The following is a 144,179-nucleotide window of genomic DNA, read 5'->3' on the forward strand; positions in this document are numbered from 1 at the left end:
TCGGTCGAGTAGATCAATAGAATGAACAGATCCTAGTCGAAGATCAGAGTACTAGAGACAAGCTACTTTCCTTAGAATGGCTGGAAAAGCTCGGTATAAAACCACATCAATTGCTCCCTATAACATCATTAGAGCCTTAAAGCACTCGAGGTGATCCATCGAGTTTGAGGTGCCATCACACATCTTATACTAGGACATCTTGAATCTCCTTGGCAATAGTTTGTCCATGATCGTCTTGGATAACAATGAATCAGTTGTAATCTCCATATATTCTCCCTAGTTGGCTTGCCTTTCTCTCAAGGCTTCAATCTTATTGTTCATCTCTCCGATCTTTCAATCGAGATCGGCCTCTCTTGGGGAGTTTTTTTGGCTAGGGAGACTCCGAATCTCTTAGGATGTTGCCATTTCGGAATGAGCGCCGAGGAGACCATCTTCTTGGGGACGACAAGAGTTCTCAGGGCGGCGACCGATATGCTGTGCCAAGCTGTCTTGCTGCTCTAGTAGCATGGTAGTAGTTTGTTGGTTTAGACGTTGCATACCTTGAATTACCTTCGTTAGAGTTTGCATTTGTTGGATGAGTAGATTAAACTACTCGGCCATTACCGCCTCAGGAGATGGTTGTGGAGTCGATGAACGCCGAGTGTTAGGTTGGGAGTCATTAGAATCTTATTGGGGTTGGTTGGTTGAATGGTAATTATTTTGCCTAGATTTCATCTCTCTTGGATCTCTAGGGAAACCTCAAAGAACTCTAGTGCCAATCATTGCCACTCAAAACCTGATCTGATGGATGGACGAGCTGCACTGCTTGGTTAAGTTGAAAAAGCGTCGACGGCAATCGAGTTGTTTTGCAACTATAGAAAACGATCAAAGGATCGCCGAAATGTTTCTAGTTGAGGACCCTCCGATGCTTAAGTCAGGTAAAGTTTCAAGAGAGAACAGAAGAGATGAAGAGAGATAGAAGTACGAGAGTATGAAATTCCGATTTTTCGTCATACTTGAGGGTCCCGGTGCTTGGTATTTATAGAGGAGAGGATGCAAATTTATGCAGTTAGGATTACACGATTTGTGGATGAGCAGTTGAGCCTTTTTCCAAACCGCTAATCAGAACGGTTAGAATATTCTTTTCAGATGTGCCATGATCGGACGCTTTTCTTAATTATTGATCTGATCGGTTGTGATATTCCTTTTAGGGCACATTAACATCGCGCCAAGTTATAAGCGATCACGTAGACTGTTCTGAGATTTGATTGGCTATTGATTTTGTTAGACGCATATCGTCGTTTGATTGGCAGATTGAGCTGTCAGCCGAAATTTTAAAGATAGTGAACTCGAACCATATCAATATTATATATACACACACAGGTTTTAAGCTACTTTGAGCCAAGCAATGTCAAAAAATAGCAAACTCGAGCTCCATCCAATTTTATTTGAGCTTAGAAAATTGAGGCCTAGTCTAGCTCAACAAGCCAAATTCTTAGGCTCAAGCCGGCAAAAATCGAAATGTGTCTAGGATTGGAAGGGCCGATTGGGGTGAATTTGCACAAGTTTAATCCATGCTATCAAACTAGGATTAGTATTTCATTTGGGAATAAGAAAAAAAAAGTGCAATAGTTGCACCTCACACCAACCATCTCCATTTCCCAATCAAAATACTACACCGTACATCCCCATCACATAATCTATTTTTATATTTGACGCGCATAATCTATTTTCAAGATCAAACACGAAGCATCAAAACCATTGGAGCTTTGATATGTAGAAAATTGAGAGGTGTGGAGAGAGCTGTCCGCTTGGACTTTTCCAACATGCATACTTTTAATATCCCTCCATCCTGCTAAATACTATTTTATGTAAAAATAATTACGGCTAAGTACAACAATCAAGGCAATAAATGCCACCAACAACAAGACATAATTCTCGCATTAATTCTGAATAACTGAAACAAATCCCAAAATTTCAGTAGGATTCATGATTGGTTCATTTATGGAGACTATTTTGATCAACAAAAAATTGATAATCAGTCAATAATTTTTCAATAACTTGGAGAATATCGTTACCATGAGTTCTGAAATAGTTAAAATTTCTTGTTATATTTTTATTGGTAGATAACAATTTTTGTTTAGTTCGTTAACATAGAATTATTAGCAGAATCATTTAACTAATTATAAAATAATAGATAATTGAGAGTTTAAAAGCTGTTCGACAACATTCTAAACTCTACCCGACGATAACTCTATCCATACGGAGTGCTTTAAAGGTGTTCCTTTTTGTTTTATTTGTTTTCCACAGCCGAGATAAGGGGAAAAGAAGAGGAGAAAGAGAGAGACGCGGCTGCCTTCCTTTCCCTTCTCCTCTCTTCTCTATCTCCTCTCGCCCTAGATGTCACATCCCCTGGAACACTGTCGTCCTTCCCATGGATTTCGAGGTCTACCTTTAGCTAGCAGGGCCGATTCGTCGATTCCGCAACCCTAATCCAGGGAAATTCGCTGTAGGTATGCTTTGGTTTCTAGTTCTTGCCCTTTCTAATCTTTTCTGCGTTCTATTGACTCGTCTGGATGAAATTATATTCCTCGCTTTTCCATCTCTTCGTTTTTTTTGTTTAGGGCTTTCTCTATGATCAGTTGCCAATTTTTATGCATTTTAGATTAGATTGGCATGCATGTTCGAAATATCGGGTTTCTTTTTATAAAGACGAAATCTTTATGGAAAATCATGTATAATTTTTAATAAAGGCGGCACCGTTATTGGTTTTGGTTTGGTTTGGTGACTGACCATCGGTTTTATCGATAAAGTTACCGGGTCCCAGGAAGATGAAACATCTATTGGCTTATAATTACAGCCTTTGTGCGCGTTATTTGTTTTTTTTTGTTTATGGAGGTACCTGTCCAACTTTCTTTCTCAGGGGTTGGGGGGAGCGGGGGGGTTAGGATGGAGGACACTGCTAAGATGGAGAGCCATCTGTCATCTGCAGCCGCGTTCGTTGAAGGGGGCATCCAGGATGCCTGCGATGATGCTTGCAGCATATGCCTTGAGGCCTTCTGTGACAGCGACCCTTCGGCGGTGTGCATTTGATGATCCTTAACTATCCCATCTCATATTGATGATTTGGTGTCTTGGTTGCCATTTATGGTTGTTTAGACTGTTCTTAGCATTTATTCTTTGTTGATTGTTCAGGCGACTGGTTGCAAGCATGAGTTCCATCTTCAGTGCATTCTTGAATGGTATTTTCTTCCTTATTGTGACTGGTTGTTATTTGATACTTTTATATCTGGGGCCAATGCGGTTTTTTGTTCTGTTGAATTGTTGATAATTTGAAATTGCCAGGTAAAGAATTATGTTTGGGTAGACATCTTCCTGTTATGGGTGATTGCGTATGCCCTTCATGCCATCATTGTTTTTGGATTTCCCTTCTAGCCGTGATATGTGTTATCGATTTTTTTTTTTAATTGGTATATGCAATGTTGCATAAGGTTTTTACCAATCGAAAAGAGAAGGCTCTTGGATTTATTCTTTCACTTTCTCAGCTGGTCTATGCATGTTGTAAATTTCTTCTCCTTCTTCTCCTCTTCTCTTTTCAACATTCAGAAGTATGCAATAATATATAAATATAGGGAACAAATTGTCATGAGGGACTGTTTCTTTTGTATAAAGGAAGACATTCTTACAATTTTTATGTTTGTTTGAAATGTACCACTCTTGTAAAAATTACCTGTTCCTGTTGAGTGATAATCATTTAAATCTTGATACATAATATGTTGATATTTTAGTTGATCATTTTATTCATGTATTGATATTTAGATCGCTCCCCCTAATTATTGCTTGGATTAGTGAAATTTTCTCTTTGTAGCATACTATGTACAGTTTTTTACAATTCAAGGAAAGGATGTTCTTTAAAGTTTTTTTTGCTCTTTTAACTTGATTAAGTAATTACGTTACACAGTGTCATTCTTTTTTACACTAAAGCAGTTGCACCATAACCATATAATGATCCATGACTGGAGGAGACCGGCCATTATGTGCTCCATGTTGTTCTCTTAAGAATTGGAATGTGTTATGCTGTTTGTTCTTGATATAGCATTCATTAGAAAGTAACTTCCGATGGATAAAAAGGGGTTCATATCCATCCTTTTTCATTTTTCTTTTCTTTTCTTTTCTTTTCTTTTTCTTAATACTTGCCTGCTTATAGGACTTGCAAGGTTTGGAGGTTACCTGGTACTATAAACTTGCAATGAATGGTTGATGACCCAATAAGTCTGCCTTTTTATGCTTTTTTATATAAAGTGGTACAGCTTTGTCAGCCTTCGGGTGCCAATCTATACTGCAGCTCATTTTGTTGGGTTTCCCTTATAATTGTATGCCATGCTAATTAAGTTGTGGATCCAGGTGCCAAAGAAGCTCGCAATGCCCCATGTGTTGGCAGTCCATTAGCTTGAAGGATCCTACAAGGTTCATTTAACATGTTTTCGACTCTCTCATCAAATAGTTTACTGTCTTAATTAAATACTTTTCTTGATACCATTTTTGCTGCCAATAATAACAGCCAGGAACTACTTGAGGCTGTGGAACAAGAGAGGGGCATCAGAGTTAATCGATCGCGCCATGCTACCATTTTCCATCACCCGATGCTTGGAGATTTTGAATTGCAGCATGTGCGTGTTCCATTGATTATTCTGTTTCATTTCATACTCTTGTCGCCATGAGTTAAGTGCTATCAATTTATTCCAGTTTCCCCCTCCAACTTCCTGTATAGTTGCCAGTCGGTGCGGATGATGCTGAACTTGAAGAGCGTATTATCCAACACTTAAATGCTGCTGCTGCAATGGGTAGAGTACATCACATTGCTAGAAGAGAGAGTCCGCAGGGTAGGTCAGCGTCTCAGGGGCGATCACAATTTCTGGTTTTCTCAGGGCCTTCAAGTGGACCTTCTATTGGCTCTGTATCTGCATCTTCTGCTCATAGATGGGAAAATGAACCAGCCCCAGCTATCACTGCTGCTATTCCATCAATTCCCCTTGCTGCTACAGAAGTGGAATCTATACACCAGGATGAGGTAAGCACAGGTCAAGCTGATCAAGTTACTACCTTGCCATCTGGAAATAGTGTTGCTGCTGCTAACAGTCCCCGGTACTTCTCGGGACCTATTGAGGTTACATATTGTGTTTTCTGTATACACTTCTATTCTTCTGGATATTAAGACAATGTTGGATGCTCACTTTATAACAGGATTTTTGCTGGTCAGTCTATGCCCGTCAGCCAGGATAGAGCAGGACCATCTGATTTCCATTCATTTTCAGAGTCCTTAAAATCTCGCCTCAGTGCGGTCTCAATGAGGTAGTTTGAATTTTTGTTTGTGCTCAAAAGTTTGGTAATGATTGTAAATAAAATGCTGTTGTATCTGTTTCATATTAGATACAAAGAATCAATAACTAAGAGTACGAGAGGATGGAAAGAGAGGCTGTTCACCCGAAGCACTTCTATAGCAGATCTTGGTTCTGAAGTCAGGCGAGAGGTTAATGCTGGAATTGCCACTGTGTCACGCATGATAGAACGCCTCGAAACAAGAGAAAATGTTGGAGCATCTGGAACCTCTGCCTCGAATAGCGCTCAAACTCATTCAGTTACAGAGACAAGTGATGGGAGGGCTATAGGGAGTCATATTAACAGTCTTCCGAATGATACCAATATATCAGCTTCTTGTGCTGCAAATTCAGGTCCAAACTAAGCTACTCTACATTTTCTTGAGACCTTCATTTGCTGTCAACATTTATTCTTGAGGGCATGCCATATTTTAAATATCACGACCCTATTTTAAGTTGCCAAATATTTTGATTACGTGCAACATGTAATTATTAACTCCGGGATCTTGGATTTTACCTACTTTATGGTGTGAAATTTATTGCTAGGAAAATGCATGTTATGACTCACTTGTTTAGGCATTTTTCATTTAGTGTTTGGTGCAATTAATTTTTTTGTGAGTTCTAGCGCAATATAAGAATCTTGCCTGTTCAGTACATTTTTACATTTAATAAATGAATGAGGTCCTTTCCAGTTCACTCACAATTATTATGTGCTTGCTTTGATGGATTTATTATGTTACATATGCAAACTATAGTTGTTTCTTTTAGCAATTTATGTCCTCCTACGATTCTGTCCAATGCAAGGCCTTGATTTGAGGATGAACATGAGAAAAAATCTTGAGCTTGGGTAGAAAGCCTTAATGAAGTATAGCATCTGATGCACTGCTTCTGAGGGTTTTGGGAAATAAGTAATAGGTGTTTATTTTGCCAAGTACTGGAAGAGATCTTAAGTTATTTAAGTATAAATTGTATGGATGATATGGGCCCACTTGCTTAATGACTGCTTGTTTTATTTATCGATTAATATTGAGTGATTCAAGAGTTTTCTTGTGAGGTGATTGAGGGTTTGGTTATTGGAAGTGACTCGAGAGGGAGAAGAGAGAGAGAGAGAGAGAGAGAGAGAGAGAGAGAACTTGGTGATCCAGCAGATTTAACTGCTTGATGCAGTCACAAGAATATCTTGATATTATTAGAAATGGAAGATTATATGGAGGAATGAAGCATGATTAGGATTTGAACATTTCAATTGCTGTGAATATATAGAGTAGATATATGACGGATTGATGTAAGGTGGAACACAAATTTCCTGTGGATATATCTCTTTTCTGCTTATTTTGCTTAACATTCTTTTTTTTTTCCTTTTCCTATCGAGATTTGAGAATGTCCTCTTAGTGCATTGGCTGTCTTACGGATTCATTTGCAAGTTGCTTCTATTTATCCGCTGCCCTCACCCCTTCCCCCTTCCCTCTTCAGCACACATGCCCCACCCATCCAACCTATCCTTTTTTCAGGTGTATCTTTGTTTTAATAAAAAGGGCAATCAGTTTGTTGAAATCCCTGTGATGTTGACTTCCATCTTGTTCCATAGATCAACAAAATAAATGCTTGACCGGACTTGATATCTTATTGGACCAAACTCACTTGAGAACTTAGCATGCATAAAGGATTTTGAAAGATGGAACCTGGGCCACCGACATGCATACAAGAGTCTGAAAACTCAATTGCTGATTCAATGAAACGGGCTTGAAGATTTGATGGAGAATGATGGACTAATAAACATGAGCATACTATTATTATTTAAATTAAATCATAAAGTGTGAAGTGATTTAGGAATTTGTGTGGAGAAAGCTTTGAATTTGATTATTGGGCTTGCTCCAATATTGACATGCATTAGTGCTTGTAGACCCTGAAGTGAATGATGATGATTGTATGATAATAAATGTAAGGCTTGGAGGTGATGAAAATAAAACTCTTCTGAATATTCACTTTTATATAATGTTTATTTTAATAGACCTAACTGGATGGTGAAAATGGTTTTGCATGGAGCTAACTATAGAAGTCAGCAGTGAGGGTTGTCATGGGGCTCAAGGTAGATCTAGCATATTGGTATTGATGTGCCATGGGACGTCATGCACAGACATATAAGGAGACTCCTAGTTGTGATTTATGACTGTTTCTCACTGATTCATTACCCTCAGAAAAGGAAAACAAAACACTGACTCACATACTAGATTGAGTAGCCTTGATGCAATGTTGGTTGCCCTTTTCCAAGAAGAAGAATTTTGGAATCTGAGGCTGATTAACTGGCTAAGCTGGATACTGGATTATCGATCAATGTGCTGGTTGGGTCTTGAAAAAGAGGACTTGCCTCAGTTCCTTGATTGTAAATGCTTTCATGAATGTTGGCATATTATTAACTTTGCTGCAGTCTATGATTCTAGAAGTGCCAAATCTAGTAAGCAAAGGGTTGGTTGTTTGGAAAGTAAACCTTGAGAGTTATGTTAATATGAATTAACATGAAATATGGTATGTTTTCAAGAGGTGGTAGTTTCACAAGAGTTTAAAATGGTAGAATCAATTGGATTATATCTTTTTTGTAGATAATTTAGGGCCTGTTTGGCATAGTTATTGTTTTTATGTTTTCTCCCTCTAAAAATTTGTTAAATACCACACGAAGATTGATGTTGTAGGTAAGATTTGCCAAAACTTCTGGTATTCTTTGCTTTTGTTTTCACTTTTTTTTTGAAAGCAGTAAGTTTTTGCCACCAGGAGATCTAAAAATTTTACAGACATGCTCAAATACAAAAAGGTTTCATCCGTGTGTTCGTTTTAATTCACTTTTCTTCTTGGGTTTCTAAAAAAATAATAGAATATAGAAGCATTACCAAGGAGGCCTTAGTTTAAGGCTCCTATCAAATGGGTTTCTTTGGTTTAGGAAAGGGCTTTAAGCAACGAGACAACGAGACCCAATATTTCTTGCCTTGAGGGTGAAGATGTTGGACGTGTGTACGTTTCAGAGGAGAAAAAAGGTTGATGGGTGCATACCACTCAGCTTTGTTATGTGGAAGTTTCATCTTGTTTTACAAAAATGACAAATTGAATTTGTTTATATTAATTTCATTGTTTGCTTTGAGCATTTGATGGCACCGGGGGGGTAGTGATTTGCTCTTTGACAGAAATTTGCATGGATTAAGGCAAGACTATTAATTGTTTTGAACGTTTTGGGTGTAATGTTAAGGGCTTACTGGTTTAGTACTTTGTACTCCCTTGAAGATTCATTGATTTGAAGGTCAGATTATGTTATCTAGGGGTTATAAACACTTCAATTGAAGCTGTCTCTAATGACCTTTTTTTGCAGTGGCATAGTTTAAAATCTTCTGAATGATCAGATGTAAGTTCAAAAAAGGTAATTCGTGTAAACAACATTTGTTGGGAAATGAGGAAGTGCCGGGGGATTATACTGGAATAATTGTTGAAGAAATTAGTAGGGCTTTCTTGGAAAAATGCCTGTTAGGATTGGGGATTGGTGAAGCTCACACTGTTGCCCAGAATGACAACCGAAGAAGGGGTGTGAATTGGGTTTTCAAATTTTTTTATAAACTTAAATAATTTTTAAGTAAAACTAATCTGAAATTTAAGTATGCACAATGAAATGAATGATAAATAAGTGCAAAAAATAAGAACAAGCTCAAACAAATCAAACACCAAGATTATATACTGGATCGGAGCCAAACTCAGCTTCTACAACCACTCCCCAAAGCTTCCTCCCTGGGAATTTTACTATAATTTATAATCAAGATTACAACTTAGTTGTTTTTCGGGCTCATAACCAAATTTAATTGATTTTTTTGGCACTCAACCAAAACCAAGCTGTTTTACTGGTACGGCTAAACCAACTCGGAGTCCAACCCTTAGGAACTCCTTGCTGATTTTCAATCTCAGCAAAATCTAGTCGATTTTTCAGGATAATCAACTGCATCCTAGCTGTTTCATGGGTACAGCTAAATCTTATAAGGTTGCTGATTTTTCATGGTGTCAGCCACACCAAAAAATTCCATACGAGATTTTCTAATCTCGTGCATAAAAGAAAGAAAATACATACAAAGTAACCTCTACCATGGTTGGATTAATGTTGTTGAAGTTGAAGCTCAAGTTTGATTGCTTTGAAAGTTGGGATCTTGGTGAACAAAACTCAACTCTTTTTCTTTTTTCTTTTTTGCTCGCTCTTCATGTTGTGGGGAAACTCAATGATAGAAAGTTGAAGCTCCCTCTCAATATTGGAAAGCTCTCTTTAAAGTGGGTGAAGGCTTTGAATGGTCACTTCTCAGATCAATCCTCAAGTTGAAGCTCAAAAAATTGTGGTTAACTTGAATTTCTTTTTTTTCCTTATCCACTCACTTTTCTTAATCCTTTTTCTCTTCTTGTTGTCTTCTTTGGGTGAAATCATGCATTTATATCTTCAAAAAGTAGTTGGAAGACATTTTTGGCCTTTAGAGAGGCTGAAGGAGCCGTTGGAGGTGAATATGGCCGTTTTGGGTTTGCAAAAAAACTAGTTGTTACTGTTGTCAAGGGCAGATGGGTCATCTCGACTTCTTTAGGGGTCGACTAGAGAAATTGCTCATTTTCGCTATGCTGTCTTTCGCCTGTGGTCACTATTGGGGTTGACTCGTGATCCACTAGGGTCGACTCGTGAGAAGGCTAATTTTCACTGCTATCTGTTTTCTGCCTGTGGCCATTCTGAGGTCGACTCGACTTGTGCTGTGGTCGACTCGTGTTCGGCAGGAGTCGACTCATGATCCTCTAAGGTCGACTCGTCCACTTCAAGATCTTCCAAAATTCTTCCTTTTTGATGATGACAAAACTTTTGAGTATATGCAAAATAAAACATATTGTGTTTTTGGGATTTATGCATAATTAATTCATTTATGTAAAACATAAACTAAACAAATATATGCCTTAAAAATATACTTCATGAATACTTTATAAAATATTCAGATTAACTCAATCATCTATTCAATTAAGCATATACTCAACCTAATTTTTCCCCTTTTTGACAACATCAAAAAGTTACCTTTTAATATTCAGAGAATGTCAAGGAAATTACAACAATATTAAGTTTGTCCCGATCAAATTTCAGGATAATTGAAGAGTTTAAGATGCAAGCAAAAAAGATCATATTTAGAGCTTTTAGTCGTTCAAATTTGATGTATCAGACCACTTGGGGTTCAAGAGTTAAGCTTAAAAAATTTCAGAATTAGCAATAGTTAACTTTCTCTCGCCCCCTTTTTCATTAAATTAGAGCAATTCAAGATTAATTACATTGGTGCTAAAAACATCAAATATTGCAATTGGATTTTTAATTGAAGCACTTGATGTATCAACTAAATAGCAAGCATCAAGGTGTATCAGAATAAATTTGAAATTTAAATTTCAGATGAGGCTTATGGAGAGAATTATTTTTTACTTTTTTTCTTTATATGTTTAGTATTCTTTCTCCTTCTTTTTGTAGAATTCTTTAATTTATGCTATTAAGTTCGATATGATCTCTCCCCCTTAAGTTTTCTTTCCGCCCCTCAATTTGTCATTTCTTTTAAAGTTTCAGGATTTGTAAAAAGTTTCCAATAAAACTTTCAGATTAACAATTTGACAAATGTATTTTCTATGCATTGCAGCTCAACTTAAGTCATTAAGATTTGGAGTATCAGGATATAGAAAACACATATTTCAAAGTATCAGATCATATTTATTTTAAAAATATAAGAAATTTTATAGAACCAAAGTCAAATAAGGGCTAATAATTGATGAGTTTCAGCAAGTATTATAACATTACAATATGTAATATGGCATTAAGTACAAGTATCATATAATCAAAGCATGTAAGGTAACACAAAGGGATTCATCAAATACAATCCACTATTTCAGTTCTAACTTATTTACAAATTCAGAATTATTTATTCATTTTTAGGAATTCATTTTGCTCCATTTTAGGGGTTTTGTTTTTTTCAGATATGCATGATTTAATTTTCAGCTCTTACAATAATTTCAAGTTAAAATCAAAATACCCTAATATTGATTAAGGTTTGATTTTGGGTATCCAAATTTTTTTAAATCCTTATTGACTAGTAATTATTGTTCCTTTAGGAACTCAGATTTTCTTATTTTCGATATTAGTGTTGTTTTTAAGAGCACAAATATGTGCCATATGTTCTTTTGTTCCAAAATAATTATGCTTTATAAACGGTGATCTAATTTCTTCTTCTTATGTGTGAATGTTGAAAGCTTACTATTTAAGTTTTCTAATTTTAATTTCATATCATTATTTTCTGTAGTTAATTGATCTTTTTCTTTTGAAAATAGGTCTTTTTCTTCAGATTGTTGGAGTTTATTTTTCTAAGTTCTCTATTTTTTTTTTCTAATTGTTTAATTCAACAAGATCTTCAAAAGCATCTTGCAATTCATCTAATGTAAAATCAGAATGAGATCCAGATTTTACCTTAGGTTCTTGTGCCGTAAAGCAAAAGTTGTTTATCTTTTGTTTTTTTTCCTCCTTGGAGCTCAAATCTTCGTTGTCGCTTCAAGTTTTCTTCTTCTTTTTCTTGCTTGGCTCCTCCTTAGCCGAACCTTTCTTTTCTCTCATCCTTTTCTTTCTTTCTTTGTTTAGCTCCCTCTCAGCTGAGTTTCACTTCTTCCTTCTAGCTTTTTCTTCATCTTTAGAAAGCTTTTGAATTTTCTGGTGATTAAGGATAGGTCTTATTTTCAGCATCAGATTCATCAATTGTTGTGCCAGCTTTCTGATTGGAGGACTTGAATGCTAAGATTCTCTTTCCTTCATTGCTATCCTCTTCTTGGTTCATTATGCTCAGCTTGTGGGTCATGAGGGAACCCAAGAGTTCTTCCAAGGTAGCTCATTTAGATCCTTTACCTTTTAAATAGCTGTCAGCTTTGCTTCCCAACCTAGCCAAAGATCTAAGAATCTTCTTCACAAGATCAATATTAGTATATGATTTTCCTAATGTTTTCAAATCATTAATAATATTTAAAAATCTTGAAAACATTTCATAAATATATTTATAAGAGTGCATTTTAAACCTTTCACAATTATGTGATAGCATATTAATTTTTGATTCTTTCGTATCATTGGTTCCTTCATAGATTATTTCCAATTTATCCTAGATTTTCTTAGCAGAAGAACATGTAAAAATTTTATTAAATTCATTTTTATTAAGTGCACAATAAAGTATATTCATTGCTTTAGCATTTAGTTGAGCTAATCTCTTTTCATTATTGTCCCATTCACTTTCGTATTTGGGAATTTGAATTCCATTTATAGTTTTAGTAGGCATGTGTAGCCCATGTACTTTTATATTCCATATATCATAGCTTTGTGCTTGAATAAAAATTTTCATTCTAACTTTTCAATAAGCGTAATCAAATCTGCTAAAAAGAGGAGGCCTAATAAAGGAGTCCTTTAGCAAAAGACATTCCTAAGATTGCCATATGGATCTTGAGCTCTAGACAGTTTGGTCTTCAAAAGATACAAGAGCACCTGCTCTGGTACCAATTGTTGCCCAAGATGACAACGCAAGAGAGGGGTGAATTGGGTTTTCAAATCTTTTTATAAGCTTAAATAATTCTTAAGTAAAACAAATCTAAAATTTAAGTATATACAATAAAATGAATGATAATCTAGTGCAGAAAATAATAACAAGCTCAAACAAATTAAACACCAAGATTTTGTAGTAGCTTGGAGCCAAATTCAGCTCCTACGTCCACTGCCCAAGGCTTTTTTTCACTATAATCTATAGGCAAGATTACAACTCAGTTGTTTTTGTTGTTCACAATCAAATCCAGTTGATTTTTTCTAGCAATCAATCAAAACCAAGCTGTTTTACTGGTACAGCTAACCCAACCCGGAGTTCCAACCTTAGGAATTTCTTGCTGATTTTCAAGCTTAGCAAAATTTAGTCGATTTTTTTAGCATAATCGACCACAACCTAGCTGTTTCACGGGTACAACCAAACCTTACAAGGTTGCTAATTTTTCATAGTGTTAGCCATACCAAGAAACACCACACGAGATTTTCTAATCTCATGCACAAAAGAAAGATAGAAAATACATACAAAGTAACCTTTACAAAGGTTGGATTAATGCCGTTAAAGTTCAAGTTTGATTGCTTTGAAAGTTGGGATGTTGGTGAACAGAATTCAGCTCTTTCCCTTTTTCCTTTCTTGCTCGCTCTTGATGTTGTGGAAAAACTCAATGATAGAAAGTTGAAGCTCTCTCTCTCAATATTCGACAGCTCTTTTTAAAGTGGGTGAAGGCTTTAAAGGGTCACTTTTCAGATTGATCCTCAATTTGAAGCTCAAGAAGTTGTGGTTAACTTGAATTTCTTTTCTTTTTCCTCATACACTCACTCTCTTTAGTCCTTCTCTTCTTATTGTCTTCCTTGGGTGAAATCATGCATTTATATCTTCAAAATGCAGTTGGAAGACGTTTCTAGCCGTTAGAGAGGCTGAAGGAGCCATTGGAGGTGAATATGGCCGTTCTGGTTTCACAGAAAAACTAGCCGTTACTGTTGTCAGGCGCAAACAGGTCGACTCGACTTCTTCAGGAGTTGACTTTTGATCTTCAGAGGTCGGCTCTTTTTCTTGAGGGGTCGACACAACAAACTGCTCATTTTCGCTGTGCTCTATCTTTCGCCTGTGGTCATTGTTGGGGTCGATCGTGATCTACTAAGGTCGACTTGTGAGAAGGCTGATTTTTACTACTTTTTATTTTCTGTATGCGGCCATTCTGGGATCAACTCGACTTGTGCTGGGACCGACTCGTCCACTTCAAAATCTCCCAAAATTTTTCCAAAACTTCTCCAACTTTAAGAATTGTTCTTCTAGGCTTCTCTAACCTTTTAACCTCATTTTGCTTCCTATAAAATAAATTTTACTTTTCCATTAACACAAAATCATTAGTTGAATTTATCAAAATCAATCCATTAGGTCAACACACATGATATAAGATTAACTTTTGGCAGATCATGTTTGATATGATTTAATGCATATAAGAAGGGTCGGGAGTTCCATAACTTCAGTGAACTTGGTGAAAGGAAGGGGATAATGGTGGTAAATGTCCTTATTTTCAGGATTGATCTTTTCTTGAGAAAGAGTTATAGGACATGGGTAGCATAGATTCCACGCTCATGGTGGTTCTACTCAACTCAAATAAGCCTTAATCCCAAACTAGTTGGGGTTGACTCTCCATAGTCCTAGTGGATAAGTTGGATAATTGCTGTGGTGGTACTAGAGCAATGGGGACCCAGAGTATTTTTATTGATTGATATTTGTTATGACTTCTCTCACCCTTTAAGCATTTTTTATATATGGGAGAACTTTGGAATCTTAAGGTGCCATGCAATATCCATATCCAGATATACATTTAGGACCTTTTTGTTCAACAGCGTTGTCAAGAGAATAATGTGGATTGACTAATTTTTCCCATTACTGTTATCAGACAGATGGACTGGTCTAGGTTCAAGTTTCACTTGCTTAGTCTGGTGTCTTGTACTTGATCTAGGCTTAGCTAAAGGATATGATTGGCTTAGGATATCATATTGTTGGCTTTAGCTTTACATTTACCTTCATTTGACTCGTTCTATAAAGTATAACATTGCCTGCATTTTCAAATTATGTAGAGAGGTAATTTATCAATGACAATTGAGGGTATATATGTATCAGTGTTATGTATTCAGGGCAACTTATATATATGTATATATATGTACAAACAAATGAAAAAACAAATTTATGTACAAATTTATAATATACATCCATAATATATGTATGTGTCTGTAGTTCTTTAGAATCCAGCTATGCCTGGTGAAGTAGTGTTACCTGGATACTCCAATTTTTGGCTTTTTAGACATGTTGGACACTTGGACAGTTGGGGCACTTCACGACTGTCAAATTATGATGCCATTATTATTCTTTACATTTTTAGGACTTTTATTTTAATTCTAACATCATAATAACCATTATTTTATTAAAAAAATTTAAGTAAAGGAGCATAAATACAGCTCATCTTTTATTATATGTAAGCATTAATACATATTTCGACATACATATATAGGATAAAGATGTGTGTGCCCAATTTTAAGAAGTTCTCGTGTCAGATTCTTCTAGATAATCGGACACTTGAAACCCATGTTACGTGTCCAAATAACCCTGATCAAGTGAATAGACATGATTTAATGGTTCTTTGCCCAATCCTGCACATTCAGTCGCTCATAAAACAGAAGAAATGAGAAAATAAATGATGGAGCTTACTATTAAGGAATAAAAGGACTAACCAAAATGTATCTTGTTGGAGCCATTAGGGGTTTAAATTTTGACTTTTAGTCATGAACACACTTCGTTTCCATCCTCCACTCCATGATTCGTTTGCATTAGGGTAAACTGATTTGGTGGTGAGATTGAAATTCAACGTGTGCAGGTGATATTAGAGCTTGTGAAATCATGATAGAGGGATAGGTGGCTGCTTATGGTTTTCATCCACTTCTTTTTTACCTGCATAATACATTCAAACAATTTCCAAAGAACTGATGATGCAACCATTGCATGTAACCATGGTTTCATTGTTGTCATTATAGCTATGTAACATCTCCTAAGAGACCATTAGCTGTTCTAATGTTATGACAGACCATTATCATGCTGAAAAAATTGAAAACCCATATCTGAATATTGCTAAGTCTTAACAATAGACTGAATTATTGGTGCATGCTGGTCCATACTCATCATAAATAGTGTATTGTATCAGTATCTCTATGTAATTACCAAGGTTTAAAAAAATATTGTGGTGTCCCTGTAGCATATGGGACCCCTTTTTTCATTTTTTGCTAATAGTTTTGATGCCTTTAATATTGTAGGGTTTTTTTTCCGTTTGTTTAAGGTTAGATGAGGCTTTTGGCGTGATTTTTAATGAATTTTGACCATTTTAGTAGCAGAGAAGAAAAAGGTGGGAGAGGAAATTACCTAGATGTATGCTAAGTTTGGGCTTGGAGAAGGCTGTGGCTGACCTCTCTTTGTCTTCTTCCTCTTTCCTCCTCACATTCAAAAGATATGACAGAAAAAGGTAGGTAGGGGGCTTTTTGAGAGCATGATGATTGATTGCCAGATTGTCATGGTCACTATCCCATTTTCGGCTGGTCTGCATCAAGCTATACCTACCTGGACTAACCTGTTGTTAGGGGATCACGGTCAATCCAATCCGAGATATTCGGTGGAGACCGATACTAGCTGAGTCCTCAATTCATTATGGTATGATATATTTGCTCTACTATGCTGACAGTAGCAGGAATACCATGTGTCAGTATGGTACTGTTGGTAAGTTAGCAATACTTGCACTTTAAACCTTGGGTCTCCACCAATATTATTAGCCAATAGCACAGGAAACAATGGATAATAAGTGCAATGAAATTACACTATTTGATCAATTCATTGTTTGAGATGGTTTAGAATTAATTCTTTAAAATATAGATATTTGAGTTTGAAAATTAACAACTCAACAATATATCCATTAGCTCTCTAATGGTTATAATAATAGAATTGTGAAGCAGTATTCCTGATTTCCTGATATTATTTTTATATTATTAAGTGCATGTTGTCGCATGTTAACGAGTGTTCTAGATACAAAGTGTGAGTGGCATCACACATTACCTTTAAATAATAATCAGATTTTAAGTCGATCAAAAATATTCCATTACTTATAATATTCTTTTTTTCTCTCAATCATCATTCTATGTATTTTATACTTGGAGCCTTTAAATTAAGATAAACTTTTAACTTGATGTTGAAACATTTGTTACGGGTCTTTTCTGGACCAACTCAAGGAAAATTGGGTTGATTCAAGAGCTGCCAGAATGGTCAGAAAAGAAAGCATGGATAAGTTAGCATGTGTTAGTATGGTACTATATTGGTAAGTTACTAATACTTGCACTTAAAACCTTGGGTCTCCACCAACATTATTAGCCAATAGCACAGAAAATAGATAATAAGAGCAATAAAAGTACACTAGTTGATCAATTCAATGTTCAATCAATGAATGCCGTTTTAGAATTAATTCTTTAGAATATAAAGATTTGAATTTGAAAAACAACTCAACAATATATCCATTGGCTGCCTAATGGTTATAATAATAGAATTGGGAAGCAGAATTCCTGATATTATTTTTTATATTATTAAGTGCATGTTGTTGAGTGTTGTAGATACAGGGTGTGAGTGGCATCACAAATTACCTTTAAATAATAATCAGAATTTAAGTTGATGAAATATTCCATAACTTTTAATATTTTTTCTCTCAATCATCGTTCCATGTGTTTTATACTTGGAGCCTTTAAGTTGAGATAAATTTTGAACTTGACGTTGAAACATTTGTTACCAGTCTTTTCTTGACCAACGTGAGGAAAATTGATTGATTAAATAGCCACCAGAATGGTCAGAAAAGCAAGCATGGCCCCTAAAATTGTGGAAGTTTATCCCTTCCGTGAATGGTCTCCAGCAGATGCTTTGTGTTCTAGGTTTATAAAATCTGCAAGTTCATCCAGTTTGTTTTATCAATTATTTTAAAGCAATATTATGGATTAGTTTGAGCTTTCACTAGGGAATAAATAGCAAGCTGGTACTGATTTCTCTAACTAATTTGATGGTTCGATGTCATTCTCCTGGCTGTGCTTGCTTTCTTTTCCCCCGTATGCTCTCTCCCTCTTTCTCTCTCTCAACACGTATTTGACAGGTCAAATTGTCCAAATACTTGTCCCTGAACTGAAGGACTAATTAGTTAATTTTTCTGCTTATATGTTGGGATATTATGATCAAAGTAGATCATGCTTTTGTTGCAGTATGAGTGAAATAAATGTTACCGGAAACTAGGTTTTTTGGTTAATTTGGGTATATTGGAATTGATTCCATTGGTTGTCCCACTTGGTTGCATAGAGTGGCCATATAACTATTCCGAATTGCCGAGTGCTTGGAGCACTCTTCTAACCTATTAACTCGGTCATCTCAAACTTTATTCTAGAAAATTTTCTTTGAATTGGGATAAATTTTTTTACCAGGTTCTAGATCTCAGAACGATAGGAATGCAAGATTTGGTCTTGCTACATATTTAGGATAGGTTTGTTTGACTTGTCACATTTTTCTAAAGACAAATCGTTCAGTTTGGTTGGTGAACTCCATTCTGGTTCTTTGTCTCTCCTTGTTCGTGAATGCACAAATCTTTTCTTCAGCATTTATTGTCATCAGTTTTATCTATTCCTTTTTTTTGCCCCTCTTATTGGACAGATGAAGAAGGAGGTACTTTACTGTTAGAATACCCTAACTTTGAGAAGCATGGTGGCATTGTTTCAGGTCACATTCTGCTATGAATTTTGGATGCTGCAAGGGAAAAGTCAGATGTGCATGCTGTCAAGGTAACGGACTTCTGTGGGAACTTGATTGAGTTGATTCTTGCATATGGGTATTGAGCAGGGGTCAAGAACTTCTATTTCAAAATCAGTACACGCCCCTTTGCTCATAAACTTTGTCAAATCTGTTGATAGAGCATCTATTAACATATACATTTAAATATCATGTTCTCTTGTGAGACAAATAATGAGAACTTTGGACAAAATATTTTCTATTATTATTGGTGAAAAATTATGCAAACCATTAGGAGATTTCCTGCATGGTAATTAACGGTCTAGTATTATCATGTTTATCTTATGTTTTGATGGAATAAAATGGAAGGCTGGCTTTTAGTTTCTGAGTATGAGAGTGGTTGACATGCTGATTTCTCCTTGTGTTGGGGTCACTAATAAATTAATATTTGAATACTTGCCATTTGGCAGTTGCCAACGCATAGAACTCCCGAGGGAGAGATCTCTTTCTTATTAAAGAATTTAGGCCAAAAAAAGAAAAATGGTAACGCAGCCATGGAAATTGGGATACAAGGCAGTCTAGTTTTCTTCTGAGCTTCTTCGTCTTCCACCTCTGTGTTGGTCTTCCTTTTACAAGATTGGAACTTCCCCGTCATCTATTCGAAGCCTCAAGAGTAGAACACGGACGGAGCCTGATTTTTTTTTCTTTTTTTTTGATTAAATTTTAAGCCCTCGTATGTCATATTTTGTTTGCAGTGTCGAAAGCCGCTGAACAAGCTGTGTGCTGGTGTGCGGGCCATCTCTCCCGATTCATGTAGGAGTAAGATACAAGCGGACAAAAAAGAGAGTATGCAGCACTAACTATGTTTGTTCAAACAGGTTTCCTACAAGGCAACTAGCAGAAATTAACGCACTAAAGCTGAGAATTTTGCTCATGGTGATACATTAAGCTTAATTCAGTGTCGTTAACTCTATAAACCAGAAACGAAGAGATCATGTTATAGACTGACTTGATGTTTCAACAGTTCTTTTCGGCACGGCTCTGAATTCTTCAATTTTGCTGTCAGAATGCTGCATGCGTGATTCTTTCTTCATGTATAGAATCGTAAGCTTTGCACTCTTTTCAGCACAATTTACTCGTTGGAGCATCATTTGCGGTGAGCTCCATGATTAATAGGTAAAGGACCTGACAAGTTGCAGCGAGAGAACTTCTATCTCACTGGCACAGCATAAAATAATGGATACCCGAATGCCCTAAACTGCGAGTCTTCCCATATCCTGACTTCAAGGGATGCCCAAAATAATGAGGAACCTGCATGGAGTTGAGTCCAATTTTCCCTTCTTATCAAGCAAATCCGGTCATTTTGGCTCTCCCCTTCTAAATGCACCCCATACCTTACAGCTACCAAATGGTCCCAAGTTGTCCGCATCCCAGTTTGATTTCTCTTTAAATGCAAAGGAGTAGCATGACCAACCTTGCTTCCTAGCGCTCATAAGAGAATGAATCCTGATGATCTGTAAAAATGACCTGTCACATAACAGCATGAATCCATAACTTTGCACTAACGTCTCCGTGCATGAACAGGACGTAGCAAAATAAAATGATTCAGATATAAATAGAATATCTTATGCTAGAATGGAATAGTATTATGAACACCACAATCAGTACTAGAGAAAGTAGTATCACTACTAGAACACCTGATATTGCCGGCACTTGTTAAGTCATCTGCTGATATTTAAAAGCATCGTATGATTATGCTCTAATGCTTTAGAAAAAGCATCGAAGAAGTGCCGGCAATACAAATGTGGAAAAGCAATATCACAGCGCTTTTGATTTGCGTTGCGTGTTTATCAAAACGATGCTTTAATATGCATCGGTAAGTGAAGCGTCTGGACATGACATCCAAAGATGCTTTGAAGCATCACAAATTAACGACGCCACTTTGCCTCGCTAGTTTACGATGCAAATAAGCATCGATAATTATCGACGCAAAGTGGCGTCATTAATTTGTGAAGCTTATTTGCATCGTTAGTTTACCTTTTCAACAACACTTTAAAGCATCGTAAACATAATCATTTTTTTAAAAAAAATATTTAAAAAATAGAAAAACTTAAACACACACATATACACACACGCGCATATATATATATATATATATATATATATATATATATATATATATATATATATATATATATATATATATATATATATATATATATATATATATGCACCGTACACGTATATAACAAAAGTCACATAACATATGTATCATATATAAAAATAGCCAATATTCACATTGTCAAATATGATTGAATGTCTATTACAACTCAATGTGCTCGAAAAACATAACAATATACATATTTAAACTCTCCCCACAAATAAAGTCTAAGGGCTATCAGTGGTCCATGGTAGCATCATCATCTCTATAATTACTGAAGGTATCAGAAATCTATAAGAAAAAGATAGAAACTTTAAAAGTTAAGAATACGAAAATCACAATATATTATAAATCATTAAATCTAGACAAAAATATACATGATAATTATCTAAAAATATACAAATATATGTAATTATTTACCTAAGGTGGGACAAACCTCTACAACAAGGATGTAATATGGTTATGGTCAAGCTAAACTCTCAAGAATTATATTTCTATTTGGTGGCTCTACCTCATCTCCTCCAATTTTGCCTCCAGCGTACGAATGTTTACAGTGCTACTACTCTGTCTAACATTGGGGTATATCTACTTACTGCAGATAACTGAGTGAGGGTAACTCCAACCCTATAACCCCTCACTCAACTATAACGTTCCAATTCCATCAATACGGTGAACATTTGAGTTTTGATGTGATTGGTCTCTGAAGATGATAATGATTTGCCGACATGCTCCACAATAAGGGATGTAGCCTTCTTCTATATTTAAGAGAAAAAAAATCATATATTAATGTTTGAAAAAAAAGAAACTACAAATTGTTGCACAAATCGTTTATCAATAGATACGACTATATCTCTCGACTTCTCTTAAATAAAGTTGCCATCTCGGTGGGTATGAGTCATCATATAAAACTCTACCTCACCTAGTTCCCTCCCAAGGTCTTTCATATACAAAAAAAAAGTATATGCTACATGATACATGGTCCATGATACATGATATATAATAGAAGATACATGGTTCATGATAAACATTATATGATATAAAATATGATACATGATACATGGTTCAAATATGAAGTTTAAAGTTTCAATTTGAAGTAAAGAAGTCTAAGAGTTTCAATAAGACTCATAATATCATGGTACATAGTACACAATACATGATATATAGTTTTATTAAGAAGCATAAGTGTTTCAATAAAAAATAAATAAATTTACCAAGAAGTTTGTAATATGCCAAAAATTTTTAAAGAAACATATGAATTCGTTATACACCTTGCATAACTCTTAGAGCCTGATGTATGAAGAACTGATTGAGATGCTTGTGCAACTCTACTGATATCAAAATATATATGCAAAATAAAGCAGACAATGGGATATATCTTGTATATATGTCCAATCTATATTAATAAAAATAAAATATAGGTTATTGAGAGAGTATACACAACCTATTCTCTCTCGAAAAACCAATAGTGAATAAGCTTCCTCTACTGATGAGGGTATACATCAGGAGGACAATTATGAGCAATCTTCTCCTTTGTCATACCCTCTCTCTTATAATCCCTCTTCAACTTCTCCTTAAATTCTTTCCACTTGTGGTTGAGGGACTTCAGTACCCTATTATGGCTCTCTTGAGAAAACACAAACTTACTCTATAACAAAGTAAATAATATTACAAATGTTAAATACAATTAGATACTTTTGATAGTTAGCAAATTAACATACAATATCAAATTCAATTCTTTATCTATACAACTTGTAGAAGCTCAACCTTATACGAAGGAAGCATATCATTCTAGTTAGCACAGTTGAGTGAACATTGCTGATCATTCTGCTCAACCGATCTTAAAAAACCTGCTAATATACTTCGAGCTCTCTTAATGGGCTGCCCTATTTAGTTGCATCAAATAATGATCCTATAACCCTCACCAAGCTGCCACCCATCCCTTGCTTGTGTGGGTCCCCATTCCATCCTCACTCTCCCGTATTCATCTACGAAAATACATTAAAAAAACATATTCAAAACTATTAAATATGCACTAAATAAAATAAAATAAACATAATAAAATATTTAAATCATAATAGTAATAAAAATATAGTATTTTAATTGAATTACTTTGGATATGTAATTCATCCATAATAACCTCCTTGCTTGGATAATCAGTAGGAGGCTCGTGCTAGAACTAGGGTTGCTGCACAGATGAGGAAAACCCTGCCTAAGGCTGTTGAGATTGGCGTGTCGAGGGACCAGCCTTGGGATGACTGATGGGATTGCTGGAACTGATCAGAAGATGATCCAACTTGAGAATGCTGAAACTCTACATCTCTGAATATTTCTCACGATGCATGATGTTACCTAGTATGCAAAATAAAAATCAATATCAGTTAATACAATATTAAATACAATACTAAATGAATTATTAATAAGAAATAATATTCGTTAAATGAACATGATAAAAGAAGACAATATTTCACACAATTTACACATTATAAATATTTCTTACTAATAAGAATCAAGCAATATTATTCTCCCATTCAACATCCATCCTAATCAAAATTGTTGTAGCATTTAGTTCATCAGTAGATATAACATTGTAAGGCATACACTGAACGTAAGTCTCTCATCCTCTAGTTCCAACGCTTTCTCAATATCTTACAAGTCTCTAGGTTTAGTCTTGATGATAACAGCCCATTCTGTATCTTTTGAGTCTTTCATAAAAAACACTTATCGAGCTTGAGATGAAAAAACGAATGGGTCATTTTTCAATAACACACCAGTATGTATCAACTTTGAAAGATTTATAAATGTGAACCCATCTGTATCTTGCTTCAAATCTCTAAGAGAGAAAGAGGCTTAGAGAGAGAAAGAGGAAGGAAAGAGAGTCTCAATCTGGGTTCAATCGAGGGTCTGGGTTTGCTTGTCATAGTGGCATAAATCATCATTAGATCTGGCCCATGGGCCAGAAAATAAGAATTAACAACTAGAAAAGAAAATCATTTTTTTCTTTCCTCTCGGCCCAAACTGAGAATGAACAGGGGTTCTTCATCCTGCTTAATTGAGAAAACAGAGAGAAGGTGGTTGATGGCCTGGCTGTGGTGCGGCCTAATTAAGGTGCGGTGGCGCGGACTGCATCACAGTGGCGCAGCCGGCGGCGAGGCGCCACAATGGTTCAACCATGCAAGAGAAAAAGAGACAAAGCCCCCAGCTGCCTTAGGTGGCAGCTCCTTCGGTCAAGAAGGGAGCAAGAGGAGAAGAGGCTCACTAGCAACTAACTGAGATGACATATCTCTGCCGGTGGTGATGGATTCCGATGGAAGAAGGGCGATGAAGCTCAAAATAGTGAAATAGAGCACACGGAAAAAATAAAGAGAAGAGGCGGAAACTTCATGCGACAATGGAGCTCGATTGTGGCGGCATGTCGGTCACCAGAGGTGAGGAAGAAGAAGGGAGGGAGCTCAGTGGTGATAAATCACTAACAAAGAGAGGATTTAAAAGTTTTCGAATGGAGAATAAGTTCGTTGTCGTTGCATCCGCCCGCGATCTTAGCGGCGGTCTTGCGGGACCCAATGGCCAATTGTCGTTCACCCGTGGAGTCGTCACCGGCCATGACTCCACGTCATTATCCTCTCAATGGCCGATGGATCGGGCAGGGGAACGCGGTTCCTCTGTTCCAATCCATTTTTTTTTTTTGAATTTTCAAATTGAAGTCGGTGGGTGTTGCGGACTTCAATTCGGGATGGGCCCTTATGGGCTAATTCTCATATTAGTTTACATAATTTGGCTTGGGCCGGGTCGATGCTAACCTCAACCTGGCCCGTTAAAAGGAGAGACTTAAAGCGTTGGTCTGATCGGGCCTGCTAGGCTTAAAAACCAACGCCGGGCTTATCCGAAATGTACTGGGCTTGGGGGGGCCAGGCGGCTGCCCGGCTTCTGAGCAGGTCTAATCACAACAAATCACTGATGCGCTAAGGTTATAGGTTGTAGCCCATCGGGTTCGTTTGGGACTGGAGAATGAGGTTCCATGAACTTTCAAGTAGGCCTGGTTTAACAGAAATCTTTACTAGCTTGGGTTTAGCATATGCAGAAAGCTATGATCTAGAGCCACTTAAGACCACGTGTAAATCCTCGACTCCTAGCCAAGTTAAATAATGTTACTGCATTGTTCCAATGAAGCAAAAAGTCACTAGTTTTCTCCATTGGTGAAGCCTTTGTTAGATTTGAACTTCACAAGCTCCATTCACATAGGATGTTATTGATACTACCATGCCCCTTCTTTCCTTCTTTGCCTCATAAAATCATTCAATTAATCTTTATTATTATTATTATTATTATTATTATTATTATTATTAGTGCTACCACCACCACTATCATTACTGCTATTATTGTTGTTTTTCATTATTTTCGTACTTCAACTCATCTGTTTTTCTTAAAAAGAAAATATTTTCTTTGAGTTGGGTTTTCTTTTAGGCAAATTTTCAAGTTTGTGTGATTGCTTCTACGTAGTTTAAATGATACCTACCCAAAAAGAGTTTGAGAAACAACTACATGGTACACTAATGCTGAGCATTATGTCAGTTTTAAATCAATTAAAAAAAAGAAAAAAAATCCATGAAGTTAAATCATAGTCAGTGAACTTCAAGCATCGAAATTTAAAGTTACGACGTATTTCCATTAATATTGTAGGAAACAAATAGAGCTTGGTTGTTTGGAGAAAGTTGAAAGAACATTGTACAAGTCATGATTAAGGATGCTCACACATGCCTGGTTGCCCACCACAAATATAAGTTTGCTTTCAATGTTTCTCAGGAATATCAGTTGCCTGGAATGGCCAGAGCCTAGCATCGAGCTGCCCAAACATGTCACATCCGAGTAATTCGTAAGAGACCAAGGCGTGCTTAGTACTTAACACTTTTTTCTTAGAAAAACCGACAACTCGCACCAACTCATAAAGCTTCAAATTCTTCCTTAATTTTTTAGCCCAAGGCTCTAAAATATCTTTAAGCTATGTCTTCAACTTTGCAGGATGGGTATACATTGCTTTTCACAGGAGCATACTACTACTTTTTCAATATTTGTTGACTATTGGATTCTACACTGAAGGGAGGAATGGCACCTGCTTTTTTGGTCAGTTTGTGTGAGTGCACGGGCATGCCACTGGGGTCAAAACCAGAAAATAAAAAAGGTAAAAGGTTGATAACATGGTTCCTGATAGCTTGACACCAACTTGTTGAAGGAGGAGGAGGTAGGTTGTAGCTAGAACTACAATTATACTCAAAGAACTATAGACAAACTAGAGTAAAGTAGGATAAATTAAGCAAGTAAATTAACAGTAAATTAAGGGGAAAAAAGTAAAGATGAAGATCAATGACAAGTGTTTGATTGCTCAAAAGGTTCTTTTCTAAGAGTTACATCCCACTATTTATACATATCATTATTAACGATCTAGTAACCACCTAGCTCTAGTGTCAATACCTATCCATATTCGATCTCACCTTTCCATGGTTTTAGTAATTGGAGCCAACCGTTCTTCGATTCGCCATGTTTCAATAATTGTCATAATTTCTTGCCAGATCGATAGGGACATCCCATAGGCCATTGAATCTGATCAGCATCAAATTGCATTCAGTTGGTTTTCGCTTGGTATGTATTTGATGGCTATTTAGACTGTCCCAATAGATGCCTTCATCACTTGGCCTATGAGGCATCATATAGATCCCATATTGAACCGTCCCCAAGCTTACCCAGTTTATTTTCCCAGATGGATTTAGAGGGCATCAAAACTATGGCCTCTAGGTTAACTATATTAGTTTGTCACTTCAAGGTGTACGGCTCGAAACCCTTCATCATTATCTTGTCCTAGTCTTGCCACGTGGCTGAGTATGCATTTACCCTTTGGATGTCATCATTAATTGAGATGTGGTATAAACAATGCAGCTCGTGTTCTATCAGACTTTGGTTAGGAAAAATGATGAGATGTACCACATATCTGTACTTTGTGCAAAATGTCGGTGCCAAAAGGTATTTCAAATAAATCCACCTATCGGAATGCTTGCCTTTCTTAAATATGTCTCTATCATTATATAGAAACTATGCAATTCATTTCAATGTAGAGGCCATGTACGTACATAGTATAGATCGCCTCCTAAAAGCTATTGCAATATGATCGCCGAAGATCTCATAATTAAAACAAATCTCTTCATATTACGCCTTGGCATGGAGCACCATCCAATTATAAATCAACTTCCTTTTTTAACCTTTCCACCATAACCTTTAGCCTTCAGATCCTTGTTATTGTACTTATCTTCTTGCAGACCACCTTGCTTTCATGAATTTTGAAGCTCCATTCCAGGCTGCTTCTCAACGAAGACCAGAAGACCTTGTTTGTTCTGCCATTCTCAAGCGAATAAACTTGTACGTACTCATCTAGGACCCTTCAAGTATTCTCATTCTCAGCTAATTTTCTATTTTGAGATTCTTGATGGTCTTGTTTCTTTCTTTCCCACTATCATGATGAAGCCTTTCTATATGAGAGTCCGAGCGAGTTTCAAGACTTCATTCTAGAGGAACCTGAACAATCATCACCCATGGCCAACCAAGGCCCACTTTTGGGATCTTTGGCTCTATTGAGTCTCATATCAAAAAGTTGTTGTCTCAAAAGCAAATAGTCTCTTAGACATCTTATCTTTTAAAAGTCTCCCTCCATCGCCAACTAGCCCTTGATTAATTGTTGCTCTGTGCTTTTAATCTTCCCTGACAAACTCCATACACCTCAATTTTGGAATGTCTAATACAAGCCGTCTAGACTTAGGGTTCCTTTTGAATCTTAGACCCATCGGTGAGTTGTTTAACATGAACACCCTAGTTAAGACCCTTGAGGATGACTTCGGCCACATTTTTAGCAAAACTATCAGTTATACTTCTTATATGAAGATCTTTTGCTATCAAGACGGACAAGTCTCCAGTCACGAGTATATTTCCTTCTTTTTTGTCTACATCTATAGATTCCTTTTCTATTATCAATCGACGAAAATTTTAAAGTCTCATATCTGACTAGTCGCTGCCCTAGCCAAAGATTAATATATATCTTTGGCACCCCTAATCTTAAGTTGTCTTTATCGAAGCCTAAAAACTTCAATTCAGACACCTAGAGCTATGGAGGTCCTCTCTAGATCATTCAACTTTGGCTCTGCCTATTTTTTAGAGATCTGCCCTTTGATTGAGATCTTTGAAATTCCTCTCCTCGGTCTCCATTATGCTCGTTTGATAGGACCTACTTTTACCTTTATCAAAAACTACAAAAAGTTCTACGAAGGCTTGACTCATCGCACCAACTCCCTTCTTTGCACTTTCCTCCAAGCCCCAAGGCCATCAATGCTCCTCTTTCCTCTAGATGATATATCTTCGGAGGACCTTGAAGCTATGGTATGGAAATATTTTCTCATTTCTAGAGATCTCAATGTTGGTTCTACCATTCAAGCAATCACATAATAATAAATATACGTTCGAATACTACTGCCCAAACCACTTTGCTTATCAGTTTGGCCTTGCTCAAACAATCCTATGTCCACCTTTGTATTCCTTGAACTCATCTTTCTATGATCAACTATCTATTTTTGATCCAAACTTAATAACATCAGTTGATTACTTCTACAAGAAATCATGTTCAAGGTATACTTTCATCCTTTAATACCAAAACCTACTTTAGTCGAGGATTTTGTAGTTTGGTGGGACACCTACATGCTATAAATTTGATCTAAGTCAGCAACCCCCATCCTTGCTCAGACTAACGACTCCAAGTCAGAAGGTGAACCATCTTTTGTTGATGCTAGCCTGACCGATGATCATCCTATTTCTTAGCCTATAGGTAAAGAAACTTCAACATTTCCGAGGATAAAGGTATTCTTCATGACTTCATTCAAGAGCAAAGTTTGAGGCAAAATACATAGCTAGAAAGAGATGGTCAGGACAACATATAGATTGGTCAGCCTATGATAGGCAGTTCCGTGCATAGCTGGCTAGATGTCTGCCTCCAAGGTCAATGGCTAAATTTGGGATTACTAACTTAATGTCCCTCATCAAATACACCATGGATACCTTGGTCGCCTAGGCTAGGTATTATTACCCAGACTGGCAATGATTGTCTTTGTAAAGGGTGGTCTCTATAGCTCCCGATTATAAGGGTGAGTTTATATAAATTTGATTAATATCATTCCTTCACTAACTTAAGCCTCTTATTTTGTTTTGCAGATCTTATGGTGGCCATCCTAGTTCGGCCTATCCAGCCTCAAGTTGAGTCATCAATCCCTAAATGGAAGAAGACCGTGGTTAGCAAACCCAGCCAACTCTTCTACCAGAGCCTAGTAACCAGTAGCTCGAGTGGGACTCTATTCCTCTAGTAATCTAAGAGAATAGTGAGGGGACGAATAAAAAGTCTTCACCCTGAGCTGGTGAATTGGCCAATGTTGCTAGCTCTCTAACAACCAAATCCCACCAAGAACTTCTCTAACTACAAGAGAAACCGACAAAGCTTTCTGAAGATGAAGTCCATTCGAGAGCCTGCATGGTTGAGAAATTGCAGCCAAACCCAACCATGCCAACACAATAGAACCTTCATCAGTGTCTATTCCTCACATGAACCTCGTTCTAGAGTCCACCTCCAATTTCTCATTTTTGAGCTCCTTGGCCACTAGCCAAGTTGTTAAAGTAAGTAATTAACTTTCATATCTCATTTTTACTCATAGACTTTACCTGATGGGTCATGTCAACCCTAAAGGATGAATTTTGATGATTACAAAACACTTGAGATAATGTTGTGTACTAATGATGTTGGCTTAATTGTGAGGTTTTAAAAGTTAAGAAAAATCAGAAGAAATGAAGCACTGCAAAATCATAAGTTCTTCGCAAACACTTCATTAGATATGTTCTAAAAGAAAAATAATCCTAATCTAATCCATGGAGATCAAAGATGAAGTCTAAAGTTTTCTGTTTGAAAAACTTGAGTCGACCCCTAGCAAAAAGGACAAGTTTGAGTTGAATCTGGTATGTTTTCTTCAAGTGGCATAGTCAATGAGTCGACTTTGCAAAATATGAGTCGACCCTTGTGTAGATCAAATTAAACAGAGAGCTTTTACCGCTTGAGATAAAGTTTGAAGAGTCGATCCTTATTCCAAATGAGTCGACCCCCAAAATTGAAGAGTCGACCCTTGCATTTGAAAAGTCAACCCCAGTTCAGTCTCAATGTCATACAGAAAAATTATTGGATGAGTCGACCCTTGTGTTTAGAGAGGCGACTCCTGAAGAAGATGAGTCGACCTTGTGTTTAAAAAGGCGACTCCTAAAGAAGATGAGTCGACCCTTAAGGTTAAAGAGTCGACCCTTTGAAGTTATCACAGCAAGAGCCATCTCAACATCTTGAAGTGCCGACCCAGGATAAACATGAGTCAACCCCTGAGTTACATGAGTCGACCCCTGTACTGCTGGGACCACAACGGGAAGCTTGCAATAACTTTTATCTTCTTCTGTAACAGAAAAGATTTCCATCAGAACGGAAAGAAAGAAATTCAAATCCTGCTGAAGAACTCGTCTATAAATTCTAGGAAACCTTAGAAGAAAAAAAACAAGGAAAAGAAAGAAATATTCTGTCAAAGAAAGAAAAGTTTCCACAAAAGAAAGGAGAAAAAAAAGCTAAACAGTTCATCATCCTCACCAGCATTCATCTGAAACTTTCTCCTATGAGAAAATTTGTCGAAGCTTCTCATCACATCAAGAAGAGCTAGTGTTCGAGCATTGGGACACTCTTCCACAGCCAATCTCTTCATCAGCTTCAGCTTTCATTTTTATTGAAACATTCTATATACTCTGAAGCTTTAAGTTTTCTGGTTACAACATTCATTTATTTGGATTAACTGTTGCTGTAACAGTTTCATTCATTTGAAACTTGTAAAGGCTATTCCAAGCTTTGAATGAAAGTTGCTGAATCAGAAGTATTCAACAAGGAAAAGAATTTTTGGTTGGTTTTTTTGAAAACCAACTGGATTGTTGGTGAGCCCAGAAAAATAAACGGTGTAAAATTTTTGGTTGGTTTGTTTGAAAACCAACTAGGTTGTTTGTGAGCCCGGAAAACAAACGGTGATAGATTTTCGGTTGGTTGCCTGGAAAAACCAACTGAGTTTTTGATTATAATCCCGAAAAACAATCAGGCTGTAATCTGCTGAGTTATAGTGAAATCTCAAGCTAGGCTTGGGGAGTGGATGTAGGTGCTGGAAGTGTACCGAATCACTATAAATTCTGGTGTTTGTGTGTGTGGTTTATCTCTCTTCTTCCACTGCATATTTCTGACTGCTTTTTTCATCTTATTCATTGCTTTAATTGTGCAACCTTATTTCCGCTGCTGAATCTACAAGTTACTAAAGGATAACTGTAACTCATTCATTTCACGCTATTAATTTTTAAAAGTCTCAATTCACCCCCTCCCCCCCCCCTTGGGCTGCACCTCTAGGCAACAATTGGTATCAGAGCCTGATACTCACAGTAACTTTTTGATCTAATAATCAAAAGTTAAAGGTCATGACAACCACAATGAGATCCTCTATTGCCGAAGGGCAATCTACCAATAGACCATCTTTTTTCAATGGCACACACTTTACTTATTGGAAAGCACGTATGCATATTTTTATTCAAGCACTTGACTATGATTTATGGACTGTTATTGTCAATGGACCTCATACACCAACTAAGATTATTGATGGCATCACCTTATTCAAATCTGAAATTGAATGGAATGACCATGATAAAAGAATGGCTCAGCTGAATGCAAAAGCCATGAATGTTTTTTACTGTTCTTTAGATGCAAATGAGTTTAATCTTATATCTATTTGCATGACTGCTAAAGAAATCTAGGATAAGCTGGAAGTTACACATTAAGGCACCAACTAGGTCAAAGAATCTAAAATCAGTATGCTAATGTATAAATATGAATTATTTAAAATAAAAAATAGTGAGTCTAGAACTGAAATGTTTACTAGATTCACTGATATTATAAATGGCTTGAAAAGCCTTGGTAGATTTTACTCTAACAGTGATTTTATTCGGAAAATTCTTAGATCTCTTTCTTGAGCATGGGAAGCAAAAATCACTGCCATCCAAAAAGCCAAAGATCTAAACTCTCTTCCACTAGAAGAATTGTTGGGTTCCTTAGTGACTCATAAGCTTTCAATGAAACAAAACCTTGAGGAGGATGAACCCAAGAAGCACAGAACTATTACTCTTAAGTCCACTCTACATGAAGATGAGAGCGAGGATTCTGAATCCGACAACAGTGAGGAAATGACCCTGATTACAAGAAGGTTCAAAAAAATTTTAGAATAAATAGAGAAAACTTCAAGAAAAGGCCTGTAATCAAGGAGGAGCAAAGCAAAGAAAACAATCATAAGGAGCAATATATTTGCTATGAGTGCAAAAAGCCAGGACACTTCAGAACTAACTGTCCTCTATTGAAAAAGGCTCCAAAAAGATTAAGGAAGAAAGCTATGCTGGCTACTTGGAGTGATAGTGATGAATCCAGCTTTGGAGAAGAAAAACAACAACAAAAAGCTGCAAATCTGTGTTTAATGGCATACGAAAATGAGGTATATTTGAACACTGAATATGATTTCACTTTTGATGAACTTCAAGATGTTTTTTCTGAGCTAATGATTGAATATCAAAAACTTAGCTTAAAAAATAAGGAACTGAAAATTAAGAACCAATCATTAGAAAAAGAAAATATTCTGCTTCTGAAAAATAAAAAGAAACTGCACAAAGAAAATTAGAAGTTAGCTAAAAAATTGGAAAATTGAAACCTATAGTAGACAAATTCATCCTAAGTTCTGAGAAATTAAATCTAATTCTTGAAAGTCAGAAAGCTATCTATGATAAAGCTGGTTTAGGATATAATCCTTGGAGAAAATAGAAAACATTGAAAAACATATTTGTGAAGCTAACTTATGTTCAACCGAAATCTATACTATTCAAATTAGACAAATTGAAACAGAAATACACTGCATGCAATCCTATAAGCCAGAATCTTATGAGCAATATTTTAATTAAGAAGATATGGGTTCGAAAGGTGATAAGTGCTTAATAATTCATAAATTAGTTATCTTTCCATAGCACTTATCAATATTCTTAAACTAATAAATACATATTTTACCAGAAAATTGAATAATCATTGAAACAAATTTGAAATATGTTTTTGGTTACGATTTTTTATGAAAACTACAGAAAAAAATATATAAGGAGGAGATTGTGTTGATTCTGTTTGGTAACCTGATGAAGTTAAGGTTATAATTAAATAGGTTTTGGTCCTGGCTCGATCAAAAGTTATAATTTGCTAAGAAAAATATTTGATTAACCCTTTTTATTAAGTCATGGTATTGTTTCTAATCTTGACTGGTCGAGTTCGATCTGAAGCAGTTTAGCAATAATTAAATTTGGAAGACATTGGGCTCGAGAACAAGTTCAAGCAACTCAACGATCATGACCCACCGCAAACCCAAAGCCAATTTCCAACCAATTCGTTACCTGCCTTCATATAAAATTTATAATAATAATAATAACTAAAAATTCACGATTCACTGTTCATATAAACAGTGTCCCGTTAAAACACTGTTCATATGAACAGTGTTCCGTAAAAACACTGTTCATGTGAACAGTGTTTGAGAAAAAAATAAATAATACATAATAAATAAATAAATAAATGAATAAATAACAATAAAAAAATAAATAAATGGCTTGGCTACTGTTCATCTTCTTCCCCCGAAGAGCACCTCACGCGGCCGCCCACCGTCCGCGGCGACGATCGCGTGACCAGCATCTCCGCCTCGTCTTCCGCCTGTGACGCAGCCCGCAGCCGAGATCCAGCTCCGCCATCAAGCCGCGTCGAAATCCCGGCGTCTCCCCGTTGATCCCGCGGCCACCCACTGTCCGCAGCGTCCTCCCGACGATCCCGCGACCAAATCCGCCAGCGACCAGTCCTCCGTGATTCCAGTCGGCTACAATCAGCCGCGTGCCCACCGTGCCCGTGCGGTCGACTCTTCCCAGCAGCGGAGATCCGGCCCCTTCGCCATCACCGCCTGCGGCGTCTTCTCCTCCAAGATCAGCGAACCAGCCGCGTCGAAATCCCAGCATCGTCGCCCAGTCTTCCGCCCGTGGCGCATCCGGAGCGACCAGATCCTCCGCCACTTCATCAGTCGGCACCTCTCTCTGCCATCACCGACCAGATCCCGCGGCCCCTCTTCCTCCTCTCCCGCAATCTGCATCCCGGCACCACGCCCCGGAATCAGCCGCCGTGATTCCTTCTTCCCTCTCTCCGCGTGCGCCGGACGGTTATAAAAGAGGAGATTACTCTGCGAACAGGAAGGGGGGAGGACGGTGAGAAGAACCAAGGAACAGAGCATGCTCTGTTATGGTGCCGAGAAGAATAAAAAAAAGAGGGATGCTGTGTGCGGATGAGTTAGAGAAAGAAAAAAAAAACGAAAAAAAAGGACTTGAGACGGATGGCGTGGATCATCTCAACAAGCCGATCAAAGTCGCCGAGCATCATGAGCAACTAAACCTCGGTTTAGGGGTTTGATGAAGCCATAGAGGAGTATTCGTTTCATTTTTATTGATTTGAGTTTGTATTGTAAGAGTGTTGCATGATGAAGAATTTATCAATTGATCTTTATGATTTATCCAATTTATGTGAATCATTTATCTTGCATAAAATATTTTACATAGATTGATCTATTTCATCAAATCCAACACCTATGGTTTGGAGGAGATATTCATGTGACATCGATTTCATGTTTAATGTTTAATGATCAGATGCATCATGCTAGGTTAGACAGGTCATGCTTATCGTTAGAGTAGATGGTTTGTGCTAGACTTAGATGATTCATGCTGGGAATTAGTTATAATTTTCTTTTATAATTGCTTTGGCTTGTAGTCGGAAGCAATCAAGTCTTAAATACAACTCAATCATTGAAAGCGTCACGAATATAAATCTATCGGTGGATTCTAGCCCTAAACACCTCCCTCCATAGATAATTCATACTATTACATCCATATTAATTCTTAGTTTTTATCATTTACTCTAGCTTATACCCTTTGAAGTAACTATTCAATTAGGAAAAAATAACTTGTCTCCAATCCCTGTGGACCGACACCCGTAATCACTATCCTACGGGATACGTGCTATTGCGTGGTTTATTTTTGAAATTGAAATAACCGATCAATTTTTGGCGCCGTTGCCGGGGATTGCTAGCATAGTTATTTTTTCTATCATTAAAAAAAAATTAATTAATTAAAAAAAATTTCAAAAAAAACATATATATATCTAAAATAAAATAAAAAAATTATTTTCTATTATTGTTACTTTTCTTATCTCCTTTTTCTCTTCTACCAATTTTTTTCTTTTTTTAATTTTTCTTTTGGTCTTATTTGATCAGGAATCGAAGAGGAGATCTGGGCTATCAAAAAGGAATGCTTTAGAGATTTGCCTAAAAAAATTTTAAATTGCTGGAAAAATTTCTTTTGGTAACCTCTAAACCTTTCTTATTTAAATTAATTATTAGCTTGAAATTTTGTGGTGATTGTTTGATTTTAATTTTAGCACAAGTGTGAATACATGCTTGATACACATACACAAATTAATCCGCACATAGTAAGGGCAATCACCCCAACAAGATAAGAGCCGGATTTCATCACCGGATTCTTGCCCAACTTAGGTGAACTCAATCTCACATAGTGTCACTTTAATTAAAATCAATTAGATGTTGGCTCCTAGGGACATTCGAGCTCAATAGGACGAAGATCACCAAAAGTTGTACCAATTTCGCTCTGTGGCTTAGTTGATGTCTAGGCAAGCTTTGTCCCTTTAAGGGAGACAGTTCATCTGTTCGAGGCAAGTGGGTTTTAAGTGGGACCTTTGCGAACGCATCGTGACCCCTCCACTTACCTGGGAGCTTACCTGGTCAACTCGGTTCATTAGACCGGATTGGAGGCTTAGGTGTCATCTTCAAACCAGTTAGGAGCTGTCTAGTGATTTTAGGACAAAGACTAGGATTGATATGCTTTTCTCTTTTATTGCATGCTTGATTGATCGAGTACTAGTGTATGCAAGGTAGTCGTTCTAGAGTACGAAACCTATTACCTTTTGACCCTGAAATAGAACGAACCCTTAGGAACATTCGAGCTAAGATCAAAATATTAGGATCATCCCCACCTCCTGAGATGGCTGAAGAACAACCCAAACTCCTGAGGGAGTACTTTACTCCCACCATTTACACTTCCCCATCTTGCATTCGATTACTTGAAGTAGCAGCTGTACGATATGAAATAAAATCTAGTGTGATCCAAATGCTCCCATCTTTTTATGGGCTCACCAATGAAGACCCATACAAACACCTAGATGAATTTTTTGAGATTTGCACCACTGTCAAGATTCAGAACTTTACTGATGATGCTCTAAAACTTAGATTATTCCCCTTCTCCCTTAAAGATAGAGCCAAACAATGGCTGAATTCTTTAGAAGCCAACTCGATTCGTTCTTGGGATCAAATGCAACAAGAATTCTTAAAAAAATACTTTCCCATTGGAAGAACGAACCAGTTTAGACGTGCCATCACAAGCTTCTTCCAAACTGAGTGAGAAGAATTTCATGAAACTTGGAAGAGATTTTGGGACCTAATCCGTAAATGCCCACATCATCAAATACCTAAATGGCAGCTAGTGCAATGTTTCTATGACGGATTGACTGAACGAAACCGTCAGATGATTGATGCCGCATGCGGGGGGACATTCATGCTTCAAAATGAGCATGAAGCATGGCAATTATTTGAAAATCTAAATGAAAACTCCCTCCACCATGCTTCTTGTTCTCGTCAAGCACCCCTGAGTTCTCAAAGAAAAGGGACCATTTGTGAAATAAGTCATTCTATAGACCTGTCTAGCAAGGTAGATGCATTGTCCCATAAGATTGATCAACTGATGATAGGTGGGTATTACATGAACTCTTCCCAAGCACAAGTGTGTACTATCTATTCTAGCCCATCCCACCCTATTCATGAGTGCCCTTCAGCGCCCCGATTTCCCGAACTCGTGCAAGAACACATCAATGCTGCTCAAACACAGCCTAGATCGGGTAATGACCCATTTTCTAATACATATAACCCGGGATGGCGAAATCATCCAAACTTTTCTTGGAAGCAGCAAGCTCTGAATACTGCCCAACCCTATTCCCAAAATTCTTCAAACCCTCAGAATTTTCAAACCCCACAAAATATTCATCCCTACCGTCCCTCGATTGAATTTCAACACACTCCTCCTCCACCCCAAAGAAACACAGCCTTTGAGGAGAAAGTGTTGAACGCCCTTCAAGGTTTGGAAACCATTACACAATTGGTGTACTCTCATACGCAATCAATCGCCAAGCTAGAATTCCAGATGGGGCAACTAGCTAATGCACTGAACAAGCGAGAGGAAGGAAAGCTTCCAAGCAAACCACTAAGTAATCCTAGGGGACAATACATGGCTCAAGAAAATCAATTAAATGCAATTCATCATGAACAAGCCAATGCTTTGACTACCCTAAGGAGTGGACGTATAGTAGACAATAAGATTGGGGAGAACAACAATAAGGAAGGTGAAGAAGAGGATAGAGATGTGTCAAATAAAAATATAAAACCTTCTTCTTCTTCTTCAGCTAGTCCATCTTCTGCCAAAACTCACATCCCAAAGGCCCCATTTCCTGAAGCTGTTAATTCACCCTCTTCCTTTGGCAAAAGGGGAACTTCACTAGAGGAGATGATGGAGGTTTTCAAACAAGTGAAGATCAACCTTCCACTTCTTGATGCTATTAGACAAATTCCCTCCTATGCCAAATTTCTTAAAGACCTGTGCACCCAAAAGCGAAAATCTAGGACACATGTGCCTAGAAAGGTTTTCCTAACTGAGCAAGTGAGTTCTATTCTCCAACACAACACGCCTCCGAAATTCAAAGATCCTGGTGCTCCCACCATCTCCTGTGTCTTAGGAAATAATTTCATTGATCGAGCACTCTTAGATCTAGGGGCAAGTGTCAACCTTTTACCTTATTCAGTTTATGAAAAACTTAGGTTAGGAGAATTAAAACCAACCTCGGTATCCCTTCAACTGGCTGATCGATCTGTAAAAACACCACGTGGGATAATTGAAGATGTTCTTGTCAAGGTAGACAAATTCTATTTTCCAGTAGATTTCATCGTCCTTGATATGGAACATGAGCCTAATCCTAAGAAACAAATCCCAGTGATCCTTGGGCGCCCCTTTTTAGCAACAGCCAATGCATGCATCAACTGTAGAATGGGAGTAATGAACATATCATTTGAGAACATGAAGGTAAAATTAAATGTGTTCAATGCGGCCGAACAACCCGCGAGAGAAGTTGAGTGTTTTATAATAGACAAAATAGATGACCTCATAGAAGGAGATGCAAAAACTACCTCACTGTGTCTGGCTGAAGATAATAAACTTAGCGCTTGTTGGGAGGCAACCCAATTCTCTTAGATTTTTTTTTTTAACATTAAGGACAATGTTAGGATTAGGTTTGGGGGTATTCATCTTGATTTTCATTTCTTGATTTTCATTCAAAAAAAAAAATTGTTCATAAAATAATAATAATAATAAAATTTTAAATAAAAAAAAGTTTTTGTTTTTAAAAATCTAATTTCTATACATGAATGCGAGAATGATAAATACACAAGGTATATAAAATCTAAAAAGCCCAATGACTAGTCGGAAGTAATATAAATTTAAGTTCTTTTTATTAAGTCTCTCTTAGAGAGTTGTAAGCTAATTAATACTTTGGAATTTTACTACACACTGGCCGACCCTTTTAAGGTCTAGGCTCGACAATATGTTGATAGTATAGTAGCAACCTTGGACCCTGATGAATCATTCTTATCTAATTCAAAATATATATATATATATATATATATCATCAATAATAATGGATTTAGTCAGAAACATCGAAAAGGTTTACCTATTGTCAAAGGTCAAGTGGGCTTGTGATGAGAACTCCGAGCATAAGTCCGTAGGGGAGTCTTGATGCCTGACACCTTGTGCCAACTGGTGTGAGAGTTGTCGATTGATTGCTCGTTACACGGAGAAATCACCACAAGAGTAAAAGTGCACAATTTATATATCTTTTATGATGTTTATAAAAAAAAAACTCTGTATTGACCTTGAAAAAGACAATAGTGTGAAAGCCGTCGTTGTAAAAATTTGAGTAAACTGGAATATTACAGATAAAGCCTGTGAGGTACTAAAGTAAACATCCACAACTCTCGAAATCCTGCAGATAAGATGATTTTGAATTAGTGAGCAGGTCCTTTCGACCAATCCTTGGAAACTACTAGTATTCGCAATATTTTGGAGATCCGAACCCTTAGCTTGTGTACGATCCAGATTTCACCGAGCACTCCAGTATAAATGAGTCTTACAACTCCCTAAATGGAAACTTAATAACTTTAACTTAGATAGCATACTAACCTAGAATTTGGGCTGACTTAGTAAATAAAACCGTGTGTGCTTTAAAATTTTCATCATTTATGTATCTTAAATTAGATTTTAATGAAAAGAGAGAGTTTTTTGAAATTCTTAGCTAGTATGCATTTGGAATTTGATAGATCAAACAAATTTAAAAAAAAAGGAATTAAAAAAATAAATAAATAAAAATAAAAATAAAAATAAATTAAAAAAATATATAAAAAAATAAAAAAAACAACAACAAATTAATCATAACAATAAATGATTCATTTTAATATTGAAGTTTGTGGGTATCTTCGCTGCAAACCCTCACGAGACTATAACTCGTCCACTAGGGTAACCTAGGAGTTTAAAGCCTTGTTGCATATGGTAAATGCGATCGCGATGCCTGCGAAAGTGAGTTAGAGCTTTTCTTTTTTTTTATTTTGCTCGAGGACTAGCAAAATATAGGTTTGGGGGTGTGATAAGTGCTTAATAATTCATAAATTAGTTATCTTTCCATAGCACTTATCAATGTTCTTAAACTAATAAATACATATTTTACCAGAAAATTGCATTGAAACAAATTTCAAATATGTTTTTGATTACGATTTTTTATGAAAACTATAGAAAAAAAATATATAAGGAGGAGATTGTGTTGATTATGTTTGGTAACCTGATGAAGTTAAGGTTATAATTAAATAGGTTTTGGTCCTGGCTCGATCAAAAGTTATAATTTGCTAAGGAAAATATTTGATTAACCCTTTTTCTTAAGTCATGGTATTGTTTCTAGTCTTGACTGGTCGAGTTCGATCTGAAGCAGTTTAGCAATAATTAAATTTGGAAGACATTAGGCTCGAGAACAAGTTCAAGCAACTCAACGATCATGACCCACCGCAAACCCAAAGCCAATTTCCAACCAATTCGTTACCTGCCTTCATATAAAATTTATAATAATAATAATAACTAAAAATTCACGATTCACTGTTCATATAAACAGTGTCCCGCTAAAACACTGTTCATATGAACAGTGTTCCGTAAAAACACTGTTCATGTGAACAGTGTTTGAGAAAAAAATAAATAATACATAATAAATAAATAAATAAATGAATAAATAATAATAAAAAAATAAATAAATGGCTTGGCTACTGTTCATCTTCTTCCCCCGAAGAGCACCTCACGTGGCCGCCCACCGTCCGCGGCGACGATCCCGTGACCAGCATCTCCGCCTCGTCTTTCGCCTGTGACGCAGCCCGCAGCCGAGATCCAGCTCCGCCATCAAGCCGCGTCGAAATCCCGGCGTCTCCCCGTTGATCCCGCGGCCACCCACTGTCCGCAGCGTCCTCCCGACGATCCCGCGACCAAATCCGCCAGCAACCAGTCCTCCGTGATTCCAGTCGGCTACAATCAGCCGCGTGCCCACTGTGCCCGTGCGGTCGACTCTTCCCAGCAGCGGAGATCCGGCCCCTTCGCCATCACCGCGTGCGGCGTCTTCTCCTCCAAGATCAGCGAACCAGCCGCGTCGAAATCCCAGCATCGTCGCCCAGTCTTCCGCCCGTGGCGCATCCGGAGCGACCAGATCCTCTGCCACTTCATCAGTCGGCACCTCTCTCTGCCATCACCGACCAGATCCCGTGGCCCCTCTTCCTCCTCTCCCGCGATCTGCATCCCGGCACCACGCCCCGGAATCAGCCGCCGTGATTCCTTCTTCCCTCTCTCCGCATGCGCCGGACGGCTATAAAAGAGGAGATTACTCTGCGAACAGGAAGGGGGGAGGACGGTGAGAAGAACCAAGGAACAGAGCATGCTCTGTTATGGTGCCGAGAAGAATAAAAGAAAGAGGGATGCTGTGAGCGGATGAGTTAGAGAAAGAAAGAAAAAACGAAAAAAAGGACTTGAGACGGATGGCGTGGATCATCTCAACAAGCCGATCAAAGTCGCCGAGCATCATGAGCAGCTAAACCTCGGTTTAGGGGTTTGATGAAGCCATAGAGGAGTATTCGTTTCATTTTTATTGATTTGAGTTTGTATTGTAAGAGTGTTGCATGATGAAGAATTTATCAATTGATCTTTATGATTTATCCAATTTATGTGAATCATTTATCTTGCATAAGATATTTTACATAGATTGATCTATTTCATCAAATCCAACACCTATGGTTTGGAGGAGATATTCATGTGACATCGATTTCATGTTTAATGTTTAATGATCAGATGCATCATGCTAGGTTAGACAGGTCATGCTTATCGTTAGAGTAGATGGTTGTGCTAGACTTAGATGATTCATGCTGGAAAATTAGTTATAATTTTCTTTTATAATTGCTTTGGCTTGTAGTCGGAAGCAATCAAGTCTTAAATACAACTCAATCATTGAAAGCGTCACGAATATAAATCTATCGGTGGATTCTAGCCCTAAACACCTCCCTCCATAGATAATTCATACTATTACATCCATATTAATTCTTAGTTTTTATCATTTACTCTAGCTTATACCCTTTGAAGTAACTATTCAATTAGGGAAAAATAACTTGTCTCCAATCCCTGTGGACCGACACCCGTAATCACTATCCTACGGGATACGTGCTATTGCGTGGTTTATTTTTAAAATTGAAATAACCGATCAGGGAACCATCATTGCTAACATTCAAGGACCTAAGAAAGCTTGGGTACCAAAGATAAAGAAATAAATTTTTGTTTTGCAGTTGTGTCTAGCATCCCAAGCATCAAATAAAAAATGGTATTTGGACAATGGGTGCTCTATAAAAATCAAAAATAGTGAAGCTAGCTGGTTATAGCATCGAAAATTAGCTCATGAAAGCATGGACTTAATTTCAAAGCTTATTCGAAAAGAATTTGTTTTTGGTTTGCTTAAATTATCGTTTGAAAAAGATAAAATTTGCTCTACATGTCAACTAAGAAAACGAACTAGAGCTTCTTTCAAATCTAAAAATATTGTCTCTATAACTAGACTTTTAGAGCTTCTGCACATGAACTTATTTGGACCAACTAGAACTGCAGCCTAGGTGGAAAACTTTATGGCTTTGTTATTGTGGATGATTTTTCTAAATACACATGGGTTTTAATTTTAGCGCACAAAAATGAAGTATTTTCAGCTTTTACTAAACTGTCTAAAAAGATTTCAAATGAACATGGACTGCAAACTATCAAGATTAGAAGTGATCATGAAACTGAATTTGAAAATCATTACTTTGAAAATTTCTGCACTGAAATTGGTATTGATGATAACTTTTCTGCACCAAGAACACCACAACAAAATGAAGTTGTAGAGAGAAACAATAAAACTCTTACTGAAATGGCTAGGACAATGTTATGTGAAAGTAACTTACCTAAGTACTTTTGGGCTGAAGCTATAAACACAGACTGTCATGTTCTTAACAGAATTACTATTAGGTCTATTCTAAAGAAAACTCCTTATGAACTTTTGAAAAATAAGAAACCAAATCTTTTATACTTTCATATTTTTGGCTGCAATTGTTTTGTTCTAAATAATGGTAAGGACAACTTGGAAAAGTTTGATTTCAAATCAGATGAAGCTATTTTTTTTGGATATTCTTCATCGAGCAAAGCTTATAGAATATTCAACAAGAGAATTTTAGTTGTAGAAGAATCAATACATGTTATTTTTGATGAATCTAAGGATCCTTCTTCAAGAAAGAATGTAGATCTCGATGATGATGCAGGAGAACTCAACAAGCAAATCCAAGAGTTAACTCTAAAGAATGTTTCTGCATTTGAAAATTCAAAACATGATGAAAATTAAGAAAAAAAGATCAAATGGTTAAAGGTAAAACTAGTCTACCAAAAGAATGGAGGTATGCACATAGTCATCATAGAGACTTAATAATTGGTGATCCTTCCCATGGCATTAGGACTAGATCTTCTATTAGAGATGGTTGTAATCATCTTACATTTGTTTCTCAAATAGAACCAAAATCTTTTGAAAAAGCTGAAAAAGATAACAATTGGTTAATGGCTATGCAAGAAGAACTAAATCAATTTGAAAGAAATAATGTTTGGAATTTGGTTAGAAGACCTAAAAATATTTCTGTAATTGGGACAAAATGGATTTTCAGAAATAAAAATAAAGATGGAATTGTAATTAGAAATAAGGCTAGATTAGTTGCTAAGGGATATAATCAAGAAGAAGAAATTGATTTTGATGAAATTTTTGCATCTGTAGCTAGACTTGAAGCTATTAGACTATTACTTGCATTTGCATGCTTTATGGATTTTAAATTATTTCAGATGGATGTCAAAAGTGTATTTCTAAATGATTTCATAACTGAAGAAGTTTATGTATAACAACCATCCAAATTTAAAAAAACATAAACTTTCAGATCATGTTTTTAAATTGAACAAAGCACTTTATGACTTGAAGCAAGCTCCTAGAGCTTGGTATGATGGATTAAGCAACTTTTTAATAAAGAGTAATTTTTCAAGAGAAAATGTTGATAAAACTCTATTTATTAAAAAGAAAAATGCTGATATTCTGATTGTTCAAATATATGTTGATGATATATTGGTGCTATTAATGAAAATTTGTGTGAAGAATTTGGTAAGCTCATGCAAAGTGAGCTCAAGATGAGTTTGATGGGTGAACTCAACTTCTTCCTTTGACTCTAAATCAAGCAAACAAGAGATGGAATCTTCATCTGCTAAAGCAAATACACAAAGAAAATCTTAAAGAAGTTTGGTATGGAAGATTCAAAATCATTAGGTACTCCTATGAGCCTCTCTGGTAAATTAGAAAAAGATGAGCATGATAAATCCTTTGATTCAAAGCTGTATAGAGGAATGATTGAATCTCTACTTTATCTTACAACAAGTAGACCTGATATAATGTATAGTATTTGTATGTATGCAAGATATCAAGTAAATCCTAAAGAATCACACTTAATTATTGTTAAAAGGATATTAAGATACTTAAAAGTAACTCAATATTTAGATTTATGGTATTCTAAGACATCCACAATTGACTTAATTGGATATTCAGATGCTGATTTTGCTAGTTGTAGATTAGATAGAAAAAGTACAAGTGGAACTTGTCAATTTCTTGGAACAAAATTAATCTCTTGGTTTAGCAAAAAGCAAAATTTCGTAGCATTATCTACAGCTGAGGCTGAATATATTACTGCAGAAAGTTGCTGTGCCCAAATCCTATGGATTAAGCAACAACTCGAAGACTATGGCATAAAATAAAACAAGATTCCTATAAGGTGTGACAACACTAGTGCCATAAATCTGATTAAAAATTCCATACAACACTCAAGATCTAAATATATAGAAATCAGACATTATTTCATAAGAGATCATGCTCAAAATGGGAATATAAAAATGGAATTTATAAATATTGATAAATAAATTACAGATATTTTTACTAAACCTCTTAATGAAGAAGTCTTTTGTAAATTTAGAGGTAAATTATGCATTTGTTATCCATTTTGATGACGGATTATGAATGTTAAAATTAAATATTTTGATTGACTATTATTGGTTGAATTTTTGTTGATTTGATATGTGGTTTGTAATCGATTTTTAAATCTTATGTAAAAATATTTTGTCTCTTGAACTGTTTGAGGAGACGACTCATGTGAATGAGGAGTCGACTAAAGAGGAACTTTTTGAAACAGATTCTAAGGATACTCTCTCTCTGAAATGTTGAACCTGAAACGTTTCATACCCCTTAGAGCGTTTTCAGTCTTCAAACACTCTTTCAAACAAAAAAAACCTCCAAAACCCTAAAAAAATTTTTCGAGGTCCCGATTGATCTTCCAATGGTGAGAAGAAAGCAACTTACATCCGGACCAAAGAGAAAGAATACCACTCCACAAACTGAGAGGAGAACGAACGCTAGGGCAGAGCAAGCCATAAATCCATAAAAACAAAAAATGCCGTCACCTCAACCCATTTCGGCCCCTCTGTCACCTCCGTCCTCGATTTCAAAGCAAGGTCCCCTCTCCATATGAAATGTCTCCACCGGAAGAAGAGTGGATTTCGAGTTTTTGGAGAAGGAGAACTTACTATTAGGGCGAAATCTAAAGAAGATGGGTTGGAAATATCTGTGTTCACTGAATATGCCAACCTATCCAGACTTGGTACGAGAGTTCTACAACAATGCCAGATTTGGACAAGGTCAGATCTCATCCAAGGTTAAAGATATTCCTATCTTGATTACAGAAGACATTCTCAGAGATGCTCTTTAGATTCCAAATGATGGAGAGAATGGAGATCATTTAGAGACTAGGAACGAAGGGATAAGCATCATTCTGAATAGAGAAGTCACAGAAGATTGGACTGAAGTCAGTGCCAATCAACTGAATGCCGAGATGCGTTTGCTGCATCACATGATTAACAAGATGCTATTTCCAAAGACAGAAAAATTTGATCATGTCTCAGAGAGAGACATACTAGTAATGCATCATGTTATTCAAGGACTACCACTGAACCTACCCTGCTTGATGATTAGATACATGGAAGCTCAAGGACAGAGAAAAGGAGCTTCACTTCCCTATGGTATGGTTCTGACATTAGTTTCACTTACTTCAATTTGAATCTAGAAGGGGAGACCAAGAAGGAATTATTGTACTCAGATGTCTCAAAACTAAGGGCAAATTGATTCATAAAGGGAAAGAAATTCAGGATGAAAGTGGCCAAGACACTCTAACACCACTTAAAAGGCAAAAGAATCCCTACTCAAGCACATCCAAAAGAGGCTCCAGTCAGTCAACCTCCACCAATTCAAAGACCATCAGATCCTCCACTACGACTTGAAAAGTGGCAGTTAAAAGCTATTGGTGACAACATCATTATAGCACTGATTAATTCTGGAGTCTATTTTAGCAAAGTCCATAATCTCACTAACTTGACCCAAGAAGTAAAAGCTAAACTGTAAGGATTAAGGCAACTAGCAGCTAATCAGCAAAGAACAATTGCTGCAATTGAAGAGCAACTGAGGACTCAGAAAAATTTTGTTCAAGGTTCTATACAAGAACTGAAAGAACAATACACTCAGCTTACTAGCTCTATCTCTGCACTAAACAGCAAGATTGAGAAGCTGATGGAAGAGCAAAAGGAAGATCAGTCTGGACCTTCATCTTCAAAATCTTAAACCTAGACTGAACCTAGACTGAACTTAGAATGAACCCCATAATTTCAAAACATAACTTTGTACTGAGCTATGTTTCATATCTTTTTGGCACACTTGTATGCTGACTGATACCAATTGAAGCCAATTGTACCTTTTAGATTTATCAAGTGTACTTCATTTATTAATTGCAATGAATACTTATCTTTCTTAAAATATATTTGTTGCTCTGATACATTAAAAATATATTGAGTCTGATACCCTCTCTTCTTAACACAACTGATAGTTAATCCTTAATGATTAAGCTCAAAAAAGAGGAAAATTAAAATTATATTTCTTTTCCCTCCTTTTATTGATGACAAAAAGGGGAGAAATGAGAAAAGAATTCCAATCTCTACACTAATGGTAATATATAGGGGGAGATTTAAAAGGTAATGTATGTATGATAATGGTACTGCACTACCAAAAAAAAATCTTTAAGAAAAAAAGAAGAAAAAGAACTCAGCATAATTGCATAATTTAAATGTTTGTAACTGATAGGGGAAGATTTTCTTCTCAACTTGTTGAAATTATGCATAGATCTTCGAATGTCATATTTGCTCGGAACTTCATTACGAAATTCTTATAATTGCTTTGAAATTTATTGCAATTTTTTTTTAGACTCAATGGTTTTGTCATCATCAAAAAGGGAAAGATTGTTAATCCTAAAGGATGAATTTTGATGATTACAAAATACTTGAGATAATGTTGTGGACTAATGATGTTGGCTTAATTGTGAAGTTTTATAAGTTAAGAAAAATCATAAGAAATGAAGCACTGCAAAATCATAAGTTCTTCACAAACATTTCATTGGATCTGTTCTAAAAGAAAAATGATCCTAATCTAATCCATGGAGATCAAAGATGAAGTCTAAAGTTTTCTGTTTGAAAAACTTGAGTCGACCCCTAGCAAAAAGGACAAGTTTGAGTTGACTCTAGTATGTTTTCTTAAAGTGGCATAGTCAATGAGTCGACCCTTATGTAGTTCAAATTAAACAGAGAGCTTTTACCGTCTGAGACAAAGTTTGAAGAGTCGACCCTTGTTCCAAATGAGTCAACCCCCGAAATTGAAGAGTCGACCTTTACGTTTGAAGAGTCGACCCTAGTTCAGTCTCAGCGTCATACAGAAAAATTATTGGATGAGTCGACCTTTGTGTTTAGAGAGGCGACTGCTAAATAAGATGAGTCGACCCTTATGTTTAAAGAGGCGACTCCTGAAGAAGATGAGTCGACCCTTAAAGTTAAAGAGTCGACCCTTTGAAGTTATCACAGCAAGAGCCATCTCAACATCTTCAAGTGCCGACCCAGGATAAACATGAGCCGACCCCTGAGTTACATGAGCCGACCCCTGTATTGCTGGGACCACAACGGAAAGCTTACAACAACTTTTGTCTTCTTTTGTAATAAAAAAAATTTCCATCAGAACGGAAGGAAAGTAATTCAAATTCCGTTGAAGAACTCGTCTATAAATTCAAGGGAACCTTAGAAGGAAAAAAACAAGAAAAAAAAGAAATATTTTGTCAAAAAAAGAAAAGTTTCCATAAAAGAAGGAAGAAGAAAAAGCTAAACAGTTCACCATCCTCACCGGCATTCATCTGAAACTTTCTCCTGTGAGGAAATTAGTCGAAGCTTCTCATCACATCAAGAAGAGCTGGCGTTCGAGCATTGGGACATGATGCAAAAATAAAATTGTTCTCCCAAGTGCAGGAGAATCGCACAAGTAGTAAATTCTCGGGAGTTCGAGGTCGAATCCTCAGGGAACGAAATGTATATGAGATTGTTTAATATAATTTTAGATTAATTAATTCAATAAATTTGTGGATTAAAATTATATTTTGATTTTTAGAAATTAAAATGCAGAGAATAATAAACACAATTCAATGAAATAAAAATGGTAGGGATCTGGAATCCCCCTTGATGATATTGCATCCAAGGAATAAACTCTATGGTTCTTGATTTAAGATTTAATGTAGGATAGATCTAATCATGGTATATGTTTCATGAACATATGAACTCAATTTCTAAGCGTTCGTCGTGCTTTCTACGTCTACGACGAATCAAATACTAAAGCAATCCATATATCAATAATCATAATCTATTTAAGAACTATCTACGAAATAACTATGCATGGATCAAAAACATATCAGTAAATATAATTCATTCAAGGCAAAAGTTTAGAGTTTACTTCAAAGAGCAATACATCAAAGGTTCCTCCATCTCCCTCCTAAGAAATCAGCCACCCATTTTAAAAATTAGTCCCCCTTTCATTTTCCCCTTTTCCTTTCTTTCTTTTTCTTTTCGGAAACAGGGGAGGCCCTGTTTTTTTTTTGAATGAACTGCCCTCCCCTTTGCCAACCAAGAGAACCCTCTTATATGCTGCGATTGGTCCCTGATCCCACAGGATAAGGGAAGATTCCGAGTATCCCGGATGCGAGAAGGCCAAACGCGGGATGGGAGCTGATCACGGATCCTTGGGGCTGACGTGGCGTGGCAGGCTCGGCTGAAGATCCTCGTAGACGGCTGGGAATGCTGTGGATACGGGTGAATCACCACGGTTGGCTGGGAGATCTGGGAGAAGTTGGATGCGGGAAGGCTTCACGGAAGGATGTGTGGACTGCGAGGAAGACAGAAGGCTGATTGCTTGCTTAATCCGAAAGAAAAGGATGGACGCGGACGGGAGATGATCGCTGATGCTGAAATCACGGGATGGGAAGATGGATCTTTGCTGGGATGAGGTGCGGACGAGGCGTGCGCTCGTGAGGAACTCGGACGTGGACGCTGCGATGAAGTCGGATGGAGCTGGGACGTGCTGTGAACGTGGAAGCTTGGGAGATGCCGGGATGATGGATGGCTGGATCGAAGGATGAAATTTGGGTGCTGGGAGGTTGCACGGACACTGGATGAGGGGTCACACGTTGGGCTGCTCTGGAGAAGCAGATGCGGAAGATGCTTCGCGATTCTTCCATGTGGGTGGATGGGCTGCACGCGGCTCAGATGCTTGGGCTCATAGAAGACTGAAGCTGCGATGAAGTGGACAGCTGAACTTGACCTCCTCCTAGTGTGCAACTGGGGTCGACCCATGCGGTTGGCTGGTCACCTATAGTGATGCATCTTTTTGAACCCAATGTGCATTTTAGCTTTGATTTCCGATCACCTGCACCCCACAAAAATATAATATTAATACAGCAATTTTATCATTATTTGTTAGCAATAATACTAATTTAAGTGATGTATAGATCGCACTTTTGTGCTCTCATCACACCCCCCAACTAGCTTATTGTTAGTCTCTAGCAATTAATGAGCAGATAATAGAATGAGAGTGCAAAAGGTATGGTTTAACCTATGACTTTTTATTGAAGCTAAAGATATAAAACTAAGATATGTACTCACTTTCGTAGGAATCACGATTGCACTTAGCACGTGCAACAAGCCGTTAAACCCCTAGGTTACCCTAGTGGACGAGTGTTGTCTCGTGAGGGTTTTCAGGGATGTTACCCACAAACATCATGAATTATATGACATGAGATTCTAATAAAAAAATGAAATAAATCCTAAAATACACATGTAATTAATTGATATATATTTTCAAGCATGGCAACTGTCAAAGCAAGGAAATATAAAAGTGTAGTGTGCATCAAATTGCATGACTTTCTCAGAGTACTAATACCTCCACCACAACAGGGCACCGCCTGAGTTTTAGGTGCACTACTCAAGTTCACAAGTGTTTTCTACAGTTTGTTAGTACCTGATCCATCAAATTTTCAGAATATCACATGTTGTCTAAATTTGTCAAGAATGGTTTGCAAGTAAAGAAAGAGCTATCAATCCCAACTAAACAACCCGGGTACACAGAGGTCCAATACAATGGAGTCAAACCAGCCATTACCACATGTCACTAGGTTCAGTCCAACCAACCTTATTCATGCTTATTGTTATTTTTATTTTTAAAACACATATGACGATTACAATAGTCCAACCCCATTAGGCTCTAGTAAGATCCGTGTAGCGAGCTTTCAGCCAATGACCCCCGATCCAGTTGGATCAAGACATTAGGTGAAACACCCCTCGGGCTTAATTACTCGAATCAGACTACGCCACGAGGACAGACTTGTCATCATGAGGATTTTTTTGTTTTTTATTTTTTTTTATTTTTTTTTGTTGTGCAAGAAAAGAGAAGATAGACTGAACCATATATATATTTTTTTATTATATATGTGACTGCATCGTGACTATAGGTCAACCAAGGTCGGATCATAAGGCAGCTAAGTAATCTAACTGGGATATTCAACCTCTATCTTTATGTGAAAACCAAATCATGAACCTTATGGTATGAACAAGGATACTCGTACTTCTTTTACGGATAAGGCTAACAAAAATGTAGTTAACAAATATGAACTCCTGAAGCTTTCCTATTGTCATTAAGTAGACGTGTGGGGATCTAATAATAGGTCTCTGATCAATCATAGTATGCATGTGTTCCTTGCCTTAATAGTTGTACACACTCAATATGAAAATACATGTGCATTTGCTCAGAAAAGAAAGTAATAGAATAAATCAAATGCAAAAACTTTTTTTTTTTTTTTGCAAAATATTTCCCTCCCCCCAACTTAAATATTGCATTGTCCTCAATGTAAAAGATGCAAGAAAGCTATATGTGAGAAACAATAGAGAAAAGAATATTAGAGAGAAGAAGAATACCTTGAGCTGTTGATTTCCAGAAAAGAAGACCTACAAAATAAGAAAAAAAATAAAAGAAAAAAAATAATTCTAACTAATATACACATACCTTGGCCGTCATGCTCAGTCATAAGAAGGCTCCTCCAAGGGAAAGGAGTCCTCTTCATCTGCAAAATTCTCAAGCAAAGGTTTTAATCTGTGTCCATTTACCTTAAAAATTTGACCATTCTGTGGATTCTCAATTTCAACTGCCCCGTGTGGAAAAACAGTTTTTACAATGAAAGGATCTGTCCATTTTGATCGTAACTTTCCAGGAAACAGATGTAAGCGAGAGTCATACAAAAGAACTTTTTGTGCAGGTTCAAAAGATTTTCTTAGAATTGATTTATCATGCCTAATTTTCATTCGTTCTTTACAAAGTCTAGCATTGTCATACGCATCCCGACGAATTTCATTCAACTCACTTAATTGTAATTTTCGAATTAAACCAGCATCTGACAATTCAAAGTTCAATTTTCTAATGGCCCAATATGATTTATGCTCTAATTCAACAGGTAGATGACATGCTTTTTCATAGACTAGCCGATACGGGGACATACCAAGAATAGTTTTATAAGCAGTACGGTAAGCCCACAATGCGTCAGAAAGTTTTAAAGACCAGTCTTTGCGTGATGGATTCACCGTTTTCTCTAAAATTCGTTTAATCTCCCGATTGGCTAGCTCTACTTGGCCACTAGTCTGCGGGTGATAAGGAGTTGCAATTCTATGAGTGATACCGTACTTTCGTAATAGGATCTCAAAAGGCTTATTACAGAAATGTTTTCCCCCATCACTAATTATAACCTTGGGCATCCCAAATCGTGAAAAAAGATTTTCTTTTAGAAATTTCAAAACAGGTTTGTGATCATTAGTTCTACAGGCAACAGCTTCTACCCATTTTGACACATACTCAACACCAACTAAAATATACTCATATCCAAAAGACGGTGGGAATGGGCCCATGAAATCGATGCCCCACATGTCAAAAATTTCAATAGCAGTAATGGGCTGAAGAGGCATCATTTGCCTACGAGTTAGACTTCCAACACGTTGACATGGGTCACATGTCCTACAGAACTCGTGGGCATCTTTAAATAGTATAGGCCAATAAAAACCACATTGCAACACTTTAGCTGCCGTTTTCTTAGATGCAAAGTGTCCTCCACAAGCACTGGCATGACAAAAAGAGAGTACACTTTGTATCTCATGTTCCGGAATGCATCTTCTAAAGATTTGATCATTGCAATACTTGAACAAATAAGGAGCATCATAATAATAATTCCTTACTTCACGCAAGAAATTATTCTTATCATTCGATCCCCAATGCTCCGGCATCCGGTTAGTGACAAGAAAGTTTGCAATATCAGCATACCATGGCATAGTAGAAAGTGCAAACAATTGCTCTTCAGGGAACGAGTCCTTGATGGGCAACTGTGGCACCAAATCATGAACAACTAGCCGTGATAAATGGTCAGCAACCACATTCTCTACTCCCTTTTTATCTTTGATAGTGATGTCAAATTCCTGAAGTAGAAGTATCCATCGTATTAAGCGTGGTTTGGCATCTTTCTTATCCAATAAATATTTTAGCGCCGCATGATCTGTAAAGATAACAATAGGAGCACCAAGGATATAAGAGCGAAATTTGTCTAATGCAAACACTACTGCAAGCAATTCCTTCTCGGTGGTGGTGTAATTCATTTGAGCATCATTTAAGGTTTTGCTTGCATAGTAGATGACATATGGCTTATTATCCTTGCGTTGTCCTAGGACAGCTCCTATCGCATAGTCACTAGCATCGCACATGATCTCAAAAGGTAATGACCAATCAGGTGGTCGCACGATGGGTGCAGTGCTAAGCATAGCCTTCAATTTTTCGAATGCCTCTTGGCAGGTTTCGGTCCAACTGAACGGTGTATCAAGGGATAGGAGGTTACATAATGGTCGGGCTATGACACTAAAGTCCTTGATGAACCTCCTATAAAATCCTGCATGACCCAAAAATGATCTAACATCTCTAACTGTCTTGGGTGCAGGTAGCTTGGCGATTAAATCAATCTTAGCTCTATCAACTTCCATGCCCTTCGATGAAACAATATGTCCTAGGACAATTCCCTTTTGCACCATGAAGTGGCATTTCTTCCAATTTAGTATCAGATTCTTTTCCATGCATCGAGCTAAGACTGCTTGTAAATGTAATAAACAATCATCAAAAGAATCGCCAAAAATAGAGAAATCATCCATAAACACTTCTAAAAATTTTTCGTTCATTTCTTCAAAAATGCTGAGCATACACCTTTGGAATGTCGCAGGTGCATTACACAATCCGAATGACATCCGACGGAAAGCGAATGTGCCAAAAGGACAAGTGAAGGTAGTCTTCTTTTGATCTTCTGGTGAAATCTCGATTTGGTAGTACCCGAAATAGCCATCGAGAAAACAATAAAATTTGTGTCCTGCAACTCTTTCCAAAACTTGGTCTAGGAAGGGTAGGGGAAAGTGATCTTTCCTAGTGACCAAATTCAATTTGCGGTAGTCAACACACATGCGCCAACTCGTCGGAACACGAGTTGGAACTAGTTCACCCTGATCATTTCTGACTACCGTCAGACCTGCTTTCTTGGGCACGACTTGAGTAGGACTCACCCACTTGCTATCGGAAATTGGGTAAATAATACCCACGTCAAGCAACTTGAGGACTTCTGCTTTAACCACATCTCTCATCGTAGGATTCAACCTGCGTTGCATTTGCCTTGCGGTTTTGGCATTGTCCTCCAAATATATCCGGTGCGTGCAAATTAAAGGGCTAATCCCCTTCAAGTCTGCAATAGACCACCCTAAAGCTCCTTTATGATTCTTTAGAACACCAAGTAATTTTCTTTCTTGGGCATGATCAAGATCAGATGAGATAATTATAGGAAAAGTGTCCTCGGATCCAAGAAAGGCATACTTGAGTTCTTTCGGTAAAGGTTTCAACTCGAGCTTAGGTGCTTGTTCATGGGATGGTACTATCTTTGCTTCTCGAGATGGCAAATGTTCAAATTCCTCTATTCTCGGTCTCCACCCATTGACCATCATGACATTCGAGTTATCTAAAACTGGTGGAACCGTATCATCAGCAGTACCTTCATAACACCAATCTATCAAACTATTGTCGGCCGATTCAGTAAATGTTTCTTTTAACAAATATTCTTCCGCAATGGTTTCAACCCATTCAACTTCTTTACTTTCTTCATAATCATTGGGTTGTTTGCCTATACTAAAGACGTTCAGTTCCAAAGTCATATTGCCAAAAGAAAGCTTCATGACACCATTCCTACAATTGATCAATGCATTAGAAGTTGCAAGAAATGGGCGTCCTAAGATGACCGGAATCTGAGATGGTGAATTGGAAGCCGGATGTGTGTCCAGTACGATAAAGTCAACAGGAAAATAGAACTTGTCTACTTGGACCAACACATCTTCGATAATTCCTCTAGGAACCTTCACTGACCTGTCAGCTAATTGTAAAGTCACAGTTGTTGGCTTCAACTCACCCAAACCGAGTTGCTCATATACCGTATATGGCAACAAGTTCACACTCGCTCCTAAATCTAGTAATGCTCGCTCAATCCTAAAATTGCCAATGATGCACGAGATAGTTGGGCAACCTGGATCCTTATATTTAGGAAGAATGTTATGCTGTAAAATTGCACTCACATTTTCAGCCAGAAATGCCTTCTTCTTGACATTTAAACGATGCTTGACAGTGCACAAATCTTTTAAAAATTTTGCATAGGAAGGCACTTGTTTTATTGCATCAAGAAGAGGTACATTGATTTTTACTTGCTTAAAAAGCTCAATAATTTCAGAGTTTGGTTCAAGCTTTTGCAAGGGCTTTAATCTTTGTAGAAATGGTGCAGGAAAAGGACATTCAATTTTTTCAGTAGATGTTGGTGCTTCAGTTTCTTCATTATTCTTTTCTTTTGTCTTGGGAGGGTCAGAATCAGGTATGACTTGTGTTTGTTCTGGGACTGGTCGGTCAATAATCTTTCCACTTCGCAAAGTTATTATACTCTTTGCTTGCTCTTTATGCGAAGTTGAAGATGATGCATTACTACCGCCATAGACTTGAGGATTAGGTTGTGGTTGAGCTGGTAGCTTACCTTTCTCTTGAGCACTTAAAATAGTGGTCAGCGTTGTCAGTTGATTTCTTAATTCATCATTGATTTTAGCTTGACCTTGCATGAAAGATTGCAAAGTTTCTTCGAGACTGGATTTTTGAGGGGGTGCGTGTGCATAATGAGGTTGCGGAGGTGGAGGAGTTGGGTTATATACTTGTTGAGATTGGTCATTCCTCCACCTGAAATTTGGATGGTTCTTCCATCCAGGGTTGTAAGTACCCGAAAAAGAATTATTGAAAGATTTTTGATAGGTATTCATAACATTGGCCTGATCGTGCAAGACTTCCTTGAATGCGGGTATTGTGGGGCAATCAGTGATGAGATGGCCAGGCATCTCGCAAATCCTACAACACTCGCTGTTATGTTCTACGGTCTTGACGGGTTCAATCCTTCTAAGTTCAATTTCCTCTACCTTCCTAGTAAGAGCTGCCATTTTAGCTTGAATATCATCCTGAGTATTAAGGTTGTAAAGGCCCCCGTGTGGAATGCTAGTAGGCTTAGGCAAAGGTTTATTCACTCTATCCCCTGTATCCCATAATTGTGCAGTCTCTGCGAGAGAGTCTAAATAGTCCCATGCCTCATCGGGTTGCTTTTCCAAAAATAGACCATTGCACATAGTCTCTATAAATTGTTTCAACTGTGGAGACAACCCTTCGTAAAAGAAACTAATGGTTCTCCATGTTTCAAACCCATGATGAGGACAAGAGAGAAGCAAATCTTTAAATCTCTCCCAGCATTCATAAAATGTTTCATGGTCTTTTTGTTGGAAATTACTAATGTGCCTTTTCAAAAAGTTAGTCCTTTGTGCGGGAAAAAATTTTTTCAAGAATTCTCTTTGCATGTCATGCCATGTTCCTAGCGATCTAGGTCTCAAGGAGTTCAGCCATGTTTTGGCTTTATCCTTTAAGGAAAAAGGAAACAAGGTTAATTTAAGGACATCTTCCGATACATTTGGCACTCTAAATGTGATGCTAATTTTCTCAAAATCCTTAAGGTGAAGATAAGGGTTCTCGGATTCCATTCCATGATACTTTGGCAGCAATTGAATTACTCCTGGTTTGATTTCAAAGTGTCCTACATTTTCAGGAATAATCATGCATGAAGGTTGACTAGTCCTAGTGGGATGTAAGTATTGTCGAAGTGTCATAACTGGGGGTCTACCTTCATCACCATGGTGACTTCCTACATCATCCGAAAAATTTGCCATCTCACAAGGTGTGAGATAATGCGAAGGAATTTCAAGGATGTATCCTAAGGGATGATCTAAAGTTGTACGACTTAATCGACCGGTGTCGTCCCTATTCCAACCTAGCATACAAAATTTAATTAATTTTTTTTTATTTTATTTTTTTAAAAAATAAATATAAATGTAAGTACCAACTAAAGATACCCTAAAACTACACCCTAAAACAAAAACCTATTCACAATCACACATGTAACTAAACATTACACCTCAATTTCTAATGTTTTTCTTAAATTTCTAGACAGCTCCTAACTGGTTTGAAGAGGGCACCTAAGCCTCCAATCCGGTCTAATGAACCGAGTTGACCAGGTAAGCTCCCAGGTAAGTGGAGGGGTCACGATGCGTTCGCAAAGGTCCCACTTAAAACCCACTTGCCTCGAACAGATGAACTGTCTCCCTTATAGGGACAAAGCTTGCCTAGACATCAACTAAGCCACAGAGCGAAATTGGTGCAACTTTCGGTAGTCTTCGTCCTATTGAGCTCGAATGTCCTTAGGGGCCAACGTCTAGTTGATTTTAATTAAGCTTAGGATATTTATGCAATGGGGTGATTTTTGGGCTAAGGACGAGTGATGAAATCTCGACCTTATTTTTTTAAATGGGTTCAGCTCTTAGAATAGTTTATGCTGATGCCTTATACTATATGCAACAATAAAGAGATTTTTTTTATATTTTATGACATGACATTAAATTTCACTGAATAGGTGATCAAGCAAATTATTTATTTTTTTTTCTTAAATTTTCAATTAGCAACCAGGGTTAATGAGATATGATAACAATAAAATTCTGATCTAAAATAATTAAATGCAGAAAATTCAAAACAGACAGCAGCAAGTTTTCGTATTAATCTGATAGTCTTAAACGCTTCAGAATGTCAATCAGACCGTTCAGATGAAAGAAACACAGGTCCTGCAGCTGACGACCAAATTTGAGTTCAATCAGACGGTGAATTACTTTGATATCAGAGTTTGATGCAGACTGTGCAGGGAATAAAAAAACAGCAGTAAAGAATTTTTTTTTTTTCCGAAAGAAAAAGACTAACTACTAAAGTACTAATTAAATCTAAAATTATAATAATAAATCAGCCGTTCCCTGGCAACGGCGCCAAAAACTTGATGCAAAAATAAAATTGTTCTCCCAAGTGCAGGAGAATCGCACAAGTAGTAAATTCTCGGAAGTCCGAGGTCGAATCCTCAGGGAACGAAATGTATATGAGATTATTTAATATAATTTTAGATTAATTAATTCAATAAATTTGTGGATTAAAATTATATTTTGATTTTTAGAAATTAAAATGCAGAGAATAATAAACACAATTCAATGAAATAAAAATGGTAGGGATCTGGAATCCCCCTTGATGATATTGCATCCAAGGAATAAACTCTATGGTTCTTGATTTAAGATTTAATGTAGGATAGATCTAATCATGGTATATGTTTCATGAACATATGAACTCAATTTCTAAGCATTCGTCGTGCTTTCTACGTCTACGACGAATCAAATACTAAAGCAATCCATATATCAATAATCATAATCCATTTAAGAACTATCTACGAAATAACTATGCATGGATCAAAAACATATCAGTAAATATAATTCATTCAAGGCAAAAGTTTAGAGTTTACTTCAAAGAGTAATACATCAAAGGTTCCTCCATCTCCCTCCTAAGAAATCAGCCACCCATTTTAAAAATTAGTCCCCCTTTCATTTTCCCCTTTTCCTTTCTTTCTTTTTCTTTTCGGAAACAGGGGAGGCCCTGTTTTTTTTTTGAATGAACTGCCCTCCCCTTTGCCAACCGAGAGAACCTCTTATATGCTGCGATTGGTCCCTGATCCCACAGGATAAGGGAAGATTCCGAGTATCCCGGATGCGAGAAGGCCAAACGCGGGATGGGAGCTGATCACGGATCCTTGGGGCTGACGTGGCGTGGCAGGCTCGGCTGAAGATCCTCGCAGACGGCTGGGAATGCTGTGGATACGGGTGAATCACCACGGTTGGCTGGGAGATCTGGGAGAAGTTGGATGCGGGAAGGCTTCACGGAAGGATGTGTGGACTGCGAGGAAGACGGAAGGCTGATTGCTTGCTTAATCCGGAAGAAAAGGATGGACGCGGACGGGAGATAATCGCTGATGCTGAAATCACGGGATGGGAAGATGGATCTTTGCTGGGATGAGGTGCGGACGAGGCGTGCGCTCATGAGGAACTCGGACGTGGACGCTGCGATGAAGTCGGATGGAGCTGGGACGTGCTGTGAACGTGGAAGCTTGGGAGATGCCGGGATGATGGATGGCTGGATCGAAGGATGAAATTTGGGTGCTGGGAGGTTGCACGGACACTGGATGAGGGGTCACACGTTGGGCTGCTCTGGAGAAGCAGACGCGGAAGATGCTTCGCGATTCTTCCACGTGGGTGGATGGGCTGCACGCGGCTCAGATGCTTGGGCTCATAGAAGACTGAAGCTGCGATGAAGTGGACAGCTGAACTTGACCTCCTCCTAGTGTGCAACTGGGGTCGACCCATGCGGTTGGCTGGTCACCTATAGTGATGCATCTTTTTGAACCCAATGTGCATTTTAGCTTTGATTTCCGATCACCTGCACCCCACAAAAATATAATATTAATACAGCAATTTTATCATTATTTGTTAGCAATAATACTAATTTAAGTGATGTATAGATCGCACTTTTGTGCTCTCATCAGGACACTCTTCCACATCCAACCTCTTCATCGGCTTCAGCTTTCATATTTATTGAAACATTCTATATATTCTGAAGCTTTAAGTTTTCTGGTTACAACATTCATTTATTTGGATTAACTGTTGCTGTAATAGTTTTATTCATTTGAAACTTGTAAAGGCTCTTCCAAGCCTTGATTGGAAGTTGCTGAATTGGGAGTATTCAGCAAAGAAAAAAGTTTTTGGTTGCTTTGTCTGAAAACCAACTGGATTGTTTGTGAGTCTGAAAAAACAAACGGTGTAAAATTTTTGGTTGGTTTATCTGAAAACCAACTAGGTTATTTGTGAGCCCGGAAAACAAACGGTGATAGGTTTTCGGTTGGTTGCCTGGAAAAACCAACTGGGTTTTTGATTATGAGCCCGAAAAACAATTAGGCTGTAATCTGCTGGATTACAGTGAAATCTCAAGCTAGGCTTGGGGAGTGGATATAGGTGCTGGGAGTGCATCGAACCACTATAAATTCTGGTGTTTGTGTGTGTGGTTTATCTCTCTTCTTCCACCGCATATTTCTGACTGCTTTCCTCATCTTATTCACCGCTTTAATTATGCAACCTTATTTTCACTGCTGAATCTACAAGTTACTAGAGGACAACTGTAACTCATTCACTTCACGCTATTAATTTTTAAAAGACCCAATTCACCCCCCCTCTTGGGCTGTACCTCTAGGCAACAGGTCATCTTCTCTGCAAACAAGTAGTAGTTGTCATTGATTGTACTTAGCTTGCTGGCACATTACTCATGCCATCCTCGATCAACATTCTTGTATCATCTAATCCTCTAGCCAAATTTCTAAAGACTAGGAGGATAATTCATAGTGTCATTGACCTCGGTCTCAATGACCTAGCCAACTCTCGAAGGATGACTAGGATCTAGAGCACCATCGACACCCAACTATACACCTCTGATCTCCTAGTTGGTCATGGAGCAAACTTGACCAACCTAAGGGGTTAACTTTCTTGCTTTGCCTCAAATTATTGATTAATAGCCTGAGGATGATAGTGTTATTTTGATGATTAACAAGCAATTATCTAGAGTATGCTATAAGTTAAGTTGATACTTCATTTATAAGTTCATTACTCTCAGTATATTTGGTTAATTGAAAATAGATACATGACCTTGTTCATTTGAATGAATCTAACCTTGAGAATGCAGCAAAGTGTGGATTGAGTCGACCCAAAGGTTGATTGGGTCGACCCCGGCACATCAAGAAATCATTTGGCACACTCCTGCAAAAATGGCACAAATGAACAGTGAGTTGGGTCGACCCAAGGTAAGCATGAGTCGACCCAACCTTGAAGAACCTCAAAAACACAACTGAAGAATGCTCTTTGGATTTGCTGAGAGGGTCGACCCAAACAGTGGTTGAGTCGACCCAAGCTTGAGTCGACCCAAACCCTGAGAGAGTCGACCCAAAGGCAAGACAGAAAGACAGACAGAAAATGGTTCTCTGGAATTACTGAGAGGGTCGACCCAAGAAGAAGTTGAGTCGACCCAAGTGGACTTTGAGTCGACCCAAAGAATGGTTGGGTCGACCCATGGGAAGGAAGGCTGAAATTGAAGTTTCTGTGGTTTCTGAGAGGGTCGACCCAAGGAATGTTTGAGTCGACCCAAGGCAAAGTTGGGTCGACCCAAGGACAGGTTGAGCCGACCCAAACACGGGCTGAACAGTAACGGCTAGTTCTGCAACTGTACTTTTTGTCCTTCCCAAGGTGAGTAACGGCTAGTTTTTCAAATCTAACCATTGGGACTTGTCCTAAGAAGGTGGGAAGCTATTTAAAGGGGCACTATTCATCAGAGAGAACAACTTTTGAGTGGAATATCAAAGAGTACCCAAGAATACAAAAGTGCCCTAATCTTCTTCATCAAGAGCTTCATTCAAGAATCAAAGAAAGGGATTGAGCAGATTCAAAGAGGCATCAAGAGCTCCATCCCCCTTAAAGAGTGAAGCATCCTTGACAAAGAAGAGCAAAGCGACTTCAAAGCGATAAATACTTTCTAACTCTTCCTTGTAGCTTATATTGTTTCATATGCTCATTTAGGAGTTTGAATCTTTCCTTTTGTTTATTAAACACTTTGTAAAGGTTCGTTGGTGAGCCCGCAAAACCAACAAAGGTTTTTGGTGAACCCGGAAAATCAAAGTGTAAAGGTTCGTTGGTGAGCCCGCAAAACCAACAAAGGTTTTTGGTGAACCCGGAAAACCAAAGTGTATAGGTTCGTTGGTGAGCCCGTAAAACCAACAAAGGTTTTTGGATTGTGAGCCCGAAAAACAATCCAACTGTAATCCGCGAGATTATAGTGAATTCCCAAGGGGACGCTTGGGGAGTGGACGTAGGTGCTAAGGAGAGCACCGAACCACTATATATTGTTGTGTTTGTGTTGTGCTTGTGTTTTCATTTACTCTTGCATCATCTTCTACTCTTGCGTTAGTTTAACTCACTCAAATAGCTTAAGAAAGCATCCACCGCACTTAATTAAGAAAACGTTTAAAGCACCAAAATTTAGAAGAAACCAATTCACCCCCCCTCTTGGCTTGTCACCTTGGGCAACAAGTGGTATTAGAGCGAGGTGCTCTAATAGTGCTCATTGATCTAACAATCAAGAGTTAAAGATCATGACAACCCAAGTGGGATGTGCAATGAGTGAGGGGCAATCCACAAATAGACCACCTCTATTTAATGGCACAAACTACACATATTGGAAAGCTAGAATGAGGATATTCATTCAAGCTTCGGACTATGAACTGTGGCAAATCATCACTAGAGGACCTCACACACCCACACTTAACATAGATGGCACTATCATACCCAAACCAGAAATGGATTGGAATGAAAGTGATAGAAGATTAGCACAGTTAAATGCAAAAGCTGTAAATACACTTTACTGCTCTTTAGATGTAAATGAATTTAATAGAATATCCACTTGCACCACCGCCAAAGAAATTTGGGATAGACTTGAGGTCACACATGAAGGGACCAATCAAGTTAAGAAGTCCAAGATAAACATATTAGTACACAAGTATGAACTGTTTAAAATAGAATCTACTGAGTCCATAACTGATATGTTTACTCGTTTTACTGATATTATAAATGGGCTTAAAAGTTTAGGAAAGTCTTATTCTAACTCTGATTTGGTGCGTAAAATTCTCAGGTCTCTACCAAGGAATTGGGAGGCCAAGATAACCGCTATTCAAGAGGCAAAGGACCTCAACACACTGCGGTTAGAGGAGCTCCTAGGATCTCTCATAACCCATGAGTTGACAATGAGGCAAAATTCAGAAGATGAGGTCAAGAGAAGAAAACCCATTGCCCTAAAGACTACCACCCCTAGACAACAAACTGAATCGGAAGATTCAGATGATGATGAAGATATTGATGAAGAAGGGATGGCAGTGCTTGGGAGAAAATTCAGAAGATTCATGAGAGGTAAGAATAAGTTCCATAAAAAGAAACCCTTTCTTAAAGGTAACTCAAGCAAAGAAAAGGTTAAGGATAAGGAAAAAGAAAAGGAGACTCCCATTTGCTATGAGTGTAACAAATCCGGGCATTATAAGATAGATTGCCCAGATTTGAAGTGGATGGCAAGAAAGTTGAAAAAGAAGAATTTTATGGCCGATTGGAGTGAAAGTGAGGAATCAAGTTCGGAGGACGAAGATCATCAAGACACGGCCCAAATATGTCATATGGCCAATGACGATGAGGTAGATTCTGAACTTGACTGTGATTTTACTGTTGATGAATTGCATGATGCATTCTTAGAACTCATGGAAGAACATAAGAAAGTAATTAATAAAAATAAAGCTCTAAAAGAAGAAAATCAATCTCTCATTAAAGATAAGATAAAACTGTCTCATAACTATGAAACATTAAGTAGGAAACTTGAAAATGAAACCAAAAATCTAATTGCTGAAAATGTCAAGCTAAAAGAAGATGCTGAAAAATATAAATCTTTGGTAGATAGATTTACTCTTAGTTCTACCAAATTAAACTTGATTCTTGATAGCCAAAAAGCTGTATATGATAAGGCCGGTTTAGGGTATAGAACAAATAGGAAACAAAAACTCTTAACGAATATTTTTGTAAAAGCTAAAAGGGAAAATATTACTTGTTATTGTTGTAATAAGATAGGACATAGAGCATATGAATGTAATTTTAGAAAGTCTAGTCAAAACAGATCAAGTAATAATCAAAAGATAAAATTCAAGAAAGTTTGGGTTCCAAAAGGAACATGGAGTACTAACCCTAAAGGACCCAACTTAGCTTGGGTACCTAAAGGTTCTTCTTGATCTTGATTGCAGGTGTGTCTTGCAGCTGATAAAATAGAAAAACGATGGTATCTAGATAGTGGCTGTTCAAGACACATGACCGGTGACGAAGATCAATTTGTCACCTTGGAACCAAAGAAAGGTGGAGTAGTGACCTATGGAGACAATGGTAAAGGGTATATCATTGGAAAGGGTAAAATTTTCATTGCTCCATCTATTTTTATAGAAAATGTTTTATTAGTTAAGGGTTTGAAACATAACCTTCTTAGCATAAGTCAATTTTGTGATAAAGGATTTAAAGTTACATTTGAAGCATCTGTATGCATAATCACAAATCCTAAAGATAATAGCATTGTACTTGTAGGACAAAGGCAAAGAAATATTTAGTTAGTAGATCTTCATGAGTTAGGCAAGAAAAATGGTTTATGCTTAATTACTAATGAAGAAAAGAAAATTGAAACTAGTTGGCTTTGGCATCGAAGATTAGGACATGCTAGTATGGAATTAATATCAAAACTAGTTAAGAAGGAATTAATAAAGGATGTGCCAAAATTGATTTTTGAAAAGGACAAAATATGTGGACCATGTTCATTGGGAAAACAAACTAAGTCATCTTTCAAATCGAAAAACGTAGTATCAACAACTAGACCATTTGAACTCATACACATGGATTTATTTGGACCTACTAGAACTACAAGTCTAGGAGGAAAGAAATATGGACTAGTTATTGTTGATGATTTTTCAAGGTATACATGGGTTTCATTTTTGGCACATAAGAATGAAGCATTTTCAGAATTTTTGAAACTATATAATAAAATCATAAATGAAAAGAAACTCACCTTAGTAGCCATTCGAAGTGATCATGGTACTGAATTTGAAAATCAACATTTCGAGGAATTTTGCACTAAAAATGGAATATCACATCAATTTTCAGCACCTAGAACGCCTCAACAAAATGGGGTTGTTGAAAGAAAAAATAGGACATTGGCAGAAATGGCACGCACAATGTTGTGCGAGTCAAATCTTCCAAAGTACTTTTGGGCTGAAGCTATAAACACCTCTTGTCATATTCTAAATCGAGTTTTAATACGACCTATAACTAAGAAAACTTCTTATGAACTTTGGAAGAATAAGAAACCAACTGCAAAATATTTTAAAGTGTTTGGATGTAGATGTTTTATCTTAAATAATGGCAAGGAGGACTTAAGTAAATTTGATGCCAAGTCAGATGAAGGTATCTTCTTAGGATACTCCACATCTAGCAAGGCATATAGAGTATTCAACAAAAGAACCTTAGTAGTAGAAGAGTCAGTCAATATTATATTTGATGAGTCTGATAGTGAGTCTGCTAGGAAAGAAAATACTATTGATGATGATACAGGAATTATCGACTTTGAAAAGTTGAAAATTGATGACGTGCCAAATCAAGATAAGGGAGATGATTGCGTGCCACCACAACCCCAAGACGTGCCAAAAGAATGGAGGTATGCACATGGACATCCTAAAGATTTAATCATTGGTGATCCATCTCAAGGGGTAAGAACTCGATCATCTCTTAGAAATTTAAATGATTATCTTGCTTTCGTTTCACAATTAGAACCTAAAACTTATGAAGAGGCTGAAAAAGATACTAACTGGATAAATGCCATGCAAGAGGAATTAAATCAATTTAAAAGAAGTAATGTATGGACATTAACTGAAAGACCAAAGCATAATTCAGTAATTGGAACAAAATGGGTATTTAGAAATAAATTAGATGAAAATGGATTAGTTATAAGGAATAAGGCTAGACTTGTAGCTAAGGGATACAATCAAGAAGAAGGAATAGATTTTGATGAGACATTTGCTCCTGTAGCTAGATTAGAGGCTATTAGATTGCTTCTGGCATTTGCATGTTTCATGGATTTTAAATTATATCAAATGGATGTGAAGAGTGCATTCTTAAATAGTATTATTGAGGAGGAAGTATATGTAGAACAACCTCCAGGATTTGAAAATCATGAATTGCCAAATCATGTGTTTAAACTACATAAGGCATTATATGGATTAAAGCAAGCACCTAGGGCTTGGTATGATCGACTAAGTAAATTTCTGCTTGAAAATGATTTTTGTAGAGGAAATGTAGATAAAACTTTATTCATCAAAAGAAAGGACAAAAATCTATTAGTGGTGCAAATATATGTAGATGACATAATCTTTGGTGCCACTAATGATACTCTATGCAAAGAATTCGCTGATTTAATGCATGGAGAATTTGAGATGAGTTTGATGGGAGAACTAAGCTTCTTTCTAGGATTACAAATCAAACAAACCAAAGAAGGCATTTTCATTCATCAAACTAAGTATACAAAGGAAATACTGAAGAAGTTTGGGAATGAAAATCATAAGGGAATTGGCACTCCAATGAATCCTACTAGTAAGCTAGACAAAGATGAAAAAGGGAAAAGTGTTGATATTAAGCTCTATAGAGGACTAATTGGATCCTTGCTCTATCTTACTGCTAGTAGACCCGACATTGTATTTAGTGTAGGGATATGTGCTAGATACCAATCGGATCCTAAGGAGTCACATTTAAGTGCTGTTAAGAGAATCCTTAGATACTTAAGAGGAACTACCACCATTGGATTATGGTACTCGAGAGACTCCTGTCTAGATTTGCTTGCATATTCAGATGCTGACTTTGCTGGATGCAAGTTAGATAGGAAGAGCACAAGTGGCACATGTCAATTCTTAGGAAATAACTTAGTATCATGGTTTAGTAAGAAGCAGAACTCAGTGGCACTGTCCACAGCTGAAGCTGAATACATAGCTGCTGGTAGTTGTTGTGCTCAAGTATTATGGCTCAAGCAATAACTAGAGGACTATGGAGTCAAACTAGATAATATTCCTATTAAGTGTGATAATACTAGTGCTATCAATCTCACTAAAAATCCAGTTCAGCACTCTAAAGTCAAACACATAGAAATAAGGTACCATTTTATTAGGGATCATGTGCAAAATGGAAATGTATGTATTGAGCATATATGCACGAAAAAACAATTGGCCGACATATTTACCAAACCATTGAGTGAAGATAGATTCTGTATGCTCAGGAGGGAATTAGGCATATGTGATCCTTTTTATTAAAGAAATATAAAAGGGAGATAGTAGTCTCATGATACATTCCTCTAATTTCAAAAATCCCATGAAACATGAGTCAAATTTGTTATCTATAGATTTCTTACTCATGTATCATTGTTCCATAAAGAGTTTATAAGGATTGGAAGCAAGGAAAACTTTTTAGAAGCAAAAAGGAAGAGAAAAGAAAATTTCTGCACTTGGGTCGACCCAACCCAGAACATGGGTCGACCCAACATTGAGTCGACCCAAGAAAAATCTTGAGTCGACCCAACGTCGGGACCCCACTGTTAAAAGGGGGCCCGAGAGCACATCTAGGGCACTATTTGCCCTTTGTCTTCTTCCGAAAAGACTAGCCCCCACTCTCCAATCTCCACTAAACTCCTCCAAACAGTAGATTTCCTAAGGATCTTGGAGAAATGGGACCCAAACGAGCCGTAGCCAAGAGATCCGGAAGAGTGACCCGGGTCCAACAAGAGGAAAGGCACCCTACCGAGCCTTCTCCCGTGTCTCCAAGACGTGAGGCATGTGCGGAGGTCCCTCCTCCTCCTTCCCCCTCAGTGATCCTTGCAAGATTTGCGGGGAGGCCGGTTACTACCGGGAGAAGGATCCATTCGGAGTTTTTCAATCAAGAAGGGTTTCGGATTTGGGAATGGATCCAAAGACAAGGTTGGGAGTATCTTTGCTCCCTAGATGTGGTCATCTACCCCGGGTTGGTACAAGAGTTCTATGCCTTCCTCAAGACTGGTATGGGAGGGCTTGTGTCGGAAGTTCGAGGGGTTCAGATCCGTATATCCGAGGAGAGCTTGAGTGAGTTACTACACCTACCCTGCATAGGAGCCACTCCGGAGAGGCCAGAAGACAAAATGAGAGCTCTACAATTGATCATGGAAAACGAGAATTTCGATTTTTCTCAGAAGGTAATAGCTAGTTCTCTTTCCGCTGAGATGAGGTTATTGCTCAATATGATAAATAGGATTTTATTTCCGAAGACCGGGAGATTTGATCTCATCTCAGAGCGAGATCTAGCAGTTATGGAGTGTATGATTCGGGGGACTCCTCTAAATCTTCCGGCTATGATATTAAGGCAGATGAGGAAGGTGATGTGCAGCAACAGGGTATCACTACCTTATGGTATGATACTTACATTGATCTTCCGTCAGCATGGTTTACCTCTTGAGGAGGAGGCATCCAAGAGTCTGCATCACACGGACACGTACACTGCACGGACACTCATACGCATGGGATATGCGAAAGTGAACGGGCAGTGGATTCACACCGGTGCAGGCATTCAGGGTGAGGCACCAGAGGGAGAGGCACCAGAGGATGAGGATGAGGAGCCTATGGATCATCCTACTGCACCCTCAGAGGCTGGACCATCGTCATCCGCTCCTCCGACAGATACGGATGACTTCTGGAGCAGGATGACAGAGCTCATGACAGCTCAGGCGAGGACTATTACTGACGGGCTCACGAGCCGATTGGACGCCCGGTTGGATGTCATGTCTGCTGAGATCAGTGATCTGAGGCAGCAGATAGGAGCACTCCGGAGAGAGAGAGAGACACATGGACCATCTGTGCCACAGGCTGCTGAGTCAGAGATATCGGCACAGAGTCATCCCGCTCGTCGTGCTCCACGCCAGACACAGTCTCACCAGGCTCGACCTCCCCTCGCCACGTATGCTAGGAGGATGAGGACTAGATCCCAGCCATTAGATTCCCCCTAGGCTGATCTTAGCGTCTATGTTTAGAGCCTAGGCTAGATATCTAGTTCTCACATGTATCTTGCTTTTCTCCTATGTATCTTGTTTTTATCTTATGTATCTTTACATCTTGATTAAGGAACATTGTATCTATCTTTGTTTTTGACATGAATGTATGAAAATGTTCCTATTTTGATCAATGAAGTTTGAAGTTTATTATTTATTGCATCTTTTCCCATATATATATTTTTGATGATAACAAAAAGGGGGAGAAGAAAAGAAAGAGTATTTAAGAAAAGAAAGAGTATTTAAGAAAAGAAAGAGTATTAAGAAAAGAAAGAGTATTCAATTTAAGTAAAGAAAGAGTATTAATTTTGGGAGAAGTAAAGATATATAACAAAAAGGGGAGAAATAAAGATAAAAGTTATGTAAAGAAAAGAGAAATAAATGGGCAAACAAATTGAAAATCATATAAGAAAGCTTATACATCTAAGGGGGAGCAATTTGTAACAATGAAATTGACTAAATCAAAAATTTCCATCAAAGTTCAGAATTTGGCACATATAAATTCAGAATTTGGCACGCACCTCTCGCACCCCGATACATAACCTGAAACTCAGAGTTTATCTCAAATTTTTGAAGTTTCATTGCTAATGAATTATAAATGAAAGAGGGAGCAATTCAAAAAGTCAAATTGGCAACATTTGAATGATATAGGGGGAGATTTCACAAGTATATATGAAAAGCTGAAATTCAGCAATTTAATCCCTTTTATAAACTGATTTTAAAGACAAGTATCAATAGACTTATACTCTTTATTTTGTAATCATCAAAAAGGGGGAGATTGAGGATGATAGTGTTATTTTGATGATTAACAAGCAATTATCTAGAGTATGCTATAAGTTAAGTTGATACTTCATTTATAAGTTCATTACTCTCAGTATATTTGGTTAATTGAAAATAGATACATGACCTTGTTCATTTGAATGAATCTAACCTTGAGAATGCAGCAAAGTGTGGATTGAGTCGACCCAAAGGTTGATTGGGTCGACCCCGGAACATCAAGAAATCATTTGGCACACTCCTGCAAAAATGGCACAAATGAACAGTGAGTTGGGTCGACCCAAGGTAAGCATGAGTCGACCCAACCTTGAAGAACCTCAAAAACACAACTGAAGAATGCTCTCTGGATTTACTGAGAGGGTCGACCCAAACAGTGGTTGAGTCGACCCAAGCTTGAGTCGACCCAAACCCTGAGAGAGTCGACCCAAAGGCAAGACAGAAAGACAGACAGAAAATGGTTCTCTGGAATTACTGAGAGGGTCGACCCAAGAAGAAGTTGAGTCGACCCAAGTGGACTTTGAGTCGACCCAAAGAATGGTTGGGTCGACCCATGGGAAGGAAGGCTGAAATTGAAGTTTCTGTGGTTTCTGAGAGGGTCGACCCAAGGAATGTTTGAGTCGACCCAAGGCAAAGTTGGGTCGACCCAAAGACAGGTTGAGCCGACCCAAACACGGGCTGAACAGTAACGGCTAGTTCTGCAACTGTACTTTTTGTCCTTCCCAAGGTGAGTAACGGCTAGTTTTTCAAATCTAACCATTGGGACTTGTCCTAAGAAGGTGGGAAGCTATTTAAAGGGGCACTATTCATCAGAGAGAACAACTTTTGAGTGGAATATCAAAGAGTACCCAAGAATACAAAAGTGCCATAATCTTCTTCATCAAGAGCTTCATTCAAGAATCAAAGAAAGGGATTGAGCAGATTCAAAGAGGCATCAAGAGCTCCATCCCCCTTAAAGAGTGAAGCATCCTTGACAAAGAAGAGCAAAGCGACTTCAAAGCGATAAATACTTTCTAACTCTTCCTTGTAGCTTATATTGTTTCATATGCTCATTTAGGAGTTTGAATCTTTCCTTTTGTTTATTAAACACTTTGTAAAGGTTCGTTGGTGAGCCCGCAAAACCAACAAAGGTTTTTGGTGAACCCGGAAAACCAAAGTGTAAAGGTTCGTTGGTGAGCCCGCAAAACCAACAAAGGTTTTTGGTGAACCCGGAAAACCAAAGTGTAAAGGTTAGTTGGTGAGCCCGCAAAACCAACAAAGATTTTTGGTGAACCCAGAAAACCAAAGTGTATAGGTTCGTTGGTGAGCCCGTAAAACCAACAAAGGTTTTTGGATTGTGAGCCCGAAAAACAATCCAACTGTAATCCGCGAGATTATAGTGAATTCCCAAGGGGACGCTTGGGGAGTGGACGTAGGTGCTAAGGAGAGCACCGAACCACTATATATTGTTGTGTTTGTGTTGTGCTTGTGTTTTCATTTACTCTTGCATCATCTTCTACTCTTGCGTTAGTTTAACTCACTCAAATAGCTTAAGAAAGCATCCACCGCACTTAATTAAGAAAACGTTTAAAGCACCAAAATTTAGAAGAAACCAATTCACCCCCCCCTCTTGGCTTGTCACCTTGGGCAACATAGCCTTATGAGAAAGTTGAGTGAGAGACCTCACAAAAAGTGGAGCTTGAGTTTGAAGTAGTCATTCTCGAAGATGAGCTCAAACCAACTATGAACACCTAAGACAACCTCCAAGATAAGATTTGGTTGACCAAGCACTTGCTTACATCTCTGGAAACATGACTGATGAAAGCTGATGATAAGTTAAAGGCCCTAGAGGCAACTCGAGCTAAGCAAGCGAGGAATAATGAGAAGAAGTTCAAGACTCTAGATGAAGCACATTCCTAGCTCTGCGACTACATTTTTCAGCTCTCAAGGTTTCTTTCTAGAAAGGGCAAGGCTGATGAAATGACTGAGCAACTGCATTGTGAATGAGAGCAAGTCAAGCATATAGCTAGGAACCTATTAGCTCCCTGACCTTGTAAACATTGGCCATAATATTGAAACGATGTATCCCCCTTCTAGCCAAAAATAATATAATAATGAATGAATCTTTTTTTGATGACCAAACACTATTGTGTATTTTATTCAATTACTAAAACCGCGTACTTTATAACTTCGCATTTGGACCAAGTTCAAGAATCTCCATTGTCATCCTTTATGGATATTTGCTAAGTATGAGAACCCTTTTCATCCATAAACTGCATGAGAGTGCTCAATTGATTGACTAACTAATTTCCAAGTGAAATAAAACTATTTGCATATAATACTAACATAATGTTAGCCCCCGACATATGAAGTTAGCACGCATGATAACTAGAGGGAAAATAGTGGTATCCATTGATGTAGTTGCCCCACGATCTTCCCAATAGAAGTAGATTGTATAACGGGGTGGTACTAATGCTACCACCCATCTGTTACCACTAGAATATGACCAGCTTCATATGTCGGGGGCTAACATAATGTTAGCCCCCGACATATGAAGTTAGCACGCATGATAACTAGAGGGAAAATAGTGGTATCCATTGATGTAGTTGCCCCACGATCTTCCCAATAGAAGTAGATTGTATAACGGGGTGGTACTTGTCACGCCCCGGATCCGGATCCGTGACACGGCCGTGCTATTGCCGACTACTACCCGCAATAGCACGCAGCCTCATACCTGAGTAATAGGGTAGTCAAACCAACCGAATCTTTTCATATGAAAGCATTCTTAGTACAACATGCTGGTTAGTACCCAAATACAGAGCTTCTACATAGTTTATGTACACAAAAGTATACTTGCTTTACCCCAGAAGCCCTGATACCAAATTAACGTGTCTCTGGCAGCTATCAGTGGTGAGGATCTGAAAGAAAAAGTAAATGAACGGATATGAGCTACACGGCTCAGTAAGTAATCATACATAATCTTACCGGATCGAACATAACGGTAACCATGTTTATGCAGGGTTTGAGAAGCTGACATGCATATTTATCTAATCATCTTCATGGCATAATATGTATGCAATTTAAAGGAGATATCGGTTATAGCAAAATACAACATTTCATAACGATATATTCAAAACCCGTTGTAAAACAATGTATGCTTTGGTCAGGCACGTTCATAAATGTCACGGCCCGCCTGCGCAGGGCACGTGACTATCGGGCCCACATGAGGAGGAAACACGGGGCTCCCCTGCCAGATGTTGGCCGGTTCCGGGGCTTCACGCAAGCGTCCTTCACCCCTCACCGATTTTGGTTCTCCCCAAAAACACATCTGCAGGATTTGGAAGCACCCGCCTCATATACCCAATCTCTGAAACGAGCCTCATGACCATGCTTCAAATATCATTTTCATAAATATGCATATGAAACCGTGCCCCCGGCATACCGTGGTCATGCTCTTAAATACTACTAAATCAATAAAATATCCATGCTGAGTAAATAAAACAGTATCCTACAATGTCAAGAAATCATGTAATATGCACATGTAGGAAAAATCGTGCCACCGGCATACCGTGGTCCTTTTTCTCTTGGATGCTACTGCGAAGTCAGACTCGACCACTGGCGGGGCCAGCTCAGTTACTATTCAGCCACTGGCGGGCAGGCTCAGTTACTATTCAGCCACTGGCGGGGCAAGCTCAGTTACTATTCAGCCACTGGCGGGCAGGCTCAGTTACTATTCAGCCACTGGCGGGGCAAGCTCAGTTACTATTCAGCCACTGGCGGGGCAGGCCCAATTCCAATTCAGCCACTGGCGGGGCGGCTCAGTTACTATTCAGCCACTGGCGGGGCAGCTCAGTTACTCACAGTAGCATCTTTGAGCCCATTATAGTGCCTCTGGGCTAGCTAAGGCTTTACAAACTTACATGCATGATTAAAATATCAGTATCATCATGTCATATACATAGCCATAGCTTCTGGGATCATGCAAGTTACTTATGCATTGTAACATATCATGCATGAAACATATATACTTAAAATAAATGCTTAGGAAAACATTAATAACATGACATGATCCATAACAGGATTAGGACAGGTTACTTACTTTCTTCACAAATCATGTATACAATTCAAATTGTATGAAAAACACTGGTTCATCTTATAAAACGTAATACAAGATCTACGATAAGATTAAGACATATTACTTACTTCAATTCGCTTTCCAAATTGCTCAAGTCCAGGTGATAGATCCTTAATCACCTAAAATCATGTCATAATAACAATATGTTATTTTCTTTTCTACCTGAAATTTAGCCCAAGCCTAATTCCTCTGTATTGGGGTCTTGGCTGGGCTCATAAGTCTTAATTGGCCTTCCAATTGGCCACTAAGCTTAATTCCCAGCTTAATTGGGTTTAATTTCGGGTTTAGGGTCACTGTGACCCGTTTGGGCCTGAGTCAGGGTCAATCCGGGATCAATTTGGCCCCCAAATTAATTACATTGGCTTGAATTGGGCTTTACGTGTTTCGGATCCGAACCCGATTCCGGTCCGTTAACCCACTCTTTTCTTTTCTCTTCTCATTTTCTTTCTTTTCTTTTCTTTTTCTTTTCTTTTCTTTTTTTTTTTTGTTTCTCTTTTTCTTTCTTTTTTCTTTTTCTTTTTCTTTTCCTTTTTCTTTCCTTTTCTTCTCTTCTCCTTTTTCTTTTCTTCTCCTTCCCGAAGCTTCCTCTCCTCCCTTCTTCTTTCATCCCGATCTCCCCTTCCTCTTTTCTCCGATGATGGGAGCACGACGAGCGGAAAGGGAGGTCGATGGTCTCCTCCTCACGGGGAGGGGGTCGGACCGCGATCGGCGACGCCCGCAGCCGAGCTCTCGGCTTCTTCGGTCGAGCCCGCGGCCGAGCTCTCGGCTTCCCCGGCCGAGCCCGCGGCCGAGCTCTCGGCTTCCCCGGCCGAGCCCGCACCGGCGACGCTCACGGCCGTACACGGGCAAGTCCCCTCCTCCTCTCCTTTTTCTCTCTCTCCTTGGTTCCGATCGGAAGCCCTAGCCATTTCGGCCGATCCTCCGGTCTTCTTCTTCTCCTCCGGCCGGATCTACGGCCTCTTCCTCCTCTCTCTCTTTCTTTCTTTCTTTCTTTTCTTTGGTCCTTCCCTCCGGCACCACCCCATATTCTCTCTCTCACTCCCAAACCCTCTCTCTTCCTCTCTCCATTCTTCCCCTGTGAAGGAAGAAGGGGGGTTTGGGAGGGCCGAGCCACAGTCGGCGGTGCCATGGCCGAGCTCGCGGCGTCCACAGCCGCGCCTGCGGCTGAGCCCACGGCCGCGCCTGCGGCGGCCCTCTCTTCTCCCACGGGGAAGAGATGCCGGGAGAAGCCGGCGGCACTGCGGGATGCCCGCGGCCGCTCCCCTTGGTCTGCCATCAATCCCCTTCCTCCCTTCTTTCTTTGTTTCTTTGTTGTCTTGCACAAAACAGGGGGAGAGAAGGAAGGGGGCTTACCTGGCTTTTTGCCCTTCCTCTTGGAGCTTCAGGGTTCCTTCGCCTTCGGCTCCAGGGCTACGGCTCTCTCTCCCGTTCAGTGTTCTTGGGGGTCTGTGACTTAGGGTTGCCGGCAGAGGCTTAAATCATTGTTTAGAGGATGAGACCCCCCTCTGAGAGGTCCCATCCGCTCCATTCCTCCCCTCTCCGGGACTGGCCGCCGCCCCCCTGTCTCCGGTGCGCCGGCATCGGCTGCCAGCAGGGGTGAGGGTCACCCTTCCCTGTCGGTCTTATCCCTTCGTTCGTTTTTTTTTTTTTTTTTTAAACATTATAACAGCACTGCCCACAGTGAAATTTGGGCCCAAACCCTTAACTGGGCCCATTTCTTATTGGGCCTAGTAGGTTGTGGGCCCGGACATTACAGTACTAATGCTACCACCCATCTGTTACCACTAGAATATGACCAGCTTCAACAGTAGAGATGTATTGTTACTACCACCCATCCTTACCACTAGGGTATGATCGACTTTAATAGTATAGATTTATATCAGTATGATTCTACTGACCTCTCTCTCGACAGCCATCTGAAAATCAAGATGGCCATATCCCTCATATTTAATCATTGGCTTGATGTTGATTGAGCTATAGGTGACTACCTAATTAATCTGACTTGATCCTATATTCACTAGTAGGATCCTCTCCCTGCTGAGGTCTGCTGACCTCGAGGATTCTATAGAGCAGTCTTCGACCTTGCCCTTCTTGAAATCTAAAAATCAAAGTTAGGCTTCTCAAGGATCCTTACTTTCTTATATTGTAAATGTTGATAGGTTGATTTGCCCTCCACATGGTATGATCGGCCAAGTTCACAAAAGTACATATTGGAGCATGTGTGATACTAGCCCTTGACAATAGAAACAACCCTCTTAACTTGCTCAATCATCAAATCCAAGGATGTCTTGTGTCATTCATGAGTGGCCTCAGCACAATGGTTAGTTGATAGGTGACTACTTTTAGTAGGCCGCAATGGCTTATATTTATCCAGAACTGGAACTGCATAACCATCTCTCATTAGAATATAGGATGGTGGGTGGATTAATTCTACCTAAGAAATGTGGCTTTTGAAGCTAGGCTCCCTAGGAGTAGAGTCAGTCAGCTTCCTGAAAGCTTCAATTCCTTATAGGGATGGAGGAACTTATCTTGATGACCCAGCTTAGGAACTCATGATAGCTACTCGTACAATCTCATCAGGAGTGCTATTAAAGGCGTGTTGGCCACTAGATTCTCTATTGAGGGGAGGAATGATTGATCCATCCTTGGTCGATTCATACAGGTGCTTGGGCATGCCGTCAGTAGTAAAACTAAAAAAAAAAGAGGTTAAAGGGTTGGTAGCATGGGTGTTGATACCATGAGCTTTAAGAATGCTCAGTATCGTGATATCACCTACTTGGAAGAGGAGGTAGGTTATAGTTGGTTTACGATTTTACTATAAGAACTATAGATAAACTATGGTAAAATAAGATAAATAAAGCAAGTAAATTAAATGTAAATGCCAGGATATTGTAAAGATAAAGATCAACAATAGATATTTTATTGGTCAGAGAGTTCTTTTCTTAAGAGTTATATCCCATTATTTATACATAATATTATAAATAGTCTGAAAACCACCTATCTATAGTGAGAGCATCTCTCTATATCTGATCTCCATCTGTTCTGATGGTTTAGTAATTTGAGCTAATGCCACGCGTCACACTCCCTTTTTCCCTTTCTAGACCTATAGGAAGATTTTATAGGTCATTGAATCTAATTGGCCTTATACTTGATATAGTTGCTCTTCGCTCGGTCAGTCTTAGATATCTACCAACCTGTCCTGGTTGATACCATCCTCACTCAGCCCGTGAGATGTCATATATATTCTATGCTAAGTCGCCCTCGAGCTTGCTCAGTCTATTTTCTAAGATGTAATTGGAGAATGTTAAGGCTTTGGCCTTTCAGTCAACCAACTTAGTTTGTCAATTCAAGGTGCTTTGCTCAAAACTCTTTATCATTATCTTGTCCTAATTTTGCGACATGGCTGGATATACGTGTACCCTTTAGATACTATCATTAGTTAAGACATAGTGTAAATAATATTATAAACGTGTTAAAGTCGTGGACTATCAATAAATGGAAGCTAATGGTGGTGTAGCAAGTTTTATGGAAAATAATATGCCTGTGTGGAATCAGACAGTGGTGGATTCATGGTTCATGTGGTCATTCCAAGTAGAGATGATATAAATTGACTTATCCTATTTCCGCTCCCCGGCCACGACCTTGTAGTATGCAAAATTCTGATATTTCTTGGCTTGCTTTTGACCGATGTAAGGGAAGTACGAAAATAAGCAAAAAAACTACGAACAGTAATTCATATGGGATAGAAGGAAAAAACAATATATTCCCTAAGTTGTATCAAAACTTGTTTATTTTCTATATTATTTTTAATAAAAAAATAAAATAAATGAATAGTTAAGATAATTAGAACAAGAGAGAAAACAATAAACATTATCAACCAACAAATGGCACCTAAAGAGAGAGAACAAGAGCAAGATCACATATAATATTGTACGGTCCAGATTAATAAATAATTTAACATGCTATATTGGCATAAAAAGCGAGAGCCACACGCCGCCGAGATTGCACCATGGAGACAGGAAAGAAAGAGCCAGAGAGAACCTCCTACCTAATACCAAAACCTGGGGCTTCTTTGATGCCTTCCCGCCTTCCGCATACCCAAATCTCTACCTCCGAAGGCTACCGGCAATTCCCGCTGTTCTTTAATCGCTAGATCTAATCCCTTCAACTTGTTTTCAGTTAATTAAAAAAAATAAAAAAGAAGACAAGAAGTTAAAAATAGATGTCTTGTAATCCTTTTGGAACAGCGACAGCTCATCTTACCATCCCTCCCTTGCCACACCATCCAACTCGCGAAGACATGTTGCAAATAGTACCGGGACAACGCCGCGCCTCGAGACACTTACGAGGAGTGATAGCTGTCAAAAAAAAATATATTTTTATTATTTTTAAAAATTTATTGGCTAAAAAAATTCTTACTAAAATGTTTTTTTTTAAATATATTTGAATATATGATAGTTAAAACGATAATTTCTGGTATATTTAGTTGACGATATGACACATGTTAAATTGACTTATATTTAATTAAGCATTTGATTTTCTAAAAAAATAGATAAAATGTCTGTCATGCTTTAAATAAAAAAAAAATTTATTCAATTCTATTTAAAAAGCAAGAGAGTCCTTTTGAAAAACAATAATTCATCCTAATTCTTAACCAATAAAAAATAGACTTTTCTATGTTCTATATAAATTTTTAATAAAATATTAAAAATTTATTTTATAAAAAAACTATTTATTATTTATTATTTTTTTAATATAAAGTATTTTTTATTTTTTTGTTTTTTTCTCTTTCTGCCAACCAAACTGGTCGTCAGAAGAAGGTTACTTGCAAACCTGGCTAGTTAGTCGTCAGAAGAAAGTTACTTCTAAACCTAGCAAGTAGGAGGGTAAAAGAGTCTTGCTCACTTCCACTTTACCCTTCCCCTTCTCACTTTCCTCACCAAACACGGATACCCTAGCAAAAGAGAGAGAGAGAGGTAGCAGTAGAAGGCTTTTGTGTTCTTCTCCCTCCCCGGCGTCATGGATTCCCAGGTCTATGGCGGCTCTCCGACGATCCTCTTTTTCGTTCTACTGTTCTCCGTCGCCGGCATCCCCTCCGCATTGCCGGAGAACTCCGTCTACCGTCCCACATTGCCATCAAACGGCTCCGGCCAGATCAACTCCAACTCCATCCTCGTCGCCCTCCTCGACTCCCACTACACCGAGCTCGCCGAGCTCGTCGAGAAGGCCCTTCTCCTCCAGACACTCGAGGACGCCGTCGGCCGCCACAACGTCACCATCTTCGCCCCCCGCAACGAAGCCCTCGAGCGCGATCTCGAACCCGAGTTCAAGCGATTCCTCCTCGAACCCCGGAATCTCAAATCCCTCCAGACTTTGATCTTATTCCACGTGATCCCCTCCCGGATCGGCTCCGATTCCTGGCCGACATTCGAATCTGCCCGCCACCGCACACTTTCCGCCGACCACGTCCCCCTCTCCGGCGGCGGCGCGGCTAAGCTGGTAGACCTTGCCGCCGTGGTCCACCCGGACGCGGTGGTCCGCCCGGACGGCGTGATCCACGGCATCGAGCGCCTCCTCGTCCCCCGATCTGTTCAGGAGGACTTCAACCGCCGCCGCAGCCTGGCCTCCATCTCCGCCGTCCTCCCCGTTGGAGCGCCCGAGGTGGACCCCCGCACCCACCGCCTCAAGAAGCTCGCCCCGCCCGCCCCTGCCGGCTCTCCGCCGGCCCTCCCCATTTACGACGCCATAGCCCCCGGCCCCGCCCTCGCCCCCGCTCCCGCCCCCGGCCCCGGCTCCGGCAAGCACTGGTTCGACGGCGAGAGCCAGGTCAAGGACTTCATCCAAACCCTCCTCCTCTACGGCGGCTACAACGAGCTCGCCGACATTCTGGTAAATCTAACGTCGTTAGCGACGGAGATGGGGCGTTTGGTCTCGGAGGGCTACGTCCTCACCGTCCTCGCTCCCAACGACGAGGCGATGGCCAAACTGACGGCAGATCAGCTGAGCGAACCTGGAGCACCGGAGCAGATTGTGTACTACCACCTGATCCCGGAGTATCAGACGGAGGAGAGCATGTACAATGCGGTGAGGCGTTTCGGGAAGGTGCGTTACGACACGCTCCGTCTCCCCCACAAGGTGGTGGCGCGGGAGGCCGACGGCTCTGTCAAGTTTGGCCAGGGACAGGGCTCCGCATATCTCTTCGACCCGGATATCTACACCGACGGCCGGATCTCCGTCCAGGGGATCGACGCCGTTCTTTTTCCGCCGGAGGAGGAGACTCACGCCGCCGTCGCGCCGGCAGCCGTCAGGAGCAACGTCAAGGCCGCCAAGCCAAGGAGAGGTCAGCAACTATCATTATTACCATTTACTATTACTACTATTATTATTACTATGATGAATTTTTGTACAATTATTTATGCGGTTTGTTGGGATGGGTTCGGGTTGTGTCGAGAAAGAATGATTGATGTTCTTTGGTCACGTCAACCGTTGGATCGCATTATGCACAACTTTGAAAGCACTCAGCACAGACTTCAAAGCGGCAATTGCACGATCCAACGGTGGATTCGCGCGAAGGAAGGTGAATCCTTTTTTCGTGCGTAAGATTCAACCCGCAAGAGGTTTGGCTTGGCGGTGGATATTGGAATACTCCGGCCAACATTTTGATATTTTCTTAATTACTATTTGTCTGAAAATTGAGACTTTCACGATTTTGATTGACCGGGAAACGTATGGACGAGATTATTCGATTAGATCGTGAGATTTGGTGTTGCTCTCAGGTGATTGTAACCTGGGGTTTAATTGGTGAGTTTAGTGAATTACATGTAATAAGGTGTTAATTAGGGTTGGTAACGCATATGCTTGTGTCGGTGGTGCTGTGTTTGTGTATATGTATATGGTGGAGGGTATTTATCCTGTGCGCCTTTTCTTGCTATCTTTGTTCATTTGTTACCATTTTCTTCTTTTACTATTTATGATTTTTTCATTATTTTTTTTTTTGGTACAAGTTATTTTTTTCTTCGGAATTATTAGCTGTCGGTAGAGTAGATGAATAGTTATTTGTTTTAAGTGGAGGTATAAATTTGTTTTTTTTGCAATGCAGGGAAGTTGTTGGAACTTGGGTGCAAAATGCTGGGGGCTTTGGGTCAGCTGGCTCGTTTCACCACCTGCCAATAGGTAAAGGTGCATCAAACGGAAGCTAATTCACATGGAAAAGAAAGGTGCTACCCTGTTGCAAATTCTTCCCGTAATAACACGAAGGATGATTAAAAAGGGGTTTTGTATGTTTTTGTATATAAATGTTTTTGTGGGTTGTCAATTGGCAAGAATCATGAACGTTCATAGATAAATTCTTCTTGCACCATATGATGTGAAATCACCTATGTTCTACCCTAGCTATGTTCTGCTGCTTTTTACATTTGTTTTCTACAAAAGAGGCGTCAAATTAAGACCAGGAATAAGTGGATTCATAGGGAGCCAACTGGCCTGGCGCCTGAGCATCCATCCAGCACTAAAGGCTGCAAATGGGTCGGTTTGACCTTTGATCCGACCCAATCCATTTAGATCCGATTCAACCTATATTTAAGGACCCTTAGGGTGAGTCGGGATTGCAAATTAGGCCTATTTTATTTTTCGGTTTAAGTTTGAGTTTATTGAATCTCGATTCAATCTGATTTCTTGTTTTTTGAATTAATTTGAAATCGTTTTTCTAACCATTTGATCCGAGAATCCGAATTATTTATGTTGGGCCTGCAGTGCCTGTAGGCCGCATGGGAGGATGAATGGATTTTACCGTCTCTTTTGGCGAGCTTAGCGGTGGGGAGCCAGGGGGGTTGGCCGGGCTGCAGCCGCGGGGTTTAATGGGGGATTAAGCTGGTTGTTGGGTGCAGATGGGATGGAATGGTGGGTTGGCTTGGTCTTGCAAACAATGGACGCGGCTGCCCATGGAGGAAGAAAGTAGATCTCCGTACGGTTTGCTTTCCTTCCCTCCCGCTTTAAGCCTGCTCTCCCAAATAAAGGAGGGGCCTGCACTTGGTACGTGCGTATATTGGCCTTGGGCTGTGAGGCTCCTGTGTGTGCATCTAATTAGGAACGGTGTACATGAGTACGCCAGGTCACGTGCATGGACGGAGGGTGCAGATATCATGCGAGGGAGATGCTTCAGTCAGACTAGCTAGCTAGGTATGAGGTATGTTTATGGAAGCAGTGAAAGAGTGCTGCTAGTATATATTTCAAAATAATATTATATTTAAACTAAAATAGTATATATTCTAAAATGTGTTAAATTTGTTTATTTTGGTAAAAAAAATTTAGATAAAAGGTTTAATTTTAAAGTAGTGAATGATGCTTCTTTATTATGAATTATAGCATGACCTGACTAGGATCCGAACTGAATTCAATTTTTTTTTATTGGGTCCAAATTATACATAGACTCGATTCGATCCGAATGACCTGTTGAGTCTGTGGATTCATTTCGATCCGATCTGTATTGAGTTGGATTTGGATCTAATATTAGAATTTGAATAAGAAACCGAATTGGATCGGGTTCACTCATAATTTAGTCCGACCCATTTACACTCCTATCTAGTACGCATCATCAAATTGACGTGACAATGCCAACCAATTTTCCTATAGATATGAGTAGCCTTAAAAGCCTATGTTACCCCCATCTGCAATATATCTCTTAAAAAAGGATTAAAAATTGAGGCAGACTAGCATCTGAACCATTAATTGAAGATATCACTTTAATCCAATTACGTTGCAACCAAACCTGACATGCTTTAAATTTGAATATAGCTACACACAGGCCCTCCCAAGTAACCTAAATAATCTCTAATAACTATTCAAACACCTACTACAATGTTACTTGCAAAACCTGCTGCAATTGCAACAAAAAGAGAGAATAATAAAATAAAAAAAAGAAAAGAACAAAAATATATAATATTTATATAGTTCGGCCTATGACAATGCAAAAGTTTCACTATAAAATATTAGAGATTAGAAAATACAAGATTATCTCATAAACTGTTGCTCTCAATTCATCCGATCTTAAAGATATTTAATTGCTCTTTTTACTTATACCATGTCTTATGTTAGGGAATCCGAATCAATCCAAATCCTCTGGCACTCCTTTTCAGCTGCTATTTTTATAGTTACAAAGAAGATAAATAATAAAATAAATTAATTATCAATTGAGCTGATATTTTTCCGATAATCAACATTGCAACAATTTGCTGAAACAGCAACATTGTTTTACCAGCACATATAAAAAGTGTCGGTAAATTAAAATTTTATCCAATATATTTGTTTGTTCTGTTGGAATTAACGGTCTTAATGTTGTGATGCTCAGAAGCTAACCATCCATACACGCACATCACAATAGAACAGCCATATATGGTAGGCTTACGCTGGCGATGGGCAATGGTTTCCTTCTTTTTATTAGAAACCCCGGTCCTCGCGCGCCTATCATTTCAAGTTCTGATTTTAGAGGGAAGAGATTTGGTATTCCAATCCTTAGATGAGTGTTTTAGTGAGAGAGAGGGTAGCCGGCTTAATTAATTTACCTTGAGATCCGAGAGAACTCTGCTTCTTTCGATCCCTAGCTTTTCCTCTCCAACCTCATACAGTGCCCCATACCTCCATGATGTCAATTGCAAGGTCTTCCGCTTGCCGATAGTGAGAACTCCACTCTTCCACAGCTTTTCCTCTCCGACTTCACACAGCCCACAACTGCTCCTCCTCGTCAATCAGGAACCCTTTTGCTCGCTGATCAACGCTTCCGCTCCGGGATCAGGGGAGTATCGTCAATCGCTAGATCATAAATTTGGAACCCAAGCTGCTGCCCCCATGTACCTCCTGCAGCATGATTACCTCCTCACCATGCTTCTGCCTCCAAATCTAACCAAAAGGTATCGGATCTCTGAACCAAGTTTTTCTTTCCCTATAGAGATGCTTGGAAGGTTCATCTTTGTTTTGCAACGCATAGAAGGCTTAGTTTAAAGGGTATATACATTTAGAAGGATTAATTGGAGAGATCTCACCCCCATATTATTTATGCACATATATTAAGGATTTTTGTTCAAATAAAACCGAGTTCTGCATGACTTGCAAGGAATTATGTTACGGTTTGATAGATAGAACCGAAATATTTTGCTTTTATTTTGTATTTTGGGGTATTTGATAAGATATTCTGTAGGTATGCTTTTTGTGCTCTGTTTTGTTGCTGGAAGAAATCTCTGTTTTTGTGCTCACATGACTTTTCCATTGATCCACGTTGATTCTGCAAAATTAAATTGTTACTTCTGTACAATTTGACTGTTTATGGGGTTGCTAGAGCCCCATTGTGAAGTTCTGTAGGGAATGGAGACATAAAGCCTAAAACTGAGAATTTTGGGGATGTAGAAAAATATGAAGAAGAATTATAGCAATTGTTGAAGCAAATTGCTGCATCTTTATGTAATATTGTAACAATGTGGGGAAGTTGGAAGGTTATAGCAGAACTCGATCGATAATTCAGAACCGGTTGAGCACAATAAGCTCATTTTTTAAATACTCATTAATCAATGCAATCTATACATAGTTTATTCATCCAACTTTAGAGTGCATTTTGCACATAGCATGGCTGTTAATTCTGCATATTTATATTTTTATTTATGCACCATATACAAAGCCCATCCAGCACACTAATTGTAGCCAGCTTATGACATGAGAAGTTTCGACAATGATCAAGTTGAATTGTTTGAAGCCCAATATCTTGCTCTGATATGTGCATATGATATTGCCCCCTTTATAATAGCTCACACCCTTAAAATAGAAGAGCATGATCTGAAACTAGTACATTTACAGAAATCTAGTCTTTTATTTTTATGTTTTACCAACATATTTCAGTATTCTTTTTTGAGAAATGTACATGTTGCAGCATTCTTATGAACCATAATTTGCTTGCTAAGAAGTGATGTTGATCAAGATGCACGAATAATTATAAGGGTAGTATGTAAAATTATATGGGCAGCATTATCAATAGCAATATGCTATCCTCAAAAGGCTACTATAGATTTCCTTTTGTCACGCCCTGAACCCGGAGTGCGACAGGCGCTGTATGTTTGTACGGCGGACCGTACAGGCAGGCATGGCAATGGATCATATCAAAGCAATGACAGATCCTTAAAATTTATTTAAACATTAATTTATTCAAAAAGTTCTTACAGTAGTTTCAAAGTAGCATGTGGTAAAAAAAATCTAACTAATCTAACTAAGATATCAACAACCGAAGAATCTTCAGAAAATCTAGCGCACACCCGAGTCCTGTGTGATCATGCCTCTAGATCTGAAAAACAGAGAAAATATGATAATGAGCTACATTAGCCCAATAAGCAATATAATACCCCAGAGTGGGGACAAAGTATGACAGATATTTAATTAAAATACAAAATAATGACTGAAAAATAAATCACAAATAAATATATTTTTTTAAAAATTTATTAAGCATTTTTATAAAAACTGATACTAGGATCCTAACATCAATAGGCTATGGCGACGTAACCCAGTAGCATGGGTTGCATAAAGTGCCGAAAACCACTATTATTAACCACCGGTGGCAATGATATCCAAATACCACTATTTTAATTACTGGTGGTGCGGTGCTGAAATTGGTTTCTTACAGATTATAAGTTGATGGCCAATGAATAATTTCCATTGGCGGGGCCATATTATAGCCATGCTGAGAATACATACATACAAAAGAGATAACTTGCCCAGTCATATTTTTCAGATTTCATAACACATACATAATTTTAAAATGATTATTAATATTCCTGACCCATTTTACTAAGTACAAAACAAAATATCAGAATTTAATCAACTAATTATTAATTTTACCAAAAATTTGGAAAATACACTTTGAAGTATTATGTTATTTATCCCTTTTTGTTTTAAATCTCACTTCAGACAAATGTGTCAAATACACTTGTTTAATATCATTAAAATATTATTAATTTTAATATCATTCCAGGAATCAAAATTAAACACTACTATCTCATGCTTCTAGATTAGGTTGGTCGGGTGAGAGTGCCCGACTACTCAGGTTAGTTCGAGCCAGAAGGATTCAATGGGTCAGATAAAGATCAAAAGTAGTCAAATCTAGCTGGGGCTGAAGCAATGGTTGTGTGGAGTGATTGATTATAACCCTATTTGATTTTGATGAGCTCAAAGCATTTGAGTATATCTTATGTTATACTAATGAATTCAATCTAGTGTTTCAGCCAAATATTTGTGAATTTATGTTTAATTATCTCTAGCTTTGGTTCAATACATTTTGGCTAAGTATGGAACTCAGTTTGAACCAAAGTCTGGAACTAGAGTCGACTCCGGAAGATTTCGAGTCGACTCCAAGTGTTTCAGACGTTCTGGCACAGACTCGAGTCGACTCCGGCACATTACGAGTCGACTCCGACTGAGAACAAACAGCAGGACAGAAAGATGAATCTCAGACCCTATCACCGAGTCGACTCCTGAAGAATTCGAGTCGACTCCGATGCTTGCCGAGTCGACTCTAGCAAAGTGCGAGTCGACTCCAAGGAGTAACAGACAGATTGACAGAGAAGTTGTTTTGGACTCTGAGAGCCGAATCGACTCCAGAAGAACTCGAGTCGACTCCAGAAGAACTCGAGTCGACTCCAGAAGAACTCGAGTCGACTCCGACGGTTGGCGAGTCGACTCCTAAAGAAGCAAGAGTCGACTCTCAGAGGAATGCAAGACTAAAAGTCAGAGAGCCAACTTCGGTGTCTGAGAGCCGAGTCGACTCCAGTAAAGTCCGAGTCGACTCCGAGGCAGTTCAACTCCAAAGACAGAAGACCAGTTTTTCGGTGTCTGAGAGCCGAGTCGACTCCAGTAAAGTCCGAGTCGACTCCGAGGCAGTTCAACTCCAAAGACAGAAGACCAGTTTTTCTGGCTCTGAGAGCCGAGTCGACTCCAAGAGAATCCGAGTCGACTCGAGGAAGTAAACCCGAAAGAAAGATCTTTGGATTCCTGAAGAACGAGTCGTCTCCAGAAGGGAGAATCATCTCCGGACATTGGCGAGTCGACTCCAGGTTTAGCCAAGTCGACTCCAGAACGGGACAGCACTTTATTTCAAATTTTGAACAGTGGGCGAGTCGTCTCCAGTAAAGCATGAGTCGACTCCAGCAACAGCCGAGTCGACTCCAGATCGAGCGAGTCGACTCCAATCCCAACGGACACTTTGTCAGGAGTTGCAGATTGTGCAGAACGGCTCTAAAAGTGTGTCTAATGGCTAGTTTTCGATGGGGATTGCTTAAATAGCCAGAGTGAACAGTAATAGAGCAAGAAAGAGAGACTCCATTCAAAGCAAAAGGGATTTCCACCTACCAAAGCCTTTCAAGAGTTAATACAAGAGAAAGAAGAAAGAAGTGCATTGAAGTCCATCCTCCAAACGTCTTCCTCGCATTCAAGGCTCTCCTCTGACATCAGACCACCAGTGCATTCAAAGAGGAGACTCAGAGTTCGAGAAGCCCCTTCTTCCTCTTCCAAAATCTGTTTGAGGGCTTCTAACTCTACATTATTTATATTGTTCATATTTGCTTGTTAAGAAGCTTTTCCTGTACTCTTTACAAACTGTTTTCTTGTTACTTGATTCAATCAGGGGATTGAATCAAGGTTGTAGAGGTTTGTTGGTGAGCCGAGGTTAAAACCAACGGTGTAAGGGTTCGATTGTGATCCCGAGAAAACAATCGGGTGGTTCTAGTCGGTGAGCCTGTGAAAACCGACCGAGTTCGTTGTGATCTCGTAAAACAACAAGTTGGGTTGTGAGCTTGTAAAACAACCGGCTGTAATCCGAGGGATTATAGTGAACTCCCAAGTGAAGCTTGGGGAGTGGACGTAGGAGCAAGGGTTAGCTCCGAACCACTATAAAATCTCTTGTGTTTGTGATTGTTTAATTGTCTCTCCCATTCCCCTCATCCACTGCATATGGTAAACTAATTAATCCACTTGTAATAAAGTTTAATTAGTTACTCATTAAGTTTTTAATTTGCAATTATTACTTAAAATCCAATTCACCCCCCCTCTTGGGTTGTCTTCTTGGGCAACAGGTTGGTCAACTGCTCGGGTACCGGAGCGGTTCAAGGTCTCTAAACTGGGTCAACTTGGATTTGGGTAACAAGATTAGGGCTTGATGGGGGGCAAAATAGATCGTCCTACTCAGGGCAAGGGATCATCCCATCCCGGCCGAGCAGACGCCGACACCAACCAGGCAGGACCTCGGTCCCACTCAGAACCAGCCTAATCTTGGACTCCGCCGAAGGCTCAATTGACCTCGGCCGGATCTCTCCGCTGCTACGACCTGCAGCAACCTCTTCTGATGCTTATAATGATGTTCTGGGCCCGAGCTCGGAATGCCCTATTGTGTCAGCTGCGAGTCCAAGAGCTTCTTCAACTGCAGGACTACTTGCTGATGCGCCCCTTATATTCGCCTTTACATTCGCCGACATGCCTCAACTCAAGCTCGGGGCGTTTTTACATTCGCGGACATGCCCCGACTCGAGCTCGAGGTGCCCTTTATTGTCGCCAATGCGCCCCAACCGAGCTCGGGGCGCCTCTTATATTCGCCGACGCGCCCTAGCTGAGTCGGGGTGCCTTTATATTCGCCGACATGCCCCAATCCAAGCTCGGAGCGCCCTTAATATTCAACGATAAGCCTCGGCCAAGTTCGGGGCGCCTCATCTAACAACGTGCCCCGACCCTTGAGCTCAGGGCGCTCTATCGAGCAAACCTCGAAATCGGAGAAGCTAGGCCGACCTTAGCACCCGCCAAGCCGACCTCGCCGAGTACACGATGCGACCCCTCATCGAGCTTGGCCTCGCCCACGACCGTATCTACATGTGTGCCCACGCTTGCCTACGTGGCCGTGCATTACAACATCACCGTGCCATGCTTTACTTGCTGGCCAACAACAGTTAAGGACAACGCCATGTTGCTCCAGCCATACCCCGTCACACCCATCAACGTCTTACCGTTCATAGGAACAACCTACGCCATGCGCGTCAAGCAAGCTCTAGCTGCACGCCATCTGTCTAAAATCCATCTCCTCCCATGATGAGGACGGGCCATACCTCTGCCACTTGGACACCTCTACGAGGACTATAAATAGCCTCATCATGTAACACTACAGGAATTTTTGGACCAACTAAGATCCACCCTAACTTGAGCGTTGGAGGACCCTCACTGGAACTACTGATGAGGCTTTGTGCAGGCACACCATCGCGCAGAAAGTGGCTCTCTCTTTTACTCCAGCCGGCAGCTCCCTCGACTCTCCCGGTGTGGTCACCCTCGAGCTAAATTTGAACAATATTTGGCGCTAGAGGAAGGGCCTAAGTCGTGATCATGAGGTTAAGGAGTTACAGAGCTCCAAATGCATCAAGTAGCTGGGTACCAACACCCGGCAACTTGCTTCAAAGTCCACCCCCTGCAGCTCCTGCACCAGCGGACCAGATTTCTCAGGTCTAGCCAGAGCAGTTTGATCTGCTCCTTCAGCAGGCCCAAACATTGACTGCGGCCGTCCAAGGCCTGCAGCGAGGCGGGGTCCAGTCTGCACCCCCTTTTCGCGGACGTAAGTCCATTGGACGTCACCCGCGGCGTTGTTCTCCTGCTAGGCAACGCACGATGAACGACGAAAGGGAGCCTCGCCACCATTGAAGCTTCCATCGAGCTTGATCCCCAAGCCAAGTGGCTCGTCGCGCAGCCACCGCCTTGAGAGCCTGCATTGAAGCCCAACACCCCGATCACAGGAGCAACTATCAGCGACAGGGTCCGCCCCATGACGGGATGCCTGTAGCATCGACCAAGAGCCGGAGAGGCCCCGTCAACCACATGCAACGACACCCCCCCAAGCTCAACAAAAAAATCGAGGAGTTGGAGCGACAAATTCAAATGCTTCGAGAACAAGCTCCGAAGTGCGACGTCGACGTTGACTTCATAACCGAGTCTCCGTTTTCGTTTCCTCGATGAGGAGCTGATGAGCCAATCTCCCAAAGGTTCAAGATGCTGCAATAGAGCCATATGACGGCTCATCCGATCCTTTGGATCATCTGGAGAGCTACAAGGCTCTTATGACACTCCAAGGGGCTACAGACGTCCTACTTTGCAGGGCCTTTCCAGCAACTCTTCGCAAGGCAGCTCACCTTTGATTCTCTGGGTTGAAGCCCAGCTCATTCCTTTCCTTCGAGTAGCTAGGCAGGCAGCTTGCCACCCACTTTGCTGCCAGCCGGCGTCAGTGTCGGATCTCAGACTCCCTCTTCGCCATCAAGCAGAGAAAAAGAGAATCCCTGAAAGGCTATATCGATTGCTTTACCTTGGCCACATAGGAGGTTCGCGATCTCGACCAGTCCATCGCCATGTCGGCGTTGAAGACTGGAGCTTGGTCCTACAAGTTCCACTTCTCCATCGAGAAAAGCTTCCCTGCCGACTTTGCAGAAGTGTTGGCTTGAGCTCGAAAGTACGCCAAGGCTGAGGAATCCATGGCCTCTCGGTGCGAGGCAGCCAAGCGGCCTACTAAAATGCAGAAGAAGCGCCACGAGGAACGCTTCCGCCCAAGGATCAGATCCCCCAGCGCGAGAAGAATCCTCCTCGGCTTAGGAGCCCGGTTCGCTCGAGGTCTCCTTCCCAAAATCTCAATAAATACACTCCCGTTCTTCAAGATCCTCAAGAAGCCAAAGGATTTTGTATGGTCCGAGGAGTGCCAGCAAGCCTTTGAAGAGCTCGGACGCTGTCTCACCTCTCCTCCTCTGCTTACAAAGCCCTAGTGTGGGGAGGTTCTCTACCTGTATCTTACAGTCTCTCCAACCGCAATGAGCTCGGTACTAGTCCGAGAAGAAGACAAATGCCAGAAGCCCATATTCTATACTAACCGAATCCTGCGAGATGCGGAGACTAGATATTCCAAGTTAGAGAAAACAACCTACGCACTCGTCACCTCGGCCCGTAGGCTTCGACCATACTTTCAGGCGCACACCATAGCAGTGCTGACCGACCAACCTATACGGCAAATTTTGCAGCGGTCATCGAGCTGGAAGGATTGCAAAATGGGCAGTTGAGCTCAAAAAATTTGATCTTGGGTACCGCCCTAGTCCGGCGATTAAAGCTCAAGCGCTCGCCGACTTCTTGGTGGAGTCCACCTTGCCGGACGACCCTCAAACCGAGCTCAACCGAGAAGAAAAAGATGCTCCCGAACGGCCATGGATCCTAATATCGACAGCTCCTCGACTTCGGGGGGCAGCACATTCCACTTTAGCCCATAAAGGAGTTAGGCTGGGAATGTTTTATATATGAGCTTCCAAGGAATGTTTGTTTTTTTTTTTGGTGCAACGGCGGCTTACACACTACGGGTGTGAATGCAGCTAACAAAATAAAAAAATAGAACACTACGTAATGGCTCTGGAGCTTTAGATAGATAATCTTCTTTTGAGAGTAGCTAAAGGCTTTCTTCTTTGATTTTTAAAATTAATGAATTAAACTCAAAGCAATAGATTAATCAACTTTGTAGTCAACTATTTTGCATAATCAAAATAAATCCTTTAGGGTCAATAGGTTGTGCCTTTGGAGACTTCATGATAACAGGTTATTTTCTTTTTATAGATGAGACCTCCTATAATGGGATCTTTGATCCTTCCTCTAGCTCAAATCTGTTGCCGCTAAGGCCCGGCCTGTCTCGGGCGCTAAGTGGGAGAGGTGCTGGAGGGCTCGGCCATATGCTACTTGTGTCGTGCAAGGCTTCGACTCAAGGTGGATGGTTGTAATCATGATCCTAATCCGCAATCGAGCTCCGACCTAAAACAACAAAGATAATGAAGTCTTCTTGCTAGAGTGTGTTCAACGTGGGACCTTTCAATGCCTAAGTCAGAACGATACTCAGGGAACAAAGGAGGTTGTCAGCAGTCTATCAGGGCACCTAAGCACTTACTTAGATGATCCCTCGGAGTGTGGATTGTATAGGCGAAGGCAAGAGCCTGTCGCCCTAGAATTCGGGCACGTCGGTTGGCCAGGTTTGGCAAGCCTCTGCAAGTTCCGAGAATAAGGTGCGAGTGTTTCGCACGCGGATCATTTCTTCCCTTTTGCCTTGCATGATCTTAAAGGCTGCTCGAGATTTTAGCCGACGTGTCGCTAGCTGTAGGGAGTCTTTGAAATTTGAATTCAGCCGTGCACTTCTAAGCATGCCACATGGCGGGCTCTAGTTGGCAGTCTGTAGGCTTTGTGGTGAGCTTTGGTTGGCCGGCCTTTCATATGAGTCGTGATCGGTTCCGAGGCATCTCTGGTGCTAAAGGATAGTAGCATTCAAGCATATTCTTCTCCAAATATTGGAACATCCACAAGGTATATTGTAGGTATTCCAAGATTTGGGAAAGTGGTACCTAGCACATTCCACTTTAGCCCATAAAGGAGTTAGGCTGAGAATGGCTAGCAATCCTACACATAAATGCCTTTTGCCTGATGCTTAAAAGTTGAAGACCTAGGTCCCCATCCGATCTAGGAAGACACAATGTTCCAAGGTGCAGCACCTTTCTATCAACCAAGTGCCCTTGTAGGAATGCTTTGAAATACTTTTCCATTCTAATCAAAACAGATTGAGGAACATTGCAACTTGACATGAAATATATTGGAATAGAGGAGAGCACAGATTGTAGCAAGGTCATCCTGCCAGCAAAGGACAAAGCCTTCCATTTCTAATTGTCAAGTTTGGCATTAATTTTTTTCATTATCGGATAATACTCAGCTGCAAAAAGTTTGCAACCAGATCAAGACACTCCTAGATATGTCCACACCCTTACTTTGACGAGGATTTGCAAGATACTTCTGATTTTTGCTTTAACACACATAGGAGTGGAGGGACTGAAAGAGAGATGTGATTTAGTTAAGTTGACACTTTGCCCATGGTAGGTACAGTATAAATCAATAATTCTCTTGAGACACAAGCAATCTTTTTTTCTTGCCCTATCCGCCAATAGACAATCATCCGCAAATGCAATATGAAAAATTAGGCCCCTCTCTACTAATTTATAGCTCCTAAGCATACCTCTTTCAGTAGCTTGTTAAGGAGTCCTTGAAAGCATTTCAGAACATAAAAAACAAGAAGGATGATAAGGAGCATCCTTGTCCAAGTCCTAACATTGAAGAAACTAGCTCGATGGAGATCCATTGACCAAGACAGAGAATCTGGGAGCAGTAATGCAAGCCTTAATCCAAAAGATCAATCTGTCATGAATGCCAAAATAAGTGAAGACGGCAAATAAATAATCACATTTAACTCTATAAACCCTTTCCATGTCTACCTTAAGTACCATTAACCTTTTCCTAGTATAAGCCTTCTCCAATGAATGCATTATTTCCTATGCTGATAAAATATTATCAGAATCTGGGAGCAGTAACGCAAGCCTTAATCCAAAAAAGATCAATCTGTCATGAAAGCCAAAATGAGAGAGGATTGCAAATAAACAATCTCATTTAACTCTATCATAAACCCTTTCCATGTACCATCAACCTTTTCCTAGTATAAGCCTTCTCCAATGAATGCATTATTTCCTAGGCTAATAAAATATTATCAGAAATATTGAGATCATGAGCAAAGGCTCCTTGAGCATCAGGTATCAAGGATGGAATGATTGATTTCATTCTATTTACTAGATTTTTTTTAGTCACAATTTTTTTTAGTGGATAACAAAGATTAGCTGGTCTGTAATCATTCAGTGGCACTGGATTTTGTTTATTTGGGATGAAGGTTTTAAACGTTTCCTTCCACGAAAAAGGCATAAAAGTAGTTCTGAAAAAATATTTAATAGCAAGGATTATCTCATTTTCTATGATAGGTCAAAACTCCTTAAGGAATAGTAGTTGAAAGCCATCAGAACTAGGAGCCTTATCCGAGTGCATACTTTTTATTGCATGCTCAATCTCCTCCAATGTAACTGCTGAGATTAGCCTCCCATTCTAATCATCACTGATCTTCAAGGAGACTGGACGCATCCAGATCTCATCTATGCATTGGTTTACAGTCCCTTTTTTGCTGAAATCATACATAAGGGTCCGTCTAATCTCATCATCTTCTTCCACCATTTGTCCATCAAGTGCTCTTATCGTTGTCATTCTATTCCTTCAATTTCGCAGAATGGTATACCAATTGAAGAATTGAGCGTTGGGATCACCATCTTCGAGCCACTGGATTCTAGATTTTTGCCTCCAAAAAAATTTCCTGCATGCAAAAATTCTTGTTTTATAGCCGAAGTAATTTCAATAATTTCATGTGCTCCTAATGATTAAGACCCCTATTTTGAGCAACCTCAATATATAGATCAAGGATTTCATTATTATCACTCCCTTCTTGAAAATTTTGCCAATATATTCTCTGTCCCATCTCTTGAGGGCTTCTGTGGCGTTCTTGAGCAACAAAGGTACCTCGATACATGGAGAAGAATTGCCACAGCATATCCAAGCTTGTCAGACTACTTGTATTTCTTTGCAAGATGACTAGAATTTTTCAAAATGAAAAAGATTAGTATTATTAAGAAACTTATCCATGGCAATAAGTAAAATAGACTAGCGATCAGATGCATAACAAGCCAAATGATGCAACTTAGATTCAGGAAAGAGGTCCCTTCACTTGCTTGAGGCAAACACTCGATCTTTCCCAAACATGAGCAAGACCCATTCTATTGTTGCACTAGGTGTAATTAGGACCCTCAAAATCCAGTTCAGTTAGACCATTGGATTGAAGGAATTTTTAAAATTCTGTAACATTTCTGTGAATATGAAAGGCCTTGCCCCCTTTTTGTCATTAGCACATGTATTACCATTAAATTCTCTAGTTAGAGCCATAGGTATACCCATAGCAAGTTCATTAAAGGTATCTTCCCATATTATCCTCTTTTCCACAATATTTGTGCTAGCATACACAATAATAAGAATCCATGAAGGATATATAGGTTGAGATATATTACCGAAGACTACTTGTTTGTTTGCATATAAAGTTTGCATTACCCAGATCCTTCCTTCATATAACAATAATGCCACCAGATAAAACCTTTGCAGGCACAACAAAGAAATTCCATAGATGAGCAATGAATCTCTGAATTCTAGGGAAAAAATTCTCAGAGATTTTTCTTGCAAGAAGGCAAGAAATATCAGGACTATAACTACGAATTAAATTTTTAACATAATTTAAAAAAGGAAGGCTGAGCCGCTCCCCTACAAGCCCTATGGATGATTAATAAGTCTACTAATTTATTTTAGCTAATGTGAGCTGCTTCATATATGTCATTAATGCCCAAGGAACTTATTCTAGTTGCAAGATTGTAATGAAATGAGATAATATTTGAATATGCATCGAGTTGTACATTTCCTCTTTCAACTTTTATCACTGGATCTGTGGAGGAATATTATTGCTGCATGGTTCATGCATCCAACATACCATTGTTCAGAAGGGATTAGTTGTTAATTATCATGAGAAACACCTAGAGTTCATTGCAGCGCAATGAAAATAAATAGACAACAATCTGTGTAAAGTTTGAAGATTTGCATTCTAGGTAATATTCTGAAATTTGCTAGGTAATTATTTTGGTTTGTTAATACTCCTTGTCAAGTGTTTCAGCCATTTGTATTACATAATTAAGTCCTGATCTTTTCTAAGAAATCCACTTCTTTACTCAAGCGACTCCACTTTCAAGCCTAAACACAGCAAAGAGGTTACCAAGGACGCTTAGTAGGAATCAGCTGCCACTGTAATCCATGTGCCTTGAAAAATGAAATTTCATCGCTAATCTGTAGTGGATTATAAATAAGAAAAATTATAAACCTTGCATGAGAATTCATCTGACCAAAAAATATAAGCAAATATGACCAGTAACCAACAATCATAGAGATACATATAATAACAAAATGATGAAATACTTCATGCTAAAGTAGCCTGGTAAGAGCAGCAGAAAACAGCTACAGCTGACCATAAGACCATCTAAACAACAAGAGAAACATCATGCACCACTATTCATTTTTCAGATTCAGCTTACAGAACCTACCTCTGCCATATTTTCCAATTCTGAGGGCACCCTGGATCTCTACAGCTGGAGCGCGATTTCAAACCTATGTTAAATCTATAAACAATGATTAAAGAAAAAGAATGAAGACCTTCTCACTATCTAGTTAACCAAGCCTTGGAGCCTCCCTAAAACCAATGCTGAAACTATTTTGCAACCCTTTCTTGCCAAAGCCAGCATTTCCTTTTTGCATCATTGCAACAAATTCATTATAATCTATGCATCCATCCTGCAAAATAAAAAAATAAAAAACAACTAAGATGAGCACATCATTTTCCTTAATACAGATTAAAGATTTCAATTAAAATAGATGTGAGAGTAAAAAAATTACATTGTCTTGATCCACTTCTCTGATCATTTCTTCTAGTCGGACATCTTCTATACCAAACTCTTCGCAAGCCTGCTGCAGCTCATCTTGAGTTATGTAACCACTCCCATCTTTGTCAAAATATGAGAAGGCAGCAAATAAGTGATCCTCCCTTTCAATCTTGTTCATATGTAAAGTGGCAGCAATAAACTCGCCATAATCAATTGTACCACTGTTATCAACATCCGCCTGCAATTTGCATAGGAGAGAAATTATAAAAGATGACGAGTAGAATATTATACTGGTGCACTCTCTCAGATATAATGAGTATTTTGAGAATGAGCAGTGACTATCCACAGATGAAACAAATCAAATAAAACTCATTCTCCATCAAAACTTAGAAGGGCTTACCCAAAAGTGTGACATTTTACCATATGAAGCCATGGTTTCACTAACTACAATTGTCCATATTTAGAATGAATAGACTGTTACTTCCATGCCTCATCCTGAGGTATCTTGGATGCTAACATTTATCCTGTGTCAGTTATTATCAATTGTTATCACTTCACTAATATGGTGTAATCAGGACAACAGAATACACAGACCATGTATTAAGGTTTAATCAAACAATTCTTTTGGGTAAAATTATATTTCCTATGTTACCTTGATGTCTCTTTGTTGTTAAAGTATGGTTTAAAATGCTTGTTGTAGTTACAACGTTACATCTATCAACATATACATATGCATCTAACTAATAATTAAATCTAGGGTGCTTATATACTTCAAAGTTCAAAAGATACTTATAACCACAACCATCTAGCCTTTTCCCAACCACTTGGGGTTGGCTAGCACAAAAGATACTTCAACACTAGAAATCAGGTGCGTCAGTACTAAAATCAAGTCATCTTTAGTGTTCAATAGTATATTATTAAGATCTTGTTTTCATATTGAGGATTCATGCTAGCATTAATATTGTAGAACAGTATATTTGTTCTTTTTGACACACTGATCCATGCATGATACATCTAGACACTAAGAATCTATAACTCATTCTGGAGCTTTGATGAAAGCAGACCATATAGGTAAGTTAAGAACAACCCATATTTCCAACAAATCATCTTCCTTAATAGCCAAAATAAATTAAATGTGTTTTGTTTAAGCCTGGGAATGAGTTTCAGGTAGCCGTCCAAGTCTACCTTTAATCACCATCTACTTTCATCATAAGCAGATCAAATTTAGTCTTTGGTATCAACACTAGCATTCCTGTGGATGAAGTAGCTTCACTGCCTCCACTGCCTTCTTCAAGCATCAACCATGCTTGGAAAGAAAAGATGAAGAATAGACTCCAAGGGATATATAGAAGAGTCAAAAGATCACAAATAAGAGAATCCAGCCTTTTTACGTATTAACGAGAATCTTAATACATATTCAAAGCAGGGATGCTAGACAAATATAAAAGTTTCGATACAATAAACCAGGTAATCCCATTACCATTTTTGTTTTCTGTTCAGCCTCTTCTTAACGAGATTTGGCATACAAAATACAGATTTATGAGCTATAGTTGGTTACTTCTCACTAGAGAAAAAAAAACATTAACTATCAAACATGCAACAATTCTAATTCCAATGAATTTAAGTTGACACTTACCGCCTGCATAAGTGCATAAATTTCTGACTCTTTAAGGTTAGCACCCACTCTTTTCAATCCAGCCTTGAGTTCTTCAAAAGTGATCTGTCCGCTATTGTCTGTGTCTATCATCTTAAACATCTCCTTGAGGCCAGCAATTTCATCCTCTGAGAGGCTTTCAGCAATAACCTATACAATTTTTTTAAAAAAAAGTGAGAAAAGAGAACAATGTGAAATGATGATTATAGCAGAGTGCATGCGCTACGAATTATTAAAATTTATGAGGCATGCTCACTGAATCAAGTACATGGAGTAGAAATTAGATGTTTATTGTAATAATAAAAGCAGGCGGTAGACAATGCTAGATTTTGAAGATAGGTGTAAACCATTAAAAATAGTAAAGCAACAATGAAAAGGAAACAGAACATAACAAATTTTACATACATGGTTAGTTGATATAATTACTAGAAGAAATAGAATTACTAAGAGGGGGTGCAACATTTGCAATTATCAAGTACATGTTGCACCACATAGTGATTTGAACCATTGGTGAAGTCGTAAGGCATAGTAGTCAGTGGAGCATGTATGTACTTTTTTATGATACATTTCATGGAAATTATAAATTTTTATTAATACCACCATAAGTAGTGCCATAAATAATCATACGTATTTCTTTTCCGGGACTTGTATTGCCAAAAAACTTTAAAGAATATAGTAATACAGTAGTGATGCCCTTAACTAAGAGGTAAAGGTGGCAAAAAGAATATAATGCGGAAACAATATGTCAAATATATCAACTAGGCAAGTCAGGCATAGATCAGGACTTCAAGTACCCCATAAGTAAGGCAGGTGGAGTATAGGTTAACAAGTTTACTCATACATTTCAGTATAGGGGCTGAACTAACTGATGCAAACTATTTCCATGTTTGCAAAACCAGCCAGCTTTTATGACACTTTAAAACAATATATGAAGCAAAGAGATAATTTTCACAGTTTATGAAGACATCAAAAAGCAACACAAAGCTCAAACAAGAGAACATTGACTTCTTCAAAAGTAGGGGGGCAACATTTGTGTATAGATTATCGAAGTAATTTGATGGTGCCAAGAGGGCATACCGGTCGATGTCCGGTACAGTTCGGTACTATACCGAACCGGTAGGGTGTATTGGTTCACGGACCGCCACCCCCAATTGTTTTTTGGAGTTTTCAAAAAAAATAATTGGTAATTACTCTTTTTTAACTTTTTCAATAAATTTAAGTCTAATTTGATATTTTTTTGATTTTTTTTATTTTTTTAAAATTCTGGTTAAACCTAGATGATGCATCTTATTACTTTAAAATGATACAAATCATAAAATGAACAACGTAAAATATCTTCAAACCCAGTAATGATGTAAAAATTAAAAAAAAATATATAATCAATTATATATATTTAAAATTCAACATACATACTGATACCTAAAATTGAATCGAGTGGCGATACCTCTTGTAGATATCCGAATCATTAGCATAGTCAGGAGGCACATCAGCCTACCTATCTAACCAAGAGGCGTAGTCTTGTATGTTCATTCTATAAGGAACATGTACCAAATTATAAGCACTCTCGGATCTCTCGTTGGAGCTCTAGCTCTGAGAAGTGTCCTTTAGTTGATAATACGACAGTGGAGGGGCCCATATGAATATGTCGGCAGCAAACTTCGATCCATAAAACGCTCCAGGCTGCGTAGGATAGTAGCACCAGAAGATGCCTCAGACACACCATATCCATATCCATTTACATATAGATCATAGGTTGTATGTGGCTGCGGATAATAGGATCCAATATACGACTCGAAACCTGATACGTCTATGGATCCTACTCCACGTGCGAGATCATCTGCAGTTGCATCGTGTCCTTTTGAATGATCTTGAAGAGCCCGTCTTTTCTTATTTTACAATTTTTGAACTATTTTTTCAAGCCAACCCTCAAAAAAGAAGGAAAGAAGATAGGAGAGAGGAAGCACACCTTAGTTAGCCTTGAATCTTCCTTCTGATAGCTTAAATCAGTGTTGTTTGTGGATTTTTGGAAAAGAAAAAATGGCGGAGCCGCTTTCAAATTGCATTTGGAAGGCCTTCTCGGGCCTTTCGAACGCCAAAAGGCCTTAAGTGGCAGTGGCAATAATGCCATACCCAACTCGGTTTGAAACCGGGTTGACTTGGTGCAAACTGGCCGGTTCGCACCGAGTCGGCACCGAATTGACCGATTCCGGTCGGTTCCGGTCGGTAGAGGACCGATTCTAGCGATCCAATAGCAGTTTCGTCCGGAACCGAATAGGATTGCCGACCCGATCCGGTTTCGCACTGAGTAGGCTCAGTAATGCCTAAACCGGGCTGTTCGGCCCGGTTCGGCATTCCCTGGTGCCAAGCATGTCAAGTTTGAGCCAATAAAAGATCAAATAACAACAAATGAGATTTCACAAGAAACCTGAATCTTGAAATCCTGCCATTTGCTAATTTACACCTTGTTACACTCTTTCCTTCTTTCCCAATGGCAAGGACCTCATTCTCGCCAGCTCACTCCCACTTCAAGTTTGCTAACACTCTTCCCATTTCCTTTTCCAATATAACAACCTCCATTCCTTCTGTTAGTTGGCACCAGCACTGCTTAACCTTACACTTTCTAAAGTCCAACTTTCTTAGACAAAGGAGGGGGCAGCGATGAGATGAGGAAGGGGTGAAGTTGGAAAGGAGGCATAGAATGCAATAAGCATACCAAAATAAGGCAAAGATGGAGAGAATGTAGGTTGAGAGGAACATGCAATTCTGGATGTAAAGGTGGAAGAAGGGGAAGGTAGACTGGAGTACATGACTGCAGCAGATGTGTATGAAGAGGTGTGAGGAGAGGAGTGGCCATAGCCCTGGAATGAGAAACATGGAACACTAGAAATCAAAATGTTTTTAGGACCCATTTTTTTCTCGATTGAGAAAGGAAGGGAAGATAGTAAATTACCAACTCCAAATACTTAGAGATGCACCACCGAAAACTCAAACCCAGAACAAGCTCCAAGGAGAGGAGGGGGAGTGATTACTGGGGCATCACCCAATTCACAATGTACGTAGGACTTTAAGCATCATTGTGTCCACCAAATTTCTATATCAATAATCGTAAGAAAACATTGATAATCCACAAGGAGTATTTAATCAATTTAAGAAGAAAAGGATTTCAAAAATGTTTTACTAGAAAATATGGGTCTAGACATGCATGACAATGCATATTGCCCCTTCTCTATACAACATAAATTTGCATAATCAGATATTCATAAAAGGCCCAACATTTATTACTTGTTGGTCACATATAAGAATCACTGTTGTTGGTATATATAATTATTTTCCAAGAACTGCACAAATTAACACCGTCTTTAATTTATGAGCTTCCTGAATTCCAGAACTTACTCTGAGAGCCATCTTCTTAAGCTTGTTCATTGCAGAGAATTGCTTCAAGCGAGACAGAACTGCAGAATCCAGAGGCTTATCGAGAGCAACACCATCAACCTGAACCCAAGGATGGCCTGCAAGAAAGATGACAATTTGAATGATCTTAGATCATAAACTCTGTGACATGAATCTAAGCTGAGCAATCATATTTTTCCTCAGAGAGATAAAATTCACTTTTATTTGCAACTTCCATTTACAACTGTTCAGAAATTTCATCAAAAATTGCATAATATAATAGATCAAATTGACCATTTGTAGGTAGCGTTGCATGATCAAAAGCCAAGCTTAAGCTTATTATTTAGTTCATATTGTCACCCTGCCAAGTTTAAAGTATGTGATGATTTCTTGCTACACCACTAGATATGATCCATTATTCTTTTTGTATTGAGCTCCTTGTATTGAGCTCCTCAAATGGATATTATGTAATTATGAATATTTTCTCCGGAAACAGACTTGAACGAGTTTCAAACCACAGTGAAGATCTCAAAATGGAAGCAATGACACTAGATTGAGAACCTACACAAAACATCATGTGCAGTCAACCGCTTTTTGGGATCCCTAACAAGCATTCTCCTTACAAGATCTTTAGCGCTTGCTGAGATGCTAGGCCATGGATGTGACTGAAAGTCAAGTTTGCCATGTAAAACCTCTTCAAATATATCTTGCTCAGTTTCTGATGCAAAAAATCAAAGGCATCATAATTAGTTGCAAAGATGATCGTAATGATGTATAGATAGGCTTAAGTGTTTAATGAAGACCAAAGTTCTTACCAGCCCAAAATGGAGGGACACCACTAAGAAGGATGTAAATTATTACCCCAGCACTCCAGACATCTGCCTCTGGACCATATTGCATTTTCAGGACTTCAGGTGCAACATAATAAGGGCTACCAACGACATCAGTGAATATTTCTCCTGAAATATTAGAACAAAAGGGGGTTATTAATCAGATATAGAAAGGTATTATAATGTCTTGAAGGAAAATAAGTAAATGATAGGTCAAACTCGTGGAATTAGACTAAATCAAGGAAAATATTTGAGGGCGATATAAAGATTTGCACTGAAATAATTCAATAGCTTCATGCAAAATTATTTATACGTTATATATTATCTCTTTCTATCTGAAGAGTCTTATTAAAACAGGAAATCAGGATAGTGGTACTATGTCTAAAAAACAAAAGAACTTAGTTCAATTTTATGTCCACAGAAAAATAGGTGAAGTGTCACTATAAAAGTTTCAGAGAAGGAAATACTTAGAGCTACAAATGGATAGCTTGAGCAACTGGAATCTGTTTGAAAATGCATTAACATGTGCATGTAATACAGAAATTCATGCAGAGGCAACCAATCACCAGACAAACCCCGTGCTCAATCTGACATGGTGAAACCAGCAACTAAAACATCTTACATGGTCATCCAATCTTGTTCTTTTTATACATCAACAAAGAAGTGCAAAGAGGCATTCACCCCATCTGTCTAATCTATTGTCATAACAACATTTCCCTAGGGCATCAGTTACACTAGAAACCTGAAAAGAAACTGTACGCCTTCGTTAAGAATTTGATACACCGGGACTTTGTAAATAGCCAGTAGGTTTATCCATGGGTTTGCTGGAATAGGGACATGGTCACATCAGAGATCTCACAGGCGGACGCCACAACTGATGTTGAAGCAGAAATTTGTTTATCAGCAATATGGTAAAGATAACCGATTTTCATTGTTTCCTATAGTTCGCATTCTCTTTTATGGTCCACATCTACAAGGTTTAGACCCTTGATTTCACACAAAATTTCCTTACAAACCTCGTTAATATCTGTACAATTCCCCGCCCTTGGGTTTATTTCATAAGAATTTTCCAAAATTTTCAGCAGCAGGTACTAAAACTCATCTCAGAGGTCACATATCATGGAGACCCCCAACCATGTTTCCACAATAATTGGACACTATTATTTTGCAAAGACAATTTCATTCTGCAGCCAATCCTCTTTATGTCAGCATAAGAAAAACATGAGTCCTAATACTTCAAATTAGTGGTCCAAGCAATCATAAGACCATATGATGATAATTCACAATCATTGACAGGATTTCAATAGATCCAAAAAGTAAGACTTCCATGCCTTAGTAGATTAGCAATAAGTTCTTCTATTTTCTATAGGTACATGACAACATTGCAATGGTTAAATTAATCTTATGCTTTATTAGACCATTTCCATTGTTCTGGTCTTGCAGTAACTGTGGCCACTTGATGCATGAAAATTCCTTCAAAATGACTGACACGAAGCAGTCAGGCAGACAGCAAATTGAAAATCCTTCTGCATTTCCTTCACTTCCTCCTATCAATTGTTCAAATCCCAAGGTTGACATGCTTGATCACTCATGATAATTTTCATATAGACATATTGCGCACCTATTCTGTTCTCTATAACTAAAAGAGAGCTCCTTCGAATTATGATCGAAAATTCATGACATGAAAGCAACTAATATGGATCGAATACATTTTATCACACCGAGTTTCTTTAGATAGCTCTCTTAACAGCTAAGAGCCATTATTTTTGGGTTTCATGTTGTCATGCTTCAAACAAACCTCTTTAGCACCATAATAAAAGTCTCTGAAGTAATTAGAAAATACCATGGCAATGTGCATCATGGATGTAGTTGGCCTTCATTAAGGCAACAATATGGCTAGATGACAATAGTTTCAGAAACAAAGCCTATATATATGAAGGTGCACCTGGAACTTTATAGTTTGCAGGTATAATGAAGTAACTAAACACTTAAATTGAGAAAAGATAAATGTACCTGGCTGAAAGAAAATCGACAATCCAAAGTCGATGGTCGTCAGAGGTGCCTCCTCTGTCTGGTTGACAAACAGAAAATTCTCCGGCTTCAGATCACGATGCATGACCCCCAATGAATGGCAAACTTCCACAACACCCACAATCACTCGTGCAAGCTCTGCTGCTTTTCTCTCTGTGTAATGCCCCTTCTGGATAATCCTATCAAATAGCTCACCCCCTGCACACAACTCCATGACAACATGAACAGCCACAGCATCTTCATAAGCACCCTTGATGGAAATAACATTCGGGTGGCCTGATAAATGATGCATTATCTGGATTTCTCTCCTCACATCCTCCACATCATCTTCTGTCGTTAATTTCCTCTTCAAGATACACTTGCAAGCATACTCCTTCCCAGTTGCCTTCTCCACACACAGATACGTAGTTCCGAACTGCCCCTGCCCGAGCTTCCTTATTATGCGATAAATATCCTTCAAATTCGCCGTTTTACGCCTCAATACCGAATCCGTCAGAAGGCCGGCGCTCGAGGCTCTCTTGACATGGTGCGGCTTCCTGTGTGTCGGCGGCTCGTTTGCCGGTTTTGCCTCTTCTTGAGGAGGAAGTTCAGCAGGCTTTGTTTCTTCTTCCTGGATCTTAACTGGATCCGGAGGCTTGCTTTGGACGACAGCGGCTGTTTTAGCCGGCGCCGCCGAGGACTCGTCACAGACGGGCTCGCCGTTGGCATGTGCGAGGACGGCCTCCGGCGGTCGGGCACGCCAGAGAATGGCAGAAACTGATTGGAAAAACCCATTCTTTGTGATGCTGGGCCCGACACATGCGTTCCCCATCGGAAGCAACAGTCAAATTTCTCCGCAATCCCTCTCCGGCATCGGATTTGAGCCACCCAAAGAGCATTCAAACCATAGTCCCAGAGCAATAGCAAGAACTTGATGCAAAACAGGAGAAACTTTCCGAGAAGATAAAAAGAAATTTAGCAAAACAAAGAGGAAGATATCAAAAATGGAAGAGGCACGGAGAGAATTTCAAGCAAGTTTACCGGGAACCGGACAAAGGTCGCATCTTTCCCTGAAAACAACAAACTCCTTCCATAATCCCAGAAAACCCAAACCCGACCGACACGGAGACGTTTCTGCACCGAATCCTCCGCTTCTAACGCGGGATGGATAAGCAGAGAAGTGGAAGACACACTGCTGGGAAACACAGATGGGGGCACAGACGGTCATTTTAACGGTCGGAAAAAAACGGCCCCTCTCTCTAACTCGGCGGAGTCAAACAAACGCGTCTGGAGCTGTCCAAATCTGAATTCTCTTTTCTTCTTTTTTCCTTTCATTTTTATTGTTATCAGAAGCTAACTGAGGTGGGTTCATTAGATTTTGATGGTGGAGCAGATGGTCACGCGTTTTTCTGACTGTTTTCAGGGTTTGGGTTGGAAAAGTGGGCTCTGGTAACTCCGCTGATTGCGCCGGCGAGCGCCGGTCACGCCGGGAGGTTTGGTAATGATTTCTTATTTCTCCTCGCCGACCATGTCAACAGGCGGGCATTTTGTTTGGACCATGGAGACATTTCCTCGTTCAATCACCATGTGAGGTTGGTCTTTTGTGAAGCGAGGGGGAAAAAACAAATGCCGTATTGAAAACCGATGGACAAGTCGTTTTGGGGGAAGTAATATCAATGGCTTGGAGTCCCAGTCTGTGTGAATGGTTTGTAATCCGTTGTATTGACGAATATTAATCGAAACTCGAGCGAAGTGGGCCAGATATTGGACGCAACCCGCCGAACGAAAACTTGGAATCCGGAAATTTCTCAAAAATATAGCCAGATTAATAATATTCTTCTCTTCTCTTTAATTGGTTCATTCATAAATAATATAAACAAAAAATGATATCCATGCAAGAGGGTAATAAAAATAAAAATATATTTCTATTTAATAGAAGAATAATGAAAATCTTAAAACAAGAAATGTGATACTAACCTCTCCAACCGTTTCGATCCTATGGTATGGAATAGTACTTCAATTGTCGGAAGGAATAGAGACAAGATCTTTTTATGAGCTCCTGCTACCTTTGATCACTTTGATAATAAACTCTAATTCACACTTTTTCGAGTGCGGAAAAAAAAAATTCTTTTTAAATTTTTTTAAAAAAAGAAGTGGAATTTCTTTGAGCAATTTTTTTTCGAAGAGTCCCATAGAAACCTAATTTCAGTATGATTGAATTTTCTTGTGTGCATTTTTCTTGCATGCATATAAATTTTGTAATGCATAAATATAATCTAATTTTCTCTTCTTGCATGCACTTATTTTGTTCATGCGGGCAAATTTTCTGTTTTATGTAATATATGCAAAAAAAATTTAACATGATCCCAAAAATTCAAATTTAGCACAAAAAGAATTCCATTGCATGCGAAATACCTAATTTCCTTGCATGCATAAAAAACAAATTTTATTTGAATCTTATTTTTTTATGCAATCATTGAATTGCGTGCATTTTTGTGCATGTGTACAAATTTTTTTGGTACATAAATATGTGTACACAAACAATTTCTTATGTGCATAAAAACTTAATTTTATTTGAATCTAATTTAATTATTTTTTTGAGTGCATGGAATATCTAATTTAATTGATTTCTTTTTTTTGGCACGAGTGAAATTATTGGCTGTGTGCAAATTAATTTTTTTGTGAGTAAATTACTTTTTTTGTGCATGCATGGATTGCTTGCATTTTTTAATATGACTTCCAAAATTTTAAATTTACTACGCAAAGAATTTCCTTGCATGCATAAAAAATAATTGCATATGCTATTTTTTGTGCATGCATGCAATTTTTTTTGGTGTGTAAACATGTCTATGTAAATAATTTTATCATGCTAAGAACTTAATTTTAGTACTATCAAATTTTCTTGCATTCATAAACATTTAATTTTATTTGAATCTATTTTTTTTTTGTGTATGCATGGAATATCTAATTTAATTAATTTCCTTTTTCTGCATGCATGGAATTATTTTTTTGTGCATAAATTAATTTCTATTTTTTTTGTATGCATGGAATAGCATGCACTGGTGTGCATGTGTGCAAACTTTTTTTTGGTGCGCAAGCATTTGTACATAGAGAATTTTATTGCAAAAATAAAAAATTAATTTTAGTACAATTGAATTTAGTTGCATGCATAAAATTGAATTGAATTTAATTAATTTTATTTTTTGTGCATGCATAGAATTTCATGCCGGTTTTGTGTATACATCGATTTTTTTAGTGTGCAAACATGTGTATGTAAAGAATTTCCTTGCTTGCATGAAAACCTAATTTTACTTGAATCTAATTAATTAATTATTTCATACATGCAAGAAATATCTTATTTAATTAATTTGTTCGTGCATTTATGGAGTTACTTTTTTATATATAAATTTATTTTTTGTGCATGCATGGAATTACATGCATTTTTTTTGCATGCATAAAATTTTGAATCTAATTTAATTTCTTCTACTGTTCGTGCAAGAAAAATCTAATCTAATTAATTTCTTTTTTGTGCATAAATTAATTTTTTATGTATGTGTATGGAATTATGTGCATTTCTTTTAATGACTTTCGAAAATATGAAATTAGTACATATAGAATTTCGTTGCATGCATAAAATGAATTTTTTATTTGTGTGTACACTGAATTGCATGCATTTTTTTTGTGCGTTTGCAAAAAATTTTTTGGGGGTGTTTAAATATGTGTACATAAAGAATTTCATACGAGCTAAAAATGTAATGTAAAAAAATACAATACTAACCTAGAAGCGGGTTTTTTTTTCCTAGTCTTCTACTACCCTCTATTTCTGTGATACTAAATACAAGGTTGCAATTCAAATGTCACCATTATAAAAAAAAATGAATAAATTTTGAAATTGCATATTAATATAACTTAATATTCAGTAAATATTTAACAGATTTGTATATTAATATCTAATAGTTGAATAAAATAGCAGAAATAATTGAAGAAATAATGTAAAAAAATGCAATACTAACCCAAAGTTCATATAGGAAAAATTGCAATACTATCCCAAAAATGAGGTACTTTTTTTCGGTTTTCTAGTTCCTTCAATCAATGTGACACTAAATGTAAGTTTGCAATTTAAAAGTTACCATTATAAAAAAATAAATAATCAAAAGAATTGCATAGTAATAGAAGTTAATATTTAATAATTGAAAAAATAATGTGAAAAAAGTATTACTAACCCAAAAGCTAGTTTTTTTTTTCCCGATCATTGCAAGAAGAACTTTATTCTCATTTCCAGAGCTACTGTCGATAGAAATTTTACGAATAGGAAGAAGACGAGATTTGATTGTTAGACCTTCTCAGGATTCTAGGAAAAGCCTACTATCAACAACTTCGTAGATTTAATAATCACTTTCTTTTCCTTAGTTGTACTAATCTAAGGCTAGGAAGACTCTAGTATTATGGATGTGGAGGATGTAGAATTTTTTTTTCAATTCAAATATTATTATTACTATAAGAAAAACGAATAATCAAAGAAATTCCATATAAATGGAAGCTATTGTTTAATGAATATTTAACATATATGTATATTAATATTTAACATTTGAATAAAATAACTAGAATAACCGAACAAATAATGTAAGAAAATGCAATGCTAACCTAGAGGTGAAGATTTTTTTCTTTCCAATCTGCTCCTACACTCAATTGCACTGACACTTTAATGTGACACTAAATACATGAGACCTAGCTTTCACAACTCACATCCTTTCTAGAATTCAAGTCCTAGATCCATTTAAGAATAAAGGCAGCCACGACAATAAAAAAAAATCCTAGATCCATCCAGGCCTGATAACTCTCGAGTCAAGAAGCCGGCTTCAACGACTCTCAATATAAAAAGCCGACCCTAATAGCTTTCAGAACAAAAGGATCTCAGAGGCTCATATCAACTAAAGATCTATGCTCTCAATTACATTTCCGACCCGACAAGATGCCATGTATCTTGAACCATCAGCCTTTTGTGATTTCAAAAGATCTACCCAAATAGTCCACGAAAAATTCAAGATCCCCGCTCAAAGATGAGATACCTACAACTTGGCCCACCTATCTGCTTCCTTAGCCCGAGCCATACAGAATGACTCAGACTCGGAAATGGGGGACATGTGATGCGGCCAAATCTGACCTACCAATCAGGGGGTTAACATGTAGCACCAAGAAAAAACTATTTTAGTTGGACTCATATTTTTGGGTTGATTCAGCTAAAAAAAGCAAAGAGTTAGCTCTCTACTTGACTTTAGACTCTAAAGTACAAATCTAGTGGGACAATGTAATAACCCAAAAAAAAAAATTTATATATAAAAAGGGATAGAATAGTCCTTTAAAATTGATATGAGGGGTAAAATTGGAAGGAATCAAAAGTTAATGGCATAATAGTAGATGCGTTGAAGTGTTAGGGGCAAAATGGAAAGGAATCAAAAGATAATGGCATAATTGCAGATATATCGAAGTGGCAAGGGCAAAATGGAAAATTAATAATATTAAACAAAGGGTGAATAGTATTTTGATGTGATTTAATTAGGGGGTTTGCTGTGGCTTTTGGATGAAACCGAGAGACAGAGAGGGGTTCTCAGGCGACAGAGAGGAAGAAAAAAGAAGAAGAGGAAAGGAAAGGAAGAAAGGAAGAGGAAGAAGAAGAAGAAAGAGAAAGGGAAAGGAATTCCGGGTGCACTTCCAGCTGAAGGGAAAAATGTAGATCTCCTTCTCCTCTACGCAAGGACCTCGATTTCCAAAAAGAAAAAGGTAAATATCCATCCCTATCTAGTCTTTTGATGACATTAGGCTATACAAAGGGTAGATATAGTCTAGAGGGGTCGAATAAGGGTTGTAGAGGCGGTTAAAAGAGGAAGAATCGGATTTTGACAAATTTTTCCGGCACTACGGAAAAACTATGTCGAAGTTCCAACTTCGGCGAATTATTTAGGGGGTCAAACGACCTCTGATAGCAATGCATGTTACCTCTTTGGAATTCTCTATGAGTGTAGAATGTTAGGTAAAAATTTCATCAAATTTGGAGTCCTGGAAGTGGATCAAAACCGGGATGAAGTAACCCACTATCAGTTCGGGTTACTGTTCATCCGGGTGGAAAATAAGGGATTTCATGCCATAATAGGGTATTAAGCCTAGATTAGGCTAAGGGAGACCTTGTACTCGTGCAAGGGAGTCCCTAATACACATAAATGGTGAGTTAATTAATTAAAAAGAAAAAGAAGAAAGAAAAGAAAAGATTTAGGGAACGGGAGAGTTGAATCAATTAAATTTCTCCATGTTATAATTGGCACGTAGATTATGACCCTTGATACAGGACTAAATGTATTATAAATGCATGTCACAGTTGGGCAAGAAGCTAGGGAACAAGAGGAAGAAGTTCCCCACTGCCTGCTGTAGATTTTTGGAGGCGTATCAGGGTTGTGCCGGATTGACAGGTGAGTGGGAGTCATGTACTTTGCACCATGAGCATCCTTAATTAATTTTCATGAATGTCGCCAAGTGTGAATTGATTCCACTTGAGCATATTGATTGATATTGTAGTAGATTCCTCTATAATTTTGATTCTCCATGCTTGATTATTCTGTACATGCATTTGAGGGAACATTGAGAGGAATTACGAGGGGTTGATGAGTAATCAAATTGATTCCGAATTGTGAAATGATTTCTTTTGTAAATTGATTTCATTTCCTCTATTTTAAAGACTTGTGAGTCGTAGCTTGATTATACTCTTTTATGAGTAATTAAATTGGTTCCAAATTGTGAAATAACTTCTTTTGTAAATTGATTTCATTTCCTCCATTTCAAAGATTTGTAGAGCCTTTTTAGTGGTATATTGAGTTGTATTGCACTTCCTTGACCCTCACTCCTGACCCTGATGTTAGTTTATGATTGGGTCATGATCGAGTGAGTGGTAATCTTGATTATACTCCTTTTTAGTAGAGTATTGGGAGGGTGCATTATGGCATTTATGCATGGCTTGGCAGTATCTGCAGGACACCTATAGTCGATGGGGTTGAACATCGGCCTTTGTGCACATAGTAGCCTTCTGGGTGGGCGGAGCCCAGTCCCTTCCTAGGGGGGGACACGGCCCTAGGCGTAGGATCGGCCGGTCCTACGACTTATATTCTGCTTGCCGCCGGGCATAGTAAGACCCCGCGAGGTGCAGTATGGCTTTCCGCGGATGTAGAATTCCCGCGAGGTGCCGTTTAGTATGTAGATGTGAGATGGATTTCTGTTCTGGATACTGGCCAGCATTTACATGATCAGTGTGGTATCTTATCCTGCATATGCATGTGACAGTGGGGAGTTGTTGCTGGTTCGCCTGGGGCGTAAAACCCACCTCCCGATAGCTGTCTAGTGATGATTTCAGCATATTGACACCTGATTTGTATGTTCCAGCATTATGATCTGTTGAGCATATTCATGAGTAGCATATATGTTTACTTGATTATTCCATATATGCTTCAGATGAGTTGATATTGATTGTGGTGATATTGATGACTTACTCCATATTCTCTATGTTGAGTTCATGTTCATCTTGTTATTGATCTTGAGATTTCATCTCGAGCCATGATTATATTCTGTCTCATGTGCATAGTACTCTCTACTCCACTCACTGAGTATTCATATACTCACTCCCCAGTTTGATATTTTTGATTGCAGGGCAGGTATTGTATAGAGAGGAGCAGGGTTAGAGATTGCCTGCTAGCTGTGCCGCTCCATAGTATAGTATAATGTAGATAGAGGTTTATTCCCTTTTGGTGTATTATAAACCTTCTGTTGTATTTAGTGTATAGTTACAGTCATAGATCCTGTTGTGGATATGGGTTTGACCATGGATAGAATGGGAACCAGATTTTTATACAGTTGAGTTATATGCCTGTGATGATGTATTGATATATATTGTCCAGGTTCGTTATGTGACAGGTTATGTGATTGCTGCTCTGACAGGTAGCGTTGTTGTATGTAATGAGATAATCCTGACAGGTCACCATAGGAAAGGTGATCATTTTGTGCATGCATCATGCCAAAATTTTCAGAATTTATTGATGATTAATAGGTAGTAGGGTTCTACGTGGTGGCTGGTGGCCTTATGCCTACCCGCACCCTAGGACCGTCGCGGCGGCCCGCCGGGAACGGGGCGGGGGTCGTGACAAAGCTTGGTATCAGAGCAAAGGTTAAACAAGAGTCCTGTCAGAGCAATAGGATGAGTCAGGATTAAGTATAGGATTATACTATGGAGCATAGGATTTTTCTGTATGTTATTTTATGAGTCATTTACAACTCAGTAAAATATATCATGACTCAGTGTGTAACGACCATCCTCTCTTTTTGACTTTTTTAGAGAGATATAAAGAATACCTCCAAGGAGAGGACCTGCTCGTCCTGGAAGGAGGATGGAGCCAGATATAGCATTGGATGCGGGTTCTGCACATGTCGAGCCCCAAAGAGAAAAACCTCCTCCTGCTGATAGACGGAGGGTTGATGATCAAGGAGATGTAGGAAGTAGAGATGCATTGATGGAACAGTTACTGGCGGAGAATCAGGCTCTGAGGGAGCAGATTGCTCGGGAGAAATCTCCTGCCCCGTCAGTAGTATCCATCCCACCTCCTGTACCTGTGCCAAGAAGTTTGGCCAGGCGGGCTCTAGATGATGAGGGGATTACTGTACAGGAATTTCTTAGGCTCAGAACTTCGGAGTTTAAGGGGGAAGAAGGTGAAGATCCTCAGAGATTTCTGGAGGAGACTGAAAAGATGATACGGAGACTGCCCTGTTCTGATGCAAGGGCAATAGAACTTGTAGGGCTCACAATGAAAGAAGATGCCTGGGGCTGGTACCAGAGGCACGTGGAGGACAGATTGTACAGTAGGAATCCTCCAACCTGGGAAGAGTTCAGGCAAGCAGTGATGGATGAGTTCTTGTCTCCAGCTGAGAGGCAGAATCGGGCTCTTCAGTTTGAGAGGCTGAAGCAGATGCCCGGAATGAGCGTATCTAAGTACGCTCGTGAGTTCACTAGATTAGGGAAGTATGCTCCTTACATCATCCCCACTGAAGCTGCCAGGATAGAAAGATTCAGGCGGGGTCTGATTTCCCCGCTTTATAATGCAGTACTGGCAGTAGAGGTCCCCACCTTATCTAGGCTGATTGATAAAACAAAACAGTGGGAGACCAGAAACAAAGAGGAAAGAGCTGAAAGAGAACAGAGGAAAATGAGTATGGGGAAAGGGCAAAGCAGTAGAGATAGATCTGAGGGAGTAGATCTCTCGGAGGGCCCGATGGAGCAGTCTGTACGCTCAGCTCCACCTGCCCCACGTAAGAGGAAATGAAGGGAAAGAGGTCAATCACAAGATACTTTTCTACCATCAGTACCTCGTCCTCCAGTCACTATGGCCAGAACTGAATCTAGGTTCCAATCATGGCCAATGTGTGGCATATGTGGGAAGCAGCATCCTGGTAGATGCAGAATGGGTCAGGGAGTGTGCTACAGATGTGGACAGCCGAGTCATTTTGTCAGAGAATGCCCACAGGGTGCCACCCAGCAGTTTGTGCCTTTAACATCCTACCCTTCTATATAGATGGACAGGCCTAGTAGTAGGGGGCCTGTAGGCAGAGGCAGAGGTCAGACACCAGTGTCACAGCAGAATGCTGGACCATCTCAGCCATCAGCTCCAGTAGGCAGAGGGCAAGGAAGGGTGTTCACGGTAAATCCACAAGAGGCACAGGCATCGAATGCAGCTGTGACAGGTATGCTCCTCATTGATAAGATTAAAGCTAGAGTGTTGTTTGATTGTGGAGCTACCCATTTATTTGTGTACCCTTATTTTGCTAAAAAGTTAGCTAAGGATAAGATATTAATGCATATCCCCTTAGCTATTAGTACACCTGTAGGGGATAGTATAGAAGCGAAGTATGTATATCCTACCTATGTGGTAGAGATAGAAGGTAAAACACTCCCAATTTATTTGATTTCCAATACCACACCGAGCAGAATATGAAGAGCAGATACACTCTCCCCTTTGAGTAATCAGGTAATTTACTCTTTTAAATTCGAGGACGAATTTTATATAAGGGGGGAGGATGTAATAACCCAAAAAAAAAAATTTATATATAAAAAGGGATAGAATAGTCCTTTAAAATTGATATGAGGGGTAAAATTGGAAGGAATCAAAAGTTAATGGCATAATAGTAGATGCGTTGAAGTGTTGGGGCAAAATGGAAAGGAATCAAAAGATAATGGCATAATTGCAGATATATCGAAGTGGCAAGGGCAAAATGGAAAATTAATAATATTAAACAAAGGGTGAATAGTATTTTGATGTGATTTAATTAGGGGGTTTGCTGTGGCTTTTGGATGAAACCGAGAGACAGAGAGGGGTTCTCAGGCGACAGAGAGGAAGAAAAAAGAAGAAGAGGAAAGGAAAGGAAGAAAGGAAGAGGAAGAAGAAGAAGAAAAAGAAAGGGAAAGGAATTCCGGGTGCACTTCCAGCTGAAGGGAAAAATGTAGATCTCCTTCTCCTCTACGCAAGGACCTCGATTTCCAAAAAGAAAAAGGTAAATATCCATCCCTATCTAGTCTTTTGATGACATTAGGCTATACAAAGGGTGGATATAGTCTAGAGGGGTCGAATAAGGGTTGTAGAGGCGGTTAAAAGAGGAAGAATCGGATTTTGACAAATTTTTCCGGCACTACGGAAAAACTATGTCGAAGTTCCAACTTCGGCGAATTATTTAGGGGGTCAAACGACCTCTGATAGCAATGCATGTTACCTCTTTGGAATTCTCTATGAGTGTAGAATGTTAGGTAAAAATTTCGTCAAATTTGGAGTCCTGGAAGTGGATCAAAACCGGGATGAAGTAACCCACTATCAGTTCGGGTTACTGTTCATCCGGGTGGAAAATAAGGGATTTCATGCCATAATAGGGTATTAAGCCTAGATTAGGCTAAGGGAGACCTTGTACTCGTGCAAGGGAGTCCCTAATACACATAAATGGTGAGTTAATTAATTAAAAAGAAAAAGAAGAAAGAAAAGAAAAGATTTAGGGAACGGGAGAGTTGAATCAATTAAATTTCTCCATGTTATAATTGGCACGTAGATTATGACCCTTGATACAGGACTAAATGTATTATAAATGCATGTCACAGTTGGGCAAGAAGCTAGGGAACAAGAGGAAGAAGTTCCCCACTGCCTGCTGTAGATTTTTGGAGGCGTATCAGGGTTGTGCCGGATTGACAGGTGAGTGGGAGTCATGTACTTTGCACCATGAGCATCCTTAATTAATTTTCATGAATGTCGCCAAGTGTGAATTGATTCCACTTGAGCATATTGATTGATATTGTAGTAGATTCCTCTATAATTTTGATTCTCCATGCTTGATTATTCTGTACATGCATTTGAGGGAACATTGAGAGGAATTACGAGGGGTTGATGAGTAATCAAATTGATTCCGAATTGTGAAATGATTTCTTTTGTAAATTGATTTCATTTCCTCTATTTTAAAGACTTGTGAGTCGTAGCTTGATTATACTCTTTTATGAGTAATTAAATTGGTTCCAAATTGTGAAATAACTTCTTTTGTAAATTGATTTCATTTCCTCCATTTCAAAGATTTGTAGAGCCTTTTTAGTGGTATATTGAGTTGTATTGCACTTCCTTGACCCTCACTCCTGACCCTGATGTTAGTTTATGATTGGGTCATGATCGAGTGAGTGGTAATCTTGATTATACTCCTTTTTAGTAGAGTATTGGGAGGGTGCATTATGGCATTTATGCATGGCTTGGCAGTATCTGCAGGACACCTATAGTCGATGGGGTTGAACATCGGCCTTTGTGCACATAGTAGCCTTCTGGGTGGGCGGAGCCCAGTCCCTTCCTAGGGGGGACACGGCCCTAGGCGTAGGATCGGCCGGTCCTACGACTTATATTCTGCTTGCCGCCGGGCATAGTAAGACCCCGCGAGGTGCAGTATGGCTTTCCGCGGATGTAGAATTCCCGCGAGGTGCCGTTTAGTATGTAGATGTGAGATGGATTTCTGTTCTGGATACTGGCCAGCATTTACATGATCAGTGTGGTATCTTATCCTGCATATGCATGTGACAGTGGGGAGTTGTTGCTGGTTCGCCTGGGGCGTAAAACCCACCTCCCGATAGCTGTCTAGTGATGATTTCAGCATATTGACACCTGATTTGTATGTTCCAGCATTATGATCTGTTGAGCATATTCATGAGTAGCATATATGTTTACTTGATTATTCCATATATGCTTCAGATGAGTTGATATTGATTGTGGTGATATTGATGACTTACTCCATATTCTCTATGTTGAGTTCATGTTCATCTTGTTATTGATCTTGAGATTTCATCTCGAGCCATGATTATATTCTGTCTCATGTGCATAGTACTCTCTACTCCACTCACTGAGTATTCATATACTCACTCCCCAGTTTGATATTTTTGATTGCAGGGCAGGTATTGTATAGAGAGGAGCAGGGTTAGAGATTGCCTGCTAGCTGTGCCGCTCCATAGTATAGTATAATGTAGATAGAGGTTTATTCCCTTTTGGTGTATTATAAACCTTCTGTTGTATTTAGTGTATAGTTACAGTCATAGATCCTGTTGTGGATATGGGTTTGACCATGGATAGAATGGGAACCAGATTTTTATACAGTTGAGTTATATGCCTGTGATGATGTATTGATATATATTGTCCAGGTTCGTTATGTGACAGGTTATGTGATTGCTGCTCTGACAGGTAGCGTTGTTGTATGTAATGAGATAATCCTGACAGGTCACCATAGGAAAGGTGATCATTTTGTGCATGCATCATGCCAAAATTTTCAGAATTTATTGATGATTAATAGGTAGTAGGGTTCTACGTGGTGGCTGGTGGCCTTATGCCTACCCGCACCCTAGGACCGTCGCGGCGGCCCGCCGGGAACGGGGCGGGGGTCGTGACAGACAAAGACTTTGTATCTATAAAAAAGTGCTTAGGATACCAAGTACGCATCTCATATTCGTCTACACTACTCTTCTTTTTCGGGCCTTTTTCTATTCTAGTACTCCCCAAAATCTCTATATTGGCTTGAGCATCGAATAGTCCCCCACCGGCCACAGGTTCAAAGACCTCCAGCCTTCTATCTTCTTTCTTTGTGCATATTGATTAGCACTCTTCCACCATCCATATTGTATTTTGGCTGCAACACTATCAAAAGAATAGTTCATCAAAAAGAGATTATATTTATATAAAAATGTTGTGTCGATAAATGACCAAGGTGATGTTGTGTGATCAGATTCATGCAGTTTATGATCCATGTGGCTACCTAGATATACTTAAGAGATTTCTAAAGCATTTTGGTTACGACCTTAAGCCAACATGAAAGCCAGAAAGAGAAAACCAGAAGCAGCTAACCAATAGAGCCAAAATCTCTTTACTCAGCCCGGTGATCTCGACAACCAACCAGCGCCGAGCAACACCTCCTCATGGCAGAAGCAATTCGATCCCTCTACCCAAATGCACGTAAGATTCCAACAATTCCATCATATGCTAGGTGATTACAACATGCCACTAGGTTATTATGCCATTTCAACAAGTTGTTACAATACGACCACGAGTTTGTTTGGATACAATCCTAGAAGATTCTGAATTTTAGCTATAAATAGGCCCGAAGACCCTTTGAGAAAGGTAACTGCTCATTTAATCAATACTCATTCGCTTTACTGCTCCATTATTTTCTAATGCATTCTTCTTCTTCTTCCTTCCCTCGAAAAACTTTCTCTAATTTAAGAATCAGAAGGCTCGATTGGAGCCAATCTGACGAGCCCTTTGACCTTCTCCTATTGCCTTGCAGGTCCATAGAGGCGATCCACATCATTATCCCAGGATTAGTGGCAATAGATTGGTGTAGTCTATTGGAATGAAGAAAAAAAGCCATGAGACTCAAAGAAGCAATCGTCGAGCATCCATCCGGCCTACTCTTGATGGCTTCCTATCCAGCTCCCTAAGATCTCAGCCCCCTCAATCGGTTGCAGGAGCCGTCGATGCTAGATTTTTGACCTACTCACCTAGCAGGTGCAGGATCTGATAACGGTGGTGCAGAACTCGCAGCAGCAGGCTAGCGACTCCTTTGCTAGTCAGCTGAACCACCAAGATGGTCGAGCACAAGGTAGCAGCTTCCCTCACTCCAAAAGCTCCGTGAAGGGCTAGAAGTGCAAATTCTCCAGCTCTTCCTCCAACGTGAGTTCTAGTTCTAATTACTCTTCTACATGCCGACCGAAAAAAGCTTGCAATGGGAGGCCGACCTCCACCATTAGATCAAGGAGATGCGCAGCCAGATTAAGGCCCATGTAAGGGTCGAAAGTTGAAGTAGGAGATGCATCTGGAGGTGATGAACAAGCCCTCCTTCACCAAGGAGATCATGGACGAGCCCCTGTCGAATTGATTTTAGACACCATAGTTTGAGCACTAAGATGGTACCACAAATCCAATGGACCATCTAGAGTCTTGTTGTCCGATTTCTGTTTACCTGAAAATAAGCTAAACAGATCGTTGTTAGAACTGACAAATAAAGTTTAATTTAATTATACTCTTACCTTTTCTACTCGAAGAATAGTGGTCGTAAGAGGTCGATCCACAGGAAGGTGGTTTGAGTTGCATAAAAATCAAAACGTTCACTCGGATTCAAAATCGATTTTTGAATAACAAAAGAAAAATATTACTTCGGGGATGTTGAATGATTCTCTAGTCTACCAGAGAATGTTTTCTATTTGAAAATAAACAAAGAAAAGAAAAGAAAACTTTGCAATTGAAATCTGATGCAGAGTAGGGGTCGATTTCTAAAGACAGATTATAAATTAAAATCATCAATCGAACAGCAAAGATTAATTCCAGGGTTATCTTAAAACTAAGAATTCTAGAATGCATACAATAAATTGTAGAATATTAAATTAAAACTTAGACATGGATTGCATAAAAGAAAACTTAATAGATTGCATAAAAAGTAGAAATTAAACTAAACCTAGAACATTGATTGCATGAAAGAAAATTGATTGATTTCATAAAAAGAAATGATTACAAAAAGTAAAAAAATTGAAGATAAAGCCTAATGCTTCTTTCTTCTGCAAATAAAAATAAAAATAAGAAAATTTCATTTTCTCTCCCTTTCTCTCCCACGGTGGAACTTCAACATAAAATACTCTTTTTTTTTCTTCTTTCCAAGAACAGAGCATCCCCTGTTCTTGGTTCTTTTTCTTTTGAACCAACCGAGCCCTCCCCACCTTTTCTCCCCTCCTTCTCCTTTATAGATCGCCCCCACCCCTTGAAACCGGCGATGGATCCCCTGATGGAGAGGTAACGGACGTGGGTCTTGGGGGATTTGTCGGGACACGGAGTGGACGCAGGAGGGCTGGCCGCGATACTGGGATTTGGGGGAGAATCACGGGCGGCTGAAGCGGCTCCTTGATTCGGCTGGGACGCTGCATATAGGATTCGCTGGCTGAAGAATAAACGGACGCATGAGGAGGACGTGGTAACGGACGTGTTCCACCGGAAGAAGAGAGGATGGGTTTCCTTCTTTGGGTGCTGGATTGGAAGCGGGAGGTTGAGATGTTATCTGGAATGGAGGGGGGTCTCCCGTGATCGATGGGAGGAACGCACGGAAGAAGCCAGGAGGAAGGCGTGGATTTGGATGCGGGGCGCTGGGATCACGGAAGAGGGGTTGGCCGCGGGATCACTTGGAGGCCGCCGCGGGATCGATGGGATGCTTCACGGCTGGCCGCGGGATCACTAGGAGGAGCTGATCATGATGCGGATGCGGCTGGAACGGGCGGAAGAAGATGGATTTTCTTCTTTGGCCCACAGACGGATGGAGTGCTAAGTCGGAGGAGACGCGGGCTGGACGCGGAGACGTGCCGGAAAGCTGGCTGCATCGCGGGATGAGCTCCATCACGTGAAGATGTTGGCTTGACTTGAGCTTGGACATGTGTTTCTTCGAAACGGCCGGAAGGAACGGAGACGAGCTGGACATGGGGACTGCATGGCTTCGGTTGGGACCTTCATCACGTGAAGCTTGGAATGGGCTGATATGCTGAGGCATGGCACGGCACGGGCTGTTGCTTGCTGGCACGCTGGGATGAGCTGAGCTCAAACCCAATGTTATTGGTTCTCTTGGATTACTTGCACTCAAACACAAATACAACGTTAATTAGTTAATTTTATCATTAATGATTAGCTATAATACTAATTAAGATGGTATGACGATTGCATTTTTGTGCTCTTATCAAGTCTTAAAGCGCTCATGCAAGCCAATAATGTCGTGATGTACCGAGCCTTCCTAGCTACTCTCAAAAAGATTGGTCGGCTCTTATTTTCAAGTCTTCAGTCAGGCTTGGTCAGCTCCTTTAACTAGCTTGGCTGCCAACTAGTCAGCTGCTTCCTTAGCAACAAAAAGTAAAGGAAGAACTCCACCAACATGTTCGCCATCAAGTAGAGAGAAGATGAGTCCCTTTAAAGCTATATTAGCTGGTTTAATGCTAAACTCTCTAGGTACATGAGTTGGATTAGTCCATTGTGGTAGCCGCAGCAATGTTGGGGCTAAAGAGCTTGGGCTTTAGTTTTTCATTGGAAAAAAGACCTCTGAAGGATTTGGTTGAGCTACCTTCTAGGTAGATAAATACATGTATGCTGAGAAGGCTATGGCAACTTGGAAAGAGGCAGCAGGAGGAAGGAATGGTAAAAGATGCTAGAGCCATAAGGAGGTGGATGAGGCAAGGAGAAAGCATGGTTGAGAAGAAATTATCATCATGTGACCTCGGAGTCTACCTTCAAAGTTTGATATGTATACTCTTCTCGACGCTCCAAGGGCTCATCTGATGGAGTTCTAGGCCAAGGATATCTTGGCCAGCCTCGGAAGATAAAGACTCCTACTAATGAGAGGGACCTAAATAAATATTGTCAATTTCACAGGGATCATAGGTATGACACCGAGGAATGCCTTTATCTAAGGATGAGATCGAAGCCCTCATCGATGAGGACATCTCCTCTGCTACATCGATGCCGAACAGGAGAATGTTGGATGAGATAGATGAGCCTCATTCAAGCTAGACTATGAAAAGCTACTCCCTGGGGGTGATAGCTTTTCTCCATGGAGGAGTTGTGGCGAGAGAAGGTTCGTGATCAGAAGACCTCAGTGGTAGGACTAGATCCAAAAAGATCGTGAAAACTAGACGAGAAGAGTACCAGACATCCAGGCTCTAATATTTCTTAAGGCCAACCATAGTAAGAATTATGAAATTGAGTTTTATACATGTATATTGCTAATGATCAACAAAATCGCATTTCGGTTCTTCTCCAAAACAATATTCTTCTAAATCTCAACTTGATCGAGCTAAGGAGACACCTCGGAATTGATTGGGACCTTCGAGAAGAAAAGTCTCAACATGACGGAGCTGAGAAAACACCCGAGAATTGATTGGGACCTCAAAGAAGAAAAGTCCTAGTGCAAACTAGGCTCGATAGGAGTAAATGCACTCAGCTCGATCATTTAGGTGTTAGTAGTCTAGAAAAGCCCAACCAATCAAAAGTTCTAGTGCAAACTAGGCTCGGATGGAAGAAAGCATGCTTAGCTCGATCACTCGGGTGTTAGTGGTCCAAAAGAACCCAACTGATTAGAAGTCTTAGTATAACTAGGCTCGAATTGGAGGAAGTGCGCTTGGCTCGATCTTCTAGGTGTTAGCAGTCTTGAAGAACCCACCGATCAAAAGTTCTAGTACAAATTAGGCTTATCCTCATGGTCATTCTCACGTGAATTATAACTATGGCTTCATTTTATCTCATTCCTGGGAGCATGTTAGCTTTATCGTGGTTTGACCTCAAGGGCTCTATGATCTTATTTATCCAACCTCAAGTTATCTCTAAAGTAATTTTGGATTTATTTTGGCTTATTTTTTAGCAATCTTTTATACTCAATTGACCTCCGCGTCCGACAACAAAAGTCTCTGAGACAACCTCAAATTCTTAAAATGATAAATCAAATATTCAAATAAAAGAAGAGGAATGCATAAAAGTAATTCTACTTCATTAATATAATGCATGATTACAATGCAAGTCGAAGACTAGATGATACGCCATTATAAAATAAGAAGGATAAAATGGGTCGGGCTCCAGTCCTTTGAGGTTGATGACTTTAGCGAGATCACTCGACTCTGGAAGTCACCCCTGCCTCGTCCTACACCTCTGCAATGGTGCCAAGAAGTATTAGAAGAAGACCTACATCGAGGTCTACTACTATGGATCCAAGAAGGGGTGTTTGACCCACCATATCTTGTCACCCTCCAGCATGGCTCTCGCCAGGCATGAGGTGGACGAAGTTAGAGAAGAGCTTTGACATTTCCCTCTAGCGTTGTCAGAAGCCCTATAGGAATGACTTAATAGAGGGTTCAGCAACCTCCCGTTCGTAGCTCACCAAGAACTTGCACTCCTTTATTGCTTGGAGAGCCCTCTTCTCAACCTCGATGAGTTGCCGTTTGGTTGCCTACAGTTCCCCCTCAACCTCAGAAGCTAGGATTTAGCCGCCTCAACCCCGCCCTACATGGCTCTCAGCTTGGCCTCCACCTTTGTTGCCCTTCGATCAGTGTCAATATCTGCTGAAGCCATCTATAGCTTCTTTGGTCTACCTAGAGTAGGGATCTCAATTCAACCTTAGCCTCGACCGCTTTCTCTTTGGCCCTTTGGAAAGCCAACTAGATCACCTCCATTTGATGTTGAAGGCAATTTTCCCATGGAGAATCTATGTGCACGTTATCTTGCAAAGAGAAGAAGGGAAGGTTAGCAAAAGTATTAATCTCCTCATGTATAAGGAAGGAGGAAAAGCTACAGAGCCACCACCAAAGAACAATTTGGCGAGCTGGTTATGTAGGAGTCTCTTAGTGTGATAAAGAGGACATTCAGGATCTCTCCAGATATGGTGGATTCATAGAGACTCTTCTCCTTCTTTTATAAAGTTCTAGATGGCATCAATTCGTCTAGCTATCTTCCTATCTGGATCAGCAGACGCATGTTGCATCTGCCCCACTCCTGACAGTCAACATCGCCTCGGAAGATAGAGCATCAGAACTTGTCCCTCGAGGGACCATCACCCAAGAATTAATGCCCTCTTCAAAGTGGCATAGAATCTAACAAAACTACCTAAGAATTAATATCCTCTTCAAAGTGTTATGGAGTCTAACAAAAAATTACTTCATCCGAACCAAAAGAAGATGCTTTAGACTTGAAAATGGGCAGGGGGCGGGGGAGGGAGGGGATCACTGGAGGACTTTGTACCATCTATTGTAGTGTGGTTGGATTCTATTCAACAACCCAAGGACTAGTTTAAGGTCTACAAACTAGACAGAACACTTTCTTTCTAGGAAGCTACTAGGAACTCCTATCGTGAAGAAGTTTTCCTGCGTGCAAACTACCTACCCCTTTTCATGAAGAAGTTTAGATCAAGATGATATGGTGCAATCAGATTCATCTAGCTTATAATCCATGTATCGACCAAGGCGTACTCAAAGATTATCCCAGAAAATCCAATCGAGACTTTCGAGCCAACCTGAAAGCCAAGATGTGCAAGCCAGAAGCAGCCAATCTTTGGAGCCGAAGTCTGTCTGCTTACCTGACTACTTTGGCAACCAACCTGAGCCAAGAAAAACCTCCTTGTGGTAGCAACAATTCAATCCCTCCACCCAAATGCGCATAAGGTTCCAGCAACTCTATAACATGTCAGGTGGTTATGATGCATTTTTGTGTTGTTGCACCACGTCAACAAATTGTTACAGCACGACCATGAGTTTATTAGGATATGATCCTAGAAGATTTAAAATTTTGGCCACAAATAGGACCAGAGATCCTTTGAAAAAGGTAACTACTCGTTTGCCCAATACTCAATTGCTTTACTGCTCCATTTTCTTAGAGTAAATTGCAAAAAATCTCTAAGGTTTACATTTATTATACTTATACCCAACAATTTGTAAAATCTATACTTACACTCAATAATTTGTAAAACCGTTTACCTCATATAAAAGGTCGAAATTGCTCTTGAGCGGGAGGAGGATACAAATATTTTCTTGTCTCCTTGGATTACTGTTATATCACTTAAAGATATTTTAGCTATTTTTGAAATTTTTTCTGACGTAGTATTTGGGTCTATTTGAGGTTAATAGTTTGACTAACATTAGGAAGGGCAAAAATAAACATCAGAAAATGAGTGTAGGTTTTTCAAAATATTGGTTATAAGTGTAATTTACTTTTAATCTTAGAAAAAATTTATAATTTATTTTATTTTTTAATACCGACATTCTTGTTTTTTTTTCTTACCTTTATTATTAAAAAAAACTCTCCGATTTGAACGTTAAAGGGTCTGGCCAGAACAATGCACTTTTTGAACTTTTTCTGCTGCCTTATAGGTCCACAAAGATGATTCACATGAGCGTTTTGGAATCAGCAGCAACAACGAAGAAAAATTTGTGCTGACCTTTCTATGGGCTCGTTTGGTTCGCAGGAAGCATTTTCTCTTCTAGAAATATGATTTCTGGGAAAAAGTTTATTAGAAAGAGAATGCCTGAGAATGTACTTTTGGCATGCTTGGTTAAACATGGAAAAGTGATAGATTTTCAGAGTGCTTATGTTTGGTTGACCATTCACTTTCCAAAGAAAGTTATGTGTAATTCCTATTATACCCCTAATAAAAATTAGGTCTTTAATGCCTCTTTAATGCTGAAGGGCTTTTTTGAGAAAAAATAAAGATTGAGTGATTTCCGCCTTATGGAAAAGTAACTTTTTCATGTTTCTCATGGAAAAGACTTTTCCATGAAATGTGGAAATTATATTTTCATGGGAATACAAGTTTTCCATCTCTCTCCTTTGAAAACTCCAACCAAACAAGAGACATCTTATTATTTTTCCGTTGACCACATTTTTCTCCCTTCTTTTCTCGCGAACCAAACGAGCCCTATGTGTTTTTATTTGCTCTGTCGACTGCTGTGCTGCATGACGGTGTGACTAGTAATAATAATAATAATCATGAAAGGACTTCGATGGCATGCATCGTCGCCCACTTTCTCTTGTCCCAAGTCATAACAAGACCGCGTTGAATGCGAATGAGTTAAACGGCTACAATAGGTCCGCCTAAAATTAACTTCACGCACCCACTGTGCTTTGTCTCCAATGAAACATCAACAATTTCAACCCTTCACCAACTTTTATCGTAAAGCCTCTGAAAAATGTGGAGAGCGGAGGTTTTTTGATATATGATAAGCGACCTTACGACGTGAAATAGTGGAGAGTTCATAGGCTTTGTTGAACATGGAGGTTTCGGCCTCGAGCGTTAAAAAAATGAAGCAGGTCTTGGGTCATTTGGGAACGTGCTTGTTACTCCCCTTCTGCTACAAGAAACTAGGGTTTCCGTAAGGCTTTAGTTGACAAAGTCTTAGGTAGGACCATGGTCGCATGAGGTGGGCAATAATTATAGAAGAGACATCCTATTTCCAGGCTCAGTAAGTTATTTAAATACGAATGCAAGGATCTCACCAGCTGCATGAACTCGGGCGGCGGTGCTTAGCCATGGTTTCGCCAACCTTCCATCCATGCCAAGTGACCTCCCTCGGCTTCTTCACATGGCAAATGGCTCCCCTTGGCCTCATCATGCTCCCGAGTCTTTCTTGACCGTGGACCCGGATGGCGGTGTTTGTGGGGGGTCCTCAACATTCTCCCTTCCTTAAAAATTATCCTTGTCCTCAAGGATAAAATGTAGGCATCATCGAGCGACTTTGGCATGGTCTTCTCATATGGCTTCTTCATCCTTCTCCAATGAATGAGCACTTGCCAAATCTTTATTCTTTCTTTCTCCTTCTTCAAAACTCCTTGGTGGGCTTCAAGCTACCTTCGAACCTTTAGAGGTAGCCTCTCCAACTCCCCTTTTTGCCGGTTGGCTTCATCATGGTGTCGGTTGGTCAACTCCAAGAATCTCCTTAATGCCGGCGCAACCTTAGGAAAAGGCCAACCTACCATGGCCTCAAACCTCCTTTGGTTAGCCTTCATTTCTTTTCCCCAAACAATATGGCAAAAGCATTTAAACTCCAGTTGGGTAAGGTCACATTTTGAAAACTTGATGTGGAAGTGATGGATAATACAACCCCCACACTGTCGTCATATTTCTCCTTGGGCCGGGAAGGGATCAAAACACCATCAAAGGAATCAATAGCAAACATCTCCAAGTAAGGCCTAAGTACCTCATGTGAAGCGGGTTGAAGAGTGGATTATCTTTGGATCCCTAACAAAGCATGCAAAGTGAACTCGGTCTCGGCTTTCTCCTCATGCTCTATCTCCTTGCTTTCTCCTTTTGAATTTTCGACTCTAGTGGCCTCATCTTCATTGCCCACATCTAGAAGAAAGACTTGCCCGGTCTTGCAATGGTGCCCCGGTCCCCATTTACCCCCACACTTGAAGCATAGCTCCTTCTCGATGTATTCTTGGAGCCCTTCTCTTGATAACTTCTTGACTTCCTTGGGCCGGCCCTTATTGTCACCTTTAACTTCTTTATTGATCTTCCACAGTGCTCTCGGTTGCAAGAAAGAAAATGCATTGTTGCTGAAATTTTTCTTGAGCATATGCTTCTCCAAAGAGTAGCTTTGATCTAAGATCTCCACCATTCTCATTGCATCTTGTAGCCTTGATGGTTGCTTAAGCTTCAACTCCTTGGCTAGCTATGGCTTCAAACCATTTAGGAAGGTGCCTATTAGTGCTTCTTCGGACCACCCCCTTGCCAATGTTTGGAGATGCGGAAACTTATCAATGTATATTTGCACTTTTTCTTCTTGCCTCAACTTGGCTAGTTGCCCATGGTAGTTCACAATGGGCGAAGGCCCCCATTATGACATGAACTCCTTTTTAAAAGCCGTCCAACCAAGCTTTTTGCCATCCTTCTCATAAAGTGTCTGGATCCATCTCCACCACTAACTTGCCCTTCCTTCAAGGTGGAAGCTAGCAATGGTGATACGGTCGACTCTTGGAACTTCATAGACTTCAAAATATTGCTCTGCTTTGTCTAGCCATTCATAGGGGTCGCCTCCTCCAAATAGGAAAAAATCAATCTTGGGCCTCCTTAGCCCTCTTTCATGTAGCTGAGGACTTCCATCATCATCTTCAAAGTCTTCTCTCATTTGGCCCCTCCTTCCATCCATGTTACCTCTCCGGCCAAAGGACCCTCGAACATGGTGTGGCTCCTCTTCGACCTCATCTTCACTAAAGTTCTCCCTCCTAGTACTAGTCCCATCATCCTCCAACCACCTATCAACATCCCGGACTCCAATTCTTTCTTCTCCCCTCCGGGGCCTTCGGTGGTCTAACTCCGCGAATTGGTTAGCTCTCAAACTTCCTTCTTCCCTTGCTCTTTTCTCCCTCACTTGGCCTGCCATGAGGCGTACGACCAATACCCTTCTTCATTAGACCTCCCATGCTCCCTCTCCCTTTCTCCTTCCCCTAGCCTTCTACCCAACCTCTCAAGGTGGGCTTTGCTTTCTCTCCTCATTTCGGCCAAGGTGTTGGAGAGGCTTTCAGTGGCTCGGCTAAGGTGTGCCGAGTTTTCTTCTAAGACTTCAAGCCTTTGATTATGGTCATTTGAATCACCTCCGGACTCCATGTTTTATCCCAAGTCAAAATTTCAAACCTCCTTTGGCCGTCACCTAAGGGATGATCCGGCCCTCCTTTATATTAGATAAAAGATACACCACTCCATCTCCATCAATTACAATAAGGGTTTACAAACACAATAATCCTCTTACCCCACTAGGTTGATTGAAGCAATGCTAGTTTCTGAATCACTGAAGTTGGGGAAGGGGCACAAGGTACTACCGGTATTACCAATAGCCTCTAATATAGCCTCTAATATATCCTTCGGAAAGATGGTTGGGTCAAATAGCTCAAGGTATTACCAATAGCCTCCTTCTTGAGCTATCCGCTGGTTAACATAGCAATGCTCAAACAAACCCTTACAATAAAAGTGCTCACTCCTCTTTTTGCAAAGGCAATAATAAGTTGCAGAAATTTAAGCCCTACTTGCATGCAAATTAACTTCTAATGTACCCCCTCTCAAGTTCAACAAATGAAATGAAGGTCATAAGAAGTAATCTTTCCTTCTAGGCATGCAATGAAAAGTAAAGCACCTAAACTCAACCCAATATGTAATCTAATTTTTTTTTGGGTTGTAGGCGTTACCTGTAGGAAGAGATCTTCCCAATGAAGATCTCAATGAAAACACTAATGATGGGGGGCGGCTTTCGGCCTCGAGCTACCACACCAAATTCTCGCCTTGTGCTTCTTGCGCGCACCTCGTTAAGTTGCTGATTTGGACCGATGCAGGTAACGTTGGTTAGTATTTGCCTCTTCAGAAGGCCGTGGAGAACAAGTCAAGGGGCGGGTCTACTGGCTATAGCTTGGTCCGACCCTTGGCTTGTTGGAAACACTTAACACGCTCCTTCGAATGACCAAGGGAACCAAGACAAGGGGCGGGTCTACTAGTTGCAGCTTGACCTGTCCCTTGGCTTAATGAGAACAACACAGCAAGTATGGATACGAGTAAAAGATAGAGGAATGCTTGATGGTTGCTTCTATTCCCAAAGTAAAGAACATACAAAGATAATCTAGTGCAAACTATGATGGGTCTCTACTAGCCCAAGTCCAAGAACAAGTTCAAGGACCGAATACAATAGGGCAAAGCCCTCCCAAGCCTAAGGCCGAAATATAAGAGCAAAATACAATATTCAAAGATATCCCAAAAGGTGCCTCTCTAAGGCTTATTTATAGCCTTTCCAGTTCTCATGTGATTGCCCAAAGGAGTGGCTAAGGCATGGCTTCATAGGGCTGGCAGCAAGGCATGGCATAGCTGGGCAAGCTGCAGGGCATGGCTGAGGCTACTGGCCTGCTGGCAGGGCTGTGGCAAGGCCTGGCGGGGGCATGGCACTGGGCATGGTCCTGGCAGGGTGGCATGGCCCTTGGCAGGGCACTGGGCAGGCTAGCTAGCTTATGCAGGGTGCTGTCCAGGTGGCATGGCTGGGCACAAGGCCTGCAGGGCGGAATGGCGGGGCGCAGGGCTTGGCAGGGTGCAGGGCCAAGTCGGCATGGCACGACAGGGGGCATGCGTGGTGAGCTCGGCCGAGACTAGGTGTGCTAGGCCGAGCCTGGGCATGCGTGGGCGCGCGGTAGGCTCGATCGAGGTGGGGTGTTCTCGTCCGAGGCTGGGCATGTGTGGGCGCACGGTGAGCATGGCCGAGGCTAGGCATGCTTGGCCGAGGTTTGGCATGCGCGGTAAGCTCGGGCGGCGGTGCTTGGCCATGGTTTGGTCAACCTTCCATCCAAGCCAAGTGACCTCCCTCGGCTTCTACGCATGGCAAATGGCTCCCCTCGGCCTCATTATGCTCCCAAGTCTTCCTTGATCGAGGGCCCGAATGGCAGTGTTTGTGAGGGGGTCCTCAACACAGCATGCCCACATGAGAGGAACTGTGCTGAAAAATGCGCCTGTGCGGGCGCGAGACGGGAATCACGCCCGCACGCAGTTCTACGCGCTGGGCAGCATGCCCACGGGGGTGCGAGTTGGGAACTGTGCCTACGTGGGCACATTTAATGCAGGCATTTAACACGGTGTGCATGTATCCACGCGGGTCTGCGGGCTTTTTTCCGCATGTGCACTGTACTGTTGGCCGGTTTGGTACCGATTTAAACTAGTCTGAATCGGAACCGTACCACTCCAGTAGGTGATTGGTATGCCTACCGATACCAGTATGGCGTATTTTGGTTGGGATGGTATCTACTTAAAATTTATTCTACCATTGTTAGGCCGACTCTATAAAGATGGATAAAATTTGAATTCAATTTATATCTAAATTGGTCCAACAAATTTGAACCAAAATATAGTTGAGTTCGCTTTAGGTCCAAATAGGTCGTATTTAGTATTAATTTTATAAATTCATTGAATTTTTTAAAATATATGGGATCAAAAAAATCAAAAAACAACTTATATAATAGAAATATATAAATTAATTATCTAATTATCGTAAAAATTATATAATAATATTGTAATATAATAATAAATAATATATAAACATTATCAAAATATATTACATATGAGATTTGAATGCTTGTGTCATATAATTATAATCAACAATATAAATTATTGACAAATTATATTATGAAAAAAAAACTAACTTCTTATATTTAGGATGATTTTAGAATATGTAATATATTAGTTTTGGATTAGTTCAGTTTGTTTAGGATTGGATTGGAAATTTAGTGACCCAAACCGGATCCATATTCAAAACTGAATACATTTTTAAATCTAAAACTACTTCAAATAACTTTGGTTTAAGTTGGACCATACTAATTTTACATTGGTTCCAAATGGAAGTGGCTTAGATCCAATCCACTTGTAGCTCTAGCTCCATTCAAGGCCAACTACAAGGCAAGATGGGGCATAGATCTGCTATGCTTGTGCGCACATGCCTAAGGCAAAGCAAAGCATTGAAAAAATAGCATGAGATAAGTCCAACTGACTCTATTATATATGCATTCCAATATCCAATTTGATGGCCATAATGGATCTATTTTCTGTCTAATGGTTAGGATAGTGTTTCAACCTCTTCCAAAGAGTACAAATACGTTGGAACACCTAAAGAACAAAAGAGCTCAAGTATTACAAAGACAAATCTACTAGACCAAGAAAAAAAAGCAAAAAGAGAGAGCTTCAAAAAAATATTATTCAAGAGCTTTCATTACAAACTGAAAGATCACAACTTCAACATCTAAGAGCTGGTGAAGTGCCTTTAAGAGCAATTAAAGTCAACCAACAGAGTCAAGCTCCATTGTTTTGGAGTTGTACTCATTGTATATGCACTTAATTCTTTTCATTCTTTGTTATAACAAGTTTCATAGATTGAAACTTGGAGAAAGATCTATCTAAATCTTGAATTAGATTGTGTTGAGCCTGGGATAGGCTTAGAGAATATTTTGATTGATTGCTTGAAAAATCAACTAGGTTGATTGTGAACTCATATAAGATAATCGGTTGAAGGTTTTGGTTGATTACCTGAAAAAATTAACTGAGTTTTGTTGTAAATGCAGAAAATAATTGTGTTGTAATCTAAGTTATAGATTATAGTAAAATTTTTAAGAAGAAAGTCTTGGAGAGTGGACATAGATGCAGGGTTGGCACCAAACCACTATAAATTCTATAAGTTTGCATTGCTTGTTTCACTTGCATTAATTTTTTGCATATTTACCTCTTTCTTATTTGTTGAAATTAATATTCATCTGTCAAGCTTTTAATTCTACTAAGTCAAAATTTTTGAAAAAACCCAATTCACCCCTTTCTTAGGCTGCATAGCTGGGCAACATTTTCTTTACAAAAATTTCTTTTTCTTTAGCTAAGTCCTGATTGATCTTTAGTTCTTTATTTTTTTGGCCTAGCTTCTTTAACTCATCTAAAAGATCATGAAATTTATGTTGTAGCTCTTCAAATGTAAAATTTGACTTGAGTTCAGAGTTTACCTCATCCTTATGAGCTATGAGGCACATGTTTACCACTTCTTATGCTTCACCATCTGAACTTGACTCATCGCCATCGCTCCAAGTCGCAATCATTGATGTCATCATGAACTTCTTGGGGGCATTCTTGAAAAATGGGCAATCAGTTTTAAAATATCCCAGTTACTTGCTTTCATAGCACACTGACTACTCTTTTTCCTTCTCCTTGCTTGACTCCCCCTTAATCATCAGCCTCTTCTTTAACCCTTGCTTCTTCCTCTTCATGAACCTCCTAAAATTCCTTGTAATTAGGGCCAATTCTTCATCATCGTCAGCATTCTCCGACTCCTTACGTACAACCTCATTGATGAACACCGATTTGAGAGTTATTCTTTTCTCCTTCCTTGACTCCTCATTATTGTTCTGCTTCATTATAAGCTTGTGAGTCATCAACTATCCTAGTAACTCCTTTAAGAAAAGTTTATTGAGGTTCTTTGCTTCTTGAATCACAGTGACATTTACTTCCCATGTTCTTAATAGTGACCTGAAAACTTTTCTTATAAGGTCATTGTTAGAATATGATTTGTAAGACTCTTTAACCCATTTATAATATCTGTAAATCTAGTAAATATTTAAGTTATGGATCGATTAGGTTCCATTTTAAATAGTTGTCTTATCTTAATTGACCAATACCTTTAATCCAAGAGTTGACATAATTTAGATTTCTACTATATCCTAGCGCTACACCCTACTGTAGCCCAGTGCTACATAATACCATAGCCCAATGCTATACCCCTATCTAGATCCATCTTCTTCGAACGATGGTACGATGGTGGAAAAAGTCTTTGAATGTCAAGGCACTTAGACGTATGTTACTCTCTATTGTCCTTTTGATCACTATTTTTTCAGCTAATCCAACACCGATAGAATGTCCAGGCATGCATCTTTCCTTGCACTAGCTTATGCCACGACCTCTACCAACCAGCCGTGTTCCCTAGGATCCTATGTTTTCTGGCGCATCTGGAATGGGTCAAAAAGGGCAACAACAAGCCTTCTGGTACATCTAGTGGGGTAATTGCATAGCTATTTTCAGATCATGTAGAAGGAGATCGAGAAAGCTACTTCAGAGAAAGTGGCGGCTGTGCCAGGCATACTATTGGAGCGATATACAATATCTTCAACTTTAATACTGGAACAATTCAGCATACTTGCTTCCATCATTGAAAGCTGGTATTGTGTAACACAACACATTCTAGTGTATATTATGGTAAAATAAGCCGATCCCACCACTTTATTGGGTGAATTAGCTCATCATTTTCCCAATATGGGGATATCAAGATGCTCAATGACTCTTATTTTTTAGCCCATCTGAAGGATAATGTTGAAACTTACTCTATGGAGTCCTTGGAATCTATAGACTGAGGCAATGAAGCAGAGATCCTACGGGAAAACTCAAGGGTATATAAGATTGAATAGATAATCAATGGTGTTTCATTCAATATTAGGTTGATATTTGAATTCGGGATGGGTTTCGGTCATCTTGGTTTGCAAATGATTGTTGAGACAAATGTCGGTGAAATCATGCTAATATATGGCCCTGTATTGGAGGCAGCTATCCCTTTGGGATAACAAACTGGGGGAAGTAGTCCAAACTACTTTCTATGCAACCTATTCCTACTTTGAGAGCTAGGGAGTAACGACCTTGGTAGATATCGGCACTTCTTTGTCCTTTTCGATGAGAGTAGTATGATACAACAAAGGTCAATTCGGCTTGATACCTGGCATTATGCATAGCTGAAACCCCACATATGGATTGCAGATGAGATAGTTCTTCTCCAGGTATCTATATCCATAGATGGTTCATTTGATCTAGAAGTGGAAATATATACTAGTACTAGTATAATAAAGTTCACATGATGCTTGTGATTTCACATCGGGAGGTGTGCAAGAAAATTCAAAATTAAAAGAGCCTTGCAATTTTATTACTTTTAGCTAATATAGTTACAAACATAAAAACAAGACCAAATGTGCTAGACTCTCAAGGTACTCACTTCACTCTTAACCTAAGCTAATACAGTCTTTCACTGTTGACTCATTGGCGCTTTAGGTCTGCTCACTGCACGTCATCATTAATTGCGGCAGACGTTAACTAAGTTTCACGAGTCTAGGGCTTACGAATGGATCCATTTGGTAGAAGCGGAAATAAGAAAGGGTCCGCCAGAACCGGTCCGAAGAAGGTGCGAGCGCAGAGTTAGCCAGAGGTCGGCCTAAAAGATATTGACTTGCCGATTTGCCTCAACCAAATAGCAAGTTGTTGGTGACGATATTCTATTTCAACAACGCAACTCATTTATGATGATATCCCAATTCATGATGATATTTCAATATGATGAAACAATCAAAAATCGATGAATCAAATTGAACAGATTACTTCAACTAATACTTAATGTTGCTCATCATGATATGTGGAAGGAGATCAGGGGAGGCATGAGTAATTAAGAGGAAGAAGGATAAGTACATACCAAAGATGTTGCCCAAGATGACAATCCAAGAGGGGGGTAAATTGGATTTTCAAAACTTTTTACAAACTTAAATAATGATTAAGAAAAACTAATCTAAACTTAAGTGTGCACAACAGAATGAGTGATAAGTAAATGTACAAGATGAGAATAAACACAAACAACAAAAATGCCAAAATTTCATAGTGGTTCAGAGCCAAACTCAGCTCCTATATCTACTCCCTAAAACTTTCTCGTTGGAAATTTTACTATAATCCATGAACAAAATTACAACATAGTTCTTTTCCAAGCTCACAACTAAACCCAATTGATTTTTCTAGTAATCAACCAAAATCAAGCTATTTTGCTGGTACAGCTAAAGCAACTTCGAGTTTCAATACTTAGGAACTCCTTAATGATTTTCAAGCTCAACAAAAACTTAGTCAAATTTTCAGGCTAATCGATCATATCCTAGCTATATCATAGGTACAACCAAACCTTAAAAAGATGCTAATTTTTTTATGGTGTTAGCCATACCAAAAATCCCACACGAGATTTTCTAATCTTGTGCACAAAATAAAGATAGAAAATAGATACAATACAACCTCTACAAAGTTTAGATATCTTGTTGTAGCTTGTGTTTGATTGCTTTGCTTTGTCGTTTTTGTTTCTTGCTTGCTCTTGATCTTGTAGTGGAACTCAATAATTAGAAGTTGATGCTCTCTCTCTATATAGATATTTGGAAGCTCTCTTTTAAACGGATGGAGGCTTTGAATGGCTACTTCTCAAATTAATGCTTAAGTTGAAGCTCTAGAAATGGTGGTTCACTTGCATTCATTTTTCTTTACCTCATCCACTCAATCTTCTTGATCCCTCATACTCTCCAATTCAATTTGGAGGCTTTCATAACTTGAACAATTGTTGGAGAGCTATTTCTAACCGTTGGAGAGAAGAAACTAGCCTTTGGAAGCCATTTATACGTTCTATGCTCGTAGAACAACTAGCCGTTAAAGCTGTCATGCGTAGAGGGGTCGACTCTTGAAGTGCTAGGATTGACTCCTGAATCGTGGGGTTGACTCCTAAAATCTTGGAGTTGACTCATGAAGTCTTGAGGTCGACTCTTGAGGTCTTAGGGTCGACTCCTAAAGTGTCTGAAAATAGTTGTCTTCTGTTTTTAACCTATGGCTTTCTAAGGCCGACTCTTATAAGTTTGGGGTCAACTCATAGTGTTCTAGGTTGAGTCTTTCACACTAGGGGTTGGCTCCTTCACTATAAAAGCTCCCAAAATGCTTCAAATATTTTTTTCAACTTTGAGATTTATTATTCAGACTTCTCCATGCTTCTCTAACTTTTCAACTACATTGAGCTTTCTATAAAACAAATTAACTACTCCAGACACAAAATCATTAGTATTATACTCAAAACATTTTGTGCTCATCAAAATCAATCCATTGGGTCAACAAAAGAGGAGGATGCAAGGCCTATTTGTAGAAAAGAAGTATATCTTGCCAGAAGTTCAAGTTCGTATTAATATGGAAGATAATGGCATATCTTCGTAGATGCAGAAGACCCTTTGAACAATATACAAGCTATTCTAGTACACAAAACTATTTCATGAAGGAAGACAAGTGGTAGAAGTAGAAAGGTTAGTGGAATCGAAAATGATGTGGGAAAATTTTAAGAGCTAAAGTGATGCTTTGATTAGAAAGTAGCAAGCGGTCAGCCAATCAAAACCACAATTATGAGATTTCTATTCTATAGATACCAAGAGATAATGACAGACATCCTAATAGCCTCTTAATCATCAACTAATGAGGTATGGAGGGCATTGTTTACAATGCATCTCAATAACCCAAGAAGCAGCAATGGGCATGCATCATGTGGACTAAGTTGGATGAAGTCGACAGATGGAAGTCACAAGATTTTTTTCTAGGCTTGGAGTTCGACCATGATAAATTTCACTAAATATGGAGTGGGCCAAGAGAGGAAGATTCGACCATAATATTGATAAAGCAAGTCGAAAGATCAAGATAGCCGCAATCAACCATGAGGGCAGATGAATCAGTCTCCAGGGTGTTCCAAGATGTAGATGACTAGGCTACTGGACGATTAAGAAAAAACAACCAATGTAAGCTATATCGGGATAGGCTGAAGAAAGTTAACAATAGGCCAAGGTCAATGAAATATGAGTATTGATCAGATGGTTAGTGGATCCTAATGGTTGTGCAGTAGTAGGAAGGCAACCTACGTCGGTTAGCTGCTAGAAGTGGAGAATGTGGATAGCAACTATTGTGGTTGAAATTTGGCCTAAGGGTGACCACGCCAGAGGAAGCCGAGAAGACGCCAGCCGGGATGGAGAAAGGGAGCCACCTCTTGCGGTCTGGTGTACCTGCACAAAGTCTTGGCCGGAGATTCCGACGAAGGCCCTCCGATAGCTAAGTTAGCATGGCTTTTGGAGAGGTTTCTGAGTGCTTTTGATGACCTCTTATGACTTAAGAATGCTTGTAATAGCTTACCGAAGGCCTTTTTTCTATCCTCTATTTATAGGGTGAGGGTCTCGACCGTTACCTGAAGTCTCGGGCCGATTTGTGATCAGCTGGTCAATAGTTGGAGGCGGCGTATTGCACGGAGATCAATCCTGCGGGCGGAGAATTCGGAAGACATCTTTCCAGATTTGTTCTGAGGATCTGCCACGCATTCCAAATGGAAGTGGTCGAGGGAGCTCTTTAATGCGTTGTGTGCACACTCATTCCCGAGGCATTTGATGACCCAAAGATTGATTTAAAGATTGATTTTGATGATCACAAAACCTTGAAGTATAAATACTAATGTTTGTGTTGCAAGGAGAAAGATATTTATTTTGCAAGGAACATAGCAAGTTGGATGAATACAAGAAGGCCTCCAAAGCTCTCAAGAAAAGTTGGAAGAAAGCTACAATTTATTGGTCCAAGTTTCAAGTTTAAAGTATTCAAGTTGGAGGAGCAAATTCTAAAGAAAAATTCAAAAGAATAGTTCTCGAGTCGACTCCTCGAAAATTCGAGTCGACTCCGATACATGCCGAGTCGACTCCCAACGTTTCCGAGTCGACTCAACAGAGTAATAGAGGAAAGACAGAACAATGAATTTTAGACCCTGCAACCGAGCCGACTCCAGAGGACCACGAGTCGACTCCGAAGTCAGGCGAGTCGACTCCTAATTGTGCAAGAGTCGACTCCCAGAGAAAAGCAAGGCAAAAAGTCAGAGAGACAATTTCGGACACTGAGAGCCGAGTCGACTCCCGCAAGTCCGAGTCGACTCCGAGGCAGTTCAACTCCAAAGACAGAGGATCAGTTTTCGAGCTCTGAGAGCCGAGTCGACTCGAAGAGAATCCGAGTCGACTCGAGGAAGAAAATCAGAAAGTATGTCCTCTGGATTCCTGAGAATGAGCCGACCCCCAAGTGCCCGAGTCGTCTCCAGCTATTGGCGAGTCGACTCCAGTTTGGTCCGAGTCGACCCGAGGACAAGGCATGCACATTAATTCAAATTTGGAACAGTGGCTGAGTCGTCTCCAGTCAAGCACGAGTCGACTCCTGCAACAGGCGAGTCGACTCCAGATCGCGCGAGTCGACTCCGATCCCAACGGAAATATTGTCAGAAGGTACAGACTGTGTCCAACGACTCTATTTTTGTCTCTAACGGCTAGATTTTTGGTTCCACGCCATCTAAAGCTATAAAATCAAGAGGAGAGCTAGGGGAGAAGGCATGGAAGTGGGAAAGAACATTTAGGAAAGAGATTTTAAAGAGATTACAAGGGAAATCTCCCATAAGCACAAAAGGGCCATCCAAAGCGAAATAGAGAGAAGAAGAGCATCCAAGTGAATCCCAAAGCTTCCTCTCCATCCGTGTGCTGCCTCAATGATCCTCTACCTCGTGCCAAATTAGAAGAGGGTCAAGTAAAGAAGAAGCCGAGTTTCTTCATCTTCAAAATTCGTTTGAGAGCTTATCTTTACTCCATTTGTTTATATTTGCTATATTTGCTTAGTTAAGAAGCTTGTATTTGCTTTAAATTCTTAGTCTAATATTTTGTAACTTGATTCAATCAGGGAATTGAATCAAGAGGTTAAGGTTTGTTGGTGAGCCAAAGGAAAAACCAACGGTGTTAAGGTTTGTTGGTGAGCCAAAGGAAAAACCAACGTTGTAAGGTTGTGGTTGGTGAGCCTTTGGGAAAAACCAACTGGGTTGATTGTGAATCCGAAAAACAATCGTTGTAAGGTTGTGGTTGGTGAGCCTTTGGAAAAACCAACTGGGTTGGATTGTGAGCCCGTGAAAACAATCGGTAAGGTTCTAGTCGGTGAGCCTGTGAAAACCGACCGAGTTCGTTGTGATCTCGCAAAACAACAAGTTGGGTTGTGAGCTTGTAAAACAACCGGCTGTAATCTGGAGGATTATAGTGAAATTTCCAAGAGGTCTTGGGGAGTGGATGTAGGTGTTGGGGTGCACCGAACCACTATATGTTTGTTGTGTTTGTGATGCTTTTTGTCATTGTCTAACTTGCTCACTTACTTACTTAGATAAATTGCTTGCTTAACTCTTATCCGCGCATCCTTTAGTTGCAAGCATATTCAATTTACTTAATCAAGTCTCATTCAATAAATCAAACTGTTGCTAAGTTTAAATTCTACTGTGCATCTATACAACTTAGCCTAATTAATTGAAAAGTTTTAGAAGTAGTATAAAAGTTTTAAAAGACCCAATTCACCCCTCCCCCTCTTGGGTTGTATCTACTGGGCAACAAGTGGTATCAGAGCAGGTGCTCAAATATTATTTGTAGTCTTAACCGACTAGAGCCAAAGATCATGACAACCCCACTTAACGTATTATTTGCTGAGGGACTTTCCACAAACAGACCTCCACTGTTTGATGGATCTAACTATATTCAATGGAAAGCTAGAATGAAAATCTTTACTCAATCACAAAACTATGAGTTATGGAATGTCATAACAAATGGCCTACACACACCCACGAAATTGATTGAAAGTATGTTCGATAAAAATTTGGCTGAACTAAATGCTAAGGCTATGAACCTTCTCTACTGTGCATTTAATAAAAATATTTTCAACCAAATCTGTATATGTTCATCTGCCAAACAAATATGGGATTCTCTTGAAGCAACTTATGATATTTTCGAGGAACCCCATGTTAGATTACTTGAGGATAATTGCAAGACTAACATTGAGCATGCAGGAAACACTCAAAATCAGGAAGAAAGAACAACAAATAAAGAATTTGGTGATGAAAACAAGGATCCATTCCCAAACACCGAAAGATTCAAAAGCTTCCTAAAGACAAAGAAGAAGAGGAAGCAAGAAGAAAGAAAGAAAGAAATAAAAAGGAAGAAAGCCTTGACCAAGAAAGAGTCAAGCAAGAAAATAAAAGTTAGGAGTAACAATGATGATATTAGCTCCAAGGAACTATAAGAGGTAACTAACTTGTGCTTTATGGCACAAGAAGACAAGGTAAAATCTGAATCTACTCTTACATCAAATAATTTTCAAGAAGAATTCTCTTATGATGAATTATTAAATGCTTTTCATGATTTGTATGGTGAATGTAGAAAATTAGCTGTGAAGAATAAAAATTTTATGAAACTAACTCAAAAAATTTCAAAAGAAAGAAATTCTAGTGCTGAAATACAAGAAAAACTAAATTCTGAAAATGAAAACTTAAGGTTAAATTCAGAACAATTGATTCAGAAAAATCAGAATTTAATTAAAGAAAATCAAAACTTAAGTGAAGAAATCAACCAATTAAAATCTTTTATTAACAAATTCACTGTAAGTTCAGAAAGATTAAAAATGATGTTTGAAAGCCAACATGCTGTTTTAGATAAATCAAAATTTGGCATGACTCCTTTACTTAACAATAAATCTCTAGAGAAAAAGGTTATCAATTCACCAAGCAAACCATTAAATAAGATAACATATTTCAAACATCAAAAGAATGGGCATAACAACTTTACCTATAGTTCTAGTACAATTAAATCAAATGATAAAGTTATTACAATTAAACAAATTTGGGTTCCAAAAGGAACTATATGTCCTAACTCTCAAGGACCCAAGCAAGCTTGGGTACCCAAAATGAAAATATGAGGATGTAGATGTAGGTGTGCCGAGATACCCATAGAACAAATAGAACTTTCATACAAATGGGTGTTCTAGACACATGTCAAAAAAAATGAAACTTAAAATATACTTATGAAAAGTATTTAAAAAATAATAATAATGAAATCAGTAACCCTTGCATCTCATCATTATTTTTGCTTTAGTATTTGATTAAAATATGAATTGCAAGTATTGATCAATTTTGTGATACTTTTGGAAATATAATCAAATCACTTCATTTTATAGTATGCTTTATTCACTAATTGGATAAGTCGTTAAATGATTAATCAATTTATTAAGAATAACTCTATAAATTCTCTATAAGCTTGATTGAGAGTTTTTATCCCTGGCATTATTGTTTATTGATCATAGATATGAAAATGTGTACTTGGTATGCCTTTGAATATATGCACTATGAATACCAAGATTAAAGAAACCATCTTTGGCATATAAAATCAACTCATGCTAGTTTGTACTTAATCACAAAAGACCTTGCCATTGGCTTACTTAGATTATCTTCTGAAAGGTCAAAGTTTGCTATGCATGTTAACTAAGGAAACAAACAAAAAATCAATTTCTAAATCTAAAGATGTTGTTTTCATCACTAATTTCTCAAAAGCTTACATTAGTTTTGTTCTTGGCACTCAAATTAAAATATTTTCTACATTGGCACAAACTCACAAAAAGGATTCAAATGAAAAAGGTTTGCAAACTATGAAAATAAAAAAGAATCATGGCATAGTGTTGAAAACCAATTTTGTATTAAGTTGTGCACAGAAAACAATATTGAATGCAATTGTTTCTGCACCAAGAACACCATAAGTAAAATAGGATCAATAGAATCCTTGAAGAAATGATGAAGGCAATGTTGTATGATAGTCATTTACTTAAATGATTTTTTTTGTTAAAAGCTATCATCATTGCTTGTCATATATATGGTTTCTATTAGATCAATTTTTGATGAAAACTTCATTTGATCTTCTGAAAAATAGAAATGATCTATTGCACATGTGGAGTGATTGATTATAACCCTATTTGATTTTGATGAGCTCAAAGCATTTGAGTATATCTTATGTTTACTAATGAATTCAATCTAGTGTTTCAGTGAAAATCTTGTAAATTTATGGTTAAGTGTCTCTAGATTTGGTTCAAGACATTTTGGATAAGTTAAGAAGTCAATTTGAACCAAAGTCTGAGACTCGAGTCGACTCCGAAATTTTACGAGTCGACTCCAAGCGTATCAGAAGCACTGGCACAGGCTCGAGTCGACTCCGGAACATTATGAGTCGACTCCGACTGAGAACAGACAGACGAACAGAAAGACCCAACTTAAAACCTGTCAGCGAGTCGACTCCTGAAGAGCGCGAGTCGACTCCGATGCTTGCCGAGTCGACTCCAGAGTAGTATGAGTCGACTCCAGGGAGTTACAGACAGAAAGACAGAGAAGTTATTTTGGACCCTGAGAGCCGAGTCGACTCCTGAGGAACTCGAGTCGACTCCGATGGTTGGCAGGTTGACTCCAAAGGAAGCGAGAGTCGACTCTCAGTGTAATACAAGGCAAAAGTCAGAGAGCAACTTTCGGTCACTGAGAGCCGAGTCGACTCCCGCAAAGGCCGAGTCGACTCCGAGACAGCGCGACCCCAAAAAGACAGAAGACAGTATTTTTGTCTCTGAGAGGCGAGTCGACTCCAAGACAGTTCGAGTCGACTCCAAGGCAGCGCTACCCCAAAAAGACAGAAGACTGTTTTTCGGATACTGAGAGCCGAGTCGACTCCGAAACAGTCCGAGTCGACTCCAAGACTGCACGAGCCAAAAGACAGAAGATCGGGAGTTCGGGCTCTGAGCGCCGAGTCGACTCGAGTGAGCGAAGTTGAAGAATACCTCTATGGATTCCTTGGAATGAGCCGACTCCAAAAGTGTCAGGTCAGCTCCAGATTTTGGGGAGTCGACTCCGGGTTAAGTCGAGTCGACTCCCAGTCGAGAAGACCACTTTAATTCAAATCCAGAACAGTTGCCGAGCCGACTCCAGAAAAGCATGAGTCGACTCCTACTACAGCCGAGTCGACTCCAGATCGCGCGAGTCGACTCCAATCCCAACGGACACATTGTCAGGATGTGCAGAATGTGCAGAACGGCTAGTAGATTGTGTTTAACGGCTAGTTTCCGTGAAAAATGGCTTAAATAGCCATAGAGAACTGTAGCACGGCAGAGAAGTGACATTCCACTCTAAGAAAACAAGAAATCTTCATCTGCAAACTGATTTCAACGGAAAAGAAGGAAGAGGGCCATTAACTCCATTCAACCAACTCTTCCCAGCATTAAAGAAGTCTCCTTCAGCCTTCAAGTCTTCAAGACATTCAAGAGGAGACCCAGAGTTCGAGAAGCCCTCCTCTACATCGTCATAAACTAGTTTGAGGGCTCTTAACTTCTCTATCGTTTATATTGCTGAATATCTGCTTTCTTAGAAGCTGTATTTTTCTCTTTGTCCTTCTATCTATTTGTCCTTTACTTGATTCAATCAGGAGATTGAATCAAGGGTGTAAAGGTTTGTTGGTGAGCCTAGGTTAAAACCAACGTGTAAGGGTTCGATTGTGATCCCGGAAAAACAATCGGGTGGTTCTAATCGGTGAGCCAGGAAAAACCGACCGAGTTCGTTGTGACCTCGTAAAACAACAAGTTGGGTTGTGAGCTTGTAAAACAACCGGCTGTAATCCGAGGGGTTATAGTAAATTTCCAAGTGAGGCTTGTGTTAGATGTATGCCCTAGAAGCCAATTTGGCTGACACATTGTTGATTCTAGGGACATAATTTTGTACTTGACTATTTATTATTGAATAAATAAAAGGCATCTTTTCATTCATATTGTTTATGTGTCTATGAATCGTCCAAGAAATTAATAAGATGATGATACATATTCTCAAGAGTTGAGAATTTGAGCCATGTATCATTGGTGATTAATTTCTAAATGCTCCTGATCAATGAATCATCACGAGGACGGTGATCGATCCGATCAGTGCACAGATCACTTTCCTTCTGGATGGACGAGACTTGAGTCCACAGTGTAGGGACACTGAAGTGATAGTGCAGGTGCTTGTTAGAGAACAAGGGTACTGAGCGTGACCAAGACAAGAAGTCACTTGGATGTCTATCCACTCGTCAGTGACTTGCTTGATGTTGCAGTAGTTTGACTGGTCCTTTGACCTGCGGTGCTTCGGCTACTCACAGTGAGGTTATTGTAGTTTGACTACACATATACATGGTCTCTAGCCATATGGGTCCATGCAGTGTAGATTGGCTGCAGTAGGTTCACTGTAGGAGTAGGGTATGCACCTATAAGGAATCTATCGACCTTGATAGAAAAGGAGTGATCCTATGTGATTTGTTAGACTGAGTTCTAAGACCTTGGCCAGGGCAGTAATATAAAGTGAAAAAGAGTTTTCCACTATCGAACTCAAGTCGAATAAATCTTGACATATGACAGACGATGGGGTTTGACGAGTTGTCCATGACCTCCGTCCTGTAGGGATCCACGATAGTAGGACTGTATCACACGTTAACTGCACCTAGAGGTTCATCATTCCATTCTGCTGGGTAGCCACTACATGTTGCTAGGTGTCACTGGTGGATGGTGGGACTCATAGGGATTATCTCGATGATCGATAAACCCTAATGAGTTGAGTTGGAACCGTTCCAACCCATTGAAAGGAGTTTTCAATGATATAGTGATAGAGATCACAATATATCTCACTACCAGTCAGAATAGAACCTATGGGGTCACACACACTAGAAGTATTGACCGATCCGATGGTTGAAATCGTGATTAGGAATCACGAGTAATCAATTTGATTGATAAGAAGTTGAAGAAGGAACAAAGGGAATTAATTAATTGGACTTAAAATAAGAGTCCTACTTCGGATAGGATTCCTAGAGTCCCAATTGGATTAGGACTGGGAATCCTAGTTGGAGTAGGACTGGGATTCCTATTTGGAATAGGATTCCTCAATCCTAATGAGATTAGGAGATTTGAATCAAAATTGGATTCTTACTTGGAGTAGGATTCCTAGAAATCCTAATTGGATTAGGACTTTGGATTCAAATAGAGTCCTAATTGGATTAGGACTGAAATTAAATACATCCTAATTAGATTAGGATTCCTTAAGTCTAAATTAATTAATAATCTAATGAATCAACATGACTCTTAATTGG

At 39.2% G+C, this 144,179-nt stretch overlaps 3 protein-coding genes, 1 long non-coding RNA gene and 1 pseudogene across 17 annotated transcripts; 3 read left to right on the forward strand and 2 right to left on the reverse strand.

The window, feature by feature from the left end:
- Nucleotides 1-2,186: 2,186 nt before the first annotated feature.
- LOC103713514 (E3 ubiquitin-protein ligase RHF2A-like) lies at nucleotides 2,187-19,811 on the forward strand. 13 transcript variants are annotated; one of them, XM_026807130.4, is made up of 10 exons: nucleotides 2,220-2,492; nucleotides 2,903-3,060; nucleotides 3,175-3,221; nucleotides 4,384-4,446; nucleotides 4,541-4,649; nucleotides 4,751-5,124; nucleotides 5,224-5,331; nucleotides 5,410-5,711; nucleotides 18,749-18,810; nucleotides 19,513-19,811. In XM_026807130.4, the coding sequence occupies exons 2-9, from the start codon at nucleotides 2,929-2,931 to the stop codon at nucleotides 18,763-18,765; spliced, it is 1,152 nt and encodes a 383-aa protein (XP_026662931.4). In that variant the 5' UTR covers nucleotides 2,220-2,492; nucleotides 2,903-2,928; the 3' UTR covers nucleotides 18,766-18,810; nucleotides 19,513-19,811. The 13 variants fall into 13 exon arrangements, with proteins under 13 accessions (XP_088560422.2, XP_026662931.4, XP_088560426.1 ...); XM_088704300.2 differs by lacking the exon at nucleotides 19,513-19,811 and having other exon boundaries at nucleotides 4,751-4,823; nucleotides 4,908-5,124; nucleotides 18,749-19,142; XM_039116375.3 differs by having other exon boundaries at nucleotides 2,260-2,492; nucleotides 18,683-18,810; nucleotides 19,513-19,652.
- Nucleotides 19,812-56,145: 36,334 nt separating this feature from the next.
- LOC120104732 (small nucleolar RNA R71) lies at nucleotides 56,146-56,243 on the forward strand (annotated as a pseudogene).
- Nucleotides 56,244-77,517: 21,274 nt separating this feature from the next.
- Nucleotides 77,518-78,523, reverse strand: LOC148702472 (uncharacterized). The gene is made up of 3 exons (XR_015968786.2): nucleotides 78,388-78,523; nucleotides 77,735-77,829; nucleotides 77,518-77,639 (listed from the first exon to the last, which is right to left on the reverse strand). It is a non-coding gene; the product is annotated as an uncharacterized LOC148702472 (long non-coding RNA).
- On the forward strand, nucleotides 78,378-80,831 carry LOC103713515 (fasciclin-like arabinogalactan protein 17). Its single transcript, XM_008800473.6, has 2 exons — nucleotides 78,378-79,811; nucleotides 80,571-80,831. Exons 1-2 carry the CDS (start codon nucleotides 78,491-78,493, stop codon nucleotides 80,642-80,644), a joined length of 1,395 nt encoding a protein of 464 aa, XP_008798695.3. The 5' UTR covers nucleotides 78,378-78,490; the 3' UTR covers nucleotides 80,645-80,831.
- Nucleotides 80,832-84,628: 3,797 nt separating this feature from the next.
- LOC103713516 (calcium-dependent protein kinase 10-like) lies at nucleotides 84,629-105,348 on the reverse strand. Of its 2 annotated transcripts, XR_015968784.2 has the most exons (9): nucleotides 104,803-105,348; nucleotides 103,765-104,712; nucleotides 101,737-101,880; nucleotides 101,487-101,639; nucleotides 100,925-101,040; nucleotides 97,514-97,681; nucleotides 95,891-96,115; nucleotides 95,542-95,788; nucleotides 84,629-84,794 (listed from the first exon to the last, which is right to left on the reverse strand). XR_015968784.2 is itself a non-coding variant. In XM_008800475.6 (8 exons), the coding sequence occupies exons 2-8, from the start codon at nucleotides 104,591-104,593 to the stop codon at nucleotides 95,666-95,668; spliced, it is 1,758 nt and encodes a 585-aa protein (XP_008798697.2). In that variant the 5' UTR covers nucleotides 104,594-104,712; nucleotides 104,803-105,348; the 3' UTR covers nucleotides 95,340-95,665. The 2 variants fall into 2 exon arrangements, 1 of the variants encoding a protein (XP_008798697.2); XM_008800475.6 differs by lacking the exon at nucleotides 84,629-84,794 and having other exon boundaries at nucleotides 95,340-95,788.
- Between the last annotated feature and the right edge of the window lie 38,831 nt (nucleotides 105,349-144,179).

Source organism: Phoenix dactylifera, chromosome 9, assembly GCF_051530095.1.
Source record: "Phoenix dactylifera cultivar Ajwa chromosome 9, Ajwa_hap1_PhDact_Kaust_v1.1, whole genome shotgun sequence".
Lineage (NCBI taxonomy): Eukaryota > Viridiplantae > Streptophyta > Magnoliopsida > Arecales > Arecaceae > Phoenix > Phoenix dactylifera.

What these genes read in the sequence shown, in the direction of transcription:
- LOC103713516 (XM_008800475.6), bottom strand. Translation starts at nt 104,593, where the DNA reads ATGGGGAACGCATGTGTCGGGCCCAGCATCACAAAGAATGGGTTTTTC. An exon ending in TTTATGCACTTATGCAGGCG is followed by an intron (nt 96,116 to 97,513) that starts GTAAGTGTCAAC and finishes TGCAAATTGCAG; the next exon opens with GCGGATGTTGATAACAGTGG. An exon ending in GAGAAGTGGATCAAGACAAT is followed by an intron (nt 95,789 to 95,890) that starts GTAATTTTTTTA and finishes TTTATTTTGCAG; the next exon opens with GATGGATGCATAGATTATAA.
- LOC103713514 (XM_039116373.3), top strand. Translation starts at nt 2,929, where the DNA reads ATGGAGGACACTGCTAAGATGGAGAGCCATCTGTCATCTGCAGCCGCG. An exon ending in AGCTTGAAGGATCCTACAAG is followed by an intron (nt 4,447 to 4,540) that starts GTTCATTTAACA and finishes CAATAATAACAG; the next exon opens with CCAGGAACTACTTGAGGCTG. An exon ending in CTCAGTGCGGTCTCAATGAG is followed by an intron (nt 5,332 to 5,409) that starts GTAGTTTGAATT and finishes GTTTCATATTAG; the next exon opens with ATACAAAGAATCAATAACTA.
- LOC103713515 (XM_008800473.6), top strand. Translation starts at nt 78,491, where the DNA reads ATGGATTCCCAGGTCTATGGCGGCTCTCCGACGATCCTCTTTTTCGTT. An exon ending in GGCCGCCAAGCCAAGGAGAG is followed by an intron (nt 79,812 to 80,570) that starts GTCAGCAACTAT and finishes TTTGCAATGCAG; the next exon opens with GGAAGTTGTTGGAACTTGGG.